We start from the raw sequence: 126680 nt of genomic DNA, 5'->3' as shown, positions 1-126680 counted from the left end.
GTTTTCTCGCCAGCTTTATATGTGATAGCTCCCAAACGTGTGCCAACACAAAGATGTACAACCAGTGAGTTGGAGGGTATGGGTGGGGAACAAGAATTTGTCTCTGAGGTTGTGCAGCCGTGGCCAAAAGTTTTGAGAATGACACAAATATTAAATTTTCACAAAGTCTGCTGCCTCAGTTTTTATGACGGCAATTTTTATATGCTCCAGAATGTTACGAAGAGTGATCAAATGAAGTCCCTCTTTGCCATGAAAATTAACCTGAACCCCAAAAAATCTATTTCCACTGCATTTCAGCCCTGCCACAAAAGTACCAGCTGACATCATGTTAGTGATTCTCTTGTTAAAGCGGGTTCCACCCTTAGGCTCCTTTCACACGGGGCGGATCAGTAATGATCCGCCCCGTGAACGCTTCCGCTTGCACAGCGGGGATCGATCCTTTGATCCCCACTGAGCCGGCGGATGACAAGGCGGTCCCCGCACGCTGTGCAGGGACCGCCCTGTCTTTTCGCCGCTCTCCCCAATGGGAGGATCGTATGAACATGGACCGTCTGTCCGTGTTCACCCGATTCGATCCGCCAGACGGATGGAAAAGTAGGTTTTTCCTCCGTCACACTTTGGCGGAGCGGGTCGGATGTCGGCGGGCATGTCACCACTGACATCCGTGGCTCCATAGAGGAGCACGGAGCGCCCGTTCAGGTCCGCCTAAAAAACTGGCAGGTGGACCTGAACGGTCCGCCCGTGTGAAAGAGCCCTTAGGCCCCTTTCACACTTGTGCGACTTCAAAGTCGCGCGATATTACCGCGATTCGCGGCCGTGATTTTGACAAGACAGTCATACGACTGTGGATCCGACTTTGCCCCACAACTTGAAGTACGACTTCAGTGAGCAGGGACGCAACATTGATCCCCCAATAATTAGGGGGAACTCCACGCCAATTAAAACGGCATGGGTTCCCGCTTCATGAGCATACCGGGTCCTTCGGTCTGGTATGGATTTTAAGGGGAACCCCTACGCCAAAAAAACGGAGTGGGGTCCCCCCCCGAAATCCATACCAGACCCTTATCCGAGCACCATCCCGGCCGGTCAGGAATAGGGGTGGGGACTAGCGAGCGCCCCCCCCCTCCTGAGCCATACCATGCCGCATGCCCTCAACATGGGGGGTGGGTGCTTTGGGCCAGGGGGGGCCCTACACCCCCCACCCCAAAGCACCTTGCCCCCATGTTGATGAGGACAAGGGCCCCTTCCGACAACCCTGGCCGTTGTAAACACACTACACAGGTTTTTAAAATAATTTATTAGTCAGCTCCGGAAGTCTTCTTCCAACTTCTCCGCTCTCTGGGGGTCTTCTTCCGTCTCCTCTGCTCTCTTCTTCTGCTCTCTGGTGTCGTCTCCGCGCTCCCCGGTGCCTTTATCCTTCTGCCAGGCTGCGCCGCTATCTTCTTTGCAGCTCTTTTACTAGCGGCGGCCAGAACGGTCTTCCTATGTCGTCTTCTTCTTCCCTCTTCTTTTCTTCCGATGTTGTCATGACGCTCCCCCCCGCTGTAATGCCAGGTGTGCGGTGCGCACCAATTTATATAGGCCTGGGGGTGGGGGGTGCAGGGCCCCCCTGCCCCAAAGCACCCACCCCCCATGTTGAAGGCATGTGGCCTGGTACAGCTCAGGAGGGGGGTGCTCGCTTGTCCCCACCCCCTTTCCTGACCGGCCAGGCTGGTGCTCGGATAAGGGTCTGGTATGGATTTTAGGGGGGAACCCAAGCCGTTTTTTCAGCGTGGGGGTTCCCCTTAAAAGCCATACCAGACCAAAGGGCCCAGTATGCTCATGCCAGTTTTAAAAAAAATAATAATTGCCGTGGAGTTCCCCCTAATTATTGGGGGATCAAAGTCGCGTCCCTGCTCATTGAAGTCATACTTCAAGTCGGATCCACAGTTGTATGACTGTCTTGTCAAAATCGGTAAAAATCGCGCGACTTTGAAGTTGCACAAGTGTGAAAGGGGTCTTAGGGAAACAGGCAGTGAAGCATTGCGGCTTCACTGCCCATTTCCTACTGCGCATTGCTTTGTGAACGGGGCCGACTGCTCTCTGGGATACACACAGTTCCCAGAAGGCAGCGCGCCCCATTGGCCAGAAAACACTGTGTGTAGGACGAGGAAGATGACCTGCCGAGGACTAGGAAGAGGCAGATAAGGAACTTCCGCATAGCAACCGCTGTTTCTGGTAAGTAAAAAAAAAAACTTTTTTTTCTAATCAGATGCTTAAAAAAAAAACACCCCTGCCGCTGGAATTCAGGCGCCCAGCGTCCGAAAAGCGGCCGGATGCCTGAATAGGGGGTGGCTACAGTGGCCATAGATAGATAGATCTATGCTATGCATGAATCTATTCATTGTACATAGAGGGGGTGGCTGGAGAGAGGGGACGCCGCCCGTGCGCCCTTAATGGACGCACCACCACTGGCCCGTGTGTAGGGGGCTTAAAGCTGGCCATGGTACATAGTTAAGCTTTTTTTATTCAGCTAGCAGGCTGCTCAGCCTCAGAGTCCTGCTCCACTGCTGTGCTCCTCCTGGATGCAGGGCTCCTCCATTCCTCTGCCGCCTCCTGCTGCTCAGACTCCTGCTCCAGTCAGTGCTGGTTAGTTACAGATTTAAAATTATGCTGCATGTGCCTGGCGGGATGTGCTAATACATCACTCACCGGCGCCGCACAGCCTCTGTGAAATCTGACCGAATACAGGATATGCTCGGCAAGCTCCGGAACTGCGAATGCGCAGTTCACAGCCAGACCGATCTCAGCTATTTTTTACTGACTTTTTCCGGGCTGCTCGTAAAAATACGGGCGGCTGGCAACACTGCCCAGCAGGCTGAAAAAAGCCATAGCTATGCCATGTTAGTACAGCGATCTCCCCACTGAGCTATTGTGTTCTGACAGGGGTTTCTATGTGTGAACTGACCCTTGAGGAATAAAAGTGCAGGACAAACCTGCTTGGACTGTCACTACAATGCAGCCTCATCAGTGCCCATCAATGAAGCCTGATCAGTGCCCATCAATGCCGCCACACCAGTGCCCATTAATTCAGCCTGTTCAGTGCCCATCAATGCAGCCTCACCAGTGCCCATCAATGCCGCCTCACCAGTGGCCATCAATGCAGCCTCACCAGTGCCCATCAATGCCGCCACACCAGTTCTCATCAATGCCGCCACAAGAGTGCCCATCAATGCAGCCTCACCAGTGCCCTTTAATGCAGCCCCATAGGAAAATGTTGATGGAGCACAATTCCACTGACACCAACAATGGGGTGCTATTTCTTCCACTGACATTAATGATGGGAAGATATTCCTTTCACTGAAACCAACAATTGGATACTGTTCCTCTGACTGACACCAATGATGGAATGCTATTCCTTCCACTGACACCAGTGATGAAATACTATTTTACCACTGACAACAATTGTAAAATGCTATTGCCACTGACACCAACAATGGGATGTTGTTCTTCCCACTGACACCAACAATTAAATAGTGTTTCTCCCACTAACACCAATGATGAGATGCTATTCCTTTCACTGACACCAGCGACAGGACGCTCTTCCTTCCACTGACACCAACAGTGGTATGCTATTCCTCCCAGTGACACCGACAATGGAATGCTTTACCTCCCACTGACACCAACAATGGGATGCTATTCCTTCAACTGACACCAACAATGGGAGGCTATTCTTCCTAGTGACACCAACAATGGGAGGCTATTCTTCCTAGTGACACCAACAATGGGAGGCTATTCTTCCTAGTGACACCAACAATGGGAGGCTATTCTTCCTAGTGACACCAATGTTGGGTTGCTATTCCTTCCACTGACACACACCAATGATAGGATCACAGGGTGTGCTAGGTGTGCCTGGGCACACCATAATCACCCTGTGTGGTGCAGATTCCCCCTGTTTGGACCCCTGATACTTCAGAAAAGCACCCTTAGGGCTCTTTCACCGTTTCTGGGTCCGCTCCGTGTGTCCGCGGGGATCCCCGCTCAGCTGTCGGCGGATAGGGCGGTCCCCGCACACAGTGCAGGGACCGCCCTGTCTCTGCTCTGCTGTCCCCTATGGGGGACCGGATGCAGACGGACCGTCTGTCCGTCTGCATCCGGTCCGTTCCGCCGTACGGAAGAAAAATAGGGTTTCTTCCGTTTCGGAAAAGCGGATCCCGACTGACGCGGACGCTAGCGGATGCTCCATCCGCTAACGGACGCGTTCCCATAGGGATTCATTACAAGTCCGTTAACGGACTTGTAATGAGCGGACGAACGGTCCGCTAGTGTGAAAGGACCCTAACCCTAACGGGGCTCCTAAAAAAAATTGTATAAAAAAGTAAAAAATAAATAGTCATAAATACTACTGACACCAATCTCTGCCCTCCTGACACATACACACAGATTTGGGATGCACACCCAGGATGTTATTCTTTCTAATGACAGCAGCGATTGGGCGGTATATCATTTCCTCTGACACTATGATGGGAACATTTCCTCCAGCTGACATCACTGATGGAGTACAATTCCTGCCACTGACACCAACAATGGGGGATTGTTTCTTCCTCCCCTGACCAATAGGCACTAAGTAAATTCTCTACCCCCATTTGCCACAGTCTGCCCCCCCTAAGGACAGTGTGTAGAGAGTTTGGGGACTCCTTCCTATAGAGTGTCAGCCTCTGTGTCACTTGGCAGAGCTGGGAGATCCACAGCTGACATGTGCGGATCTTATTTCTCCTTCAACTCGTAAAAAATAATATAAAAATTCCAGAGAAGTGACCAGCAGGTCTGTGCTCTCCCCTCCCCCCGTCCTGTACCACTCAGTGCCTGCAGGATCTCCGCACTCCCCCAACCACCGACACCACCTCTCCACTCCTCAACCTGAGCTGTCACTCCACGCCCCGGACACGCCCCCACCTCTCCGAGCCCTCCAATCCGCGCTCTCCATCCATCGTGCAGTCCCGCTGCCTGCGGTGGTCACTCCTCCCCTGCAGTCACTTCCCACCCCACCCAGAGATCATCGCGGTCCCCCCCCTCCGCACTCCTCACTACTTCTCCCACAGTCCTAGGAACCGTCCCATCAAAGAACATGGAGCTCAACGACCCCGAGCAGCCTCAGGTGGAGCTCTTCGTCAAGGTAGATCGCATGTTACATTGTATCCTGTATAGAGTCCAGCATGTTACATTGTATCCTGTATAGAGTCCAGCATGTTACATTGTATCCTGTATAGAGTCCAGCATATTACATTGTATAGTTTGTGGCAGTCCAGCATGTTACATTGTATAGTGTATGACAGTCCAGCATGTTACATTGTATCCTGTATATAGTCCAGCATATTACATTGTATAGTTTGTGGCAGTCCAGCATGTTACATTGTATAGTGTATGACAGTCCAGCATGTTACAATGTATCCTGTATAGAGTCCAGCATGTTACATTGTATAGTGTATGACAGTCCAGCATGTTACATTGTATCCTGTATATAGTCCAGCATATTACATTGTATAGTTTGTGGCAGTCCAGCATGTTACATTGTATAGTGTATGACAGTCCAGCATGTTACAATGTATCCTGTATAGAGTCCAGCATGTTACATTGTATAGTGTATGACAGTACAGCATGTTACATTGTATAGTGTATGACAGTCCAGCATGTTACATTGTATAGTGTATGACAGTCCAGCATGTTACAATGTATCCTGTATAGAGTCCAGCATGTTACATTGTATAGTGTATGACAGTACAGCATGTTACATTGTATCCTGTATAGAGTCCAGCATGTTACATTGTATAGTGTATGACAGTCCAGCATGTTACAATGTATCCTGTATAGAGTCCAGCATGTTACATTGTATAGTGTATGACAGTCCAGCATGTTACATTGTATCCTGTGTAGAGTCCAGCATGTTACATTGTATCCTGTATAGAGTCCAGCATGTTACATTGGGGGAGATTTACTAAAACTGGAGCACACAGAATCTGGTGCGGCTGCGCATAGTAACCAATCAGTTTCTAACTTTAGCTTGTTCAGCATTAAAGTTTGGTAATAAAACCAAGAAGCTGATTGGTTACTTTGCACAGCTGCTCCAGTTTTAGTAAATCTCCCCCCAGAGTATCCTGTAGAGAGCACAGCTTGTTACCGATGGCTTGTGTGATGTTTGAGCAACAGGTGGATTCCCCCATCCTTCTATTGTAGATCTCAGCCAGGACTGGATCCCTGGACTTGATTTCTAAAAATGGGATCCCTGGACTTGATTTCTAAAAATGGGATCCCTGGACTTGATTTCTAAAAATGGGATCCCTGGACTTGATTTCTAAAAATGGGATCCCTGGTGATGGCAGTGCATTGGGGGGCGGTGGAGGGTATACACACTATTACCAAAAGTATTGGGACACCTGCCTTTTACATCCACACATGAACTTTAATGGCATCCCAGTCTTAGGCCCTGTACACACGATCCGAAAATCGTACGAAAAATGCAGCTTTTGAAACGATCGTACGATAATCGGATCGTTGGTACAGAGCTTCCGAGAGCCGATCAGGACAGTTCATCCCATTTTATTCTACCGGACATGCACGGAAATTTTTTTCGTACGATGCCAGATCGTACGATTTTCGTTTAATCGGTACAGCTGTCATTCGAAAATCCATTACAACACATGACATCACTTCCGATTTTTTTTTTTTATTCTGCCGTACGAGAATTTTCGTGACTTTAGTAAACTCATCAGATTCATACAAAAAAAAAACGGACGATCATTCGTCCGATAATCGGATCGTGTGTACCGGGCATTAGGCTGGCCATACATTTATACAATTTACCAAAACCATATAATATGAGGTCAAACCTAAACACTTCAATTTGTAGGCAGTCAGGCAGACCCTTGCCCTACATAGTTGAAGGTAAAGCTAAAGAAAATTGAATAAGAAAATTGTGTAATAATACAATATTATTATTAAAATATATATATATAATTTTTGCCAAAACCATATAATATGAGGTCAAACTTTAAGGCCCCTTCCACATGGGGTGGATCTGCTTGCAGCGGTCCACCAGCTCAGTGGGAGATCTCTCCGTTGATATCCACTGAGCCGGCGGATGAAAGGTCCCTCTCTGCTCACTGAGCGGGGAGGAACTTGTCGAGCGCCGCTATGTCCTATGGAGAGATCGAACGAAAACAGACCGCATGTCCATTTTCATCAGAACTCGCCCAATCCGATCCGCCATGGACGGATGGCGACGTATCGCCATCCGTCTGATTTTATCGGATGTCAGCAGACATGTCACCGCTGACATGCAACGCTCCATAGAAAAGCATGGAGCGGCCGTTCGGGTTCAGTGAAAAAACCTGACAGGAGTACCTGAACGGTCCGGCAGTATGAAAGGGGCCTAAATTTGTATGCAGGCAAGCCCTTGCACTACATGGTTTTGGTAAATGTGAACCCAAAAATCTGCAGAAAATCTAATAGTGTGTCCATAGGGTTCAATACTGAGTTGGTCCACTTTTTACAGCTGCAGTATAACAGCTTCAACTCTTCTGGGAAGGTTGTCCACAAAGTTTAGGAGTGTCTATGGGAATGTTTGACCATTCTTCCAGAAGAGCATTTGTGAGGTCAGGCACTGATGTTGGATGAGAAGGCCTCGTAGTCTCTTCTCCATCCCAAAGGTGTTCTATTGGGTTGAGGTCCTGACTCTGTGGAGGTCAATCACGTTCCTCCACCCCAAACTCGCTCACCCATGTCTTTATGGACCTTGCTTTGTGCGCAGTCATGTTGGAACAGGAAGGGGCCATCCCCAAAGTTGGGAGCGGGAAATTGTCCAACATCTTGGTATGCTGATGCCTTAATAGTTTCCTTCATTGGAACTATGGGCCCAACCCCTAAAAAAACAACTTCGCACCATAATCCTCCCTCCACCAAATGATTTGGACCAGTGCACAAAGCAAGGTCCATAAAGACATGAATGAGCAAGTTTTGGAGTGGAGGAACTTTAACTGACCTGCACAGAGTCCTGACCTCAACATGATACAGCACCTTTAGGATGAATTAGAGAAGAGACTGCGAGCCAGGCCTTCTCACCCAACATCAGTGCCCAACCTCACAAATGCGCTTCTGGAAGAATGGTCAAACATTCCCATAGACACTCCTAAACCTTGTGGACAGCCTTTCCAGAAGAGTTGAAGCTGTTATAGCTGCAAAGGGTGGGCCAACTCAATATTGAACCCTACGGACTAAGACTGGAATGCCATTAAAGTTCATGTGCATGTAAAGACAGGCGTCCCAATACTTTTGGTAATCTAATGTAGATCTGGGGCTCCTGATCAGTAAATGTGTCCAAACATGAAGATTTGTTTCTAAACATTGTAGCAAAAAATATTTATTTGTAAACATCAGACTTATGAATCTTCCTTTTTTGTGGAGTGATCAGGATTAGTGGAGTGGATGTGATGACTATTTCAGATCCTTCTCAGTATCCTCCATTTGGAGAGGATTAGTCGTCAGGTTGGGTGATGGGTATCCGTAACAGTCATGTGACCACAGCAGGTCTGATCAATGGGCAGCGTAACGATCATTCGTTTTTTGAAAACTGTATCAAATTTAGATAAATGATCACTTAAGACTGCAATCTAATTGTACAACCTCTGTTCAGTTGGATTTACCAAACCTATGTAATATGAGAACAAACCCAAACAATACATCTAATTAGTATCATATAAGGCAGTCCCTTGTACGACATAGTTGTTGGGGGGGGGGGGGGGGGATATAAAGAAGATTGTACATTGCACTATAAGATTATATAGTATATAGACCTGGGATATGCAACTAGCGGACCTCCAGCTGTTATAAAACTAGTCCCATCATGCCTCTGGGTGTCATACTTGTTGCTGTCAGAGTCTTGCTATGCCTCATGGCAATTGTAGTTCTGCAACAGCTGGAGGACCACTAATTGCAAATCCCTGATATAGATGGTTCAGATCTCGACCGGTTCCTGCAGAGATTCGAACCATGTATGGGCAGGCTAAAGTACCCAAGTTAATCAATCAACTTGGGTACAAGCGGCCTGCTGGATTTTACATGCGATTACCGATAGTGGTTGTTATAGCCGCTAGCAATAATCAGTGTTCTCCCAGCGGGGTTGAGGTCCGCAGCATATCCCGCCATGATCACAAGAAAGAAATTGGCTCTATTACCTTCCTTATGGTGGTGTCTAAAAATAACGTTTTAGAGGTCGATGGCTATATCTGGTGGTAATGTACCCATAGAGATACAAGTTCCATGGCACGTATATGCCAGAGAAACTATATAAAAAATCACTTTTCCAGCGTTTATTAAATGTGACTAATGCATTATACAATCTGATTGTACAAACTCCTTTTTAGATATACCAAAACTCTATGATTGGAGGACACACCTTCATCGATCCAGTCAGTCAGGCCCTTGCACTACATAGTTGGTGGTGGATCTAAAAAAGATTGTATAGTGTATGGCATGCTTTCCTGTTTGTCTCCCCTAGCCACAAACAGACGTTTTTTGGTGGGGTTTTTTCTGTCCCTGAATATGGGGCCCCTGGGCAATAGATTATGGGACCACACAGAATACACATACACACACTGAAAAGGTACTGGAAAGGCGGAGCAGCTATAATCTTGGGATTTTTTTACATACTGTCCCTGGTTTTACAGAGGCTGGCAACCCTGATGGGGGGGGCCCCCTAGTGGCATGGGGCCCTCGGGAAGTGCCCGAATGGTCAGTCCGCCCCTGCGCCTTGTACAAAAAATGCAACTGATGGGCATGGAAGCAGCAAAAAAACAAGTGCAGCGTCTCAGTGCTGGTTCACACTGATGTGATGCGGGAAATGCACAGGAATCCCTGCAATCGCACTGTGTGCATGCCATCTTTTGAAGGTGTCAGTTAAAAATTAACAACCCAAAAGCAATCGCAGAACGCAGTGCATTTGCCTGAATCCGATTGCATGAGTATGAATGCCCATGTGATCTGATTCCAGTGTGGCAAAAATAAAGTGCCTGCGCCATGTTCTTGTGGATGCGCTGCAATGTGAGCCATACAAAATGATAGGCTGAAAGCGCTCTGCACAGGAATGCGGTGCGATTCTTGTGTGAATCACATGCGATGTGACAGTGTGAATCAGGGCTCATTTACATGGATGCCCGTGTGATGCCCATTTTTATTCACATAGGGATGTCCAGGCACTCCCATTCATGTCAGTTGGAATAGGGCAGCGGCACTGACACAGCCGCTGCTCCCAGTCTGACACCTGTGCGGGCACAGGTGTCAGACTGAACACAGACTGGGTATATAAGTGAAGTGAACTCCTGCGCTGTCTAGAGTGAGGGGACAAGTGAAAAGTGGGGATACTGCTGCAAATAAAAAAGAGGTCTACCTCGATAGACAAAAAGTGATAATTGTAACAAGTGAAATATTTGCGCTGTAAAGTGTTATACAAATTAATGTGTGTGTGCATATAACCACATACATATACAAGTACAAAAAATGGGTGGGGAAAGTCCAAAAAAGGGGAAGTGACACTAATATACCAGTGAACAATATTGTTGAATAGTCATTAATCGAGGGCACAGTGCTGAAGAGGTCCAGGTACAACAAAATCCAACCATGTAGGGGTGCAGTTCATCAATACTTTATCCAATCAATAACGTTGTGAAGTGAAAATTGTTGAAAAACACAACAATAAAAATAAAATATAAAAATAGAAATAAATATAAAAATAAAAATAGGAATAAGGGTCAAAGTATTTCAGAAGAAGGAGGCCTTGTATCCAAAAAGGGTGAAAGATAGAGAGTGAGCCGTAACCAAGATCTCATATATGCACCTCTAGTGATCCCAGCAGCTCACCTCTAATCTGGCAAGCTGGATTAAATCAGCCTGATCCTGATGGGTGTGGTCCGTTGTTGAATATCACATTCGGGTCTCCATAAAGTGTATTTACATGAAAAAGTAAAAGGAGTAGAAACCAAATGGTGTGATAACGTCACAGAGAGGGATAGCAATGTCTTCTGATTTAAACCAGTGGAGATGCACTCACATGTGGGTGAAAAAACTGGGGCTCTTATCCACGAACGCCGAGCTCGTCAGTCCCTCCTTCCTCTCCCTTACTGATTCTCCAGGGTTAGGAGTCCCGTGTCCCCAATGGTTCACGAGTCGGCTCTTGTTATGTATGAGGATCTCGGTGGTGTATGTGGGGTAAGAGAGAAGGACAAGCCCGATCGTGTGATATCATCAACAATAAACAAAAACCCCCCAGGAATGCCCAGGTAGTAATGCACTCACATGAACAATATAACATAAAAGACCTTCCTCCACGAGTGCGGACTCGCAATAAATCTGTGCTTCCAACCCCTCTGTCTATGGCTCAGTCCGGACACTCAGATGTGGCAGTCATACATGGGGGGAAGTGGAATAAACAACCACAGCGTAGCCCAGTCAGACGTGAAAAGTTTATTTTAAAAGCACTTAAAAACTCACATTTAAAATCGAAATTGCTGCATCAATCTGACGAGTGGCGAACTCGTATATCCAGTGGTCGGATGCTGGAGTGTGTCAAGCCCTCCAATCCCGACGCGTATCGTCAACATGTGACTTCATCAGGGGATGATGTAGGGGACACACTAACAGATATTTATAGTCTGTGAAATTGGGCGGCCATTTTGTAGAAGCCCATGTATCTCAATGGGGACAGAGATTATTTCAACCCACCTGCGCCATGTTGTTGGTTATATTCAATACTGTCCACATACAGGGAACCCGACGAATGCATCCACAGTATTGTCAGTCCCTACAGTGCAGGCAGGCGGATGGTGTGCCAAGGGCACAAAGAACCTATTACCAATGAAATATACAGAACGGGAAAGAGAATACTGTGGATGCATTCGTCGGGTTCCCTGTATGTGGACAGTATTGAATATAACCAACAACATGGCGCAGGTGGGTTGACTAGAGGTGCATATATGAGATCTTGGTTACGGCTCACTCTCTATCTTTCACCCTTTTTGGATACAAGGCCTCCTTCTTCTGAAATACTTTGACCCTTATTCCTATTTTTATTTTTATTTTTATATTTTATTTTTATTGTTGTGTTTTTCAACATTTTTCACTTCACAACGTTATTGATTGGATAAAGTATTGATGAACTGCACCCCTACATGGTTGGATTTTGTTGTACCTGGACCTCTTCAGCACTGTGCCCTCGATTAATGACTATTCAACAATATTGTTTACTGGTATATTAGTGTCACTCCCCCTTTTTTGGACTTTCCCCACCCATTTTTTGTACTTGTATATGTATGTGGTTATATGCACACACACATTAATTTGTATAACACTTTACAGCGCAAATATTTCACTTGTTACAACAGACTGGGTATAGTACACCAATGTGAACGTGGCCTTGAAAGTGCCAACGCGAGGAAAACTTCCAGCTTCCCAACCTAAGGGCTGACGCAGATGTTAAATAAAATCACAAACTCGTAGAAATAAAATCCCCAGGTGTGTTTTTAAAGCATTTGAGAAAATTAAGTTTGTAATGCCAGCGGAGACAAGCCTGTAAGCTGGGCCATACTTTGGGGCTGATTTACTAAAACTGGAGAGCGCAAAATCTGGTGCAGCTCTGCATAGAATCCAATAGGCTTCCAGTTGTGTTTTTTTTTTTTTTTTTGCAAAGCTTAATTAAACAAGCGGAAGTTTAAAACTGATTGGCTACCATGCACAGCTGCACCAGATCTTGTACTCTTCAATTTTAGTAAATCAACCCCAATGTTAAGGCCCATACATACAGTGGCGTATCTAGGGTATGGCAGCCATGGCAAGTGCCATGGGCACCATATGAAGGGGGCGCTGTTGCGTAGCTGGGCAGCAAGGCACTTGCCAGGGTCTGAGAGTCTCTTCTTCCCTCCTCCCGAGCATAGGCAGGATCTCCTTTTCAGAAGCTTTGCTGATGGACAATGGCAGCGCTATCCCTGCTGCGTTCAGCCACAGCCCTCCTCTGTTCTCCCAGGCTCTCCCATTCCATCTGGTCGGATTGGCAGCGCACAAAGAAGGAGGAACATCAGTTTCTCCCTCTCCTCTGTGCAAACTGAGGCCTTAAGTGACGAAGATTTCATCACTTCCAGTATTGGTTCTGCATTTACATTGCCTTGGAGTGCAGAGGAGGAATCAGGGGTCTAATAAACCCCACATTTCTCCATAAAGAGGATATGTCACTAACCAAGGGATAATAAATATCACTAGTTTTTTTTTTTAGCTGTTTTTTTGTTTTTTTTGTTAAGGTTATCTGAAAGATGGGATTCAAATGTTTCCACAGGGGCGCAGTTTCAGCGCTTGCCATAGGCGCTATTTTCACTACATACGCCTCTGCATGCAATCAGAGTTTTTGAAAACAAATGTCCGACGGACGTGTTTGATCGGACAATCCGACCGTGTGTACGCTTCATCAGACAATTGTTTTCGCTTTTTCATCAGACAAATGTTCGCTGTGAATGCTCTCAAAGTTTTCGAAAAACAAATGTCCGATGGAGTATAATCCGATCGTGTACACAGGTCCATCGGACTTAAAGGGGTTGTATTTGGTGAATGTTGGCTGAAAAAGTCCTGCCGTGTGTATGCAGAACAAGTTCACGGTCAGCGCCCATCCGGAGCAAAATCCACGGAAAAGTCCGATGGAAGTCCGATCGTGTGTAATGAGGCTTTAGATTGCTTTCATTCAGACTGTGGGCTTACTACAAGAAATCTAACACATTCACATGTTAAATGACATGGATGGAGGAACCACCCTACCAGGCTTTTGTATCCTGACAATGGCTGTCGGAATACCCAATCTGTGTCTGCATTTGATTGGCTAAAGCTGCTGTTCAAAAGACCAACTTTGGAGCGGAGCAGCACATCCAATCGCTGAGCATATTTTGGATGTTCATCAGGAATTGGCCTAATTTTGCTCAGTGTATGGCAGGCTTTAGTCTTCTACTAGGCAGATAAGGAACTCGGAGTAATATGACGAGAATCTTAAAGCGGGGGTTCACCCTTAGAGGGCACTTTTCCCCCTTAGATTCCTGCTCGTTATTACTAGGGGAATCGGCTATTTATTTTAAAATATGTGCAGTACTTACCCGTTTACGAGACGCATCCTCTCCGTCGCTTCCGGGTATGGGCTTCGGGAATGGGCGTTCCTTCTTGATTGACAGGTTTCCGAGAGGCTTCCGACGGTCGCATCCATCGCGTCACGATTTTCCGAAAGAAGCCGAACGTCGGTGCGCAGGCGCAGTATAGAGCCGCACCGACGTTCAGCTTCTTTCGGCTACGAGTGACGCGATGGATGCGACCGTCGGAAGCCTCTCGGAAGAATGTCAATCAAGAAGGAACGCCCGCTCCCGAAGACCCATACCCGGAAGCGACGGAACAAGATGCAGCTTGAAAACGGGTAAGTACTGCACATATTTTAATATAAATAGCCGATTCCCCTAGACCGAACGAGCAGGAAGCTAAGGGGAGATTTTTTTTTTTTTTTTAAATGGGTGAACTCCCGCTTTAAGGACAGCCTGTGGGTTTTAGTTACTACAACAGTTCAGGGTGCCTATGAATATAATGCTGAAGGCAAAAGAAGAAACAGACTTGAGTGATTCTTCATAGGTGAAACACCGCTTGTTGTCAAGCTACATTGTTGATCTAGATCAGTGGTCTCCAAACTGCGGCCCGAGGGCCGGATGTGGCCCTTTGCTTGCCTTTATCCGGCCCTTGGGGCACTATTCCTCCCACTGATACGAGACACTATTCTGCCATCTGACCCCAGATGGAGCACCATTTCTCCCACTGACACAACTAATAGAGCACTATTCCTCCCTATGATACCAGCAACGAGGCACTATTCCTCCCCCTAATACCAGATGTTTACCAACAATGATGCCAGGAACATTTCCACTCCTGCTGGCCAAAGTCTGGCCCTCCAAGAGTCTGAGGGACAATAAACCGGCCCTTTGTTTAGAATGTTTGGAGACCCCTGATCTAGATAATGAGATCTGTGTACTGGGTGACACCTAAGATATGCCTGTGATTGTCACTCTCTGGTCACTCCCGCCCACATGGATCATTCATCAATGAACCCTGCACTGAGATGAGGCTGGCATTGCTATCCTCTCATTTTAAAATGTATCAATCCTGGGGTTCTGAATTACTGAACCCCTGAGAATGCCAGGCAGTTCGCATTTTCAGAAGGCGGTCAACTATAACATTTTAAATGTGCTCCTCAGTACAGGTTTCTTTTAATTCTATCCTGACCTAGCTCACACCCATAGGTGGAGGGGATCTGCTCTTTAAGCTGATTGGCTCCCTGCCCCAGGATCTCCAGGTAATGCAGTTTTAATGCCTCGCCCATTGCGATAAAATTAGAAGCTTCTAGTCCTGGGATCCATGCATTTGGAGCAAAGGTGAGCGGCCTTACTACAGCAATAAAATGGCAGAGCATTGTGCCTACCTCGCAAGTCAGCCTCTATATTTTTGTAAATCTTTTAAGGAAAGGCTTTTAAAAATGATGGTAAGTAATATTCAATTAAAAAAAAAAAATTGAGCCTAATTTCAGTAAATTAAAATCATTTTTATTTATTCTGCTGTCTAAAATTTTTTATATATATATATATATATATATATATATATATATATATATATATATATATATATATATATATATATATATATATATATATATATATATATATATATATATATATATATATATATATATATATATATATATATATATATATATATATATATATATATATATATAAAATTATAGTGTGTGTGTGTGTTTTTTACACGTGTCCAACCAGAAAAGGGGAAGTCCTGTCCTCGGAATACTCATACAAACCATATTGGAGATGTTTGGGGTTCACACACCAAAAAAACATTTATACTCTCCATGTTGCAACCTTTGGTCTTAATAGTCCTATTTATATGTAAAGTCACATTGGTGCATTGCAGCTGAGGGAGAGGACATATCCCAAGCTACTTTGCATTGCGGTGTGTAAAAAATAAAACCCAACTGCAATCGGGCAGTACTGCCCAATGAATAGGGCTGAAACTGCATGTAATGGTGTTTAGTTTGCTAAAGCAATGTGTATCATAAGCAACTTCCTTTTTTTTTTTTTTTTTTTTTAACAACAATTCAGATACCAAAAGCAAATGGCTACAGTCATGTGGATTAGTATAAGTACAGAGCTAACAGAGTAGAAACGCAATGGAATCATACATGGCATTGCATATGCATAGGGCAAGGGGGTCTCCAGACTTTCTAAGGCAAGGGCCAGTTTACTGTTGTTTAGGGGGGTACAGTGGGTTTAAACCATGCCTGATCTTTGTAATTTGGGGGGGGATAGTTTGTCAGTGGGGGACTATTTTTGTTGTTGTGGAAGGAATAGTTGCCTCGGTTGTTGGTGTCAGTAGAAGGAATAGTTGCCTTGGTTGTTGGTGACGGTGGAAGGAATAGTTGCCTTGGATGTTGGTGACGGTGGAAGGAATAGTTGCCTCGGTTGTTGGTGAAGGTGGAAGGAATAGTTGCCTCGGTTGTTGGTGACGGTGGAAGGAATAGTTGCCTCGGTTGTTGGTGAGGGTGGAAGGAATAGTTGCCTCGGTTGTTGGTGAGGGTGGAAGGAATAGTTGCCTCGGTTGTTGGTGACGGTGGAAGGAATAGTTGCCTCGGTTGTTGGTGACGGTGGAAGGAATAGTTGCCTTGGATATTGGTGACGGTGGAAGGAATAGTTTCCTTGGTTGTTGGTGACGGTGGAAGGAATAGTTGCCTTGGTTGTTGGTGATGGTGGAAGGAATAGTTGCCTTGGTTGTTGGTGACGGTGGAAGGAATAGTTGCCTCAAGGGCCAGATAAAGGCAAGCAAAGGGCCACAGTTTGGAGACCACTGGCATAGGGTAAGCTTTTCGAAGATGTAGCAAATTTCTTTGCAGAAAATGAACATATCGGGGCACTTGGTTCATGAGCACATCTGATGTGTTGGCACCATGTTGTATTGATGGTGGAGTATAAAGCCAGCCATAGATGGTTCGAGTCCCTGCTGAAATTCAATACATTTTTGGGCAGGCTGATTGTACCCAAGTCAATTCATGAGATTATTGCCAGCGACTAGCGCCCCCTTTCTGCAGTAAGAACACAATGGCTCCATGGGAGAGCCCCCCCTTCCCCATCAACACTAACTGTATTGATGATGAAATCAACCCATGGCTGCAGGAAATAGAATCGCACCGCCTATGGTTGGTTTTAGGCCTCTTTAGCGCAAGCTTTATGATCTGGTATGCCTGTCCGTTTTTCAGGTGCACCTAATCAGAAGCTGCATGTAGTAGCTCTGTGGGAGGGACCCTTGGTTGCCGGACATAAAATCGCACCATCTATGGCTGGCTTTAGGCCTGGCTTTAGGCAGAGATTAAATTAGACAGCGATAAGAAGGTTGGACAACTGGTCCAAGACCAGTAAAACCAGTCTTTTTTGATACAGATCTAATCACATTCTGTTGTACATAAGGGATGGTATAAAGACATGTTCCATAGAACGCTAGCATTTTTATTTTATTTTTTCCATCGTACATTGTTTGTTTGTTTATTGTCTCTCTTATCTCAAAGTACAAGTGCCATATTTGTTTGAAAGCGATTTACTTTTTTTCACTCTTTTTCATCCTTTGTTACATCTCAGGTCTTCTGATTTGGCTACATGGCATCTCCCCTGGTGGGTTTCACGATGGTGACAACAGTGGACCATACTTTATTAAAGCGTGTTGAACCAGCCATACACAGAGAATTTCTTTCCTGCAACCACAGGTTGCAAGAAGGAAATTCACTCAATTGACCCATCAACACAAACCGTGGATCCCTCCTACCGGCCCTGGTCTTCCCCTGACAGGACAAGATCATGGCCGGCAAGAAGGCTTCTATGTCTTTAAACGTAAAATCCTGGTTCCTTCTGGGGCCGAGGGAGCCGCATACAGCTGGCAATGCAAATGAACAGCAGCTATGTTTGGGTAAGCATGATGGCTTCTGCACCGGCCTTTACCCATATATACAAGTCTGGCACTTCTCAAATGGGCCATTTTCGTGTTTTGGGAAAAGCACTACACATGCATGCTTGGGTGAACACTGAAGCAAAAGCCATCAGCGTGAACCTGATCAGAAATCGGCAGTCACTTGCATTAGCAGCTGTAGACGGCACGTGCGGCTCCCCGGGTGCCAGAAAGCTCTGGGGATTTTACATCTCAACAAACAGGAGCTGCTAGGTGTTCAAGTGCATAAGGACTAGAGCAGGTAGTGCCAGCGCAAGGACTTTCATGGCAGGATCAGCAGGGTTTTAATGTAAGCTGTAGATTGAAAAAAATAAATTACTTTGAAATGACAAATGATATACCGTAGTTTACATGGGCAATGTGTATATGATTCCCCAGTGTTCTGCTTTCTGTGTAATCTATAAATAAAGGAAGACTCCCCATAATGGACGATGACTGTGCAGAGGTGGGACCTCAGACCAGGGCCATCTTTAATATTGATTGGACCCTGGGCAAAAGTTTTTTCTTGTGCCCCCCCCCCCCCCCCCCCCCATGCAATTTCGCTCTCCATCTGCTCTGAGACATACAATTACAATAAATAACACCTAGACTTAAAATCAATTTACTGTATCAGATCAGGCAGTGATTGCGATTGGTTGCCGGAGGTTACAGCATATCATTACCGCTTAAAGCGGGGGTTCACCCTAAAAAAAAAAAAAAAATTCTACTATGCCATCCAGCATACTAGCACGAGCTACAGTATGCCTTTATTTTATTTTTTTGCGCCGCGAGGAGTAGGCGTTCCTATGCAGGAGGGAACATGATTGCCGGCTATGGCGCGTCACGCTTCCCGAAAATAGCCGAAATAGGACTTGACTCTTCATGGCGCCTGTGCAGTCAGCTCCTAGTCTGTGCGCAGGCGCCGTGAAGAGCGGAGTCCTACTCCGGCTATTTTCGGGAAGCGTGACGCGCCATAGCCGGCCATCAATCATGTTCCCCTCTGCATAGGAACGCCCATTTCCCGCAAGGAGTCTGAAACTTAACTACAGGATTAAACTGTGAGTACGGCGCAAAGAAAATAAAATAAAGGCATACTGTAGCTCACGCTAGTATGCTGCATTTCATGGTAGTAACTTGTTTTTTAGGGGGAACCACCACTTTAAAGACTGGTTGCTAGAGGTTACAGCACATGATTTCTGCTTGGTAATCGGTTGCTAGAGATTACTGTACAGTAATACTGCTAACTGGTTGCTAGAGGTTACAGTACATCATCTCCTCACTGCAGGAGCATGATATACATATGAATGCCACCTTTTTTACATGTCTATGCTGCCGGACGCAGCAGCGGCATGGATAATGCCGTTTTTTTACATGTAAACACAGGGTCTGCAGGTGAGTCATCTGTACACAATAGGACAGTGCTGGATAGCATTAGTAGCAGCACTTTACACTGAGATATCGGGACACAGCACGGGATTAAAACTTCAAGGGAATTCAAACTGGGATAGTTGGCAAGTAAGAGGCAGCTGCTTTGGGCCCCACAATAATGACAGGGCCCAGGGCAGCTGCGCCTTTTGCCCTGCCTTAAAGGAGTTGTAAAGGAAAATGTTTTTTCACCTTAATGCGATCTATGCATTAAGGTGAAAAAACATCTGATACTGCCGCCCCCCCACCGAGCCCCCCTTATACTTACCTGACCCCTCGAAAGTCCCGCGCACGGTCCCGAGATCCTCTTCGCCGCTCAGCCTTGCCGCTGATTGGCTGGAGCGGATGGATTGAGAGCAGCGCAGCCATTGGCTGGCGCTGCTGTCAATCACATCCAGTGACGCGGTGGGCCGAGGGGCGGGGCCGAGTGATAGCCGATCGCTGTATCACGGGAGCGCGCCCGCAATTACTGACCACCATGCGAGCTCTCGCATGACTGTGGTGAGTAATTGCGGGGAGGACCAGAGACAGCCGCCGAGGGACCCCAGAAGACATGGATCGGGGCCATTCTGTGCAAAACGTACTGCACAGTGGAGGTAAGTATAACATGTTTGTTATTTAAAAAAAATAAAAAAAATTTCCTTTAGTGACCCTTTAAAGACAGCAATGCCTTCAGACATTTAGGGGCCATTCACACCACAAACTACATTTTTTTTGAATGTGCATTTACATACGTTGCTGTCCTCATTTTCGCTGTACTTTTGCCCATAGGATAACCTAGATTTGGAACTTTCTATGCAGTGGAAATGCGTTCAAAAATGCATACCACTGCATCTTTTGTGACTGGGTCCTTGGGCTTAGTTCACACTGCTGTGCCATGGGATCCGACTTAAAGCGGGGGTTCACCCGAAAAACACATTTTTAACATTAGATTGAGGCTAATTGTGGGAAGCACAATTGGGTGTTTTTTTAAAAAAAAAATCAATGCGGTACATACCGTTTTAGAGATAGATGTTCTCCGCGGCTTCCGGGTATGGTCTGCGGGACTGGGCGTTCCTGTTTGACAGCCTTCCGACCGTCGCATACAGCGCGTCACGAGTTGCCGAAAGTAGCCGAACGTCGGTGCGCAGGCCCTGTATAGAGCCGTACCGACGTTCGGCTTCTTTCGGCAACTTGTGACGCGCTGTATGAGATGGTCGGAAGGCTGTCAATCAAATAGGAACGCCCAGTCCCGAAGACCATACCTGGAAGCGGCGGAAGAACATCTATCTCTAAAACTGTATGTACTGAATTGATTTTAAACACCAATTGTGCTTCCCACAATTGGCCTTAATCTAATGTTAAAAAATGTTTTTTCGGGTGAACCCCCGCTTTAAGACCAAGTCGCGTGGCATGTCAAAATCACTGTTTCCCTATGAGAGCAGTCTTAACTGATGCTACACAAGTCGCTCTGACTGCTCCACTACCCACCCCTGACCATTCCGAGTACTCCCCATTTATCACCACCCTCTGCACTCGCCCTTGTAGCCAGTTTTTAATCCATGTGCTCGCTCTATATTCCATGTCAACGGACCTTATTTTGTACCTTATCATTGCAGCTCCACATCGATTCCCAAAAGTAGTTTCTGTACTACTTTTGGCGACTTCGGTGTGCGATTTGTATAGACAGCTGTACAGGAACCGGCACAGATGTCTCTGAAATCACCAGGCTGAATATCAGAAAAAATTGCAGCGGAACATTTCATGCGTGCCTTTTTAGTCTCGTAGACTTCAGTCTGCAGTGAAGCGTTCTGATTTTTGACAGATGTCTTGAAAATGCAAAGGGACATGCAACTAGCTGATTTTCTTGTGGTCTTTAACATTAAATTTGAGTTTTAGAAACCTGAAGAAAGTAATCTTATTTGTAAGCTGCGTGCAGCATGCGACACCCCTGGATAATAATTACACCGGTCCTTCGGCAGAGGAACAGGTTTAGGTGGTTGGGGAAGGGGGATGGTAGGTGGTGATGATGACAGAGGCTGGAAAAGGTGACTTTTTAAAGAGCAGGTCATGTCAGTGTATTGCTTATAAGCATTGATGTGAGCGGTCTACTCTACAATGGTCAAAGGTTGCTATTCTCTTCTGCTTGGGCTTTACTCCCTCTCCCCCTTTCCTTTAGTGTTTTGAAAAGTGCAAGGCCTAAAACCTAATATACATTGCTGGAAGCAGAAAAGCCTGTAAACTAACCAGAATCTACTTTTATTTAAAAGAATTACTAATGTTCACATGCATGTAAGTGGCCCCTTATTTGTATAGGAAATTCGATATTTTGATGTTATTGATTTCGCTGTGCAGCTTAAAGGGTTTGTAAATGTATTCTATGCATTAAAGCGGGAGTTCACCCGAAAAAAAAAAAGAACTAACCCCCCATTGGAGAGAGCTCGCATGAAGGAGGTAAGTTCTTGCGGGGAGGAGCCGAGACAGCCACCGAGCGACCCCAGAAGACCAGGTTCGGGGCCACTCTATGCAAAAACGAGCTGCACGGTGGAGGTAAGTATAACATGTTTGTTATTTAAAAATAAAAAATACCTTTACAACCCCTTTTTAAAGTGTTTGTTATTTAAAAAAAAAAAACACTTTAAAAAGGGGTTGTAAAGGTAATTTTTATTTTAAAAAAACAAACATGTTATACTTTCCTCCACTGTGCAGCTAATTTTTGCACAGAGTGGCCCCGATCCTTGCCTTCTGGGGTCCCACGGCGGCTGTCTCGGCTCCTCCCCACCTCAGATAACCCCCTCCCGGGAAGCGCTCTCCCAAGGGGGTTACCTTGCGGGCATGCTCCCGTGGCCTGTATTTGGCGTCCATAGCCGCCAATTGCAGGACTCTGCGTCATTGGATTTGATTGACAGCAGCGCGAGCCAATGGCTGCACTGCTATCAATCTATCCAATGAAGAGCCCGTTTGCGATGTGGGACTTTCCAGGGCTCGGGTAAGTAAAACGAGGGGGCCGTAAGATGTTTTTCACCTTAATGCAAAGGATGCATTAAAGGGGGTTGTAAAGGTAAAAAATATTTTTTTTCCCTAAATAGCTTCCTTTACCTTAGTGCAGTCCTCCTTCACTTACCTCATCCTTCCATTTTGCTCTTAAATGTCCTTATTTCTTCTGAGAAATCCTCACTTCCTGTTCTTCTGTCTGTAACTAAAGAGACTTATATTGGGGTCTGGCCGAGCACTGGTTAAAGCTTGAGGAAGGCGTTTTCATTCTCTCTGACTGTCATATGAGGCTGCATGACCCCAGATTTTCTGTCTGGACAGGGCCGATTGGCCCTGTGCCAATCACATGCATCCTCCCAGAAGAAAAAAAAAAAAACTAGCAATGCATGCACCGAGCATGTGCAGAGTGCCTTTTAAGCCTCTGTTTTATGAGCAGATAGATTGGGGACAGTAAAAGGAGGATCAGAGCAGACAGGATCAAACGGCCTTTAACACATTGCGGAGGATTAACCCTTTATGTTCCACAGTGAGTATAACAAGCATGCTTTACTGCATATACAGACTGATTCTACTGTTGTGGGTTTAGTAACACTTAAGCAGTGATAGTTTAATACTACTTTAATGAACAAAGTAGCTAGGAAGGAAAATGTAACATGTAAAAAAAAAAAAAAAAAAAAATTATATATATTTTGTAATAAAATAAATGGGGGGGGAACAGATAATGCATGCATCTTTACAGTACTGTAAGGTCACCATACGGATCACAGACAGGGAAGACATGAAGCTCTTGGTATGTGAGCACAGGATGTTTGTAGATAAATCGCACTTCCTGCAGGATCTGGGCAGCTGTTCTCACAGGAAGTGACTCTTATCTTTGAGCTCCTTCCATCAGTGTTCCTATTATTCACTAATCCTGCAATACTCAACTTCTCACAGACTAATATTCTCCCTCCAGTTCTGCGAGTTTTATAACCAAGGAACCCTCCTATCCAGTAACACAGGACTAAGCTTGAATCACAGCAGAGTAGCTGATATAAAAGACTCAAAATTAAAGTGACACTAAACTTCAGTTAAGAACATTATATTCAAACATGTATTCTTAAAGTGTTTGTTACTCCACCATTATATATTCCTGATATTTTTTGCTTACACACTGGCTCGGAGACAACCAACTGACCGCAGTGCACCCGTTAACCAAATTCCAGCTAAACCACCGTTGGCTGGAATACCATCATCGGGATCCATACCACGATGGGTCCCGAACTCTCCTTATCTATGGTTCGTCACTTACCCACAAAGACCAACACCCGCCATCTGCCACTACATCCTGATGACACACCGATCTGTGGAAAAAGATAAATTGAAAAAAGAAAACGGGGAGGGTGGGCGGGAAGCTTGTATCTCCACTCTTATTAATGTTAAGTTTCTCAAGTCCTATTTCTTCTTCCTTTTTTTTTTTTTTTTCATTCAAAAAACTTTTATTGAAAGGTGAAAAGAAGAGACATACAAGTGCATATAACGCAGATGCAACTGCAAACCCATTAACTGAGGTGTTCAGCTGGACCGTCCTTATAAAAGGCTCCAAAGAGAGGATAAACAATAGGGGTGAAAGGGGACAGCCCTGCCTTGTTCCGTTCTTGATTTGTACTTTTTTCGAGAGGGTGCCATTAATCTTTAAATGCGCCGATGGGTTCTGATACAATGCGGCAATCCACGAGAGCATGTGCGGACCTAGGCACACATGTCCGCACACCGCCATCATGAAGTCCCAGGCAACCCGGTCGAAGGCCTTCTCCGCATCAGTTGAGAGGAGAAAACCCTTGATGTCCCGCACCTTCTCCGTGTGAATTAATAAAAGTGCTTTAGTCACGTTGTCCTTGGCCTCCCTCCCGGGCATGAAGCCTACCTGTTCCAGACCAATCAAGCCAGGAAGAAGCGGGCCTAACCGCGTTGCGAGAATTTCCGCAAACACCTTAACATCCAAGTTAAGCAGTGAAATGGGGCGGTAGCTTGTACAATCAGTAGGACTCAAGTCTATTTCTAATTCTATCCTCTGTTAATCATGAGGGTGCTTCCTATGTCTACACCTCATCCAATAAGAGAACATTTTGCCTTTTATTCAGAAAATGCATTTTCTGAATGGTTTCTGTGCCGACCTCCTGTGTCCAAGCTGGTACCTATGTATAAATTTTAGATTTCCCATTAACCACTTCCCGACCCCCGCATGTACATATACGTCCACAATATGGCACGTACAGGCACATGGGCGTATAGGTACGTCCTCGCCTATTAGCGGGTGGGGGGTCCGATCGGGACCCCCCCCGCTACATGTGGAGGTCGGGTCCGCTCGGGGAGCGATCCGGGACCACGGCGCGGCTATTTGTTTATAGCCGCTCCGTCGCGATCGCTCCCCGGAGCTGAAGAACGAGGAGAGCCGTGTGTAAACACGGCTTCCCCGTCCTTCACTATGGCGGCGCATCGATCGCGTCATTCCCTTTATAGGGAAGACACGATCGATGACGTCATTCCTACAGCCACACCCCCAAACAGTTGTAAACACATACTAGGTGCACCCTAACTCCTACAGCGCCACCTGTGGTTAACTCCCAAACTGCAACTGTCATTTTCACAATAAAGAATGCAATTTAAATGCATTTTTTGCTGTGAAAATGACAATGGTCCCAAAAATGTGTCAAAATTGTCCGAAGTGTCCGCCATAATGTCGCAGTCACGAAAAAAATTGCTGATCGCCGCCATTAGTAGTAAAAAAAAAATAAAAAATAAAAATGCAATAAAACTATCCCCTATTTTGTAAACACTATAAATTTTGCGCAAACCAATCGATAAACGCTTATTGCGATTTTTTTTTTACTAAAAATAGGTAGAAGAATACGTATCGGCCTAAACTGAGGAAAAAAAATGTTTTTATATATGTTTTTGGGGGATATTTATTACAGCAAAAAGTAAAAAATATTGCTTTTTTTTCAAAATTGTCGCTCTATTTTTGTTTATAGCGCAAAAACTAAAAACCGCAGATGTGATCAAATACCACCAAAAGAAAGCTCTATTTGTGGGGAAAAAAGGACGCCAATTTTGTTTGGGAGCCACGTCGCACGACCGCGCAATTGTCTGTTAAAGCGACGCAGTCCCGAACTGTAAAAACACCTTGGGTCTTTAGGCTGCATATTGGTCCGGGGCTTAAGTGGTTAATGGTCGCCAGAACAATTACGGCGATGCTGCCCAGTGGGGGCACAGACAACAGTAAAAACCTGTTGTGTATTAACACACACTTTAACGTGTATAGCAGTAAGCAGCCCTCCATTTTGACGGGGCCAGAACGCGGTCAAAAAGTTACTTTTTATTAATGCAGCACTCTACAATGCATTGTATATGTATTTACAGTGTGGTGTGCTCCCGCTTCTGTATTACTGCGTAAGGCATGCCGCCTACCTGTGACTTGTCCCTTAATCTCATTCATATAATTATTGTGTAGCCCTTTATAGCTTCTGTTTTTAAAATGTGTGTGTTTTTTTTTTTTCCTCTTGTATCCACAAAAAGGGCCTATTCACTCCTGGGGAATGTGTCTTCTTTATATGAATTATTAACAGACAGTTTCCCACCAGTGATTGATTTATTTGGCCTGTAAACATTAGAATCAAACTTCCCCTTGCTTTATCTGATTACGCCTAGGTTCACACTGACAGCGGGAATACAATTGTGCGAGTTTAGCTGAATTTCACTCCTGCATGTCAGTCCCGACTTCGGGGGGCGATTTCAAGGATCTGTGCGGGTTGCTACACAGATGTCAATGGAAATCGCACCCGAAGTCACCAAAAGTAGTACAGAAACTGCCTTTGGGAATCTAGGCGGCGCCACAAATGTAGCGTAGCTCCGATTTGGACCGTGCAATTGCCGCCTATTTGATATGCAATTTGACATGTCAAATCGCTCCAATGTCAAACCAGGGCTACCTGATTGTTACTAATCGTGCACACCTGGCAGTAAAGCTGACCATAGATGAGTTTTTTTTTTTTGTTTTTTTTTTATTTTTTTATTTAAACAGCGGATTGAATGAAAAAACTGGCCTGGTTCCCCATCCACACATTTAATCATGTCCTCTGTTTTCTGACAGCAGAGAGACTTCCCTGGCATCAGAATACACAAATCACCACTGTAGGCTATAGCCCACAGTGCTGATCGAGTGGCTAATATCTGACAGGGTGATTGAACAGAAGTCGATAAACCGATTTACTGACTGATTTTCACCTACAGTGGCCATACAAGGATTGAAATTTTGACTGGCACCTTGTGAACGTCCGAAGTTGATCCATGTATGGGTGGCTTTTACGGAAGCAATGTATTGTAGAACGTTACATCCGATTTGAGTATTTCTGGTAAGGCAGAGGTAGTACACGTAAAAATATTTAAAGCTGAACTCTCTGATGTCACAAAAGCAACCCTTGCATTGGATTAAATGCTTGTTTAGTCTGAGGATAGATGAATAGGCATTATTGCTTACCTGACTCCTTGCTCGAGTGCTCTTCTCTCCCTGAAGCTCTGGTCTATGGAGGAGACTTTGGCATTATTAGGTGCAATACAGGGCTATTAACCCTGTATTGCATGTGGCGGGGGCGCTAGTAAGGAGGCTGAGGGGACTGGTCACATGGATCGAGGAAGCCTGCTGGAGCCAGGTGTAAGGCAAGTATTTCTCCTGATCTGTATACTGCTAGACTAAATGAACATTTAACCATTGTAGTGCAGAGTTTTCTCACATTCCTGAAGTGCAGCTTTAAAGATTCTTACCCTATCGTTGCAATAGATGAATGTTGTTTACAAATTGCCTCTTTCAGTTAGGGGAACTGACCAGGCGATTGTGCTTTTTAATAATTACACATTCTTAATGGGCAGTAAATACGTTTTATACCAAGCTAACCTTTGGAGCTGCAGGCACTGTGGAGCAATTCATCCTCCGCTTCCAAGAGATGCACAGAAGCCCCATAAGTCATATCCTGGCACGCTTCTGCCTTTCCTATTCCTGTGCACTTGCTCTGTGCTTACATTAGATTTTAGGGCTGACAGGCTACCAAGTCTGCTGGGATAGAGGGCTGAGTTGCTGAGTCACTGCCTAACTGCCAAAAGCAAATTTGCTATTGTTGCAAACATTGAGCAGGAAATTAATTGCTCCACAGTGCTTTGGGCTATTGAGGTCAGCATGGTGTGTGTGTGTGTGTGTGTGTGTGTGTGTGTGTGTGTGTGTGTGTGTGTTTTTTTTTTTTTCTTTTTTTTTATACAGAACCAGCATTTTATCTAGAGTCCCCTTTTGAAGTACCACTACAATTTTTATAATGGCACAAAACACCAACCACTATTAAAGTGCCTTTTTTACACTGACCATGTTCTATTTACTAAACCCATAAGAGTAAAATCAGCCTGCATATGCAGTAAAGAATGTTTATTATACTCGCTGTGGAATCTAAGGGGTTAATCCTCCACATAGGTTCAAGCAGCCTACTAAATTACTAGGAATTACTAAAATAATTGCATTTCCATGTTCTGTGTACTGTGAGAGACCATATATAGTGAATGCAGGCTCCTGGGTTTAGTGACACTTTATTTTCCATAAGGAGCAGTTTTTTCAGGGGCGGCCCGTGTATTATGGGCGCACGGGCGCCGCCCCCCTCTATCCTCGCCACCCTCCTATATGCATAATGAATAGATTAGATTCACGCAATGCATTATCTATGGCCACAGCTGCCACCCCCTATTCATGTGTCTGGCCCCTTTTCGGATGCCGGGTGCCTAAATTACGACACCATAGGCTCCAATAGGCTTCAAAATAGGGTGGACTCCGAGCGCAGAGCATTGTGCTTGGAGTCCACCCAGATGTGTTGGAAAAGCGAATGAATATTTGCTTTTCTAACACTGAATCGCCTCTCTGCCAATGGGGAAGTGAGGGCCTGTTACCTGTTTCCCGATTGGCTGAAAGGTTAGGCGATCCTTTTGGGCGCCTAGGAGGAGGGGAGGCGACGCACAGCGGAAGCCGCTGTGATCTCAGGACACGGAAGATGCTGCAAGATCCCTGCGGCAGCATGTCCCCCTGCCCGATGTGCACGCTGATCGGGTAAGTGCTGATGGACCGGCAACTCAATTCACGATTTGAATCCAAGTGTTTTTTTTTTTGGCCTAGTCTGCGGCGTCCGGCCTCGCGGCCTTTTCCCAGGATCGTGGCGTGCTGCAGGCATTTTTTTTTTTTTAGGCGAGGCTTCGGCCTAGTCTGCGGAGTGCCGGTCCTATGGGGAAAAAAAAAGAAAGGGGGGGAAAAAAAAATCGATTTGGTCAAAATCTGAATTGATTTGCCCTTGCAACTCGATTCAGATTTAAATACATTTTTTTCCCCAGCCCTACCAGAAAGCATGGTGGACGGGAAGGTGCATTGTTCTGACAGATACTGCAGAAATGCCTCCAATCCCAGATGTCTTCAGTAAGCGAGGCAGTAACTTTAAACCCGGGGCAAGCTGGACATTGAGATAGCATGCATCTTCTTTTTTTTTTTTTTGGGGGGGGGGGGGGGCGGTGTTGAGTGTTAAGTCCATTGTTGAAAGCAGAGTTACACTTTAAATTCCACATTTTGGAGTTGGTCATTGTAAGTCTGGGTGCACAGAGATGATTTTTGGTAATACAATTGTGCTACTAAAGTTGCCTTTGATTAATGGCAAGTGCTAAAAACAGCAGCAGCAATTGATCGCACCTTTTATGCTACGTACACATGATCGGACATTCCGACAACAAAACCGTGGATTTTTTCACGTTTTTTTTCACGTTTTTTTTTCACGTTTTTTTCTACGGAATGTTGGCTCAAACTCGCAATGCATACACACGGTCACGAACGTCAAGAACGTGGTGACGTACAGCACTACAACGAGCCGAGAAAAATGAAGTTCAATGATTCTGAGCATGCGTAGGATTTTTTGCGCGTCGGAATTTCCAACAAGAACTTTTGTTCTCGGAAAAATAGAAAACAAGCTCTCAAACATTTGTTGTCGGAAATTCCAACAGCAAATGTCCGATGGAGCATACACACGGTCGGACTATCCGACCAAAATCTCACATCAAACATTTGTTGTCGGAAATTCCGACCGTGTGTACGCGGCATAAGAGTACTATTTTTCTGATCTGTAGCTATCCTTTCCTAGTGATTAATCAGAGATTTTTTTGCACGCTTCCAAAAATCATCCATGTGCACCCAGCCTTTACAATATTAAAATGGTGATGATGAACTCTGGGCAATATAACTCCCCCCCCCCCCCCCCCCCAATTGCCACTAATAACACCTAAGCTAAATGCCCCTTTTACATATATCCAAATCTATAGTCATGAGATATGCCAGGTCCCAAGCACGCTATCTTCTTTGCTGCAGAGGGTTAATGAACAAAAAATTAGGGCTTTTAGTCCCTTCACTCAGTTTGAAGAGAAACCTATTAAACAGGTGACGTATTATTAGAACACTAGAGAGAGAGAATGTGTAACCAGGTCATTAGGGTTGTAGTATTGTAGATGATGACATTTTTAGAAAGATTAAAGCTCACTTAATAATAGCTGAGGTTATAGATGCCAAACCAGTTGGATCGGCTAGTAAAATTGGCGTGGTGAATATCTGTAGCCATTAGGGCTGATGTGTGTATGTAGTGATTAAAGATAAGTAATAACATTTTATAGGATCATATTTTATAGTGAATCTAAAGCCCAAACTTTTTTCTCATTTCAGATAGATTAGGAAATTGTTAGGACTTTTTTTTTTTTTTGACAACTGTATGACATTGGGAAGATTTTCATAATTTCCTGTCCTACAAACACAACTGGAGGAGAAATAAAACCTCTCCAGAATGAGGGAAATCCCACTTAAACAGCTGTTACAATAACTAGTATAGGGATGCCACCTTCTCAAAGTCAAAACCGAACGCTTTAGCGGCGCACAGCAACTTTTTTTTTTTTTTTTATAGTGTAAATTATATAAATATTTTGCTACTAAATAACATTCCTAATCATGAGTCCACAGATTTCCACTTTTACATCTGAACTTGCAGAGTTCCCTTTCACTGTAAGGGGGGACTCTGTAGACTCTGTAAGGGAGAACTTTGGGGACTCTAACATAAGGGATGCTCTGGGAACCCTGATCTAAGGGGGAACCCAGAACTCTGATGTAAGGAGAGGACTCTGATGTAAGTGTGAACAATGTGGCCTCCTGGATTTAAAGGGGAACTCTGAAGTAAGGGGTGCTCTGAGAACCCAGATTTTCCTTGGTGTAATCACTCAGAGGCAGGAGAAAGAAGGTGGGAAGGGGGACGTGACAAATGGGGATGGATGGTGAGCTCACTCACCCCTTGGCAGTCAGCACCTCTCATCCAGATGTATCTGAGGTTGCTAGACTCCTTTTCTGAGGCACAGCGCCAGGGATTGGAGTGTGGGCAGACACAGAGGTGTGTGGGGGGGGGGGGGGGAGAGGTCAAGTGTGTGTCTCTCTCTCTCCCCCCCCATCTGTGTGTGTTTGGGGGGGATTGTGTAACGGACTCTGTTTAAGCAACTGCAGCCAGCAACCCTGCTGGGAGGCTACAGTCCAGTCTGAATAATGTGTCTGGGTTTCTGGCAGTCTGAAACCTGGACACATGATTCCAAACAGTCTGGGTGAATACCCTAAACTAGTATACCCATTACCACTGTCTTCCTGGAGAAGCTGATTTCCACAAACTACTGTAAAAACCTGACCAAATTATAAAAGCCTTGAAAATATATAGAACAACCTTGCAGTCTGGCATTCCTAATCTGACACAGAATACAAGTTCTATAAAATCTCCAGTGGTAAATGCATTGCCTTTTCTGATGCCTAGCTATTGGTTACTCGCCTAGTAAGTTCTAGCCCCCATTTACACCTTTACATACAAGCAGTGATGAATTGTGTGGGTGTTTTAGGGTTGCACCCATTTATTTTTAATAGACGATCCACACAGCAGAAAATGTGGATGCCCATCAACGCATTGCCCACACAGTAAATGCTTGTTCTGTTTGGAAAGAAAAAGGGTCATGTGCAAATTTTGATGCATTTAGGACCCATAGGAAATGGGTGTGCGTCAACACGGCAAGCAACGCATTACAGCTTGCAAACATGTATGAATATGAGGTTTTATCCTATGTAATCTTTTGTTTTTTTTACTATTTTACATGGAGGAGTCTGGTCTATATGTGCTGCAAAAATGTCTTCCCTTTTTTTTCTTTCTTTTTTTTTTTTTTCTTCTTCTAGGTTTGGAGTGTACAAAGTGAACTTTTTAACTATTTAAGCTTTTTTTATTTATATATTTTGTTATTTTTTATACATACATACATACATACATACATACATACATGTGTGTGTATTTTTTTTTATATATTATTTCCTTTTTAATAAATGGAAAGATGTATTGCGCACAAAAGAAAGTAGGACATGGCCTAATTTTTTTCCTATTGCATTCAGGTGTCTTTTTTTTTTTTTTTTTACGTGAAAATCCAGCTTTCCTCAGTTTTCCTCTTCCTCTATTTTTCTTTTTCTGAGAAGCAGCAAAATAGTTCTCTGCGGGGCACAGTTCCCTTCACCAGAGACCTAATAAGCCATGTGTGCTTCTGCACTATATTTGACATGGTTTACTGCAGGTGTACTGTGCCCGTCTGCCTCACCACCTGCTGCCATTAGAGCAAAGCCAAGCAAAGGTTCCTCTGTTGACACCATACCATTCCTTTCTTCCAATGTAAATAAGCAAAGGCTCACTAAGTGCTCTTTTGTTGCATATATAAGGTATCCGCTAATACATTAGCCATGCAACACAATCAGCCTTTTCTGGCATAGTGCATGGGATGTGGCCGGTCTTCCTTTCTTGTGGTTTATTGATTAGCCCAATTTTCCATAGGATTCGAGAGCAAATCTTTTAACTGTGAAATTTGTAGAAATAATGTCAATACATTTTAAAATTGATGGGTAAAACAGTGAGTTTGGACTAGTCCACTGATCAGTGGAAACATTAGGGTTCGAGTAGATTGGCAAATGCAGCTTTGAGATTAGACTGAGAAGCTTTGAGGTTTCTTGGCATGTACAGTTATCCTCCTTCTGACCAACACGTGGCTCCTTCTGAGCTGCATCACTTCCTAAAGCTGCTTTTGGATTCCTGTTGATGTGTATCAGGAGAAACGCAGTTTTGACGTGAGGCTAGATGGAGTAGATGGGGGGGAAAATGGAGCATGTCTAAGGCCTCTTGCACACTGGGGCGTTTTTCATGCGGTACAGCCCTAAAAATAGCGCTGCTATACCGCATGAAAAATCATGTCCTGTAGTGTTCAATGTGAAAGCCCGAAGGCTTTCACATTGAAGCGGTGCGCTAGCAGGAGCGCACCAAAAGTCCTGCTAGCCGCATCTGTTCACCGCTCCTATACCGCTCCTTCCCATTGAAATCAATGGGAAAGCACGGTAATACCGCCCGCAGGTATTAACCCTTTTTCGGCCACTAGCGGGGGTTTAAACCTCACCGCTGGCGCCCGAATATCGCGGTAAATACGACGGTATAGCCGCGCTACAAATAGCGCGGCTATACCGTCACCGCGGCTGCACGCCTCAGTGTGAAAGCAGCCTTAAGGCGTAATTTGCATGAGTTTGAGATTTCCAAGTTCCTTAGCATGTCCAGTTGACCTGCACTTGACTTTTTTCTCCAACTTCGTTCCAAGCTGATTTTTGGTTGCTGGGTATCGGAACAAAAGCAGTTCTAAAATGAACAGAAGCCCATGTACACAAGTCTGTAGCCATAGACACGGAATGTGTGTCAGGATCATTGTGTTAGGCTCCATGCACACGGGACACTTTTAGAACTGCTCCTAAATGATTTAAATTTGACAGATGGTAACCCACGTTTAAAACGTCAGTTTTGCCGCATTTACATGCTGCTCCTAAGGCCCTTTTCACACTGGGGCGCAAGGTGCGGTGGCGGTAAATTTACCATCAGAATTTGCGGCGTTATTCGGCTGCTAGCGGGGGTATTGCCGGCATCTTCAGAGGCGCTTTTCCGGTGGTATAGTCACGGTTTACCATTGCTTTCAATGGGAAAGAGTCCTGGAGGAGCGGTAAACGCACCACATGTGGCCCGCGGCGCCCTCCCAAATGGCCCGCCATGTCTTGCTCTGAGATGGCGGGTTGGCAAGCCCAGATCGCAGGCTCCCGACCCCCTATCTTTGAGCATTTGTGCGAAGAATGGGGTCATGTGGCGGGGCTAGCCTATCAGTGATCACGGTGGGGCTGGCCTTTCCGTAATCACGGCCAGGCTGGCCTATCTGCGATCGCGCTTGCTCCTGGAGTCCCGCCTCCACCTTTGTGAACACCGCTGCCTTCACCTCCTCCAGGCTCCCTCTCACCCCCGGACTGATAGAAGATACAAGTTGCAGGTGAGGGGGTGGATACGGTCTGGGGAGAGAGGGAGCAGCCAGAGTTAAAGCAATAAAAAAAAAAACCTGTCTGGTGTCAGTATAAGTGTAGTGGGCAGTGCAGTGTAGTAGTCAGAGCAGTGTAGTGGAAAGTGTAGTGAGTTGGATAGTGTAGTGGTCAGTGTAGGTGGACAGTGTAGGAATCGGGTAGTGTAGTGGACAGGTAGGTCAGTGTAGTGGTGGCAAGTATAGGAAGCAGGTAGGTTAGTGCAGTGGTCAGTGTAGGAATCGGGTATGTAGGTTAGTGCAGTGATCCATGTGGGAATCAGGCTGGTCAGGTAGGTCAGTGTAGAAATCAGATGGGTTAGTGCAGTGGTCAGTGTAGGAATCGGGTATGTAGGTTAGTGCAGTGATCAGTGTGGGAATCGGGCTGGTCAGTACTATTGTAGGAAGTGAAGGGACTCAGGGAGTGCTAAAAGTCCACAGGTTAGGGGGTGCAAATTACTTGCCTTGCCCCGGGCGCTAACAACCCATACGCCACTGATGCTCATTGTGGCCCGCGACCGGTTACCAAGTCGATAAAGTGGCCCTCGCTCCTCAAAAGGTTGGGCACCCCTGTTTTATGACCTTGTAGAGGAATTCTGTGATGTTATTCTATTTACCAAATGTGAGTACTCCACTCACTCCTGCTTTTTAATAAAACTTTTTACCAAGCTACCGCACTAGGCCACGTGCCTTTTTTTTTTTTTTCCTTGCTTTACTAGTGCTGCCTCCATTGAAAGGACAGGAAATGCAGTAAAACCTTGGTTTGAGAGCGTTTTGCAAGACTAGCAAAATTGTTTAATTTTGACTTGATATACAAGTGATGTCTTGATATACAAGTAGCGTCATGTCACAACTGAGTATAAAAGAGAAGAGAGGCGCCTTTAAGTGTAGCAATATGGTTATATTTAATGAAGGTACAACATTTAGCAACATATATTGAACACTTAGAGGCACCTCTCTTTTATACTCTGTAGCTCCTGCTGGATTTTGCTTCTAATCCCCTTGTGGAGGCTCCCATTTGTGAATGGACATTTTATGGTTACACAACCTGGTCACATTGCTATAATCTTATTATAAGGACTATAGACTAAAGGACCTATGAATAAATGGCTGTGGAACGAATCAGTTTCCATTATTTCTTATGGGGAAATTTGCTTTGATATACAAGTGCTTTGGCTTACAAGCATGTTTCTGGAACGAACTGCGCTCACAATCAAGATTTTACTGTGCGTGGAAATCGCCCCAGTGGGGACACCTCACTGAAAACAAATTGTCACTGCTGTCCAAACAGTTTTCAAAGCTAATAAAAAGGGCTTGACGTCAGGCTGTATTGACGTAGTAAGCATTGGGATTTTTAACCCCCAAAGCATGACAAGCAATAAGACCTTGGCTCCGCAGAAAGGTAGGCTCTGTGAACAACTACCATGATGGCCCTTGTTCATGTCCTGTTTTATGGTGGAACATCTTCCCATTCAGTATTTCTAAAGCGGATATTTGCTCTAACTTGTATATTTTCAGCTGCCTACCTGGCGGTGCCTCTCCTATGGCTTCCGAAAGTACATTAACACAACATTCACACTTAACATAGTTCTCAAAATGAAAAAGAGAAATCCAAAGCCATGGGTGCTTGCAATGCATGGAACAGTGGCGGCTCGCCCATAGAGGGCGCTGGAGCGCCGCCCCCTCTGGCTCCGCACTGCCACTGACTAATAACATAGATTCATTGCATTGCATGAATCTATGTTATTGCTGCCGCTGGTCTATTCAGATGGCCAGACATAGAGCGCCGGCCACCTGAATAACGGCAGCTGTTTGGCTGTACGGAAGTGTCTATCAGAGCCAGTGGCTCTGATAGGCTTTCCGAGTACAGCCCTCAGGCTGTAGTCGGCTTCCGAATGCTTATCCTCGGGACGTACCGGCGATGCGTTCCTTGAATAAGACTGACAGGCGTCTCAGCCAATCAGGTTCACCGGTTCTGGCTATCGGTAACCTGATTGGCTGAAGCGTCATTGAGGGTCGTGGATGGCTGACTCCAGTAAAGGTAAGTGCCGGGCAGGGGGGGGGGATTTTGAAGGGCACAGCGGCGACGAAGGGCACAGTGTGGCACAGTGGGGACAATGTGGCACAGTGGGGGCGTTTGATGGCACAGTGGTGACAATTGATGTGCACAGTGAGGCTGCAATTTTTTTTCTTTTTCGTTTGCGCCCCCTAAAAATTTTGGAATGATGCAAAATGAAGGAAAAATGTTCTGGACAGCCACACTCCAAAAATAAATTGCTTTTATTTTAAAATCAAAAAACACACAAAAAAGCATGCCACAGCAGACGGGGTAAAAAGCTGATGCGTTTCACACCAAACGTTAGTGCTTATTCATAGCTGTGGCATGCTTTTTTGTGTGTTTTTTATAAAAAAAAAAAAAAAGAAAAAAAGGGATTTATTTTTGGAGTGCGGCTGTCCAGAACGTTTTTCCTTCATTTTGTAACATAGTTCTCAATCTGTATTGGCTTTCTGGGATGCCTTTTTGGAGTCTTCGAAAAATAAATAAAAAATGATGTAGAACTGCAGCCAAGGCTTCTGACAATCTTGTGACATTTTATGAAATTCAGTAGATTGTTTTTAGATATGTGGAAATGCGCTTGACTCACTAGCTCGTGGCTTTAACCCCTTTTTTGTATTTCTCAAGGAAAACAAATGCTACCTAAGATTTAGTGTAGAGTCTCCTGGCTGAGGTCCATCTTGACCACTTCATCGGTGTGGGAGATTACCCATAATTCCCATCCTAAAATCTCTTCATTCCACAGTCATATAAGGAAATGAGTTGTTTTGGTCCTTTCCAGGATTCCTGCTGTTCTCTGAAAAATGTAAAACTGAATCCCAAAAGTATTTGCAGCCTGTAAAGATAAGTGTGAATTAATCATTGTTTTCTAGCAAAGTTTAACTTCTTGTCTACCGGGGTATGTTTGTCCCGGTATTCATGAGGTTAAAGGAAGTTCAAGGCAGAGATTGGTATGGATTTTTACAGCCAGCGATCAGTTTTCAGGTATGGCTTCATGCAAACTGGGTGTTAAAAGCATCACTTTAGGAGTGTCTGACTTTTTTTTTTTCTGCCTATAAATATTCCTCAATGTTGGCCTGTATCCGCGCACAGGTGTTTTACAGGCGCTTGGACCCCTTTCACACTGGGTCGCTTTGCAGGTGCTATAATGCTAAAAATATCGCCTGCAAAGCGACATAAAACAGCCGCCGCTGTGTCTCCAGTGTGAAGGCTTTCACACTGGAGCGGTGCGCTAGCAGGACGGTAAAGTCCTACTAGCAGCATCTTTGGAGCGGTGTGTATACCGCTCCTGCCCATTGAAATCAATGGGGCACCGCAGCTATACCTCCGGCAAAGCGCCCCTGCATTCAGTGGTTTCTTAACCCTTTCTCGGCCACCAGCGGGCGAATAGCGCCACAAAATTGACGGTTAAGCGCCGCTAAAAATAGTGGCGCTTTACCGCCGACCCCGCCCCAGTGTGAAAGGGACCTTAAGCCCTGTACACACGATCGGCTATCTGATGGAATCTAATCAGATGGATTTTTTCATCGGATATCCGATAAAGCTGACTTTCATCAGTCTTGTATACACACCATCGGTTAAAAATCCGATCCGATTTTTTTTCTATCGGTTTTTTAACCATAAGAAAAATTTAAAACCGGTTCTATTTTTTTTCTATCGATGGATAAAAATGGGACCCACACACGATCGGTTCATCCGATGATGAAAACGGACCGATGGACTGTTTTTAAGACGAACCGATCATGTGTACAGGGCTTAAGAGTCAGAAAACAAAAAACCCAATGCCATTGTGTTTAGGAGCAGCAGCAACACTGCTGAACACGTTTCACAAAAACACAGCTAAAGGCATGCTCTTGACGCTACTGGGGCCTAAAAGCTTTCACCTTTTACAAGGCTCTGTAATTTGTCAGGGTTGCTGCTTTCCAAAAAAAAAAAAAAAAATTATTTATTTATATATATATATATATATATATATATATATATATATATATATATATATATATATATATATATATATATATAATTATTTATGGGGGTTTTATTCCTAACAAAATTTTAACATATGTGTCAAATATTAGGACATTGACCCAGTAGAAAAGTGGGTAAAGTGTAACGCCATATTTTTTTTTTTCTAAATATTATTATTATTTATTTTTTTGTTTGTTTTTTTTGCCGAGTTTTGCTTTGCTCTGTGGGCATGTGTAAACTTGGGTCAATGCAGTCATAGTTTCATTGAAAAATAGTGTAATTTTAAATGCAACAAGTTCCTATGTTGGAGTGCCCCCACTCTGGATGAAGGCGCACAGGGGGCAACTTTGAATAGCAGCATTGCCAGTCTGGAGGGGAAAGGAGTGTTGGATGCACTAGCAAATTTAGATATACTAACAAATTGAAGCTGGACTCCAGCTAACCCTTTACAATAGGTTACAGCAATAGTTTTCTTTTCCTTTTAAGATAAATGTTTAACATTTGTAAGCACCCGTCAGCTTTAAATGGTTTGTCTCAACCTTGTAATTATGTCGGCAGGAGAGCTTGTTATGTTGAAAAACCACATACTGGAAGGATCACCAGGTGAAAATCTAGGAAAGAAAGCCTAAAAAACTAATAAAGCCACCAGATTGGAAAGTTGCAATATAAAGTTTTTTTCTGGGTTTAATATCATTTTAGGTACCTCTTGATTTCAACCTCTTGTATTCCTGAGACTCAAAAATGGAGAGGTAAAGGAAGGAGACAATCCAGTGTCCTGTAATTATTGCTGTTGGCAGAAAGAGGAGGAAAAGTGATGACCTCATCAGCATACTGCTGCTCAATCGCAGGCTGGGGGCTGGAGGGTAATCGGGCTGCACTGCGAATAGCAAAAAAACACAACAGATGAAGGGTTCTGTCTATGACTTAAAGCGGGAGCTCACCCTAAAAAAAATGTTTAACCTTAGATTGATGCTCATTTTGTCTAGGGGAATCGGCTAGTTTTTTTAAAATCGAAGCAGTACTTACCGTTTTAGAGAGCGATCTTCTCCGCCGCTTCCGGGTATGGTCTTCGGGACTGGGCGTTCCTATTTGATTGACGGTCGCATCCATCGCGTCGCGAGTTGCCGAAAGAAGCCGAACGTCGGTGCGGCTCTATATGGCGCCTGCGCACCGACGTTCGGCTACTTTCCCAAAATCGTGACGCGATGGATGCGACCGTCGGAAGCCTGTCAATCAAATAGGAACGCCCAGTCCTGCAGCCCATACCCGGAAGCGGCGGAGAAGATGCATCTCTAAAACGGTAAGCACAGCTTCGATTTAAAAAAAAACTAGCCGATTCCCCTAGACAAAATGAGCCTCAATCTAAGGTTAAAAATTTTCATTTTCGGGTGAACCTCCACTTTAATCCATTCAGAATAAAATAAGTTTAGCTAGAGATTCTGTTTTACTGGCTGTGGACAGGGCAGACGAAGTCAGAAAGGCAGATAACTTGTATTCTAACTTTACTGGTCCTTGAACTAGTCTGACATGTTGATGCATATTTACTCCCAGCCCTTGAGCTCTAGATCTGGCCTTTGCTAGCTAGCCTTTTATATAGGTAAAAAGCAAAGAGGCCATAGCCCAGGGCGACGCATAGACCTTCCTAGTTTTTACTTAGTAACGGACCTCCGCTTCCTGTCATGCATTAATGTTTACTAAACTTCACTGCCTCTTAGTCCGGATAACGCTTGGGAAGGGCAGTTCTGTCACCGCACTCTTACTCGGCTCTGCTTATAAAGGGAAAGACCAGAATTATTATTAACCTTAACCCTTTCACGCCTAAGCCTATTTCTGACATTTGTTGCTTACAAGTTAAAGTCGGTATTTTTTGCTAGAAAATTTCTTGGAAACCCCTAATAATAATAATAATAATAATAATAATACAAATTAATAATAATATATATTGGGTTGAAAAGACACAAGTCCACCTAGTTAAACCATTAAAAAAAAAAATTGTACAATCCCATATACCCAATTCTATACCCACAGTTGATACAGAGGAAGGCAAAAAAAAAAAGGCAAAGCATGATCCTTTACCTATAAATGTTAGTGCTCAGTTATATTATGTACATTTAGGAAAGAATCCAGGCCTTTCTTAAAGCAATCTACTGAGCTGGCCAGAACCACCTCTGCACGGGAGTCTATTCCACATTTTCACAGCTCTTACCGTGCAGAAACCTTTCCGTAGCTGGAGATGAAATCTCTTTTCCTCTAGACGTAAAAAAAATAAAAAGTACAATCCCATATACCCAATTCTATACCCACAGTTGATACAGAGGAAGGCAAAAAAAATGGCAAAGCATGATTCTTTACCTATAAATGTTAGTACTCGGTTATATTCTGTACATTTAGGAAAGTATCCAGACCTTTCTTAAAGCAATCTACTGAGCTGGCCAGAACCACCTCTGGAGGGAGTCTGTTCCACATTTTCACAGCTCTTACCGTGAAGAAACCTTTCCATAGCTGGAGATGAAATCTCTTTTCCTCTAGACGTAAAGAGTGCCTCCTGTGTTGACAGTAAAGTGAATACCGTAACTCAACACTAAGTTTACTATATGGACCCCTTATTTATTTGTACATGTTGATCATATCCCCCCTTAATCTCCTCAAGAGTGAATAAATTCCGTTCCTCTAATCTTTCCTCATAGCTGAGCTCCTCCATGCCGCTTTTCAGTTTGGTTGCCCTTCTCTGCACTTTCTCCAGTTCCCTGATATCCTTTTTGAGAACTGGTGCCCAAAACTGAACTGCATATTCCAGATGATGTCTTACTAATTATTTAAACAGGGGCAAAATTATATCTCTCCCTTTTTTTTTATATAAGTAAAATATTTTAAAAAATCTCAGAATCTCTTCTTTTCACTTAGAAGTTTTCAGATCGCCAAAATTGGCGATTTTTAAAATACTGTCATAAAAAAAAAAAAAATAGGATTTTACATCAGAGAGCTGATCAAAGCCAAAACCAGCTTCGGTCAGGTCTCGGCCTAGGCGGCGGGTGCACTGGCTGGTGGCTCAGGTCTCTGGTTAGACGGGAGGCCTGGGAAGAGCGGGGGGTGGACGGGTGTCCCCTCCCACTCCTTAGGTTAACAGCTGAGTGTTTTTGAGCTGCATCAGTTGTTATCACTAAATGGCCAACTGCCCACTCTAAAAAAAAATCTATACCGGGGTGATGCCTGCAGCTGTAGGCATCTTCCCAGTATAACCCCTTCAAGCCATGAATGCAAATGTTGCATGCGGTCAGCATAAAGAAGTTAAAATTCATACTTTGAATCTGTGTGCCACTGAATGGCATTCTTTGTTGCTCAATGGCATACTCAAAAGAAATACCACACTGAATATTTGAATTGGGATTTTAAAGTGTCACACCATTTACCATAAGAGGTCATTAGAAAACAAATCGAGATTTAAAGTTGATGTAAACCCGATTCATGAAATTTTAGCTGGGCACATATATCTGCAGTATTTTGTTATCTCTTTTCAATGAGATAAGTCTTATAGCTCTCTTCTGAACGGTTCCTCTGTTATCAGCCTGAGAAATACTGACATATATTTTTTTACTTTTTAGAACAAAGCAGCCAGAATCTTTTGTTAAAGGAGGTTGCTAAAATAGAGTAGCAGAGAGCAGCTCCTATTACAAAACAGCTCTGAGAGTTTCTGCCTATGATGAGAGGGGGTGTGTCTTTCCTCCAATCAGCAATTTTAGCCATCTTGGCTGTATGCTCAGACATCACACTCCTTGTTAACCAGGAAGAGAAAATCTAACAAAATCTGAACTTTCTAAACAGTATATAAATGTGAACACAGCAGATATATACATATAAAACCTATATAGGGAGATTTAGTTAATCTCTGTGTATCATCTGAGGCTGTTCACTTCCCTGGGTGTATGGAGGGTTTACATCCACTTCAACATTTTGTAGAATTGTACTTAAAATTCATAAAAATAGAAGCAATTATTGCCATTGATGGTACCACAACCATAAATTATTCCCATAAAAAAAAAAATATGGCCCGGATTCACAAAGCACTTACGCCGACGTATCTTACGCCGCGTAAGTGTAAATATGCGCCGTCGTATCCATGCGCCGTGCCCACAAACTGAGATACGCCTAAAAATAGGCTTATTCCGACCGACGTAACTTGCCTACGCCGGCGTATCAAGGGCGCATATTTACGCTGGACGCATCTGGCGCTCCCATTGATTTCCTATTCAAATATGGAAATGAGGGAGATACGTCGATTCACGAACGTACTTGCGCCCGGCGCATAATATACGTGGTTTGCGTAAGTCGTACGTCCGGCGTAAAGTTATTCCCCGTATATGAGGCGCAACCCATGCAAAGGTATGGACAAGGGAACTCAAGCCGTCGTATTTTACGTTGTACGTGAATATGGCTGGGCTTAGGTTACGTTCACGCCGTAGGCAGTGATCCGTTGTATCTTAGGCATTCGTTCCGACGTGATTCTGAGCATGCGCACTGGGATGCGTCCACGGGACGGCGCATGCGCCGTTCGTTATTCGTATCTGGCTGAGACTCAGCCCATCATTGCATGAGGTCACGCCTCACTTGCATGGCTCACGCCCACTTCCACTTACGACGACTTGCGCCTAAGAAACCCAGTGCAGATTTGGTGGCAAGTGCATTGTGAATTCGGTGCTTGCTTCTCTGCGGTACGTCGGTGTAGCGTATATGAGATGCGCTACGGCAACATAAATATGCGCCGATGTCTGTGAATCTGTGTGTGTGTGTGTGTATATGTATGTATGTATATATATATATATATATATATATATATATATTATAATTTTTTTCTTCTGACAAAGTAATTTTTGATTCACTAAACTGCCATGAAAAATAAATTTAAATCAAAATCTTTAGAACAATGTTCATGTCTATGCGCTGTAGCTGAGCTGTGGTGCAGAGACGGGTGGAGATTTCAGGCGAGTTCCGGTGCATCTAGCTGTCCTGGCCTGTTTTCTCTGTTGGTGCCCTAAGAAGCTGCAAAAGACCATGAATGACATATGCAATTTTCTGCACATATTCTGGTGGTATTTCCTGTCTCTCTCGCTATGATGGTTTCAGGCTGACTGAGCACCTCCTGTTTAGTTGGCGGGGCTCTCTAGTGAACAATCCCATTAGTAAAGTGTTATTTTAGTAAACCGTATTTGCATGTTTCAGCAGCTGTGCTTGATTCAGTGTCTGCCTTCTCCTAAGGCTGGCCAAATATCCCCCCCATCAACACAGTTGGTGTTTGATGGGGAAATCCCTCCTGCTGTGCTATTTTATTCTGAGAGCGGGGGGTTTTCCCACCATCGGAATTCAATAATCACCGACGGAAGTGATCATCAAAAAAAAACAACCTACAGGCTAGTTTGACTAAAGTCGAATGATAGATGGACTTCAGTACAGCCAGTACTATAGTTGGATCAAGATTTGGCTTGTTCCTGCTGAACCAGTCAAACTTCAGTACATTCTATGGCTGCCTTGGGGGGGGGGGGAGTGTAAAACCAATCCAATAAAGAGAGACTCCAGGTATGGATATTTTACAAACCGTTATATTGGCTTAGCTTGGACCAATGTGTATATACCATACCTGGCTGATGCCCCTGGAAGCTGAAAATCACTCTAGTAGGCACTGATGCTCCAGTGAATCTCCACTTACTTCCGGATCCTGTGCCCAGTGGCTGCCCTGCATTCTGAACACGGGAGGTCAGACGCTCAGTGAAAGGAGATTTCTGCAGCATATTTGACCAGTACAGAATCAGTGTGTGTGTGTGTGTGTGTGTGTGTGTGTGTGTGTGTGTGTGTGTGTGTGTGTGTGTGTGTGTGTGTGTGTGTGTGTGTGTGTGTGTGTGTGTGTGTGTGTGTGTGTGTGTGTGTGTGTGTGTGTGTGTGTGTGTGTGTGTGTGTGTGTGTGTGTGTATATATATATATATATATATATATATATATATATATATATATATAATTTTATTTATTTAGCAAAGTGGTTGAAAGGAAGCTTCAGAATGGCAAAAATGTTTTTATTACAAATTATGTGAGCAGACTGCAGTTCCTCTTTAACCACCTGAGGCCCGCGCTATAGCCGAATGACGGCTACAGCGCGGACCTGAAAATCCAACAAGACGTCAATTGACGTCCGCCCCTTTCCTCGTTCCCCACGCGCGCAGTGGGGAAACTCTGTGCTGGCCATGTCCCTTGGACACAGCCAATCACAGATCGGTCACCTCCCCCAGTCACCCCCCCTCCCCACAGTTAGAACACTATGCTGGGTACACATTTAACCCCTTCCTCACCCCCTAGTGTTAACCCTTCCCTGCTACAGTAATTAGTGCATATTTATAGCACTGATCGCAGTATAAATGTGAATGGTGCCAAAAATGTGTCAAAAGTGTCTGATGTGTCCGCCATAATGTCGCAGTCCCAATAAAAATCATAGGTCGCCGCCATTACTAGTAAAAAAAAAATAATAAAAAATAATAATTCTGTCCCCTATTTTGTAGGCGCTATAACTTTTGCACAAACCAGTTGCTTATTGTGATTTTTTTTTTTTTTTTTTGTAGAAGAATACGTATCAGCCTAGATTTTTTTTTTTTTTTAAATTGGTATATTTATTATAGCAACAAGTAAAAAATATTGTATTTTTTTTCAAAATTGTCGTTTTTTTTTTTTTGTTTTTATAGCGCAAAAAATAAAAACCGCAGAGGTGATCAAATACCACCAAAAGAAAGCTCTACTTGTGGGGGGAAAAAAGGACGTCAATTTTGTTTGGGAGCCACGTCGCACGACCGCGCAATTGTCAGTTAAAGCGACACAGTGCCGGAAGCTGAAATTTCACCTGGGCAGGAGGGGGGTATATGTGCCCAGTAAGCAAGTGGTTAAACACAAGTCAGAAATGTCCTGTAATTCATTGTCGCAGGTTCTCTAACTTTCCCTCTTTACAAGCTGATCAAACACAGGCCAGCAATAGACATGAGTCTAGTAGCCCTTGATGCATCTGTGGCTGACGCCTCCTCCATTCACGTTATGGATTGTGTCACACGTGTGTATGTTACGCATAAGGCAGCCTATTCATTTCAGTGGACTCCCATACACATAACAAATGTGCAAAGAAGCCCAAGTATCTTTTTATGACTTCTGTGCATTTTTAAGCTTCACATTTTGCCAGGGCCGGATTAACAATGGGGCTGATGGAGCTGCAGCTCCAGGCCCCTTTCTCAAGATAGGCCCATTTGCCCAAAAAAAAAAAAAAAAAAAATTTTTTTTTTAAGAATTTTTTTTTTCTAAGATCGAATTTGGGGGGTTGTAGCTCGATGACCAGAGGTCACAGAAACCACACATTTGGGGGTAGGCATGGGAAGAGCTACCCCACAACTGGTTAAAATATGGGACGGCTATCATTTATGGTTCCGGAGATACGGGCCTGCTTGCACAGCCTGTCAGAAGCTACATTCAGAGCGGCCAATATAAATACAAGCTGACACACTGCAGCAGACTGATAGGATCACAGTGCTTATAATAATTATTTGTATATTACTCATGGTAATTAACCCCTTGCCACCCAGGCCAATTCTGACACTTCTCTACTACATGTAAAAATCATCATTTGTTTTTTGCTAGAAAATGACTCTATGGTGGTCTTTGCACTTTTTATGTTGCACGGTATAGAGCTGCACGATTCTGGCTAAAATGAGAATTGCAATTTTTTTGCTTAGAAGATAGATCACGATTCTCTCACGATTGTTGCGGCGTAACATCATCTTTCACATTAAAACAAACAAAAAAAAAAAAAATGGGCTAACTTCACTGTTTTGTTTTTATGGTTTTTATTATTCATTGAAGTGGGAAAATGCAGTGTGACATAACATATTGCAGCAATAGCCATTGTATTCCCTAGAGTCTCTGCTAAAATATATATAATGTTTGGCAGTTCCAAGTAATTTTCTAGCAAATAATATTGCTTTCTAACTTAAGAAACAAGTGTTGGACTTTAAGTGGTTAAATTTAGTTACATTGTTAGTTAGTTACAATGTTTCATTTTGTTTACAAACTTCGCAGACTGCCCAGATTTGTTCTTTACACACAGAAGTGTATCCCTTTGATCTAAGAAGGAAGTGTCAGTTACAATGTTTCCTGTTAAAAACTTGGCAGACTGCCCAGATATTTTCTTTTGACAGCTGAAAGTCTCTCCACTTGTTATATGAAAGAATCAGCAAACTCTGCATTGGAGATCGTCAGGGGGGTTGAATCGACATCACGATTTTTTTAACGATTAATTGTGCAGCTCTAGCACGGTATTTGCGCAGCAATTTTTCAAACATGTTTTTTTGGAAAAAAATGTTTCATTCATTAAAAAAACAGTTAGTTAGTTAAGTTAGCACAATTTTTTTTGGTATCCTAAGCGATGCTTTACATTTTTTTAGGTTACATGTTTAGAGTTACAGAGGAGGTCTAGTACTAGAATTATTGTTCTCGCTCTAACGATCGTGGCGTATGTAACCTGTGTGTATCTGGCTCTGATACTACCAGTGCCTACCCAGCCACTGACTAGTATCTCTCCCCAGCCTGTCCCCACACACCCTCTCACCTGCTGACCTGTGGATGGGGGAATCACTCCTGCAGTGTTATTGTGTTCTGCCAGTGCGTACAATGATCAGTGTTGCTAACTTTAGCTGGCAGCACTGATTGTTTTAAGAAAAAAAAACCAGGCTGGTTGTACTCAAGTTGATTAATAGATTGACTTATGTAAAACCAGCTAGCCCATACATAGATTGACTATGGCTGGTCTCTGCATAATTGGCGTAATTTCAATCCATGTATGACCCGCTTAACCACTACTCAGTCCCTAAAATATTCTTCCACTCCTGTACATAGTGCTCACTGTCATACTCTCCACACTCCTCTCCTGTACATAGTGCCCACTGTCATACTCTCCACACTTCTCTCCTATGCATAGTACCCACTGTCATACCCTACACACTCCTCTCCTGTACATAGTGCTCACTGTCATACCCTCCACACTCCTCTCCTATACATAGCGCCCACTGTCATACCCTTCACACTCCTCTCCTGTACATAGTGCCTGCTGTCATACACTTCTCTCCTGTACTTAGTGCCCACTGTCGCACCCTCCACACTCCTCTCCTGTACATACTGCTCACTGTCATACCCTCCACACTCCTCTCCTATACATAGTGCCCACTGTCATACCCTCCACACTCCTCTCCTATACATAGTGTTCACTGTCATACCCTCCACACTCCTCTCCTATACATAGAGCCCACTATCATACCGTCTACATTCCTCTCCTGTACATACTGCCCACTGTCATACCCTCCACACTCCTCTCCTGTACATACTGCCCCATCATACCCTCCACACTTCTCTCTGGTACGTACTACCCTCTGTCATACCCCCTCACTCTTCCTGTACATACTGCCCATTGTCATACCCTTCACACTCCTCTCCTGTACATAGTGCTTTTTTCCGTACCCTTTGTACTCCTCTCCTGTACATAGTGCCCACTGTTAGACCCTCCACATTCCTCTCCCTCACCTGCACATACTTCCCACTTATATACCGTCCATACTCCTCCCCTATGTCGCTTACCCACAAAAACAGTTCTTTAAAATTATACTGAATATCCTCAATGTTACCAGCTCTAGAATGGACACACTTTTGTTAGTTCAACTAAAGGAAATATCAGTTCTCATATTTGTTCTGCCCCATTATTAGTACTCATTTAATTTTGTGATTACTACTATGATGTATAGAGGAACATCGGGGATCTCAGCTACTCTAAATAGCTGATTATATAAAAAAGTGGCCCTGAAAATATTTTTTAAATGTTGGCAACTGTGCACTTAGGCACTGCCCAAGGGCCACCGTCCACCGGGGCAGTAGGGGGCCCCATGAGAGGCTCCTGGGATCCTGTGATAATAAAGCGGTAGTAAAATTTCCTGACATTACTACTTTTTAGAGGCCCTGGGGTAGGTTATGCCACAACGTACAAGTATGCACAGCATATTAGCACATTAGTGTACACTTCAATTTTCAGACTGAGCCCTCCAGTGCTGCGCTGTGATGAATCAGGCGGGGCCTGGACACTTCCATCTTCACCCGGTCTTCCTTCTGGGTTCTGTGCCTTTGGTCACTTGCCTTGGCTGGGCTGCGTTCATGTCATTCCCACGCATTTATTTATTACACCCTATTCACACCTCCGCGACAAAACGCCCGACGCCGGCCGCTCGTGCCGCTGGAGGGGAGAATTCCCATTGCTGTCTATGAGATGGTTCACATCTCATAGACGCCGTACACCTGCGGCATGAAAAAAAGTCCCGGACCCTTTTTTTCAGGCGGCATTGGCGTTCGGCCATACAAAGCAATAGAAAGGATTTGTAAAAAAAAAGTTACACTATTCGCGGCAAAATATGCCGCGTACGTGGCGTTACTTGTCGCGGAGGTGTGAATGCAGCCTAAAAGGCCCCACCAAAATCCTCAGCACCAGGCCCATGATGTTCTTAATCTGGCCCTGCATTTTGCTATGCATTCATCTGTACAATGTGCGACTTTGCACGCATTTACACGCTACACAAGGTTGAACGCAGCCTTAGACTTATTTTGGCCTGGAGAATCTATAATTACACTCCTAGTTGACAACCCTCCTTCCTGCATCTGTCCCCTTATAAGAACAAGTTTCAGCCTTGACTTGCCCTTTTCCTCTGGGAGGAACCCCAAGACAAGGAACACCGCCCTAGCCAGGATTTACTTAATGACCTAATCTCTTTGTGGGCCCGGGGTGTGGCGTGTGTACTCTCTCTGTTGCTCACAGCTATTTTTGTGCACAGATTTTTTTTTTTTTTTTTCTCTATTAAACACTTAATAAGGCATTTATCCTATTTGCGTGGCCTAGAGCCATTATACCATCGGAATGTGACCGCCACTTCCTAAACATATCTTTTATTTCTGTTATAGGGTTTCTGTCATTGTACTTCAAGGGAAACTCCAGACACAGTACTTGGCTGCAATACATATGTGCACTGTCTTCTCTGCCAAGGGTTTTCATTCTGTTCATGCACTCCTGTGATTCAGGAACGCGCTTTAATGAACTTACTTTCTCTCCACTTCACCTAAAAAATAAATAAATAAAAATAAACAACTCCAGGAAAGAAACTAAAGTAGAACTATAGGCAAAACTTTTTTCTGTTTTGGATAGAGTAAGAGAGGATTATAACTTTTTTTTGTTTTTTTGTTTTGCCATCTGTGTCCCATTGGGGAAATTTATCTTCACTTCCTGTCCCAAAACCAAAATGGGCAAACTTCAAATTAACGGCTTGCCCGCCGTGAGCCCGACCGTGGCTCCCGCGGACTCTATCTCCGCAGGGATACCCGCGATCGTCTCACGGTAAGGAAGATGTAAACAAGCATCTCCCCGCTCTGCCTACTGACAATGACGGTGATCGCCGTTTCCTGTAATCCGAAGCGGTGATCACTGTCTTGTGACATGTAGCCCATCCCCCCCCCCTACAGTAAAAATCACTAATTAGGGCACACTTAAAGCGGGAGTTCACCCTAAAAAAAAAATGTAAGATTAGATTCATGCTCATTTTGTCTAGGGGAATCGGGTAGATTTTTAAAAACGAAGCAGTACTTACCGTTTTAGAGAGCGATCTTCTCCGCCGCTTCCGGGTATGGTCTTCGGGACTGGGCGTTCCTTCTTGATTGACAGGCTTCCGACGGTCGCATCTATCGCGTCACGAGTAGCCGAAAGAAGCCGAACGTCGGTGCGGCTCTATACGGCGCCTGCGCAACGACGTTCAGCTACTTTCGGAAAATCGTGACGCGATAGATGAGACCGTCGGAAGCCTGTCGGAAGACTGTCAATCAAGAAGGAACGCCCAGTCCCGCAGCCCATACCTGGAAGCGGCGGAGAAGATGTATCTCTAAAACGGTAAGTACAGCTTCGATATAAAAAAAACACCCGATTCCCCTTGACAAAATGAGCCTCAATCTAATCTTAAAAATTTGTCATTTCCGGGTGAACCTCCACTTTAACCCCCTACAGTGCCACCTAGTGGTTAACCCCTTCACTGCCAGTGTCATTTTCACAGAAATTGGTGCATTTTTTATAGCACTGATCGCTGTAAAAATTACAATGGTCCCAAAAATGTATCATGTGTCCGCCATAATGTCGCAGTCACGATAAAAATCGCTGATCACCACCGTTGCTAGTAAAAAATGTTTTTTTATAAAAATGCCATAAAACTATCGCCTATTTTATAGACGCTATAACTTTTGCTATAACCGATCAATAAAAGCTTTTTGCGTTTTTTTTTTTTTTGTTTTTTTTTTTACCAAAAATATGTAGAAAAATACATATCGGCCTAAACTGAGGGGAAAAATTATATATATATATATATATATATATATATATATATATATATATATATATATATATATATATATATATATATATATATATATATATATATATATATATATATATATATATATATATATATATATATATATATATATATATATATATATATATATATATATATATATATATATATATATATAATTTTTGGGGATATTTATATCTTGTTATTATATATATATATATTTTTTTTAAAATTATCGCTCTATTTTTGTTTATAGTGCAAAAAAATAAAAACCGCAGAGGTGATAAAGTACCACCAAAAGAAAGCTCTATTTGTGGGGAAAAAAAGGACATCAATTTTGTTTGGGAGCCAAGACGCACGACCACGCAATTGTCAGTTAAAGAGACGCTGTGCCAAATCGCAAAAAAGTGGCCCGGTCATTTAGCAACAAAATGGTGCGGGGCTTAAAGTGGAGTTTCCATCCCAAAATGTTTTCATTATTGTGCTCATTAGACCTAAAAAAATAAAAAAATATTTTTTGTACTCATCTGGAAATGCCTGTTGCTATGCAGCCCCACGAAATCTGCCTTTGGAATCACCTAGGATCCTGACATCATCTCCCTCTAATGCTCCTGGGAAATGTGTGTCATCATTTCCCAGGATGCAGTGCGCTACCCAATTATCACTCCCCATCCAAGACTTCCAGGAAGTAAGTGCTTGTGGGCTTCACAATGCCCACAACCAAAATGACAATGGTGTGGACATAGTTTTATATACTATCTTTTTTGAATAACTACGCGGAGCGGCGGCGGATTGTAAAATGGTAAGTGACCGGATTTATATTCTAAAAACGCATGATGAAAGGACATACATTTAAAAAATGTTAATTGTGGTTTGAACCCCGCTTTAAGTCTTTAAGGGAATCCCTTTGGGCCCCCCCTAGATCACCAGAATTATTGTCCCCATTGGAAGATTTCCCCTCTTACTTTTCTGGGAACAACCCAAATTTGGGATTTTCTTTAACTTTTGATGATAAAGATACATAAAAAAAATACATAACGGGAGGACGTGCAGTGACGTCACCACGCTTAGGAGGAAGGGCTCCAATAGTTTCCGGCCGGCACTTTCGTTTTACATGCGTTTTTTTTTTTTTATCTATGTCTGTAAGTACGCTTACGTTTTTAATAAATGTAAATTTTTATACGGAATTCCGCTATGGTGCATCCTCTTTCCATCCTTGTATCCGGATGAACCTGAGATCGTGCCTAGGAGTTTTCCTCTGGAACCTGTCTCCCCCTGCATTTCTGTGAGTCCACAAAGGCCGCGGCTGGGTTATAGCCGACTGCATATCAAGCTTGCCCTCTGGTAAGCGACCTTGCATCTCGGTGAAGGGTGTCACTTCAGTGTTGCAATACCTGTCACTTTGGGTGGTGTATGCTTCCAGGATTCTGCACCTGCATGAACTTTATTGCTATTTGGAGTTCTATGCTGACATTTTGCACTCTATGGACTTGGCTTAACATCAGATATCATATCTTGAATGTAATCTATTAGTTAAGAGTTTCTGGCGCGGCTTTGTTTTTTTATGTATATTTTGCTCTGTGTATCGCACGCTAGCCGCTGCCTTTTTTTAGTGTAATCTTTTGCATGAATATATTAGCGCAGTTTTTTTGTTTTTTCCTTTTGCATTTGAAACAGCAGAGGTGATCAGATACCACCAAAAGAAAGCTCTATTTTGTGGGGGGAAAAAAAGGACATCAATTTTGTTTGGGAGCCACGTCGCACGACCTTGCAATTGTCAGTTAAAGCGATGCAGTGCCGAACCGCGAAAAATGCTCTGGTCTTTGGTCAGTGAAATGGCCTGGGGCATAAGTGGTTTAAGTTCCCTAAAGTGGTACCATCATCGTTAAAAGTAAAAGACAATCTCACATTTTCGGTTGTCCCCAGAAAGGTAAGGTAAGGGAAATTTTCCATGGGGACTCTAGTCCCCATGGAAATTGAATTTATTTGTTAATTTGCTAATTTGCAGGTACCGTACTGTATTTCCTCTCATTTCCTATATTGGCTATGGGACAGGAAATCTTCACAATAGGACACAGATGGCAGAAAAAGCCTTGGCGGGTTAAAACCCTCTTATTCTATCTAAAATGGGGGGGGGGATGTTTTGCCTATAGTATTTACTTTAACCCCTTGAATGCCACTGGTTGCATCAGGGCTGATGACCCTTAAGGGGATTACTGGGACTGGGAGCGGTGGTGACTTCAGGAAGCTATGTACAGCCACCTCCCACGAGCTATGATCTACCTGTATTGTATAGAGAATCACAGTACCAGTGCTGATGACACTGGGTCTGAAATAAGGTATGTAATGAAAACAGATTGACTTGGAACTTGCACAAGAAAACAATGGAAAGGCAAGTGTAAACTGGTTCAATATAATGCTGCACAGTTGCCTTGTGGCTGTTTGTTCTAACTGCAGGTCTATAAGACAGGTTGGGTCTGGACTTTTTGCAGATTCTAATCCTATGAGACACCAGCAATGCTTCACAAAAACTGATTTGATCCTTTGTTCCCTATTGGATCATGTGAAGTATAATTATACGTAGATTTGCCTTCTCTCTGTTATAGAATTCTGTTAAAATGCGTTCTTTATCGTTCACTGTCAATTTTACTATACAGTGATGAAAATTAAGTATTTGAACACCCTGCTATTTTGCAAGTTCTCTCACTTGGAAATCATGGAGGGGTCTGAAATTGTTATCATATGTGCATGTCCACTGTGAGAGACAAAATCAAAAAAAAAAATCCAGAAATCACAATGTATGATTTTTTTAACTATTTGTATGATACAGCTGCAAATAAGTATTTGAACACCTGAGAAAATCAATGTTAATATTTGGTACAGTAGCCTTTGTTTGCAATTACAGAGGTCAAACGTTTCTTGTAGTTTTTCACCAGGTTTGCACACACTGGAGGAGGGATTTTGGCCCACTCCTCCACACAGATCTTCTCTAGATCAGTCAGGTTTCTGGGCTGTCGCTGAGAAGCACGGAGTTTGAGCTCCCTCCAAAGATTCTCTATTGGGTTTAGGTCTGGAGACTGGCTAGGCCACGCCAGAACCTTGATATGCTTCTTACAGAGCCACTCCTTGGTTATCCTGGCTGTGTGCTTCGGGTCATTGTCATGTTGGAAGACCCAGCCTCGACCCATCTTCAAAGCTCTAACTGAGGGAAGGAGGTTGTTGCCCAAAATCTCGCAATACATGGCCCCGGTCATCCTCTCCTTAATACAGTGCAGTCGCCCTGTCCCATGTGCAGAAAAACACCCCCAAAGCATGATGCTACCACCCCCATGCTTCACAGTAGGGATGGTGTTCTTGGGATGGTACTCATCATTCTTCTTCCTCCAAACACGGTTAGTGGAATTATGACCAAAAAGTTCTATTTTGGTCTCATCTGACCACATGACTTTCTCCCATGACTCCTCAGGATCATCCAAATGGTCATTGGCAGACTTAAGACGGGCCTTGACATGTGCTGGTTTAAGCAGGGGAACCTTCCGTGCCATGCATGATTTCAAACCATGACGTCTTAGTGTATTACCAACAGTAACCTTGGAAACGGTGGTCCCAGCTCTTTTCAGGTCATTGACCAGCTCCTCCCCTGTAGTCCTGGGCTGATTTTTCACCTTTCTTAGGATCATTGAGACCCCACGAGGTGAGATTTTGCATGGAGCCCCAGTCCGAGGGAGATTGACAGTCATGTTTAGCTTCTTCCATTTTCTAATGATTGCTCCAACAGTGGATCTTTTTTCACCAAGCTGCTTGGCAATTTCCCCGTAGCCCTTTCCAGCCTTGTGGAGGTGTACAATTTTGTCTCTAGTGTCTTTGGACAGCTCTTTGGTCTTGGCCATGTTAGTAGTTGGATTCTTACTGATTGTATGGGGTGGACAGGTGTCTTTATGCAGCTAATGACCTCAAACAGGTGCATCTAATTTAGGATAATAAATGGAGTGGAGGTGGACATTTTAAAGGCAGACTAACAGGTCTTTGAGGGTCAGAATTCTAGCTGGATAGACAGGTGTTCAAATACTTATTTGCAGCTGTATCATACAAATAAATAGTTAAAAAATCATAAATTGTGATTTCTGGAATTTTTTTTTTTTTTGATTATGTCTCTCACAGTGGACATGCACCTACGATGACAATTTCAGACCCCTCCATGATTTCCAAGTGGGAGAACTTGCAAAATAGCAGGGTGTTCAAATACTTATTTTCCTCACTGTATATATGTAGGTAGGGTTGACACCTGTCCGGGACTAACCTGGACAGTTTGGGTTTTGAATTGTGTGTCCGGGTTTCAGTCCGCCTGAAACCCGGACACAATATTCAGAAAGGAATGTGGCTCAGAACAGGGTCTGATAGGAGGGTGAGGGGGCACTATGCACACCACAATACTATACTATTCTCCAGGTCTGTTACAATCCTATAGTGTATGCTAAAAAAATTTTTTTTGCTGTGCGCCTAAAGTGTTCGGGATTGGCTTAAAGAAAAAGCTACTTGTACAGCAGCATCTATTAAAGGACAACTTGTGTTTTCTTAAGATGTGAAAGTGAATGGCTTGACATACAGTAAGAAAATCTATATATAGGCCTATTCTATTCATTTGTGAGCCAGTTTGTTGAACAGAGGGTAGAATTCCTATTAAGAGGACAGTACTTTGATGACTAGCAGTATGTAAAGTATACTATAACCCAACATACAGAGCGTAGAAGTGTACATTGCCTCATAGAGACACAGGTAACTGTACATGCAGTGCTTGGGTCTGCTTTAAAGCTATTTGCCCTTTTCAGGCCTAGGTGGCTTGTACTTGTCCTCCCTTTTACCAGGGCCGTCTTTAAGGCAGGGCAAAAGGGACATCTGCCCTGGGCTCTGTCATTGTTGTGGGGCCATAGCAGCTGCCTCATGCTTGCCAACTATCCCAGTTTTTAAATTCCTTTGTCCCTTGAAGTTTTAGTCCTGTGCTGTGTCCTGATATCTTAGTGTGAAGTACTGCTACTAATGCTGCCCAGCCCTGCCCTATTGTGGTGTACAGATAACTTCCCTGCAGACCCTGTGTTTACACATAAATAACCAGTATTCATATGTAAATAGCTGAGGCCAGCGGCATTCATATGTAAATAAAGGCGGCATTCATATGTACTGTATATCATGCCCCTCTTCAGTGAAGAGATGATGTGCTGTAACCTATAGCAACCAATCAGTGAGCAGTACAGTATTACTGTACAGCAATCTCTAGCAACGAATCAACAAGAAGAAATCATGTGCTGTAACCTCTAGCAACTAACCAGTGAGCTGTAATGTGTGCTGTAACCTCTAGCAACCAGTCAGTAAGTGGGTAATTATATGCTGTAACCTCTGGCAACCAATCGCAATCACTGCCTGATCTGATACAGTAAACTGATTTTAAGTCTAGCTGATATTTATTGTATGTCTCAGAGCATGTGGAGAGCAAAATTGCATTAGGGGGCCCCAAGAAAATTTTTGCCCAGGGTCCAATCAACATTAAAGACGGCCCTGCCTTTTACAGTCCCTTATTTGTACCTTCAAAAAACTGAGCTTCTGGGCTATGGGGGCCGCGACTTCTCCTGCCTCTTGCAATACAGTGCCTGGTGCCTAAGTTACAACCGGGGAGGAGTAGTTAAAATATAACTAGTCCCTTTATAAAAAGAAAAAAAATTGTAGAATTCGCTAAGCTCAGTGTGTGTGTGTGTGTGTGTGTGTGTGTGTGTGTTTTTTTTAAGGGGGGGGGGAGAGGATTTACTTCCTTTTTAGAAGGTTTTAAACTCCAGTGTTGTGCACGTCTTGACTTCCGAAGCAGAATACTTTTTAGGTTCCCACCACAAGACGGCAGGTCCCATGATAGATGGTCATCCATTTTTTTTTTTTTTTTTTTTTTTTATGTGCGTGTGTGCATGTCAAAACAGTTAATGTTGTTAAAATGCTGAGTTATAAAGTATAGTAAATTGTACTGGATAAACCAACATAAGTCCACCACAATCTGCTTGCAAGTAGAGAGAAGCAGCTACTGTCAATCATTGCGGTGGTGTTGAAAAAGTTCTTTCTTCTGATAGTCTGTACCTGAGGCTGGACATGTCGGCATGTTATACATTGGCATGTTGTGAAGATCTGTAAAATGCTGCTGCTTCATACAGACCCGGAAAGAAAGGGTGGTTCTTGTCACCCTATTACAGGAAGTTGGGCTGGAAGTTGTAGAGATCACTGTAGTAGCTGTGCCCACAGGTATGGAACATACATATGTATACTGTATTGCCTAAAACTGGACCACTGTAAAAATTGCCATACTTAAACTTCATAACATGAAGGCAGCCATATTTGCTCCCCAGGCTCTTCCTCCTGATTACTAGTGTACGGTAATTGTGCTTTGCCATTTATTTTTATTTTTTTACTCCGGAGACATTGACCAATTTATAGTTGCTTGGATTTCAGAATTTTCTAGATGGATCTCCATGGAAATAATTATGCAAATCAAAAATCTGCAAACCTCTGATTCTACTGATAGACCCAGTGGAGGTCGGGGTACCCTGGAAAATCTTGTTTAACAAAGCAGTAGCCGTTAAAGGGGTGGTTCACCCTAAAAACTACTTTTTTTTATTACACTGCCCCCCACATTACAATACAATTAAGGCTATTATTTTTTTTTTATGCTGTACATACCATTTTACAGCATATTCACCCGGGTTGCGAGTCCCGCGGGAGTGGGCGTTCCTAACATGTCTGTGATTGACGTTTTGCCCAAAAACGAGCCCCCCCCGTCGCGTAAGCTGCGTCACGGTTGGCGAAAGGAGCCGAACGGCGAGTCGGCGCTATACTGCGCATGCGCATTGCCGTTCGGCTCCTTTAGCCAATCGTGACGCGGCTTACGCGACGGGGGGAGCTCGTTTTTGGGCAAAACGTCAATCACAGACATGTTAGGAACGCCCACTCCCGCGGGACTCGCAACCCGGATGCCACGGGTGAATATGCTGTACAAAGGTATGTACAGCATCAAAAAAATAATAGCCTTAATCGTATTGTAATATGGGGGGGCAGTGTAATAAGAAAAAGTAGTTTGAACCACCCCTTTAACTAATAGAAACTTTATTGCACATAGATATGTTTTCCAATCTCTAGTATCTCCTTCAATATTCAGACTGCACTTAGAGCGTACAAATAGTGCGGACATAAACCCTAGATGCTCTTGGTATAATCTTTGAATTGTTAGTCATTAGAACAGAGTTCCAGTCCCCCCAATTTTATTTATATATATATATATATATATATATATATATATATATATATATATATATATATATATATATATATATATATATATATATATATATATATATATACTTTTTTATTTAATACTCCCTCGTAATTCTGTCCACTTCAACATTTAGATAATGCCATTAATGTGCTCCTTTTTTTATTGTATGTTTAAATTGTGCAAAACTAAGTTGATCTTGGAAACAGGCAGGGCCCATCTCTGCTGTGGGCATCTGAAGCCCACTTGTCTTCATTTCTGGGATTCGGTGCAGCTGGCTACCCAGCATGCACCCCCCCGATCTCGTGCCTGTGTATTAATGCCACTGCGCAATGCTCTTTCATCTTGACAGGTTGCCAAAGCAAAGGTAGCATCAGCAGAACTTCCCGCGGCCCGCCCCATTGCTATAGCAACCTGTAAATCTGAACCTCCCGGTCCCCCCAATCACGTCAGTTCCGGTATTGAAATTGCATGAGATTATGGTATTAGGCGATTGGCATGGACTCCTGGGCTAGATGATGCCGTTATCCCAGGAGTCCATGGGAATCACCTAGTTGCGTCATTGCCTATGAGGAAAATAAATAAGAAAAGTGTATCTATAATAATTTTGACATTTTAAAATGAAATGCAGATGGGCATGGGATAGCTTGCAAGTAAAAAAAAAAAAAAAGAAAAAATGTAATAAATTGGATAAGGTAGAAAAAACTAACTTCTAAAATGGGATTTGGTGGGATGAAACCAATGCACGTACTAATGACATTTTAGGATATACCGGTACTCGTGTATAATTTTTGTTTGTTTTTGTTAGGTTTTTTTAGTTTCCATGTTGTTTTTTTAATCTTTTCACCTCTTCTGTAGTTTTTTCCACTTTTTCTGATTTTGCTTTAATGGCATAGTACTATTTGTCATTCTCTACTCCCGTCACACAATCTTTTTGTACAAACAATTCTATGTCCTCACGGCCTCTCCTGCACACGCACTTACAGGTCTTCGTCAGACTGCAGAGATGGGCGTGACATGGGGTGTCTTAGGAATTTGCCATATTTCAGAGTGCCAAGTGTGGGAGATGAAGGAACAGATCACCTTCCTACCCACCTCTCTTCTGTCCTCCCACTTTCTCTATCACTCCCTCCACCCAACTCTCGATACTTCTCCCTCTTGTTATTTCTTCCTATTATTTGCCTCTTCTCTCTTTCACTGAGTATTTGGCACAATTCCTGTATTACCCCTCCCTTTCACTCTTGAGTCTCCTGTACTAATAGTTGCACAACGTGTTCATTGTTAATGTGTAACTGGGATGCCTGGTATGGTGCGTGCCCAAATATGTGTCTGGCTTTAGAGGAGTTATGGGCCATCTTCTGTGAAAGCCCAAAGAAGGGCTGGCATCCTTCCATGCCACAGTCTGACCCGGGAGCTGGTATATATGATGAAGTAGCGCTAATTACTCTAATTATAAAGTGCTAGTGAACAATGGTGAAATAATTAATACCATCCAAATAAATACATCCAATAAATCTAATATTAAAGTGCATCACATAGAATTGGCATCTAAAATAAATATATAATTATTCAACTGAAGGAAGTCCATAAATGATTACATTTATTCAACAAAAAGTCCATAAATGAGGCGCATATATAGGGTGCATCCAAAATAATCTGATGACTAAAAGAGAAAATCCGTTTCTTAAAATGGGAAAAGAGAGAGGGACAGGTAAGGGAGTCCAAATATGTAGATGTATGCAGATATCGTATAAGGGACTTCTCCAATCCTCCCCCAGTAGTGCTAGCCTCTCGCATCATAGATGGACCCCAAAGGGTCTAGTGGTGCATCAATAGGTAATGGACACCAAAAGGCGATTGCTTTCTCCTCCTCCTTGATATATCCAGGGAAAGGAACCACTGCAGCTATAACTTCAGTCTCCACAGCCTTTTCCTAACAAGTAGTACCTCCAGATCCATGGAATCGGAGGCAAAAAAGAAGATTGTACATAGTGTAGTAAATTTTAAAACCAGTACTTGCTTTATTAAAAAAAAATTAGCAGGGCAAAAAACGGCAAACAACAAAAATGTACGTCGTATACAGAGACTTCCGGTCACGGCTCCTCCCGACACGTTGCGTCACAACACACATGACTTTATCACGTGACCCGGGAGTTGAAGTTCTGTATAGGATTCTGGGGGTTTTGCTGGCAAGATGGGCATCAGTTTTCTCATGGAGTAGACATAGCATGCTTTCTAAAGCTATTATAGGAATTCCAGTGTGTTGATAATGCCTTAAATTGCTTTCCTACAGAAGGACGGTGCCACCTTTTTTCCGACATCACTCAGAGGCAACATCTACTGCCGGGACTGAGATGACAGTCATGTAAATTTTGGTGTACACAAATGTCAAACAGATCAGCGTTCTGCATCCTATTTTGTAACTGCTATAAAGTTAGGTGGCCATACACAGAGAACATTTTTGTCCGGTTCCTGGTGGCCCTGGACATGTCGGCACCCTGCTGCCCAATATCCTTCAATCTGAAATGTGAAAGTTGCTGGGTGGAATGTTGATGTCCAAACATCGTCTGCATCCAGTTACATGCGGATTTTGTGCAGGTATTCTGACAGCTGCAGTTGCCAGCTGTCAGAATACAGTAGCCAGCAGGGGAGATTCCTTCCATTCAAGGGAGGAGAAACCAGTCCACTCAACTCTGTTTAAAAGCTGTCGCTGTCTGGGCAATTCTTGTTTGTGAATGTCCACATCGGTGTGTGAATAATTGCCAGAATCAATTTATTTTTCTTCAAGATATTACAAATCTGAATTGGCTGTTCAAGTTTCTGATGACACTCATTTTCCTTTCCCTTTTTCTTTTCCCCCCCTTGTTAGGCTGGCAGTGATGGACAGCGCATTGGAAACTGCCCCTTTTCCCAGCGCCTCTTCATGGTCCTTTGGCTAAAAGGAGTAACGTTTAACGTCACTACAGTTGACATGAAAAGGTGAGTAGTCCTGCAGGTGAGGGGAGCTCAATGCAAACTGCTATATGTATATTACAGTCTTCGTTTTACAAATAAGCATTTAATGTATGACAAAGAATTCCCAGAGCATTGTGAGTTGGCTAAAGGGCAGCATATTTTGCATGTCTACTTTGAGAGACAGACAACTTTGGACAGAGCCGTCTGATAAAGCAATTGCTGCTTTGACCTATGCATGTGAGTGTTAAAGCAGAACTGAAGTCTGAAAAAAATCCTCAGTGCAGTGATACACTCCTGACTGTTTTCCTGCCGCAAGCTGTAAGATGCAGAGAATGGCTGGAGATGGTATAACAACTGTGTTTGTAAGAAAATCATTAAAACCAAATGTTTTTTAAGACCCATTATAACATGCTATTTGACTACATAAGGATTCATAGGGGCGTTTATTATTGCTTATTTAGTTAAAGCGGAGCTCCACCCTAAAGTGGAACTCCCGCTGATCGGAAACCCCCCCCCCCCCCCCTCCGGTGTCGCATTTGACACCTTTCAGGGGGAGGGGGGTGCAGATACCTGTCTAAAAACAGGTATTTGCACCCACTTCTGGCCACAGTCTGCAGGCAGGACGTCACCTCCCGTAACCCCCCCCCCCCCGTTGTGTTCTGGGAACACTCGGCTCCGGGACCCAGTCAGCAGACGCAGCGCGACTCGCGCATGCGCCGTAGGGAACCAGGCAGTGAAGCCGGAGCGCTTCACTTCGCGAATCCCTCACCGAGGATGGCGGGGGGGGGGGGGCAGCAGAGTGATGAGCGATCGCTCGTCCTCTGCTGCGGACGCCGCTGGACTCCAGGACAGGCAAGTGTGCCAATATTAAAAGTCAGCAGCTGCAGCAGTATTTGTAGCTGCTGACTTTTAATATTTTTTTTTTTTTTTTCAGCGGACATCCGCTTTAAATTTAGAGATCAAAGCAGCTCTGACATGATAAACTCTGGAAAAGTAATAAAGGCATTGTACAGTTTAAAAAAAAAAAAAAAAATTTGGACATAAACCTCAGATGTTGATGTAAAAAAAAATCCTTATCACAAATGTTAATGTTTTTAAAAAAAAAGTGCTTTGTGGTCCAAGTTCTAATATCTTTACAGAAGGATAGCCACATTTGCTCATTACATAATCGGGGTCTGCAATGATATACAATAATGGTGCTTCACTGCTTCTTCCCACGATGCAAGGCCAGCCCAATTCTTTAAAAAACATGCACAACAGATAAGCAACACATTCATTCCAATGAGCCACTGACGGCTCCCTGTAGTTTTTTATTTACAATTTGGAGTACAGTATACAAAAAAAAGGGAATTAACCCTTTTTCTTCAAGCCAAACCCGAACTTTAGCGGTCCACACCATATTATTTTTTTTTTTTTGGAAAATTATTTTTATTAAAGTTTTTGCAACACTTATACAATACAAGGCCGCAACATGCGACCGACAATTACCGGTCAAAACACCAAAGCCGGTTTGAGGGGGGGAGAAGAAAAAAAAAAAAAAAAAAAAAAAAAAAAAGGGGGGGGGGGGGACAGTAACAGTATATATCAAATTTACATACCCCAAATCAAAAGCAGTAAAATCTACTTTAGTCAAATCAAAGTAAGAACCTTCTGCCCAAGTGTGGTCTCAATGTTGGTATGATAAATCACGCTAATTTTTTTCTACACTCGAGGCCTCTACTGAACCTCGCTCAATCCGACACCGTATCCACCGAGGCCATCCAACCTCCCCATACCTTATCAAATTTCTTCAAGGCCCCCCTACTCAGATAGGTAGCCTTGTAAAATGGAATGGCCTTATTGACCAGCATCTTCCAGGCCTCCACCGTTGGGGCCGAGGAGCTCTTCCAGGAAAGGATAATCCGCTTTTTAGCATAGAAAAAAAGAAGAATGAGGAGCGTTCTAATCGCCCTGGTGGTAGCCAGGGGTTCCACCAAATGTAGTAAACACACCTCTACATTGATGGGAACCGAAATGGAGGTGACCGACCGTATACAGTCCACCACCCCCTGCCAGTATGGCTGAACCTGGGGACATTCCCAAAAGATGTGCATAAAATTTGCGGAGGGCATGGAACACCGCCAGCATACAGATCCCTGGTTCCCAAACATCTTAGCTAGCCTAGCAGGCGTCAGGTAAATCCTGTGTAAAAATTTGTAATGGATGAGTCTATCCCTGGTAGAGACCAAGGCCTGGAAAGCTGCTCCCCAAACATCATCCCAGTCATCTCTGTCTAAACCTGAGGTCACTGTCTCCCAGGCCCGTCTACATGGCGCCAGCAGTTTAGTCGTTTCCTGGAAAAGGTCCCTATATAGCACAGAAACCGCTTTAGACAGCGATTCTCCGCGAGCCAATAATTCCAAATCACTGAGTTTAAAGACAAGAGGACCCCCCCTGAATTGGGCCTGAAATGCGTGTCTTAGCTGCAGGTACCTAAAGAAGTGCGTGTTGGGTAGGCCATAACATGCCTTCAGGTCGTCAAATGGGATGAGAGTGCCATTGGCCACTATATGGCGCAGGAGTTTAATTCCAAAGTTAGTCCACACCACTGGATCTGGGTAATCAAGAAAATGTGACAGTTTGGGATTCCTCCACAAGGGAGTCTCAGGGGAGAAAGTGACACCATCCTGGGGTCTCAGCTCATGGGCCACAGACCATGCTCTGAGTACCGAGCGCATAGAGGACGTCAAGGGGTAGGGAGCCCTCGGCCCCCTATAGACCAGAAGTGAGAGTGCCTCATAGGAGCCCACACAGGCAGCCTCCAGAGAGACCGCGGCATCATCCGGAGCGGTAATCAACCAGCGATTAGCCACCGCCAGCTGGCCGGCCAAAAAGTATTTATGGAAGCTGGGTACTGCCAGTCCTCCCTCCCCCCATGGTTGCTGAAGAATGGCCAGTTTGAGGCGAGGGAGCTTCCCCTGCCACAGAAAAGAGGAGATCAAACTGTCTATGGACCTGAAGATCGACTTTGGTATCCACACCGGTGAATTCCTAAGGGTATAGAGTAGAAGGGGAAGAATCTTCATTTTAATTAGACTCACCTTCCCAATGAGGGACAAGGGGAGGTTTTTCCAGGAGTGGAGTTTTTTGGATACGGTGGCCAGTAAAGGAGTCACATTGAGACTAATGAAATCTGTCACTGAGTTCGTGATTTGTAACCCCAAGTATCTGATCTGAGTCACCCACTGTAAGGGATTGGAAGGGTCAACCCGCCCGGGCGTCCCATGGGAGCGTAGCGGAAGGATCTTTGACTTAGTCCAGTTGACCTTGAGACCAGAGACCTCAGTGAATCTACCCATCAGCGAGAGTGCTGCATGCAGGGAAGGGCCCGTGTCCCCAAGAAATAGAACCAGGTCATCAGCATAGAGGGCCACAGTCTCAGTCAGGGAGCCCACCTCAATCCCCCTAACCTGCAATGAGGAACGTAATGCAATCGCCAGGGGCTCCATAACCAGAGCAAATAAACCCGGGGACAGGGGGCATCCCTGCCTGGTGCCTCTGGATACCGGAAAAGTGTCAGATACCCCGCCGTTCAGGCGTATTGCCGCTACTGGGCGGTCATAGAGCATTGTTATCCATTTGAGGAACACAGGGCCGAAACCCATGCGCTCCAACACCTGGACCATGTATCCCCAGTCTATGGAGTCAAACGCCTTTTCCAGGTCAAAAAACACCAGGGCACCCCCATGGGACAGCTCCCCATCAATTTGCGTATGTGTATACACCCTGCGCAAATTAATATCGGTAGCCTTCTTGGGCATAAACCCCGTCTGGTCAGGTGATATCAGGTGTTCCAGGCATTGCATTAATCGGTTGGCCACCATTTTGGTGAGAATTTTTAGGTCCATGTTCAACAGAGCAATGGGCCTGTATGAGGAACAATGAAGCGGGTCCTTCCCTGGCTTAGGGAGCAGAACCACATGTGCCTCATACCACGTAGGGGGCAGGCTCCCAACCTCCAGACACTCCACATACAAATTCAAAAGCCTGTGAGACAGCACCTCCGAGTAGGTCTTGTACCATTCGGCCGGGAGTCCATCAGGTCCTGGTGCCTTGCCATTCGGGAAGGAGGCAATTGCCACGGTCAGCTCCTTGGAAGTAAAGGGGGCCTCCAAGTCTGCCGCCGCCTCCTCAGGCAGCACCGGGATCTGAAGGGAGTCCAGCAAATCCGTTCAGTACCTGCCCTTCATATTGCGGAATAGCCGCATACAGATCAGAGTAATAGGATACAAAAGCCTGCATAATACTTTCTCTATCCCTCACTAGGACACCCCCCGTTGAATAGACGCAGGGGATGGCCACATGGGGCCGAGCATCTGCCGCCAAGTAGGCCAACAGTTTCCCATTCTTATCCCCTTTCTCAAACAGCTCCTCAGCCCTGCATCTGAAGGTACATTGTGTAAGGGTTTGAAAATGGACCAAGAAGGCCCTCCTAGCCATCTGTAGCTCCACCAGCGTGGACTGAGAAGGTGCCTCAGCATGTGCCTTCGCGCACCGTAGTTCCTGGGTCTGGAGCGCCTCTGACTCAGAATTTTTCTCAACTCTAGCGGCCTTGATGGCCGCTATGTACGCCCCCCGGGTGGATGCCTTAAATGCATCCCAGACCATATGACCATCCGCGGAGCCCTCGTTCACATTCCAATATTCCGCGATATGTTCTGAGACCAACGGCTCCACGGATAACTCATCCACCCACCCCGGGTGTAATCTCCAGACCCTCCGACCTCCACCCCCAGGTCGGCTCAGCGTCACCTGCAGAGGGGTGTGGTCCGAGAGTCCACCAGCTAAATAGCCAACCTCCGCCACCTGCGGCAGCAAGGCCGAGTTCGCGAAGGCTAGATCAATACGGGAGGAGGAGGAACTGACGTGGGAAAGATAGGAGTAGCCTCTCTCACCAGGATGTTTCCACCGCCATACCTCCTCCAGAGCCGCCGTGTCCGCCCACTGTCTGAGGTCGAGATTCCGCACCCGATTTGGGTTGGAGGCATCTAGCGTATAGTCAAGAATATTGTTAAAATCTCCTGCTATCAACACTTTTAACGGACCGAAAGTAGCAATTTTCCCCAGAACCTGGTACAGCACCTCCTTGCCAAAGGGGGGGGGGGACATAGACGTTCACTATAGCCCACAGCTGAGAATCAACATTCAGAATCACAATAGCATACCTCCCATCTGGGTCAGTTACTACATGCTCAATAACACATTGCAGTTTCTTGTGTAACAAGATAACCACTCCCCTGGCGTATGAGGAATAGGTGGAATGTATCGCCCTCTGTATCCAGCTCCTGTTCAGTGATAGGGTTTTACTGCCCACTAGGTGGGTCTCTTGTAAGAGAACGATATGGGGGTTCAGGGATTTCAGATACTGAAGGACTAGAGACCGTTTATACTTAGAATTTAGACCGCGGACATTCCACGAGACAACTTTAATATCATCCATTAATACGGGCGGGTATCAATTGAAAGGGAGGAGGAGCCTGTACAACCGGGCGACCAGGAGGGAGGAGACTGGACACAGAGAGCCACACTACAACGCCATATAGCATTCGATGAGCACATAGCACACAGGGCAGAATATAGTCCTCTGCACTTGCGTACAGAAAGCAGAACGTATATGCATCAAGAGGGAGGGAATAAGATGTTACTGTCCCGAGTAAAAGAAAAAAGAAGGGGGATAAAAAACCATACCAAAAAATTAAAAGTAATTGAGAAAAAAACAAAGAGAGTGTCAACCAAAGAGTCCCAACTCCCTGTTTGCTCCAGGCGAACCAAACTAAAAAACGGAACCACCGCTGGAGAAACTTAAAACCCAAAAACATATCAAACAGAAGTGGAGTATCTGTAGAGTTCATCCACACACAAAGGGGGGGAAAGGGAGTCCAGAGAGGCACTCAAATATCCCAACCTGTGTAACTCAGTACCTGTTGCTCCTGTCAGGAACGGATAACTGTTCTTACAGTCCCCTGTAGCATGTATTCTTCCACGTGTTCTCACTTTAGGAGGTAGGAGGGATGAAGAAGAGGATCACAGCAACGAGGAACCACTGCACCCAGCAACGACATCTTAGGCAGGTGAGTATCGCTCGCCTTCAGCTCACCTGCACCGCCATCATGAAGCTATTGAACTGGTCGGAACCTTAGGCCAGCGAATCCAGCCAGTCCACCGCCTCCGTCGGAGAGTCAAAGAATTTTGCCGACCCACGATGGATCACCTTCAGCCGGCTAGGGTAGAGCATGCTGTATACCAAGCCCCTCTCCCTCAATCGGCGACGGATGTCTGTAAAGGAGCGCCTTTTCTTCTGCAGATCCGGGGAGAAATCAGGATAGAGATGGATCACAGCATTGTCATGTTTCAGCTCCGGGTGTCTACGAGCCTCCGCCAGGATCAGATCCCTGTCCCTGAAGTTCAGCAGGCGAACAAGGAAGGCCCGCGGCCATGCACCTGCCGGTCTCCTCCCCGCTGGCACCCTGTGCGCCCGCTCCACCACATAGACAGGGGACAAATTCTGCAGGCCCAGGAGTTCCTTAAAGAAGGCCTCGGCAAACAGCACCGGGTTGGCACCCTCAGCCCCCTCCGGGAGCCCGACCACCCGCACATTATTGCGTCGGAGGCGATTTTCGGCATCGTCAGAACGGGCCATTAGGATCTTAACCTGCTGCTGCAGCTCCCCCACAATGTGGGTGGTAGAAGCTGCTATGTCCTCCGCCGCAGATATGCGATGTTCCGCTTCAGACAGGCGGCCCCGGAACTTGTCCATATCTTGCCTAATGAGCCCACATTCTATAGCGAGCGTGTCAATCTTCCCCTCCACAGAGGACTTACTGTCCGCGATGGCCGCCAGGATTGCGGCGGTAGACTGGCCCCCCAGCAGCTCCGGCGGCTCCTTCATCTCCACTGACGAGCCCTCCAAATCTAGGGCCTCCAGGTCCGCCATCCAGGACTCTGTCTGTACCGCCACCGAGGCCGGGGAAGATGACAGGAATGGCAAGATGGCCGCCGCACGTGTGGTCGGCGGCTGGATCCGGGCCGTATAGCCGCTCGCCTTCTTGGTCGAATTGCGCTTCCCAGGCATCGGGAGGACCGGGGCAGTCCCCCGGGCAGGATGAAGGTGCTTGCTGAGCAGAATGGCGCTGTATAAGCAAGGATTCAGTCGGATGGAGAGAACGGATGGCAGGAGCACAGGCTGAACACGTCCGTCTCTCTCTACATCCCGGCCATGCCCCCCACACCATATTTTTATATATTTTTTGCATACTCTATAGCAAGGGTCCTCAAACTTTTTTAAACGGGGCCAGTTTGCGGTCCCTCAGACTGTTGGGGGGCTGGACTATAGTTTAGTTTAAAAAATATGAACACATTCCTATGCACACATCTTATTTGTAGTGCAAAAAAACAGGAAAAACAATTGAATATCGTAAATATATATTTTTTTTAATCAACATAAACGTATTAGTATTTCAGATTCCCCTCACCAGATACCCCCCCCCCCCCCATCACAGAACCCCCTTATCACAGAACCTCTCCATCACAGATCCCCCCCACCTTTCAAAAAGGCCCCAATATCAGGTCATCCATCACATCCAGAGGCGATTCAGTTCGCATGTGCCGCGCTATATAAGTTTTTCATTCATTCATTCATTCACAAAGACCCCCATAAAAGATCCCCTATCACTAATCTCTCCATCACAAAGCTCCCGCCCAATCAGACTCCCCCCCCCCCCCCCCCCCAATCACAGACTTGCCCATCACAGATCCCCTCCATTGATATTACACTTCTATAATATCACAGCACCCCCCTCCCCGCTACCTTAATTGCACAAGACGTGAAGCAGGGTAGGTCCGTACAAAGGGCGGGATTTTGCAAGTGAATGGCAAGTGATTGATTGCTGTAAACGACCTGCTGCCTAGTAACCAATCACCCGCTTCTTAACTCAAAAAGGTCCCTCCCTTTGTCAGGACCGGTCATGTTTCTCGTCTTGTGTGATAAAGGTAGCAGAGGGGAGGGGGATTGCTGCAATGTTATAGGGGCAGTCTGTGGGCCAGGTAAATCACACTGGTGGGCCGGATGTGGCCCCTAGGCCGTAGATTGAGGACCCCTGCTCTATAGGATTTTAACAAACCTGGGACACCTTTTGGGTGCTCCAAAGAGAATAGTAATGTGGCGTGCATAGTGCACCCTCATGTCTGGATATTGTGTCCCGGTTTCAGGCGCATTGACATCCGGACACTTGATTCAAAACCCAGACTATGCAGGAGAATTCCTGGACAGGTGGCAACCCTACCCCTGCAATACTTTTATTTTATTTATTTATTTATTTTATAATTTCTCCTATATGAACTACCCACCCTCCCTGCATGGAGGTCTGGTTAAATTATATATATATATATATATATATATATATATATATATATATATATATATATATATATATATATATATATATATATATATATATATATATATATATATATATATATATATAATTATTCTACAGAAATGTGGTATATCTGTCAAGCAATAGACATTTCCTACTAATGATGGTAAATGATCATGTAAAACCCATTTTGCTCAAAAATGAAATACACTGGTGATGATATTGTATGATTAAGAAATTGTATTGTTATTACTCTCCTTGTTTTCTTTTGAAAATACAATAAAAAATATTTTGAAGAAGTAAAAATGAAATGCAAAAAAAATCTGTATAGATAACTGTTCTCAGTTGCATGAGAGCTGGGGGGGGGGGGGGGGGGGGGGGGAGCAGCCGCACACTGAGCTTCCCAGTGACAGGCTGTGCAGAGGCGCATGTCAGGACAAGTCTGATCATTGGAGGAGAGCAGGCTGAGTTTCCAGCAAAGCTAGAGAACTGACCGTGCTGTGCTCTCCTGCTTAGTCTGGTCAGTTTTTAATAGCAAAGCAGAGATACTGGCAGGGACACCAGTGATTTCACACAAGGGAAGCAATACAAAAAGAACAGGATACTTTCTCATAAGTACAGCAGGCACATATCGGGAATATGAAACGTTTGTGGAAACAAATGCTTTAAGCATGGGTGAACTATTAACTTGCAAATGTTAGTAAGTAGCAAAAAGGAAAGAAAACTAAAGAAAATTAAGGATAGGAAAAGTGGGGAGAACTCTCCCTAGTTTTTCATCTACACATCTCTATTTTTAGAACATTAAAAAACTATGGAATAGGACGCGTGTAAAAATCGCATACAATGTCAATGTAAGATGAACACTGCAATAATGGCTGCAAATCTGTACTCGCTGAACATGCTCTATTCTTTCCTTTTAATTGCATGTGTTTGTCATCCAGACTATTGGAGAACAGTGTGTAGAGCAGGGACAATGTGAAAAGCAGAAAAATGTGACTCGTCTTTCTGAATGTCTCTGCACGTGATCTGGGCATGGACGGTGGCAGCATGCCATATGGCACAGCCATTCATTCATTCTCTGAAACTGTTTGCATTGTTTCCAAAGTTCTCCCACAAGAGGCACAGAGGAGGGATAGAGACAACCTGGGAAATATGACCTGTAGTAAATTCCTTGTGACAGATGCAGCCAATCTGTGACTTGCTCTGATAGACTTTTAGTGCACCATTGTCTAGTGAGCCACAGCTTGCCTGTGGGTGACGACATAGTCTAATTTTTAGTTTTTAATGCAGCAAAATCTAAAGTGTTTTGAGGTTGACCTGGAACAAGTATGCACATCATAAGATGTTCCAATAATTGCTTTTACTTCTCTTGCTGCATGCTCTTGGTCAGTTTAAAGTATTGATCTACCACAATAATGCCCTGTACACACGATCTGAAATTCCAACAGCAAAAGTCAGATGTGAGCTTTTGAATGGAAATTCCGACCGTGTGTAGGCTCCAGCGGACTTTTGCTGTCGGAATTTCCACCAGCAAAAGATTGAGAGCTGGTTCTCAAGTTTTCCGACGCAAAAAAAAATTCCTATCGGAAAATCTGATCGTCTGTAGCAATTCTGACTAGCAAAATTCCGACGCATGCTCGGAAACAATTCGATGCAGGCTCGGAAGCATTGAACTTCATTTTCTCGGTTCGTCGTAGTGTTGTACGTCACTGCGTTCTTGACGGACAAAAGTTCAGAGAACTTTTGTGTGACCGTGTATATGCAAGCCAAGCTCGAGCGGAATTCTAATGGCGAATACACACGATCGGATTTTCCATCAGAAAAACCTTGGGTGTCTTTTCTGACAGAAAATCCGATCGTGTGTACGCGGCATTAGTCTATTTACTCTGCAAAAAAAAATTACTTTTGGATAATCCGTCCTGAAAAGTGGGAAGGGCTGTGCTTATTCATCTCATTCGTCCATCATTGTGTGTGTGAGGACCCATTCACACTAAGCACACAGTCAAAGTGGAACTAAAGGGTGTTGGTAGTTTAAAAAAGGGGTAAATACTTACCTGTCCAGTAGTCCTGCGCTGGCATCTTAATCTAAGTGCAGGTCTTTGGGCCTCTTCATTGACCGGTGGGGGATGACGTCGCTCCAGCACATGTCATCTCGGCACTCGGAGACAGGCCTGGCACTGGAAGCTGAGCTTGCAAACGGGCAGGTAGGGCGTTTTATACACGGGTACAATTTCCTTTTTGGAAGCACATTCATTCTAGGTGATAATAATTATGTAAAGTGTGGGCCAACTCAATATTGAACTCTACAGACTAATACTGGGGTGCCATTAGAGTTCATGTAAAGACGGGTGTCCCAATACTTGTGTCAATATAATGTATGTGTAGGCTAACCTTGTTTTCAACTTTTTTTTTTTTTTTTTTTTTTTAAGAATTTTTCTCAGAATATATATTTGTGTGATTCTTGTGCCTACAGAAAGCCACAGATACTGATGAGCCTCGCCCCCGGAGCCCAGCCCCCCTTCCTGCGTTTTGGGGATGAGGTCCGTACTGACATCAACAAGATAGAGGAGTTTCTGGAAGAGACCCTGTGCCCCCCTAAGTAGGTATCTATGACATACAAGTAATCATGTTGATGACACCTCGTTATACATTATACCAAGAACTGTGGATCGCTTTATTTAAACCAATAAAGCACTTGGTGGTTAGCACTTCTGCCTTTCAGCACTGGGGTTCTCCGTTTGAATCCCCGTCAAGACAGGGCTGTCTTATTAGCATCAAGGGCCCCTGGGCAATGTAATGCACTGGGGCCCCAGCTTGCCTCAATTTACACATCTACTTTCAAGAAATAAAGTATAAATAGTTGATAGAATTAAGCATATATTCATTAGTACTTTCAATAAAATCTATTTTGCAAAAGGAAAACATTCCATAAATCAAAGACTAGTCAACACAAAGGGCACAGATACGGGGGATGGCACAGTATAGGTTCTGGGATGCTTCCCGGGACAGTTTAATAAAAAGCATGACTGTCCCAGCAAATCCGGGACAATTGGCAAGTATGGTGTAATGCAAGATTATTGTGGGCCCCTCACAAACAATCCCCCTAGATTAATGCTCGTTTTGTCTAGGGGAATCGGCTATTTGTTTTAAAATATGAGCTGTACTTACGGTTTACGAGATGCATCCTCTCTGTCGCTTCCGGGTATAGGTCTTCGGGAGCGGGCGTTCCTTCTTGATTGACAGTCTTCCGAGAGGCTTCCGACCGTCGCATCCATCGCGTCACTAGTAGCCGAAAGAAGCCGAACGTCGGTGCGGCTCTATACTGCGCCTGCGCACCGACGTTCGGCTTCTTTCGGAAAATCGTGACGCGATGGATGCGACTGTCGGAAGCCTCTCGGAAGACTGTCAATCAAAATAGGAACGCCCAGTCATTCAGCCCATACCCGGAAGCGACGGAGAGGATGCATCTCGTAAACCGTAAGTACAGCTCATATTTTAAAACAACTAGCCGATTCCCCTAGACAAAACGAGCATGAAGCTAAGGGGAAAAAGTATATTGTACGGGTGAACCTCCGCTTTAAGATGGCCCTGCGTCAAGACACTGTCTGCATAGAGATTTCACGTTCTCCTTGTGCTTGCTGGGTTTCCTCTGAGGACTCTGGTTTCTCCTGGTTGGCACTAGTATGTGTATCTATGCATGTGAGAGGGACCTTGGATTGTAAGCTCCTGGTGTATGTACAGTATGTATACAGCTAAATTGTCGGCACTATGTAAATACCTGTGATAAAGATGTAAAAAGACACATATGCTTTTTTTTTTTTTTTATTATTATTACTACATCATGAATGCCAAACTGCATGCAATCAGCTAAAGCACAGATGGAATTACATATACAAGTCCCCTGCCACGCCCCCTTTAACCACTACTATTCCTTTTTTATACTGGCTTTTGAAATTTCCAAATGCAGCAATTTAGAATCTGGATGAAAGGTTTAGCACTGGGAAACACTGTTCAAAGGATAAAAAGTATTTTTTATATAAAACTATATAGATCAAAATGAGGGACTTTGTTCCAAATCAGGGACAGTCCCTTGAAATCGGGGACAGTTGGGAGCTATGAGTAGTATGTAAAGAACCCTGTCTGCTGCATATTTCAGCTTAAATGTGGGTGGTTGGGGGTGGTAAAAACTATCCTCAGCCACGCACTGCACACGTGCCTACGTGCTACAAACTAAGGTGTGTAAAACAATCTATGAAATGTTTCCAATGACCATTATAGTTGTAAGGCCAAACATTGGAACCTTGGATTACGACCATAATCCGTTCCAGAAGAATTCTCGTAATCCAAAGCACTCTCATATTAATGCGAGTTTCCCCATAGAAGTCAATAGAAACGAAAATAATTAATTCTGCATTGACTTTAATGGCATGCAATACCGCATGTGACCAGAGGTGGGGGGGATCGGAAACACCCGGGAATGGAGTATTTCCAAACGTCTCTGCTCGGCTCCGGCGCCCCCGCACCTCAGGCCAAATGCAGTACTGCACACCCAATTAGCTTGAATTCTCTACGTTTTGCAAGACAACACTCGCAAACTGAGTCAGAATAAAAAAAAAAAAGTTGCTTTTACTTTCAAAATGCTTGTTAACCGTGTTACTCGTAAACCAAGGTTCCACTGTATAACAAAACCAAGATATAATAGAAAAGAGTCCTTGCCTTTTAGGACTGCAGTCGGTTCTGCAGCTCTGAAAATGAAAATAAGCCATGGATTGGTTAGAATTGGAATTACTTTTTGTCCAGCCCTCCTTGTAGAACTTTGTAAGCGTGCCTCAACCTTTAACCAAAAACACTCTGTCTGTTTTCCATATTGTCCATGTTTGTATTCATGAATGTTATTTTATTTCTCTCAGATACCCAAAGCTGGCTGCCAGGAATCCTGAATCCCACACAGCTGGGCTGGATGTCTTTGCCAAGTTCTCTGCCTACATCAAGAACTCCAATCCAGCAGCTAACCAACGTAAGTGAAAGAGACGGCTGCATAGGGTGACCACGTGTCCCGGATTGCCCGGGACAGTCCCGCATTTTGCAGGTCTGTCCCGGGCACATTCATTCCAGGACAATACAGTGTCCCGGAATGAAACTGACACAGCCAATCCCCGGGCCTATCTGATGCCCCCAAAAAAGGCCGCCCCATCACCGCTTTACTCACTGAGAGTACTTGTGCTGGCCAGGAATGCCTGGAGAAGCACAATCCCGCCCCCTGCTTGTGATCGGGGAAATCATAAATCCCGCCTCTAGTTTCCAATCACTGTGCTGTGATTCGTTACAGCACAAGCTGATTTTTGGGAAGGGAGGGTGTCCCCGAATGGTAGTTTGGAAATGTGGTCACCCTACGGCTGCAGCCTGGCTACTTTATTTCCACTTTTACAACCAAAGTGGGATAACACCTACACTGCCTGTCCTAACAAAGGTTTTTTAGATCTCAAGGCTTGGCTGGTACAATGTATGCTAATGATTCTTAAAGCGGAGTTCCGCCGAAAAAACTGCAGCTATTGACTTTTAATATATGGACACTTACCTGTCCTGGGCGCCCGCAATGTCGGCACCACCCGAAGCTGATCTGTCCCTCGTCTCTCAGGTGCTATCTTCGGTTGCGGCTTCACTTCCTGGTTCCTTACTGCACATGCGTGAGTCGCGCTGCACGATCCCAACTGGTCCCTTCTGTCTTCTGGGAGACACACAGTTCCCAGAAGACGGGGGGGGGGGGTGGGGGAGAGTAGGCACCGGACAAATGGCGTAGGTCACCGCGGTGATCTATGCCTGGAAGTGGGAGCAAATACCTGTATTACACGGGTATCTTCTCCCTCCTCCCCCCTAAAAGGTGCCAAATGTGACATCGGGGGGGGGGGGGGGGGTTGATTCCAGAAAGCAGAAGTTCCATTTTTGGGTGGAATTAGGCTTTAAAAAAACAAATTCCCTCTAATTGCAATTTGAAATGGTTCAGACTAGCTTGCAAGCTGCCAACAGAGTCCTATGTATAACCTGTGCCACAGAAACAACTAGAAATGTAAATTTTGTTTTATGATGTCCAGTGTGATCGGGAACATATATTAATTATATAGTGGAAGGCTTTAAAAACTGACTACAAAAGTGGAAATACACTAGAAGTGCCAGGTGACTTGGATGAGCTTAAAGCGGACCTTCGGTCATTTTTTTCCCCTTTTTTTTTTTTTATCTATTAACCACTTGCTTACTGGGCACATATACCCCCTTCCTGCCCAGGCGAAATTTCAGCTTTCAGCACTGGCACGCTTTAAATGACAATTGTGCGACGTGGCTCCCAAACAAAACTGACGTCCTTTTTTTCCCACAAATAGAGCTTTCTCTGCGTTTTTTTATTTATATAGAGCGAAAATTTTGAGAAAAAAAAATATATTTTTTACTTTTAGCTATAATAAATATCCAATTAAAAAAAAAAATTGTTTTCCTCAGTTTAGGCCGATATGTATTCTTCTACATATTTTTGGTAAAAATAAAAATTGCAATAAGTGTATAGTGATTGGTTTGCACAAACGTTATAGCGCCTACAAAATAGGGGATAGAATTATGACTTTTTTTTTTACTAGTAATGGTGGCGATCTGTGATTTTTGTCAGGACTGCGATATTACGGCGGACACATCGGACACTTTTGACACATTTTTGGGACCATTCACATTTATACAGCGAGCAGTGCTATAAATATGCACTGGTTACTGTATAAATGTGACTGGCGAGGAAGGTGTTAATGTGTGCCCTGCTAGGTGATTCTTACTGTGGGGGGAGGGGACTGACTGGGGGAGGTGACCTATGGTTATCCCTATATACAAGGGACACACCATCGGTCTCCTCTCCCTGACAGGAAGTGGATCTCTGTGTTTACACACAGAGATCCATGTCCCTGCCTCCGTGACTGCCGATCGCAGCCGCCAGGCACGCACATCGGTACCTGAGTGACGCAGCGGGCGTGCGCGCACCCCCCAGTGGCTGGAGGCCGTATATAGACGGTCTCCCGGCATTTTCGAGCCACATTGTGACCATAAAAACTCGTCGGCGGGTGGGAAGTGGTTAAATCTTCTGCCCTTGTTTTAACTTTGGATAGTAAAACATTTTTTTTCTGCCAGTAAATACCTTATACAGCCCACTTCCTGTTTCTTGTCTAGTCATTAGCACAGGCTTATGACATCATGCACAGCTCTCTCACTCCCGTGAGAGTTTGCCAGGAAGGGAGGAGGGAGGATGAGTCATAAGAGGGGAAATGAGAGCTGCAGAGCTGGAGGTGTGTCTGTGTAAATCCCAGAAGTGATCAGGTCGTAGCTTCAGCTGCCCACAGTTAAAATGGATGCAGCCAGACTCGGTGGAGGGAGATTTCTGCAGCATATTTGGCAAGTACAGAATCACAGTATATATAAAATAGGCAAAGTGGTTGGAAGGAAGCTTCAGAATGGCAAAGATGTTTTTATTACAAATTTTGTGAGCAGACTGCAGTTCCTCTTTAAAGCTGATGGCAGTTGCCAGCATCAGCATTGCTAAGAGAGTGCCTAACATTCTCTGTAGAATTTGACCCCAATGAAACATCACTCCCAGCTAGCGAGGGCGCTTTGGCCAGCGAGGGAGCGATCTAACAGAAGTCTGTGGAAGGTTGTCTGTGATATCAGCCTCAGTTTGTCTGCATAGATCAATAGAACAAAGCGCTTAATCTGTGTACAGGTGTCCATTGTGCTGTTTGTTTACCGTGTACCCCTCCCCCGAAGACAGCCATATGGGGGATTACGCATGCTGTGTCTAAGGTGCTGTGCAATGCGGTAAAAAGTATCCCCCTTGTTGCGTTTTTTAAACTCAGCCCATTCAAGCCAAAGCACCCATATGGCAACCTCACTAGGCCAGCAAGTTTGGTCTTCCAGAGATCACAAGGTTAAAAAAAGGGGGGGGAAAAAATGAATAGAGAACTAGTGCAGCCACCTCATCTAAGGATTGGTAAGCTGCAATGTTACATTTTGATTCTGTCAGTTTGACTTAAAGTATAATTGAAGCACACTTTATTTTTTTCCACGTTTTGGATGGAGTGGGAGACGGATTAGAACACTTGTCCATTTTTATTGCTGTCTGTGCCCCCGCTAGGGAGTTTCTCCCACTCTATTTATCCTGATTACCATTATCATTTGAAAGTAAAATAAAATCCTAAAAATTTTGTGTTGTCCCCAGAAAACTAATAGAGGGGGTAATCTTCCAATGGGGACACTAGTTCTGGTGACCTTGGGGTCCCCAAGGGATTCCCTTAATTTGCAAGAATTTCCTCTCACTTCCTGTTTTGGCTATGGGACAGGAAGTGAAGGGAAATCTCTGCAATGGGACACAGATGGCAAAAAAATAAACTTGACGGGTTATAACCCTGCCTTACTCTTTCCAAAATGGGGGGGGGGGTGTATCTGCCCTTTAGCAGTCTATGGCCTCATACTTGAACCTTGCTGTTCATTGGTTTACAACGTCCTCTGCTTTAACTTTGCTTGCTTGTTCTTCAGTTTTGGAAAGGGGTTTCTCAAAGGCTCTGCGGACTCTGGACTCATACCTGATCACCCCTCTCCCAGAGGAAGTCGATGAAAACAGCGCAGAGGATGAGACCGTGTCACACCGAAAGTTCATGGATGGGGATGAGCTGACGCTGGCTGACTGCAACCTTCTACCCAAGTTGCACATAGTACAGGTCAGTTGGTATAGATGGAAACTTTTTTAAACGTTTCTCCGCAAAGTTTAGGAGGCCACATAATAACTTCTTCATGGAGCAACCATGAGATGCAGGATAAAACCAACATAAGTTCACCTTTATGAACGTGTGTGTGTGTGTGTGTGTGTGTGTGTGTGTGTGTGTGTTTTTTTCTTTCAATTTTTCATTTAGAAAAACCACACAATTCTATACAAAAAATAGATGAGTAAGTGAACCATTATACATATACCTCCATTGTTACTTCTCTACCTTAGCTCACTTCTCTCATATATTACTATTTAGGTTATATTCTGTAAAACCAGCCAAACCACACCCACCCAACAACACCAAAAAGAGGGGGACAGGATGGGGGGGGGGAAACAGCCAGGTAGAGAATATGTACGAGACCCCAGTCTATGAGGCATAGAAAATGGGAGACAAGGCGGAGGTGAAGGAGAAAAAAAAAGGGGGGGGGGGAGAGGTAAGAAGTGAACATATGGGAAGGGTACTCTTTTTCCCAATTTTAAAGGATCTACATTCCCTTCCTAACGTATGTGCTATCATGCATATGTGTATGTGTTTATTCATGTGTATCTCATATAGGGGATAGTGAGAAAAAAATGGGGAGAAACAGAGTCCCTATGCTCAATGCAGGGAACCTCCTCTGTTTAAAAGGGTTGTAAAGGTACAATTTTTTTTTTCCCCTAAATAGCTTCCTTTACCTTAGTGCAGTCCTCCTTTATTTACCTCATCCTTCGATTTTGCTTTTAAATGTCCTTATTTCTTCTGAGAAATACTCACTTCCTGTTCTTCTGTCTGTAACTCCACACTGTAATGCAAGGCTTTCTCCCTGGTGTGGAGTGTCGTGCTCGCCCCCTCCCTTGGACTACAGGGGAGTCAGGACGCTCTCTACGTTGCAGATCGAGGAAGGAGCTGTGTGTTAGTGGGCGTCCTGACTCTCCTGTAGCCCAAGGGAGGGGGCGAGCACGACACTCCACACCAGGGAGAAAGCCTCGTATTACTGTGTGGAGATACAGACAGAAGAACAGGAAGTGAGGATTTCTCAGAAGAAATGAGGACATTTAAAAGCAAAATGGAAGGACAAGGTAAGTGAAGGAGGACTGCACTAAGGTAAAGGGAGCTATTTAGGAAAATAAAATTGTACCTTTACAACCCCTTTTAAGTGCCATAATCCTCCATGTTTGTGTATCATATATATCTAATTATGTGCATTTATTTATATAGATATAACAAAAAGGACAACAAAACAAAAATTAAAAAAATACCCTTTCTTAGTCCTTTAGTGCTTGTTTTTTATTACCTCTGCCAGCATTCTATTGTCTTCTCCAGCCGGCTGGTACTTGTAGTCCATAACAGTTCAACTGAATGCAAAACTTGGCTCTTTGGACTACAAAGATGCTTTGCGCGACACTTCGGTCTCCTTAACTCTGCTTTCAGGATGCGATGACAAAGAATCTGGGCTGGGCACTAGGAGAAATTAGTTTCACGGTAGCAGCTGACTTTTAATAAGGACACTTGCCTGTCCAGGGTGCCCGCGATGTTGGCAGTCGAAGCCGAGCAATCGCTTGGGTCTCGGCTGCCCCGCCGCAATCCTCGTTGAGGGAATGAGGAAGTTAAGCGTTGCAGCTTCACTTCCCGATTCCCTACTATGCATGGGCGAGCCGCGCGGTGCTATGTGAATGGGCAGATTTCTCCTTGGAAACGCACAAGGTCCCAGAAGACGCCGCTTCCCATTTCCCAGGAGGTAGCGCGAGGAGGAGAACAAAAGAAGACGCTGTGGGCGGATAAGTAAGTGGCAGATTAAAGCGGTTGTAAACCGTATATATAATTTTTTTTTTTTTTTTTTACCTGCAAGGCAAAATGCATAATCAGCTAGTATGCACCGCATAATAGCTGATTATGAAATACTTACCTCAAAACGAGGTGAACAACACTTACCTGGTTCACGCCGAGCGAGATGTCATCTTGCTCCGGCGTGTCTTCCGGGTATCGCCGCTCCAGCGCTGTGATTGGCTGGAGCGGCGCCGCTCCAGCGCTGTGATTGGCTGGAGCGGCGATGACGACACTCCCGCGCATGCGCGCGGGAGATTTAAAATCGGCAAGGTCCGGCGGCTGCCGGATCTTCCGCCGTGGATCCCCCCTGCGCATGCGCCGCCCGCATTGCGAGGGGAATATCTCCTAAACCGTACAGGTTTAGGAGATATTCTTTTTACCTACAGGTAAGCCTTGTTATAGGCTTACCTGTAGGTAAAAGTGCAAATTTAAGGTTTACAACCGCTTTAAGACGATCTGCCTAGTAACAGCCACTTCTGGTAAGTATATAAAAAAAAAAAAATTGGCAATTTTTATTTTTTTTATTTTTAGGGGTGGACCTCCGCTTTAAAACCGAATCCGTCCTACTGTTAAGAAAATAAAAAATTACTAAGAACAGGCACAAAAAGATGTCCATAGACATATACTCATGTTCCTTTCAGAAGGTCATCATCTGCAAACACAGGCAGTTGGCAGAACCAGTGAGGGGCCGAGAGCTCCAGATGCATTGTTGAGGCTGCGCAGCTATGCGTCATGGTGTAACAAAAAAATAGGTTAGGTTGCACGTGGCCGGTAAACCATAGACCTGAGTGCAATGCAATTGTGATCAATGGATGCAATTACTGCTTGCTGAATAGGGAATTCAATGTGAAGGAGGGTGGATATCCCCTTCTGATTGCCTGCTAACCGTGGACCAGCCACTGCTGGCGGTGCAATCTACCACAGATAGCGAGTCTGCAGCTTCAGCATATGTGAATTAGGCCTAAATGCAGTTTGCTTTGTTCACCTTTCTGAATGAACTTTGTGAGAAGTGTACAGCAATTACAATTCTGGTATCGTTTGTCTTCTCTAGGTGGTCTGTGAGAAATACAGAGGCTTCAAGATCCCCCAAGAATTTTCTGGAATTCATCGCTATCTCCAAAATGCGTATCAACGTGAAGAATTTGTCAACACCTGCCCTATCGCTTCTGAAATTGAACTTGCATATGCCGAGGTGGCCAAACCCCTCAAATAAACCCATCCAGCTTTCTGGGAAGAGAAAGAGGAATTCTTTGTATTTAAATTTAATTCGAAACAATGGAAGAAAAAAAAAAACTTTCACATTCCTAGCTTTTGTTACTGTAAGAAGGACAGGGCGCCGATTGGCCTGTCCACCTGCCACTCATTTAACCTGCTCCTTCTTTTTGCTCTCTTTCTCATTTTAAAGTACTGTTATAATACAATACCATCATTGCAGTTCCTGGGTGTGACCACTAGGCAACATTTTGGGTAGATCTGCTCTTATTAGCTGTGTCTGTTGCTCGCCTTTGCTCCTTTGTGTTTACAGGGAGAAGAAATTGAAAGGCTACATATGTTTTCCTGAAAAATCTATATTTCCTCTAATATGTATATAGTTAATAATGAACTACGTCTTTGTTTTGGAGATCAGGTTACGCAAATGTGCATGTTGGCTCAGACACTTTCCTTGGTGGACTCCGGCATTGGCTAACTGCACAAACCTACTTTTGTTTTGGGTTTGCTGACCTTTTAAATTCAAATATAGAAGCAAGTGAGACGGACATGACCTCTGAGGACTGCTGGACCGGGCTGCTGTATGTATGTATGTATGTATGTATGGCCAATTTTTGTTTAGTTTTGGCTAAAGTAGGGAAGAGTAAAACAACCTTTTGTATTATTTTCTAAAACCTGTGGCCTACTAGGGAGATTTCCCTTTAATTTCCTATTCTGGTGACAAAGCAGGAAGGGACTCTCCCCAAAGCAAGGGGAATTTTGGGTTTCCCCTAATTTTGCTCTTTGGTGCCTGTGGTCACCCAGACAAATGGAGAGATGGAATCTTCCCAGCAGGGACACGGTCAGCAAAACCATTGCATTGGAATTTAAAATAAGGTGGAAGACTGTACATTAAAGGAGAAGTCCAGCCAAAGCTCCTTTGGACGTACTTCTGGTGTTCAGTGAGCACGGGGGAGGCAGAGCAGACATTGGTTACTGAAGGTCACCAGCTCTCTGCTAGGGAAGCCCTGAGAAATTAGTGATCGGTGGGGTTAGATTGCTCGGTTCTCAGTCTTAATGCACACAGGGCAGTTGAAAACCTTTTCTGAATGCTGGGAACTGTTGGTTTTACAACTTTTACATGGCGGGTTTATGCGAGTTTTGCAGTGGTAGTGTTTTGAGATTAGAAGCTTTTTTTAAAGTTAATCTCAGGAGACCCTCCCAAATGCCCACAATGCATGGAAAACAAGTCAATTAACTATTTCAGCCATTCTGTGAGAAAAGAGAGAGCAGTGTGCTTGTAGATGGCTGTCTTATTTTTTGTGTTTTCACTATGGTTTCCATCATGAGGCTCCGAAGGCCTAGAAAATTGCGTGAGAGGACCAGAGTTTGTCTCTACTGGACTCATCCATTGATGCAGGCAACAGCATGTGGTGAAATTTGTGTTTTTTTTTCAACATTTTTACATGTTCAAAAAGTATAAATTTTTTCCCCTATAAAAATGCTTATTAACACAAATGTGCATAAACACGGTTTACCGTGGTTACACGCAGTTGCAAGCATTTGGCGGTTGAACTGCGATTTTCTGCTTTCAATAAAACGCCTGTAACCTCCACTGCCTCTAAACTACTATAAATGCCTGAATGTACACATAAGATAATAAAGGAGAGTTCAGGAGCTGCCGGGAAAAAAAACGCGCCCAATTGCTCCTAAACTTCAGTTTAGCAGTTGTATTGTGCATGAGGCCCTAGAGATGCCGGGGACATATGCAACATTGGACTGATGCTGCATCCACCTAGGTAAGTATGATTCTGAAATAAAAAGAAAATCCATGCTTCTTTTTTAAAACCAACACGTGTCGGGGGGCCAAAACTCGCCTTTATAGAAAACTGTGTAAAGACTGGATTGAAGATACAGTGTTCATCTGCTGATAGCTTGGTTTTATATTCTTCCACCAGATTTTACATTGGAACACATTTGGACCTGGATTATGAAGTTGTGATATGGTTCTTTAATCTAAGGTTTATTTACATTACAAACCAAGGGGGCTGTTGGAATCCATTGCTGTGTAGAAGCTGCCAGCCCAGAATCCAAACACCCTATATAAACACTACCACAACACTATTGGATAGTAACATAAATAAGACATTTCCAAGGTTTCGATGCTACCTATCTATTCCTCCAAGCAATAAACCCGACCGAGGGTCTAATCATTTTTCCCACTCTGTCCAAAACAAAAATTAAAAAAAAGTTTTGCCTTTTATATAGACGCTAATGTATTGGCGCTAGCTTGTGTGACAAATTATTCTCATATGTGCTACTGTACATGCATGCCATTGTTTATACAGCGGCACCATGTTAAAGGGAAAGTACAGTAAGTGTATCATCAGTGAATATTTAGACTTTTTATTGCTATGTTTTAAATTTAAAATAATTTTTGGTGTGGGGTTTTCTATTTTATTTTTATTTTATAAGCTTGCTTATAAAATCTCTTTAAATAAAGGGATATTTATACATTAGCCACTAAGTGGAGCAAACCACCTAAAAGCTGCAGAGCGCTTCATAGGGAGTGCTAACTCCTAGATTGCATTGTGAGGTGTACATAATGAGCAAAGGTGTATTCTTTCATGTTCATATAGAAGTACAAACTTTTCAGTTGAAACCGGGTTTCCTAAAATGTTACTATTCTTATAGTTTATAGTTCTTTTTTACACACACATCTTTGAAAAACATCCCCTTTATTTCTTTTATATCTAGTTTAGATAAAAGCTAAAACATAAGAATTAAAACAATGGAGCAAACTACATACAAAAGGAGCTTGTTTATTTGATCAATATGTTATAATAAACCTCTGTTGGTTATTATGGTGGAATGGTAGTTGGGAATCCACTGTGTAGATCGACCTTTTTCAACCAGGGTTCAGTAGAATCCTAAGGTTCCTTGCGTTTTTGCTAGGGGTCCTTTCAGCAATGAGAATTTTTTGACTTTCAGATAAGTACCCAAGGACACCAATTATATTTTTATATATCTGTAATGGAAGAATTTTTCCCATATACCCAATGTAGTAAGCAAACTTCCCAGTGACCCCAAATGTAATCCTTCCACTGATTACCAGTGTAAAGCTGGCCATAACCACAAAGTGGGGTGCAAAACTTGTACATGGCATGATTAAATATGGCTGCCCTTTTTACATATATAATAAGCTATACAGAGAAACATGTTTTTGTGAAAACCTTAAAACAGCTGAGAACATATTCAGCAAGCGGATCTTCTACATGTTTATTTAACAAAAATAAAAAATAATTGTACTGTACATTCCTGGCGAAGGACGCTGATGCACACAAAGGTCACCCCATTTTCTGTAGGAAAGGCCCTGACAGGATTCATGTTGGTCTCAACCAAAAAAAGGAAAAATGTTCTAGTGTCCTAGAGACATTCCTATGCGTACATTTCCTGATCTCAAATTCTAACTATACAAATTCAACTGTGCTTTGGTAAATCTTTTCTTTCAGAAGTGCCTTTTTTGAACTTGGTTCCTCTCTGGACATAATCTGGGTGCCGCACTGGACCCTGGAGCCTGGATAACCTGTGTGATGCAGTTATCAAAATGCAAAATTCTTTCTATCCTTTATATTGTTGTTACAATGTTTTCTATAATATAAATAAAAATATTTGACTTATTTCCACTTCTTAGTGTCCTAAAATACAAGATGGTTTAGGTTGTGTGTGTGTGTGTTTGTTTTTTCCTCTTTGAATAATTGATCAGAATTTAGATGTTTTGACCACTTCAAGATCGGACTGCTTCACCCCCTTCCTAATTTTATTTTTTTATTAATTGCTGTTCTAAAACTCTTATGCCGCATACACGACCGTTTTTAATGTCATGGAAAAAACAGTTTTTCTCGACATGATTCTTGTCAAGCTTGCCTTGCATACACACGATTGTGAAAAAACAAAATGCTTGAGCAAAGTGCGGTGATGTACAACACGTAAGATGGCACTATAAAGGGGAAGTTCCATTCGAATGGTGCCACCCTTTGGGCTTGATTATGCAAATATCCCTTCTCATAATTTGCTTCTGAGCATGCGCATTTTTTTTTTTCCCCGTCGTTAAAGTCTACACACGACCATTTTTCACGACGTGAAAAACGTTGAAAAAATAGAGCATGTTCTATATTTTTAATGCCCATTTTTCACGTCTGGAGCCTACACACTATCGTTTTTAATGACCAATTAAAAAAATAGCATTTTTCTCGTCATGAAAAACAGTCGTGTGTACACGGCATAATGCAAAAAAAACAAATAGGTGGGTATATTTAGTCTGTGTGAAAGTTGTGTCTACAAACTATGGCATATATATTTGAAAATTGAGTAACCCTAATGTACTTATTAAAGTGGAGTTCCACCCATAAATATAACATTACATCAGTAGTTTTAAAAAAATGTAGTCCAGTAGTCCTTTAAGAAAAAAAAAATGTTTTTTAGATGCCTTCAAAGTGTTGTTGCTAGGCAGAATAGTTCATCTTCCCTCTTCCTGCACCTAGGTGGTTAAGCTTCCTAACCTACACCGCACAGACTCCTGGGAATGTAGTTGGTGTAACTTTCCAGGAGTCTGTGCACTCCCCAGTCTCGAAGAATCATGTGACTTGGACAGTACAGGTGCTGAAACCTGATCTGAAACCTATTACACTGCTTGTGCAGCACTGAGCATGTGCGAGATCTGCAAGGCTGAAATCCAGGAAGTCATACAGTCTGGCTTCATGATGCCCACACTTAAGATGGCCACAGTCAATTTCTATGTTATAAAGTGTCTAAATGCTGTAACAACCTAACAAAACTGACCTTAGTTTACAGACTAACTTTACTAGAATACATTAAGCTTGTGTATTACAGGGGTATTTATATTTAAAACGTGAAATTGTGGCCGGAACTCCGCTTTAAACACAGTGCACAGTAAAGGCCTATCCACACCACTGAGCGCCAAACTTTCAAAGATTTTTTTACTTACATCAGGGGTGCCCAACCAGTGGCCCGCGGCAGGGCCGATCCTAGGGTCACAGGCGCCTGGGTTCAGAAATATTTCTGGCGACCCCACATGGTCAGAGACTGCAGACCTAGTACAGGAGATGGTCAGAGACTGCAGACCTAGTACAGGAGATGGTCAGAGACTGCAGACCTAGTACAGGAGATGGTCAGAGACTGCAGACCTAGTACAGGAGATGGTCAGAGACTACAGTTATAGTACAGGAGATGGCCAGAGACTGCAGACATAGTACAGGAGATGGCCAGAGACTGCAGACATAGTACAGGAGATGGTCAGAGACTGCAGACATAGTACAGGAGATGGCCAGAGACTGCAGACATAGTACAGGAGATGGTCAGAGACTGCAGACATAGTACAGGAGATGGTCAGAGACTGCAGACATAGTACAGGAGATGGTCAGAGACTGCAGCTATAATACAGGAGATGGTCAGAGACTGCAGATATAATACAGGATGTGGTCAGAGAGTGCAGATATAATACAGGAGCTGCTCAGAGACTGCCGCTATGGTCTCTGGCTTCTTTACTCTTCTCCTCTGGCAGCAGGAGAGTGGGAGGGAGGATAAACTTGGGCAGGAAACAGTGGCGGCGGCTCCTCCTCTGATCCGCTCCAGTCAGTTGCCGGCGGAGAGAGCTGCCTTTGGACACAGACAAGAAAAGGAGGAGGAGGCGGAAGGGAAGCACTCTGGTGCTTCATCGCCCCCACCTCTGTGGCGCCTGGGTGAGCTGCACCCCGTGCACCTGCCCAGGATCGTCCCTGGCCCGCGGCCTTCTGGGATGGTGGGTTGGCAAGCACAGATCGCAGGTTGCCATCCCAGAGCATCAGTGTTGTGAATAAAGCCAGCAGTAGAATAAACAAGCGGCTGTGAAGAAGAGCCACATAAGCCAATGTTGCCTATATAGCGCCAGCTCCTGTCACAGGTGGAGCGATACCAAATGCACTCTGCCTGGGACGGCAACAGCTGGCAATACCTGAATGGAAGACTGATATTAGTATTAAACCTACCTTTAATAACAGTGTATATTTGGGCATATCTGTTCTGCAGTGGTTACTGGGCTGCTTTCATACACCTGCACCTGCGGGTTACCTGCACTGAGCCAGAGTTCTTTTATAACCTGCGAGTTTGGTGCGCTCGGAAAGTGCACTACATCTGCAGAATATAATAGAAGTCTATGGCAAAATGTGGGTAAGCCACAGGTGCACTGTACTGTACCCGTGGTGTGGGTAAACTGTAGCACATCCATATGAAAGCAGCCCTAAGCTCCTTTCACACGATAAGTCCAACCCAATCAGTCCCTCCACTCGCCTCTATGAAGCGGCAGATGTAAACGGACTTGTGTCCATTTACACCCACCTATCTCCTAAAAAAAAACAGAAGGGGATCTTCTCCTTTCATCTAGGTGGACGGGAGGGCTGTGTCTGCTCTGCATATGCAGAGTGGACATGAACCTGTCATCTGCCTGTTCCACTCATTGTGGCCCGCGACTGGTTACCAAGTTGCTTAAGTGGCCCCTCGCTCTTCAAAAGGTTGGGCACCCCTGACCTACATAGAGCTGAATAAAGCCACTATACACAGTAAAACATTAATCACATCAGCAGCTACTATAAAAAAAAACTATTGTACTCATGATCTAATTTCTTAAGGCCATGACCGTACAAATGCCCCCAAAAAGGGCACAGGCTTTGTTACAGTCCTGACAATTGTCAGAAGAAAAGTGCTGCATTGCATGTTGGGATACTGTATAAAAGCCCAGGGTACATGTAGCACCCTCATCCTAGAATAGGGCTACAGTTAAATTTAGTTATGCTGGGTGGTAGCCAGCCTGGCTGATTTGTAGTGTTTAGTGGTCAAATTACTACTTTCCTAATCCTGCTTAGCTTTGTCAGTAGGGGGTGCTGTTGTCTTTGACATTAGTGTGGTGAGCTACAGTGAGTTCAGGTTATGAATAAACATACCTTTCTCAGCCAATCGGACTGACCGCTTTGCATGCTGGGAAAGTGTATTCATTTGGAAGAAATTTGGGTGATGTTGGTCTTCCTGCCCAAGACTGCGGCCTGGGTGGATGTGCGCGAAACAGTTCCTGGCTGCTAGGCCTGAAGCCTGAGGCCTATCCAGGTGCTCCCTGGCTGCTAGGCCTATCCGGCAGTTCGAGATTATGCTGAGAAAAGCCTGCCAGAGATCCGGAAACAATTCTGAGAGGGATGGCGTTTTAGAGAAGCACCAGAGGTGACTCCTCTTCACAGAGCAGGGATCCATGAGGTGGCTGGAAGAGCTTTGAGAGAACTTATCCAAGAGAATTCAGTATGCTAGTGAGTAAAGCTCAGTTACCATAGGAGACAGCCTATCCTACAAAGTACAGATGTGCCGCTGTCTGCCTTATCGTGCCTATTTTTGTGCAAGGAGTCTGCCCGTTGCCGAGTGTTACTATGGTGTCCTGTGCCCTATTCCCTCTCTCCCGCATTTTTCCTGTTTGAGAAATAGACTTCTCTCCTTGTTTAAGCCGGCGCCCAACTTTCTTGTTCATCACCCACTATGCCTAGTAACATGCACCCTGAGGAGTTGTGTTGGCCCTCCCTATCTCTGGTAGTCACCATCAGGCTCCCAGAGAATTCGGGTAGGCGCTACATCCCTTTTTGGAAATGAAACCGTCAAATATATTTTAGTAAGGGACATTGTGAGTTTTTCGACATTGCAATTTATGTCACTTTTATTTTTTAAGAATAGTTTTTAACACAACATAGAATTACACCCCAAAACGCATTCTGCTACTCTTCTCGAGTATGGGGATATCACATGTGAGACTTTCAAAGCTCAGCCATATAGGCCCAAAATCCAAGGAGCACCTTTATAGTAGGCATTCTAGGGACATACATTTAATTTCCTGAATACCCATCACATTTTTGAGGGCCCCGGAGCACCAGGACAGTTAAAACACCCACAAAATGACCACATTTTGGAAAGCAAACACCCCAAAGTATTTCTAAGAGCCATGATGAGTCTTTTGAAGACTTTTGCCACAGGTTTTTTTTTTAAACGGGAATGCATTTATTTTATTTTTTTACACAAGTTGTCAATTTATAAGAGCTTTCCAATGTACAGCATAAGCTTACTTAGAAATGCACCTCAAAACACATTATGCTATGCCTCTCGAGTACAGTGATACACATGTGTGAGACTTTTTCAGTCTAACTACATTGAGGGGCCTAAAATCCTAGGGGCAGAAATTAGACCTCTAATTTTCTGACTACCTATCACATTTATCAACACTGAGTGGCCGCACCATTATGGTTCATCCATACATGAGGTGGGGGTCGGTAAAACCTCATTATTGAGCCATGGTTTTACCAGACATCCCAATCTGCAAAAACGAATTTCAGGGAGGTGGCAAACCCATTTCAGGAAGGTGGCGTTTTGGTGTAGGGGTTGATTAGGTGCACGCCTATGGGGCAGAGTAACAGTCTGGGACACATAGGAAGTCCCATGCTGCATCCGATCACCATAGTGATGCCACTGCCTTCCTTCCCTGGCTGGAAGGAGGGGCTGGCTCGGGCTGCTGCGGCTGACAGCCAGGAGATTGTGCCACACTCGCGCGTGTCCGTGAGCCTGTCATCAAATGCAGAAGACTCCCGCGAGTTGCGGGAGACTTGAGATGTCCGTTTTACTGTCCCTCAACTTGTACTCCCTTTAGCTCCAGAGGCAGAAGGAAGAGCAATTCTTGTTGTCCATAGCAGCCAATCAAATTCCAGCTTCCTATGATAACAGACGCAGTGTTTTCGAATTGTAGTTCTGATGATGTGACTAAATGTGCTAGAAAACTATTGCTCTCCTCCTTGTCATGTCCTCCTTTTTTTTTTGCCAGGTGCTTGAACTTGTTTTATCACAGCACACCATCAGTAACCGCCAGGGCAGGACTTAGGGTGGTGGGGGCCCCTGGGCTTGAGTGTTGAAGGGGCCCCCTGGAGCCGAGAATTGGGGGGGATCGAAGTTGTTGAGCGGGGGGGAGCGCATTAAAGTTGTTGAGCGGGGGGGATTTTGCAGTTGTTGAGGGGGGGAGTGCCTCACCTGTGCCAACAGCCGGGGCCACAGACTGTCATTAGCCCGGCTGTCGGCTTTCTTCCCTTCAGCAGCCACAGTCCTCCACACACCACTCCGGTTCCTCCTGCTTCCGTGCTGCCTCCTCTTGCAGTGCGGGAAAATTAACCCTTTTGCGGGACTGCGGGAAGAAGCTGTCTGTGCGGGAAAGTCCCGCAGAATCCGTGCGTGTTGGGAGGTATGCGCAGGGCCGCCATCAGGAATTTTGGGGCCCCTTGCACAGCTTAAGGCATGGGCCCCCTGAAGCAGAGAACCTAGGGGGGGTGGGGGTGCTGCAAATTGAGAAGCGGGGGGGCCTTTACAAAAAAAAGAAGAAATAAAGAAGAAAACAAATATATATAAATATATGTAGCCATCCGGGGCCCTGGGGACCTCTGGGCCTTTTAATAAAAAGAAAAAATAAACCTCTGGGCCCTTTAATAATAAAAAAAAAAACATTTATAAAAAATACATAAAAAAGGGAGGTTGCCAAACCCGGGGGCCCTGGGGACCTCTGGGCCCCTGGGAACCTCTGGGCCTTTTAATAAAAAATAAACAAAAATAAAAAAATAAAATAAAAAAAGGGGGGGTCGCCACATGGGGCCCTGGGGACCTCTGAGCCCTTTAATAAAAAAAATATATATATATATATATATATATATATATATATATATATATATATATATATATATATATATATATATAAAAAAAATTAATTTTTTTTATAAAAAATAAAAAAGGTGGGTTGCCATCCGGGGGCCCTGGAGACTCCTGGGCCCTTTAATAATAATAATAATAAAAAAAAAAAATATATATATATATATATATATATATATATATATATATATATATAAATATATAATTTTTTTTTTTTTACAAAAAATAAATAAAAAAAGGGGGGTTGCCGTCCGGGGCCCTGGAGACCCCTGGGCCCTTTAATAATAATAATAAAAAAAAAAAAAATATATATATATATATATATATATATATATTATATTATATATATAAAAATAAAAAATATATAAAAAAAACATTTTTTTACAAAAAATAAATAAAAAAAAGGGGGGTTGCCGTCCGGGGCCCTGGGGGCCTCCGGGCCCCTGGGGACCTCCGGACCCCTAAAAAAAAAAAAAAAATTTTTTTTTTTTTTAAAGGGGGCCCCCTATTGGGTGGGGCCCCTGGGCTTGAGCCCAGTCAAGGCCAATGGTAAGTCCGGCCCTGGTAACCGCAAAGAATGGCACTGCAATGCTGATGTTTGGACGAGCCCTTTAAAACTAAACTTTTTTTTCATTTTGGATGGAGTAAGGCAGGGTCATAACCCGTCAGTTTATTTTTTGCCATTTGTGTTCCATTGGGGAGATTTCTCTTCACTTCCTGTCCCATAGCCAAAACAGGAAGTAAGAGGAAATTATTGCAAAGTAACAGAATTCCTTGAGGACCCTCAGGTCACCTGAACTATTACTTTTCTGGGGACAACCCAACATTTTGGATTTACTTTCAATGATGACAGTAAGGGCCCTTTCACACGGGCGGATCAGTATCCGCCTCCGTGTGTCCGCAAAAGCTCAGCGGGGATCCTCCTTAAAATCCCTGCTGAGCTGGCAGCTGACAGGGCGGTCCCCGCACACTGTGCAGGGACTGCCCTGTCTTTCCTCCGCTCTCCCCTATGGGGGATCGGATGAACACGGACTGTATGTCCGTGTTCATCCGATCCCATCCGGCAGACGGAAGAAAAATAGGATTTTCTTCCGTCCGCAAATGCGGATCTTTGCGGAGGCGGACAAATTACGGGTGTCAGCGGATGGTCATCCACTGACACCCGTAATCACATAGGGACCCATGTATGTCCCGTTTTCACGGCGTATCAGGAGATATGCCGTCGTATCTCTTTCTGAATCCGGCTCATTGAGTTCAGTCAGACAAACCTGAACCGACCCAGATGTAAACGGACACATAACCATTTACATGCCGCCACCAAAGGTCATACACAGAATGTGGCCCATGGGAACGAGACCTAAAGAGCATGGTCTTTGATGTCCAGCCATGCACAGTAACTGGTGGAGTGCGCTCCCAACACCACCACCACTGCCTCTTTTATAAAAAATAAACAATAAACTCGATGGAGCCTTGGTGCAGGTTTAATTTATTTATCAAGAGGGGGTGTGATAAGCATACAGACCCAGAAGAAAGCCCCTTCCGTAGTTTCCATATGTTTTGTTGGTATGAAGTTTTCAGACACAGCCCGGCCTATAGAAATGGCTCCTGTGTCTATACAAGTAGCTGGTGCAGTAAAGGGGGCAACAGGGCAAAGCTTAAAGTCTTCGTAATGGCAGTGCCAGCGTTGCAGAGGTCGGTGTCGCAGCACGTGGTTTCATAAGTCACGTTGATGCCCAGGGTGCTCTTCTGACCACTGATGCCACAAAGAACGCTGGGGGCGCAGCTCATCTCATGCAGAACAAAGGGGAAGTTTTCTGTAGGAGAAAGATGGTAAATCATTGTACATGTGAGCCTTTCATTTACCAGGTTATTACATGGGTGCTCTGTGCCATCCTATGGGGGCATAATAAGCAGCCTATTTACAGTATACAGTGGAACCTCGGATTGCGAGTAACGCGGTTAACGAGCGTTTCGCCATATGAGCACTGTATTTTTAAAAATCCTGAGTATTGTCTCACAAAACAAGCAGGATTCAAGCCACAGTGGTGTGCAGTACCGCGTTTGGCCTAAGGTGGGGGGCGCCGATCAGCGCCATTTGGAGTCGTTCGGAAGTGCTCGGAAAGACTCAGATATAAACCATTCCCAAACCTTTCCGAGGTTTGTTGAGGTCAGCTGAGCTGTCCTCGGGCCTTTCTGTGTGTTTCCAAGGCTCTCCAGCGCCCCCCACCTCTAGCCACATGCGGTATTGCATGCCATTGAAGTCAATGCGGAACTAATTATTTTAGTTTCCATTGACTTCAATGGGGAAACTCGCATTGATATGCGAGTATTTTGGATTATGAGCATTCTCCTGGAACAGATTATGCTCGTAATCCGAGGTTCCACTGTATATTGTAAGATTTGATATATTCATTTATTTTGTTTGTGTTGCATAATAAACCTGGAAAATGTCTTCACAAAAGACATTTAAGGGTAACTATAGGCAGGAAAATGTCCGCTGGGCACCCGCGATTGCCCAGTAACTGAGCAGGACCATGGATCTCTGTGTGTAAACACACAGATCCACGTCCTGTCAGGGAGAGGAGACCAATGGTGTGTCCCTTATACATAGGGACACCGATCGGTCACGTCCCCCAGTCAGTCCCCTCCCCCCACAGTAAGAATCACTCCCCAGGGAATGCATTTAACCCCTTGATCGCCCCCTAGTGTTAACCCCTTCTCTGCCAGTCATATTTATACAGCAATCAATGCATTTTTATAGCACAGGTCGCTGTATAGGGCCCCATTCACACAGACGGATCGTTCGGGTCCGCCTGTCAGTTTTGACGGTGGACCTTAACGGCCGCTCCATGCATCCCTATGGAGCGTTGGATGACATCCGACCCTATCCGATCCGCTAAAAACAGATGTATGGGAGCACGTCCCCATCCGTCTATATCGGATCGGGTAAGATCTGATGAAAACGGACATGCTGTCCGTTTTCATCAGATCGCTCCATAGGAGACAGCGGTGCCCGACAAGCCCCTCCCCGCTCAGTGAGCAGAGAGGAGCTTGTCATCCGTCGGCTCAGCGGAGATCTGCGGACTGATCTCCGCTGAGCTGGCGGGAGCAGGCGGACTCCGTAGCAATGGAGTCCGCCTCGTGTAAATGAGGCCTAAATGTGAATGTGTCAAAAGTGGCCGGTGTGTCCGCCACAATGTCGCAGTCACAATAAAAATTGCAGATCGCCGCCTTTACTAGTAAAAAAATAAATAAATAATAAAAATGCTATAAATCTATCCCCTATTTTGTAGACGCTATAACTTTTGTGCAAACCAATCAATAAACGCTTATTGCGGGTTTTTTTTACCAAAAATATGTAGAAGAATACGTATTGGCCTAAACTGAGGAAAAAAATGTGTTTTAAAAAAATGGATATTTATTATAGCAAAAAGTAAAACATATTGTGTTTTTTTCAAACTTGTCGCTCTTCTTTTGTTTATAGCGCAATAATTAAAAAACGCAGCGGTGATCAAATACCGCCAAAAGAAAGTTCTATTTATGTGAAAAAAACATATAAAAATGTCATATGGGTACAGTGTAGCATGACCGCACAATTTTCATTCAAAGTGTGACAGCGCTGAAAGCTGAAAAATGGCCTGGGCAGGAAGGGGGTTAAAGAGCCCTGTAAGCAAGCGGTTAAAAACATGAGTTCGTTAAAATTGTAGATTTATTTCATGTGAAAGCATTCAACATTGCCGCACTTACTTGTTTTCCCAGTTGATGTAGAGAAGAGACACTTTTCACTTGGAAGACACTTGATTGGGAATTTTATACAGTCCATTGGAGAAATGGTTGGAAACAGGCAAGTGTAACATCGAAGACTGCCTCCTACAGGATAAAACGCAGTATTACGCATCAGCACTTTATATTTTCTTTCTTGTTGGCATAAATAATGAAGACTATTCAGCAGTGTAAACTTGGAGCCCAGTGCAAGTTGTCAGGACTACTCGTAGAGTAGGAAAGAGAGAGATCTGCTTTACATTTACTGGCTATCCAATGCAGCAGCCGCTTATTTGGCTCTGTTTGATCATCTTGTTGTCCAGTGACCTTACCTAGTCTGATATGATGTCATTAGTCTGCTGCAGGCAAAAATAAGCATTTCCGCAGTCTCTGTTCCCCATTGATCAGACTGCAACACATTAAAGTGGTTCTAAAGCCTTAATGCATAGAATGCATTAAGGTGAAAACCCTTCTGTGCTGCAGCCCCCCCCCCCCTTGTTCTTACCTGAGCCCAATCCGATCCAGCGATGTGCACGAGTGCAGCCCCCCGCCAATGTCTCCCTCCTCATTGGGCAGATTGATAGAAAGGGGAGACAAAGTCAAATGCTGTGTAGTGGGAGCTCGGCCGAGTCCTGCTGACTGTGTCAGCAGCGGAACTTGGGAGCAAGCACGTAAGGGGGCCCCCTTGGAAAGTATCTTTCCATGTGGGCACCCGACGAAGAGGAGGGGCCTGGAACGCTCCCAGAAGAAGAGGATCAGGCTGCTCTGTGCGAAAGCATTGCACATACCAATAAAGTATGACATGTTTGTTATTTTGAGAAAAATTTAGATTTACTTCCACTTTAACTTTACTGCAAGCCACATAGTGAGAGGCTACAGCAAAGTCTAATCTGTGGCATACTTTTGTGATCACAGCCAAGAACTGCACAAGCCAGAATTTATATGAGTGTAGGAAGTAGACGATGCCCTGAATGATGCCTGAACACACATGGCTCCAAAGCAGGGGTAGACAACCCGTGGCGCTCCAGCTGTTGTGGAACTACATTTCCCATGAGGCATTGCAAGGTTGGCAGTTACAATTACTCCCAGAGGCATGATGGGACTTGTAGTTCTGCAACAGCCGGAGTGCCACAGGTTGCCTACCCCTGCTCTAAAACGTTCAGAGAAAATAGCAGATGAAGGTATTGTTAGGGGCAGTGATGAGCTCAGGCAGACTTGAGTCCAAACCTGCCTGAGCTATCCCTCCGGGAAGCTGTCAAAGCCAACAGCCAATCATAGGTGGCAGAGGCATTGCCCGCACAATATGTAGAGGTGGGATCTGGGCAGGACCAATTCAAAAAGTGGGTCTGATTTGGGCATGGACAAAATGGGCGAGGTCAATAGTGTTTCAGACTCTGGAACCATAATGTCGATAGATAAGTATGATAACGCACAAGCAACAGTCAGAACAAACAAATATTTATCCTTATATATCAGGGTGTTCTTTCTAAGAACTGAAATTTTATTCCAAGAGCCACCAATCAGATTCAAACTTTAGGGTAGCTTGATGCCGATTGGTAGGCAGAAGTAACTTTAGTTCTTAATAAGAACACTTTGATACACACCACTAGAGTAGAGAGATGGTAAAATCTCTTGCAGGTCTTTTTGTGGGGGGGTTTTGTCTTTTTAATTTCCTTTCACTTTGTATCCCAGAGACATATTAATTAATTAGTTAGAGGAAATCTCCCAAATTGAGGGGATATCCCTTCTTTGACAGTTCTCCACGGAACAGTGAACACAATATTTTTCAAGTTTTGGTTTCCCCATAATTTTTTCCTTTCTTGGAGGCAATGATCACGAGAACAAACAGAGGGCTAAATCTCCCCAGTGGGGACACAGACAGCAGTAGGAACCTGGCAGGTCTTGGGAAACCCCTACTAAAGTCAATTCAGTGTGGTCCAATGGCAAAAATTACAGTTACATTGGTGGTCAATAGGAGGAATGCCAGCCTTTCAGACAGCGAAAAGAGATTGTTGTCATGCTGCAGGCTTTGCCAAGCGGTGTTGGCACTATTAAATGCAGGGTAAATCAGTCACAACCCAAGGAACCCCTGGTAACCTCTTGAGCATGGGTGCTCAACCGGTGGCCCTCCAGCTGTTGCCAGACTACAATTCCCATCATGCCTCTGCCTTTGGGAGTCATGCTTGTAACCATAGGTGTGCGCAGCCTATTGCATTAGGGTGTGCACCCCAAAATGCAAACACGCGTGTGTGCGTGTGTGTATATAAATATATAGGGCAGTAGGGCAATGGACAGCTCCGGTAGAGCTGTGGACCATGTCAGTAGTTTATTTTTCAATTACGTTTTTACAATTGTATTATTTTTATAATATTTTTATACAATCTTTTTATTTTATTTTATTTTTTAGGTGAAATATCAGGGGTCTAAACAGGCCCCTGATGTCTCACTTTTGAGACAAAGAAAGGGACCAGGGACAGAGATTCCCAAGTCCATTTCTCTGCAGCCAAGCAGCGGAGGGGGGGAAGCTGCCCAGCACAGGGTGATTTGGTGTCCTCAGGCATACCTAACACACCCTGTGCGCACGCCTATGCTTGTAACCATCAGCTTTGCAATGCCTCATGGGACTTGTAGTTCTGCAACAGCTGGAGGGCCACAGGTAGACAGGGGCAGACTGACCATTGAGTCACTCGGGCATTGCCCGAGGGCCCCATGCCACTAGGGGGCCCCATCAGGGTTGCCAGGCTCAGTAAAACCAGGGACAGTATGTAAAAATCTATGTTTTTTTTTTACATCTGTGCCTGATATGTCCAAAACCGACATGCTTTTGATGTGAAAATCCTGCGATTTTAGCTGCCCCACCTCTGCACTGCCTCCTAGCGTGGTGGCCATCTGTAAGCCCAGGGGCCCCATAATCTTCTATTGCCCGGGGGCCCCATGAGTTTTTCAGGTAGAGCACCCATGCTGTTGAGGAACTATAGGATTCTGCGGAACCCTGCTTGAGAATAGCTTGTCGAGCTCTTTCCTAATTTTTAAGCTAACCTTGGTGGATTGAAATTTGACCAGCTCAGCAGGGACCAGCCGAATTTCGATCCATCTATGTCCATTCCCAGTAGATAGAAGTTGATCTAACAACTGCTTCCTCTCGAAAGGGAATGTTGTAAAATTCCTGTTTGATAAGTGCTGCCGCTAAGGATCAGTGTATTCTGACAGCCAAGGAGTCCCACTGTCAGAATACAATAGCACAGTGGGGAGGATTTCTTTATCCTTCTCAATTGGGTGTATGGGGGAGTCCGTTCATTTTTTTTTTTTTATATAACCTGGTAAAAAAAAAAAAAACATTTATCTATGGCAAGCTTTACTTGCTCCCTCTAAAACAAAAAAACTTACGCCACCATATAGCAGGGGTAACTTTACGCCGGGAAAAGCCTAACGTAGACGGCGTATCTGTACTGCGTCGGCCGGGCGTACGTTCGTGAATTCGCATATCTAGCTGATTTACATATTTCTAAGCGCAAATCAGCGTACACGCCCCTAGAGGCCAGCGTAAATATGCAGTTACGATCCGACGGCGTAAGAGGCTTACGCCAGTCAGATCTAAGGGAAATCTATGCGTAACTGATTCTAAGAATCAGGCGCATAGATACGACCGGCCAGACTCAGAGATACGACGGCGTATCTGGAGATACGCCGTCGTATCTCTTTTGAGAATCTGGCTGGCCCTAAGAGTATAAAACAAGCACAAATTGGAGCCATTGCCTGTAGTCACTAATCAGATTCATTGTGGATTAGTGGATGTAACCATCAAAGGATCCGATCATTTGTGAGCGCCCAGAATTAGCCAGCAGATCTCCGTTGCACTTACCGCTGTGTATTAGAAGAAGTAGGGTTGCAGCCACTAGGAGTCTCATGCTTGTCTCTCTCTCTTGCTCTCTCTTGATTTTTCTCTGGGACTCTGTCTTATATCTCATCCATTTTATTACTGACCTCCTTCTACCAATTATCTCTAATTTCATTAATTTCTATCTGTTTATATGTGTACTATGCACTGGCATTGACCACAACTCATCCCATCTACTACAGGGTGTCCATTGACAACTCCAAGCAGACTGCAGCTTCTAGGCTAGGGGACTACCATGAGAAGCAGTGACCAGTTAGCATTACTAGATTCTATAGGTGGACACATTGATTCAGCGCAGGATATAATAGAGACTGTAATGGTTCATGGTTCTCTGAGGTTGTATTACATGTGATTGATTGAGATGCACCAGCCCAGCATCAAAATGAAAATTATTTAAAGGGGTTGTAAAGGTTTGTGTTTTATTTTCTAAATAGGATGCTTTAAGGTAGTGCATTGTTGGTTCACTTACTTTTTCCTTCGATTTTCCTTCTAATTCTGCGTACACACGAACAAATTTTCCGTTGGAAAAAAATCGGATGTTTTTTCCGACGGACTTCCGCTCAAGCTTGGCTTGCATACACACGGTCACACCAAATTCCACCAAAGAACGCGGTGACGTACAACACTATGATGAGCCGAGAAAAAGTTCAATGCTTCCGAACATGCGTCGAATTGTTTCCGAGCATAAGTGTTTTTTTCCCCTCGGAATTCCATACAGACGAATGGATTTTCCGATAGGAATTTTTTCCGTCTGAAAAATTGAGAACCTGCTCTCTATCTAAGTCCGTCAGAAATACCGACGGAAAAAGTCAGATGGGGCATACACACAGTCGGAATATCCGATTGAAAGCTCCCATCTGACTTTTTCCATCGGAAATTCCGACTGTGTGCTACAGCATCTCCCCGCAGGGATGTAGTCCCAAGGGAGGGGGAGAGCACGCTGACTAACCCCTAGCCAGAACAGCTCAGATGATGGGGGAAAGCTTACTGAGGAGAAACAGGAAGTGAGAAATTCAGACAAAGAAAAAAAAACATTTAGAAGGGAAATCGAAGGAAAAGGTTAGTAAATCAACAATGCACTAGCTGAAAGGAACCAATTTAGAAAATAAAAGCCCCTTTAAAGCTTTTTTTTAGATAACAAACATATCATACTTACCTCCACTGTGCAGTTCGTTTTGCACAGAATAGCCCTGATCCTCCTGTTCTGGGGTCCCACAGTGGCTGTCTTGGCTCCTCTAAAGCTAACCCCCTCTGGGAAGCGCCTTCCCGGAGTGTTAGCTTGCGGGCGCGCTCCCTATCATACACGCTGCGTCCATAGACGCCTAGTGTACGACTTAGGCCCACCCCCCCGGTGGCCGCGTCATATGCCACCCGAAACAACCAGCAGCTCCTCCGAGGGTAGTGCTACACATACAGTCGATCGGAATTTCCGACAAGAACTTTTGTTGTCGGAAAATTTGAGAACCAGCTCTCAAATTTTTGATGTCGGAAATTCCGGCAGCAAATGTCCGATGGAGCCTACACATGGTCGGAATTTCCGATCGTGTGTACGCGGCATTAGAGTATTTGTAACCCTTTTCAGACTGATACATGTCAATTACTTTTTTTCTCATCTGTTCTTGAATTTCTTTAGATCGCGGTATAATGTATTGCTTATTGAGATCTTTTAGCGTGCTTTAATTTGTCCGACAGCTTCTATTTATGTGATTTGTTGATTCAGCAGGTCCGGCAGTAATTAGTAATCAGGCCTGGGTGTGGCAAGTGAAATTTAACTAAAAAAATGTGGATAATCGTGGTTCATTCATGAATTAACAGGGGGGGGGGGGGACAATTACTTTTCCACATAAGGCCAACAAAGGGGTTCCTTTGTTTAATATTAAAAACAATTCGATGATCTGAAGCATTTAGGTATGACAAATATGCATAAAAGAATAATCAGGAAGGGGGCAAATACTTTTTCACAGCACTGTATTACATTTTTGTTATTGAGTTTAGATCTCCTTTTATTCCTCTAGCTCAGGGATCCTCAAACTACGGCCCTCCAGCTGTTGCAGAACTACAAATCCCATGAGGCATTGCAAGACTCTGACATTCACAGACATGTCTAGGCATGATGGGAATTGTAGTTCCTGAACACCTGGAGGGCCGTAGTTTGAAGACCCCTGCTCTAGCTGTTGAACTATGAGGTTCTGAGGGATGCAAACTTATACAATTCAGTTCATGTAGAAAATTAAATGTTTTTTTGGCATTATAGAACGTCCCTGTGAGTCATAATAATGAGAGGGAGTGTCCTTGTGATCATCACGAGATGCAGCACTGGAATCTCCCTAAACAAAAAGGCTGGAGGGGGTTGGGGTGTCCTGAGACACTGTCCTCATTGTCATCCTTCTATGGTCCCTGTCTGATCTGGTTATCTCACAGACTTCCTGCCATTAAAACAATTTAATCTCTTTGGTCTTCTATAAACGACATATATACTGCATGAGTGTTATGCAATATACTGTACATGAATACAAGATTAAAGAGGAAGTAAACCCTAAAAAAAAACCTGCAAGGCAAAGGCTTATGGAGCTAGTATCATAGCATATCTTATATAGCGCATATATATATATATAGCCATTTTCCTTGACATTTTTCCTCTCTATTTAGAGAGTGGTTTATTATATTTATTTATATATTCCATAGGAATTCCTGTTGCATCTGCTCCTGATGAGTGGAGATTTCCCACGAAACGCGTCAAGCTATATTTGTGTTTACAAAAGTTTATTGGAAGTACGAACAATCAGTTACATAAAATGGTTGACGAGAAATTCAACATTAAAGCGGGAGTTCACCCATTTATTTAATTGTTGCCCTTTTCCCCTTAGATTCCTGCTCGTTTGGTCTAGGGGAATCGGCTATTTGTTTTAAAATATGATCCGTACTTACCCGTTTTCGAGATGCATCTTCTTCCGTCGCTTCCGGGTATGGGTCTTCGGGAGCGGGCGTTCCTTCTTGATTGACAGTCTTCCGAGAGGCTTCCGACGGTCGCATCCATCGCGTCACTCGTAGCCGAAAGAAGCCGAACGTCGGTGCGGCTCTATACTGCGCCTGCGCACCGACGTTCGGCTTCTTTCGGAAAATCGTGACACGAAGGATGCGACCGTCGGAAGCCTCTCGGAAGACTGTCAATCAAGAAGGAACGCCCATTCCCGCAGCCCATACCCGGAAGCGACGGAGAGGATGCATCTCGTAAACGGGTAAGTACGGATCATATTTTAAAACCAATAGCCGATTCCCCTAGACAAAACGAGCATCAATCTAAGGGGAAAATGTGCCCTCTAACGGTGAACCTCCGCTTTAAGTCAGCGGTAGTATAGACATCACATCAAAGAACATAGAGTGGTACAACAGAATTCAATAACATCGTAAATGAGATATAATGAAAAAAAAATGAAAAGGCCCAGGAGGCAAGGAAATGCAATCTGAATATAGGAACGGATCAACACTATTGTGTTGTTGTTATATAGAATGATATTTTAAATGAGGTTCCAGTAGGACCATTTAGTTTCAAAAACTTGGAGGCTGTCTTGTAGAGTATGATAAATTCTTTCTGAAAGTTTGAGCATCTCCATCCTATTTAAGACCTGTGACCATATACAATTTTTGGATTTCCAATTAAAGGCTACCATCCACTGTATGTAACTACATAACGAATGGAAAAGTCTAGAGCAAGCAGGGCTTTCTTTCAGCGGGAACGTGGGGGAACGCAGTTCCGGCACCTTCTGGACTGACTGTATGTAATGTAAAGGGGTGCTGGCATGTGCTGCAGGGTATTGATGCTCACTGCTGACAGATCTTTTCTAGCTGGAGGGCATCTATTTTTGCAGGGGGTCTATTATTGCTGAGGAGGTCTAGTGTTGCTGGTGGGGGACCTATTGTTGCTGGGGGGTCAGTTGTTTCGGACGGAAATCTACTGTTGGGAGAGGGGTCTATTGTTGATGGCTGCCAGAGAGTCTATTAATGCTGGCTGTGCGGAGATCTGTTGATGGGGAATTTTGTTGTGGGTGGTACATTGTTAGGGGGATCTATTGTTGCTGGCTGAAGGGGAAACCAAATTCCATACAATTGACTTAGCACAACAAAATTATACTTGGTTCTGTATTGTCTAAAAGGGGTGGTACTGGAGGGTGGGTAGGGGATGGAACTGAGGGACTTTGCTCGAAGGTGGGTAGGAGCAGAGAAAACAAGTGACTCGGAAAAGGGAAGTTCCTGCACCTATTGTCTGAGAAAAAAGCCCTGAGAGCAAGGAATAGGAACGTCAGGAACTTAAGCATATAAAAGGCAAATTTGGGGAATGGGAACTATTCTGTGCTTAGAGGATTTCTCAAATCTATCGATAGCCAACTGCCATATCTGATCAAAGGCAGTTGGTAAAAAGGTACCCTGTTCCGGGCAGCCCCTATAACAGTCGGGAGAGGCTGAGGGATAGAAGGAATGAATTCTAGAGGGAGTAAGGTACCATCAAGAAAAGATTTTCATCAGAGTTTCTCTAAATGAGATGGCTCTATTGCATTTACGAAGGTTATCGGCCATAGAATGCCAACTCTCTGGTGAGAGAGAGCAGTCAAGCTCAGATTCCGATTCCCAACTGAGCATTGGTTCGGATTTTTCTAGTAGTGTTGAGTTTTTAAGGCACTGGTATAGCCTAGAAATTAAGCCCCTTTCTCTAGAGGATGATAAACATATCTTTTCAAACATAGTGTTGGGAGCCTGTATAGGCAATGAGAAATGTTTAGTATAAAATGACCTAATTAGCAGATAATGTTCATTTTCTGAGTCTGGAAAATTAAACTTTTCTTGTAGCGTATGAAATGACATGAAACAGCCTTTGATGAGAAAAGATTTCAATGTGATTAAAGCGGGGGTTCACCCTTAGAGGGCACTTTTTCCCCTTAGCTTCCTGCTCGTTTTCTCTAGGGGAATCGGCTATTTGTATTAAAATATGTGCAGTACTTACCCGTTTTCGAGCTGCATCTTCTTCCGTCGCTTTCGGGTATGGGCTTCGGGAATGGGCGTTCCTTCTTGATTGACAGTCTTCCGAGAGGCTTCCGACGGTCGCATCCATCGCGTCACGATTTTCCGAAAGAAGCCGAACGTCGGTGCGCAGGCGCAGTATAGAGCCGCACCGACGTTCGGCTTCTTTCGGGTACGAGTGACGCGATGGATGCGACCGTCGGAAGCCTCTCGGAAGAATGTCAATCAAGAAGGAACGCCCGCTCCCGAAGACCCATACCCGGAAGCGACGGAAGAAGATGCAGCTCGAAAACGGGTAAGTACGGCTCATATTTTAATACAAATAGCCGATTCCCCTAGACCGAACGAGCAGGAATCTAGGGGAAGAAAAATTTTTTTTTTAGAAATGGGTGAACTCCCGCTTTAAGTTATTATCAATCCAGGCCGAAAATCACGCCCTATGATTGTAAGCCAGGCCAAGTCTGGGGTCTCCCAGAATGGATGCTAGAGGTGGGGTGACAGATGACAGGCCATATGTGATGTTAATTTTACGCCACAGTTGGATGAAGTGGGCAACTATTACATTGAGTTTGAGGAGCTTATGATAAAAGACTGAGTCCGACCACAGAATACCTTGAAGATGATAAGGGTGGATAGAGGTGGACTCGAATCTCCTCCATGGAACATTATGACCATAGGAGAACCAATGGGACAGTTGTGTTAGTCTAGCAGCAAGGAAATAATGCCAAAGGCATGGTAGACCCAGCCCACCCATTGATTGTGGTCTGTGGAGAAGTGCATAGCTACATCTAGGCTTTTTACCCAACCAGAGAAATGTATTTAGAGTCCTCTGAAGGGAATCCAACCTTGTTTTTGAGATGTTAATGGGGAGGGTATGAAAATACTATAGAATTTTAGGGATGATGTTCATTTTAATAGCACATATTCTACCTAAAAATGATATGTGAAAGGACAACCATGATTTGAGTAGGGATTCGATATGTGTGAAAAGAGGGAGGTAGTTTGTTTTGTATAAAGCTCCGTGGGAGGATGTAACATGGACACCTAAGTATTTAAAGGAATGTGTACACCACGTAAAAGAAAAATTGTCCTGTAATAATTTTAGCAAGTTCTGGGGGAGATTAATCGGTAAAGCCGAGCATTTGTTTATATTGATCCTAAGGCCAGAGATGTTGTGAAATGTGTCAAGCTCCTTAAGGAGGATAGGGATAGAAGTGAGGGGTTCAGTAAGGAATACTAGGGCATCATCAGCATATAAACTAATTTTGTACTCATCCTGATCTTTAGAATAACCCTTAATGTCTATATTGTTTCGAATGGCCTGGGCCAAAGGTTCAATGGCCAGTGAAAAAAGTAGTGGGGACAAAGGTCTCCCCTGCCTTGTTCCTCTGCCTAAGGAAAATAAATCAGAGTTGATACCCGGGATTCTGATGCGAATTTGGGGGGAATGATAGGCATTGAAGCCTTGGAGGAACTTAACAGAAATTCCAAATCTGGGAAGGAGATAATTCAGATAGGACCAATCAACGCTGTCAAACGCCTTGTGAATGTCTAAGCTGAGAAGGCAGGCCCGGCGAGAATGTAGGCCGGCATCCTGCACCATATTGGTGACCAGCCTGATATTATCCACAATCTGTCTGCCAGGGACAAAACCCGACTGGTCCGGGTGAATTAAAAGAGAGATGACTCGAGCTAGTCTGTCCGCAAGCACTCTACCAAAGATTTTTAGATCATTGTTTAAAACAGAAATGGGACGAAAATTTGAGTAAGGGGGTGATCCTTGTGGGGTTTAGGAATGCGGGACATGTTGGCCAGGAGCATCTCATCTGGGAAATGATTACCTTCAAGTATGTGGTTGAACAGTTTAGTGAGATTAGGGGCTAAGTGAGATGCAAACTTCCTATAATAGGAGGTGGTATATCCATCTGGTCCTGGGGCTGTGGAAGTTTTAAGAGATTTGGTAATTTGGATGATTTCAGTACTCGTACAGGGTTCGTTAAGATAGTCAATTTGGGATTGATTCAGGGAAGGGAGATGTATATTGTCCAACCATGCCTTAGAGGAGGAGCTTGGCTGGTATGTGACAGTATGGGACTCAGTGATTTCTAACAGCAGCCCTGTTGGTAAGTGTCCTCTTTGGGGTGTACTATGGGAGTAGATGGTTATTTGGGATAACCATAGATGAAGTGATTTCATAATTAACTTTGTATAGCACACTTCTTTATCTGTGTGCTCATGTGTCACAATGGGGGACTTGTAATACTCACCTCTTAGGGAAGCTTTACATTTTTAGATCTGGGAAATGTTTTGACAGTATATTAGGATGGATTCATATTTTATGTTGTTTAAATAGGATTGTTGGTTGTGGGATTTGGCTTTTCTCCAATCCAGTGTAGCCCTCCCAGATTTAAGGGATTGTTTTCAGTGCATCCACAGTGAATGATTTTGATGTTGAAACTTCTAAAGAAGACGTGGTTTGACAATGTTTATGTATTGTATCTTTTTTATGTACTAATAGATTTATTTATGTAGTTTTAGGTAACTAATAGGTAACTAATAAATTATATCTGTAAATAGGTCAATATAAGATAACAAGAAAGGGTTAATTCCTAAATTAGGTAGAAACCTGAAAATTATCACGTAAATAAATACCAGTCTGTGTGAACAAACCAAAAAAATCTATAGGAATACCATTAACAAAGAGTCAAAGGTAAAAAAATGTAAATATAATAAATAATATTAATGTAGAGCGTCCATATAAATGTAAATATCCCCAGTGTTCAACGAATCCAATAGTCCAGGAAAAAGTGCTGACAGGATAGTGCCTCCACCAAACACTCCCCACCGAACAGCTATCTCGCTTGGGATCTTCAGGATTGGGAACCCAGTCGACTACTGGGCTCCCTGCCACAGCTCCAGACCAACATGGTCCTGGAACCAGGAACACCGCGTGGAATGTGCACCTGGAAGGCCATTACGCCGGGGCGCCGTGATGCAAACACCCTAAAGGTGGGTGCCACACTCGAAGAAGAACCCAGACCAATGGCGTCTGTCACATAAATACCCTCCCCCAGCATGAACAGCAAGGAAACTCCCTCCTGATTGGCTGCTAGGGAAGAGCACCCAAACCTTGACTCCACTGCTGCCACCTATTGTCCTGGGGTGAGAACAGCACCCCAGAAGCAACAGAATGAGACCACAGCACAGCCAAGCTGAGACAGAGACCTAAATTTAAACATATTGGGCCAGATTCACAAAGAGTTACGCCGGCGTATCAGTAGATACGCCAACGTAACTCTGAATCTAAGCCCGTCGTATGTTTAAGTGTATGCTCAAACTGAGATACACTTAAACCTACCTAAGATACGACGGCCTGCGCCGTCGTATCTTAGGGTGCAATATTTCTGCTGGCCGCTAGGTGGGCTTCCATTGAGTTCGGCGTAGAATATGCAAATGAGTAGATACGCCGATTCACGAACGTATGCGTGCCCGTCGCAGTAAAGATACGCCGTTTCCGTAAGAGGTATGCCGGCGTAAAGATAAAGCTGCCCCCTAGGTGGCGTGGCCAATGTTAAGTATGGCCGTCGTTCCCGCGTCAAAATTTTGAAATTTTACGTCGTTTGCGTAAGTCGTCCGTGAATGGGGCTGGACGTAATTTACGTTCACGTCGAAACCAATACGTCCTTGCGGCGTACTTTGCCGCAATGCACACTGGGATATGTACACGGACGGTGCATGCACCGTTCGTAAAAAACGCCAATCACGTCGGGTCACCATTCATTTAAATAAAACACGCCCCCTCATCCGAATTACGCGCACTTACGCCGGCCCCATTTTCGCTACGCCGCCGTAACTTAGGAGGCAAGTGCTTTGAGAATACAGCACTTGCCTCTCTGACTTAAGGCGGCGTAGCGTAAATAGGATATGCTACGCCGCCTCAAAGATGCGCCGCCGTACCTGAATCTGGCCCATTAACTGGATCAGCGTCAGTTAACACTCTGATCCCCCTCTAAAATTTAACTAGCACCAGTACTTTGAAGTAACCAGGCGCTACAGATCCGATTATTGTACGATCGAAACGAAATCGGAAAGTTCAGGTAGGTTCTCCATAGTTTTTGTAAATCTAACGTTGATTATACAAAGAATGGAAGGTCGGATTGTATGGTGCATGGTGAGGACTTTAATGGCCCGTGCACACGATCTTAGGGCCATTAAAGTCCTCACCATGCACCATACAATCCAACCTTCCATTATTTGTATAATCAACGTTAGATTTACAAACACTATGGAGAACCTACCTAAACTATCCACTCAATTGTATCCAATAAGGCAGGCCATGACCTTCAGGGTGCTCATTTCCCATCACCCACTGCTGCTACTGCTGTCATCTTTATTTCATTTTCCGTGTAAATGAATTTACCAGAAGAGTGGAAACATGTGATGGGTTTTATTTAATTCATAATGTAAAATACTCAGAACATGCAAAAGGTTCGAAAAAAGCAAATAAAAATACACAACTATTATGTTGATCTGCAACTGATCAAGCCTGGATATGTGGAGTGACAGCGTAGTCCGGGGTTCAGTGTGGAAGACCTCCCTGCGTTCAAGAGACATATTTTCCATATGGCACTGCTAATGCCACATACACACGATCGGTCCATCCGATGAAAACGGACCGATGGATTTTTTGATCAGATATCCGATGAAGCTGACTTTCATCAGTCTTGCCTACACACCATCAGTTAAAAACTTGTTTGTGTCAGAACGCGGTGACGTAAAACACAACGACGTGCTGAGAAAAATGAAGTTCAATGCTTCCAAGCATGCGTCGACTTGATTCTGAGCGTGCGTGGATTTTTAACCGATGGAGTTGCCCACAGACAATCGTTTTTTAACCATCAGATAATTTTAAAACAGGTTCTAAGTTTTTTCACCGATGGGGCCCACACACGATCGGTTCGTCCATCGGACCATTTTCATCAGACGAACCGATCGTGTGTACAGGACATAAGCATGTGCAAGGTAAGACGGATCAGCACCAAACTACAGCTCCAAGCTTTTTTCTCGTCTTTCTGATGGGGCAAGGAAAGAATGTATTGGATGGAATGACCCCTCAAAGATAATCTGCCTCTTTGTCCATTCAAGGCAAAGTGAAAGGTTCCCATCAAAGTTTCCCCCAAAATTTACAGTCGCCCCTTTGTCATACCCCCGCTAATTTGTTCATCTATCAGGAACCTGGGAAATACTCAGTGCTTTCTGATATCAAGGAGTTTATGACCTTCTCCCATTCCTTCAAGGGTGCAGCACCAGGGTCTAAGTGGCCAATCACTGGGCTTGAACAGTGTCACACGGGAAAGAGGAGGTCTTCAACCCTGTGTAAGCTCCACTGGTGTGGGCAGCCTATCGTATTAGGGTGTGCACCCCAAAGCTCAAACACACATGTGTATATATATATTTATATACAGTATGTATAAAAACAGACACTCACTACTATAAATAAGTATTTTAAAATGTATTAAACCTTGGATGGGTGTCAGTAGAGAAGTGGATGGTGTCAGTAGAGCAGAGGTTGGTGTCAGTAGTTTTATTCTTATACTTTAATTTTTTTTAAGAACTCCCATTGGGGAACTTTGATGAAATATCAGGGGTCTAATGTCTCCCTTTTCAGATAGAGAAAGGGACTGAGGACAGAGATTCCCCAGTCCCTTTCTCTGCAGCCTCAGCTGCACTGGACAGTGAATGAATAGGAAGTGCTCCGGTTCATTCACAAACGGGAGCATAGTTAACAGTTTAATATGCTTCAGTTATAATTGAACACAGTGAGTGATAAGTACTGATCACTCACTGTTTTCATTCAGAAAGGGAAAGGGCCGGTAAATTACCCAGGGAGCCTGGGCAGCAGGGGGAATCTGCGCCGCACAGGGTGATTAGGATGTGCCCAAGCACATCCAGCACACCCTGTGCATACAGCGAACAGCAGGAGAGCACAGGGAAGCTTAGTGTAAGTGGGTGGGACGGTGTTAATATTTTAGGAGAACCTTTCATTAAGGGCCAGTTCACACCACAAAAACGCACTCCGGATGTGTTCTGGGTTTGTTTTTACTTACAGTTCACACCACAAAAACTCACTCCAGATGCGTTTCTGCATGTGCATATTTTATTAGTTTTCAATGCGTTCCAGTGTGTTTCTCCCTCTCTTGTTTTCTCTTTTTTCCAAGGTTTCCTACTTTTTTCTCCCATATAATGCGTTCCAGTGCATTCCGGTGCGTTTTTTATGCGTTTTGCCACGTTCCAGTCAGGCTCGGTTTACACCTAAACCGGCTGTTACAGGGACAAACCAGGGCAGAATCTTTGCCTCAATTCAGCCCTGAAATATAACCAAAGACGCACAGCGTTTCTGTGCAGTGCGCTCCGCAGCCGGCCCGGAGATATGTGAACCGGCTCCATAGAGAGCCAGTCACATTCTCCTGCTATGCAAATTGGATGCAGTGAAAACCACATCCAATTCGCATAGGTGTGAATCCGGCCTAAAGTTCTGTGCAGAAAAAATACTGCATGGTCTACTTTTTTTCTGCACTGGATCGCACTGGAACTGACTGCACTGGCGTGAACTATGCCATTGGAACCCATATAATCTACTGTCCATGGATTTTTAAAGCAGAAATAAAATAACACTGAAAAAAGAAAATACGTTCTGCACAGAATTGTACTGGAATGCGACACAACACATCAAAAATGCATTGCCGCAAAACAAAAAAACAAAACAGAAAACTTTGTGGGAAAAAAGAGGGGAAAATGCATTAAAACTACATAAAAAACACAAAAAATGCGCATACAGAAACGCATCCAGAACCCATCCGGACTGTTTCTGTGGTGTGAATCGGCCCTTACACCCGAAAGGGCAAAGTGACAGATTCCATTCAAACAACACTTTTATAGGTGGATTCAGGTAGGCGGGCGCATAGTTGCGGCGGCGTAGCGTAGGGCATTTACACTACGCCGCCGTAAGTTAGCGAGGCAAGTACATGATTCACAAAGTACTTGCCTGCTAAGTTACGGCGGAGTAGCGTAAATCGGGCGGGCGTAAGCGCGCATAATTCAAATTCGGCTGAGGGGGCATGTTTTATGCTAATGGAGGGTGACCTTACGTGATTGACGTATTTTACGAACGGCGCATGCGCCGTCCGCCTACATATCCCAGTGTGCATTGTGGCAAAGTACGCCGCACGGTCCTATTGGTTTAGACGTGGACGTAAATGACGTAAATCCCTATTTACGGACGACTTACGCAAACGACGTAAAATTTTCGAATTTCGACGCGGGAATGACGGCCATACTTAACATTACTATTCCAGCTATTTGATGGAATAACTTTAGGCCTGATAATGCGTTACGTAAACGGCGTATCTGTACCGCGTCGGCCGGGCGTACGTTCGTGAATAGGCGTATCTAGTGATTTACATATTCTACGCCGACCGCAATGTAAGCGCCACCTAGCGGTCAGCCTAAAAATTACACTTTAGGATACGACGGTGTAAGACACTTACGCCGCTCGTATCTGAGCCTAATTTAAGCGTATCTGGTTACCAGAATACGCTTAAATTAGCGTTGGCGCAGATTCAGACTTAGGCTGGGGTATCTACTGATACCCCAGCCTAAGTCTTTCTGAATCTAGCTAATAATCTATATATATATGTATCATTTTAAAAGACAAATAGGCTGTAAGTGTAATCATCAGTCACTTGTACATTTCCATGTTTGGTCCATATTTATCCCTATATCCATTGTTTCTCATTTCCTTCTCAGGTTAAGCAGATCCAGCTTTATATTTCCTCCACTTCTTCGATTTCTTCTGTATCCTCCTTCCCCAACTCCATAGGTCTCACCTCCAATTTTTTCTTCCCTTTGCCCTTTTTTGATCCCTTGCCCCCGCAGGTGCACCGCCGCACCCACATCACTTGGCGGATGACTTTTCTATCAAGGTGAGCGCACTGAAATGCCACTGGACGCGTTTCAGTGACGGAGGGGCTGCAGAGTCGCCCATCAGAGCAATGGCCGCAGAATCGAGGGAGTAGAGGAAGGCTTGACAGGCAGTCACGGAAACGAACATGCAAAGGTTGGGACCAGCGCAGGACGCGACTACAGGCGTTGGTGGGCTTCAGGACCTGTAGGAGAGACAAGATGCTATTTAGTACAAATTATTAGGATTTCCCAAGTCATGAGGGAGGTGCCGTGACCACACCCAAGATGTGGCCCCTGGTGTTAAATACATGAAACTCTAACTATTTATTTTACTATAAAGCCTGATCATTTCCGCAGACAAAGCGTAGGACTTTTGTCCGAAGGGCATGGGCCATGAACTTGTCTTGCATACAAACAGCAAAGAATTTCCGGCCAACAAACACGAAACTACGTGTTTTTTCAGCTCTTTTGTGCCTGATCTCCCAGATTTTGGGAACCCGGTACTAGCTGGCCGTAGGTCCCCTGGACCCCAAACTTGGCACATGTGTAGCCCCTCTCTCCCTCTACAAGTGTGCAAAGATTGTTGTCCGGGGGACCTATGGCCAGGGAGCACCGATTTTTCAAAGCCGGACACCCCTTCCATAGACTCCCATGTTAAACATCAGTCGAGGCATGGGCACAGTGAGGCATGGACACAGTGAGGCATGGGCACAGTGAGGCATGCACATGGACACAGTGAGGCATGCAGATGGACACCCTAGGCTTATACTCAAGTCAATACATTTTCCCATTTTTTTGTGGTAAAAATTTGTTGCCTCGGCTTATACTCGGGTCGGCTTATACTCGAGTATATATGGGTAATATAATTGCAATTTCAAGAATCCCAGTCCAATAAACTGGATGCTGCTTCAAAATGGGGAGCTTTTTTGGAAACCGCTAAATATAAATAATTAATAGTACTGACTCATTTCCAAAAAGCGTGAAAGAAGCCTGAAGACACAATAGAGGTTATTTACGAAAGGCAAATCCACATTGGGGTTGATTTATTAAAACTGGAGAGAGCAAAATCTGGTACAGCTCTGCATAGAAGCCAATCGGCTGATTGGCTACCATGCACAGCTGCACCAGAATTTGCCAGTTTTTTTTTCCTTGCACGTCCCCCTCAGATCTAAAGCAACTCCACTTCCAAGTGCACTTTCAGTGCAAAGTGGATTTTTCCTTTAATAAATAACCCCAATATGTCTTCATTTCAGTCTGGTGACAGCAAAGATTTCCCACAAATCTATCTGATACTGAACTACTATACCACAATATAAATCCAATGTTGGTGGGGGGAGCAAAACTCACCCCCTTTAACATAGCCTAAGGATCCCAGATAGCAAGCAATTGTGCTGCAAGTATAAAAATGACTTGCTCAGGTATTGATAGACTTTCCAGGCTCCACAAGTTTGTTGCACAATTGCAACAAGTCCGCATTGCATGACTCCAGATCAACTTTCTTTGTAAACATTCTGCTGCAAGTTCTGATTCAGTTATGTTATGCAATAGTCATCCCACCACAGGGGGCAGTGTGGCTGAATTTTCATGCTGTAGACTTGCAGAACTCTTGCTGTAGACTCACCACTGCAACTTTGCTCTTGCTAAAGACTTGTCAAGCGAATTTGCTACAAATTGGAAAAGTGTCAACTAGAACTTCAAGTGCTCTGCAAGCATACAACTTGGCAGTGGAAATGTGCAGCAAGTTAACAAGACTTACAATCCATTACTGCCATAAACTTGTGGCATAAACCCTTGCTATCTGGGATACTGTAGCACCCTGCTGTGTTTAGGTAAGGTTGCTAGGTAAATTTAGTTTGGCGGATCAGTGTAGCAGGGGTTAATTGATTATAGCGGCTCAGGTTTTCACAGGCAGCTGCTCTGCTACTTCCCACCATATTCTGGAGAGTTCTAAAACATAGTGGAAGGGAAGGCAGAGACTGCAGTCTAAATAATTATGGAGCTTCCACCAATCCCTGGAGAGGTGTGCCCAGAAGGAGGGGGAAGAACCCATAAATAGAGAAGAGTAGCAGAGGGGCAATTACAGCATCCTCGTGTGAGGCAGAGTTCCAGAGTCCAGCCTGGAGGGGGCCCCTGCTGAGAGGGCTTGCCATCCTGGGCAGAAGCCAGCAGAGGAGCCAGAGGAAGACAAGAGGTTAAGTTTAGCTGTAGGGCCTAGATGAAGAGCATCCCAGGAAAACAAGGGGTCGGGAGAGAGCTCACGGGAGTTAGAGCTGGGAAGGGTTCTAACCCTTTTCCACACTATTACACAGGATCCCATTTTGGCTGGAAGTGGGTTTTAAAGGGGTTGTAAAGGTTTTCCCTGAAAAGCTTCCGCTACCTTAGTGCAGATCTCCTTCACTTACCTCATCCTTCCATTTTGTTTTTAAATGTCCTTATTTCTTCTGAAAAATCCTCACTTCCTGTTCTTCTGTCTGTAACTCCACACAGTAATGCGAGGCTTTCTCCCTGGTGTGGAGTGTCGTGCTCGCCCCCTCCGTTGGACTACATGAGAGTCAGGACGCTCTCTACGTTGCAGATAGAGAAGGGATATGTGTGTTAGTGGGCGTCCTGACTCTCCTGTAGTCCAAGGGAGGGGCGAGCACGACACTCCACACCAGGGAGAAAGCCTTGCATTACGGTGTGGAGTTACAGACAGAAGAACAGGAAGTGAGGATTTCTCAGAAGAAATAAGGACATTTAAAAGCAAAATTGAAGGATGAGGTAAGTGAAGGAGGACTGCACTAAGGTAAAGGAAGCTATTTAGGGAAATAGACACAGTTTACCCTCTTCTCTTCTTTAAGGGTAAAAAAGTGAGTGTTATACGCCAATAAATACAGTATTTTTGAGTGAATGGGAACCTCTCCATGTATGAGGATAACCTCTGTGTGTGCGGGGAGGCTACAGGATCTCCTTCTTCAAGGAGGCACAATGAAGAGCCTGTCCACGTAGAGGAACAATGTTTAGAGGCCCACAGGCCCCTACAGAAGACTTTTTGGGTCCAGAAATCTGTCTACACTCTACAACATTTCCACCATCCACTTCTCACCGTGTAATTGGCTCTGCTATATTGTCCCTTGCAGGGTCTGATCATACACAGCCTTCGCTCAGCCTTTGGAACACAGGTCTCTTCTTCATACGTTATACGTATGGAGTTCCCAAATCCACATGTTTTTGAACAGGGGGTCCACTCAGTGGCAGGTTTACAGGTAGGTGAGTCCAACACTGGTGCAGAATCTTCTTCTTGATCTGTGGACACAAAACAAGGACATGGAGCTACATAGGACGAACACCAATGAGCAGAGTGCAATACACCATAGTGATCCCTGAAAATTCAACCTTTTTTAAATTGGCCACAGCAGTGGCGGTCAGCCCCTCCACATCTTAGTGCTCCACTGAGAGGAGCAGAGTGGAGAGCTGCTGATTGACAGTCAGCAGCTCTCTACTCGGGGAGCTGTGAGAACCAAGCCATTGGTCTCTCGGTTCTCAGTGAAGAGGCGCCAGGGGACAGATGCAGCTTCGGACCGATGCTGCATTCACCTAGGTAAGTATGATGGAGGAAAAATCCCCAAACCCATACTTCTCTTTTAACCACTTGCTTACTGGGCACATATACCCCCTTCCTGACCAGAGGACTTTTTTCGATTCGGCACTGCGTCCCTTAAACTGACAATTGCGCGGTCGTGCGACGTGGCTTCCAAACAAAATTGACGTCCTTTTTTCCCCACAAACAGAGCTTTCTTTTGGTGGTATTTGATCACCTCTGCGGTTTTTATTTTTTGTGCTATAAACAAAAATAGAGCGAAAATTTTGAAAAAAAAAATAATATTTTTTACTTGTTGCTATATAAAATAGCTCAATTTTTTTTTCTCGGTCTACGCCGATACGTATTCTACATATTTTTGGTAAAAAAATAAATAAAAAAAAATCGCAATAAGCGACTGGTTTGCGCAAAAGTTATAGCGCCTATAAAATAGGGGTCAGAATTATTATTATTTATTTTTTTTTACTTGTAATGGCGGCGATCTGCCGACCGTCTCATAGAAGTTTAACTACTACAGGGCAGCCACGCTGCGCAGGATCACGTATATATACATGATTCTGCACTTCTGTGTTTTGGGCGTGAGTGTGCGCCACCAGCGGCTAGCTTCCACTGTGAATCTACACCTGATGTCCGCCGGCTCCCTCTGATCGTTCTGTACACATGTAAAGAAGGCAGATTGCCATTCTGTCAGTACAGAAGGCATAGATCCTGTGTTACTGTAAAGTAGGAACACCGATTCCGTGGCTTGCTATAGGGGCAGACACAAAAGAGGAGGAGACAAGATCTGGGGCAACCTAGAAGAGGCGGTTTGGGGCCGCTCTGTGCAATACTATTGTACAGAGCAGGTAAGTATAATCCGGTTTATTATTTTAATATTTTAAAAAAATGCACTTTACAATTGCTTTTTTTTGTGCCTATGCAGTACCTTCAAAACGTTATTTTTTTCTAATAATTTTTTCTAATAATTTTTTCTAATAATTTTTTTTTTTAATACTCCCATCATGGTATGGACCTATTACCTTAATGGGTGTGTTTGGCAAGCAGCACTATCTGTCATGTACAACATGCCAAGTTAAATTTGCTTCACCACAAAGCTGTTTTTAGAGCCCTTTGCCACCTGTGTGTACTTGGATTTAAAGCGTCAGGGTGCAATTCAGATAACTAGTGGTCAGGGTCAGGTTTCATTCTGTTGCAGGGCTACTTAAGAGCAGCTATGGGTGAAATGTATGAAACAAGCTGAAATCTTGTAGTAGATCTATTTCAGGTCTCACTGCTACTGTGTAGTATTTCCTTACTGTTCAGCAGAATTGATAATCACCCCCCAACATGTTTTGTGAAATGATTCTTTAAGCAGAATGTAATCCTGGGTAAATGTCAGTTTTACATTGCGGTTAACCAGGACATCTGCTTTTGGAAGAGTTGTTTGCACACCATTCCCAGGACTCCTCACCTGAGGTCTCCCTATCAGTACTTTGTACTGTAAATAATCCTCGGAACCTGTTATTTAATCAGTATGTCTGAGTTATCTTGTATTATCTCTGAGTACTGCGTCTGCAGCACAATCTTATCATTGCGATTATTTCTTCTGTATTCTATATACAGAGGTTTAATATACAGTATATATATATATATATATATATATATATATATACACAGTATCTCACAAAAGTGAGTACACCCCTCACGCTTGTAAATAGTTTATTATATCTTTTCATGTGACAACACTGAAGAAATGACACTTTGCTGCAATATAGTGAGTGTACAGCTTGTATAACAGTGTAAATTTGCTGTCCCCTCAAAATAACTTACACAGCCATTAATGTCTAAACCGCGGGCAACAAAAATGAGTATACCCCTAAGTGAAAATGTCCAAATTGGGCCCAAAGTGTCAATATTTTGTGCGGCCACCATTATTTTCTAACACTGCCTTAACCCTCTTGGGCATGGAGTTCACTAGAGCTTCACAGGTTGCCACTGGAGTCCTCTTCCACTCCTCCATGACAACATCGCAAAGCTGGTGGATGTTAGAGACCTTGCGCTCCTCCACCTTCCATTTGAGGATGACCCACAGTTGCTCAATAGGGTTTAGGTCTGGAGACATGTTTGGCCAGTCCATCACCTTTACCCTCAGCTTCTTTAGCAAGGCAGTGGTCGTCTTGGAGTTGTGTTTGGGGTCGTTATCATGTTGGAATACTGCCATGCGGCCCAGTCTCCGAAGGGAGGGGATCATGCTCAGCTTCAGTCACAGTACATGCTGGCATTCATTCCCTAAATGAACTGTAGCTCCCCAGTGCCAGCAGCACTCATGCAGCTCCAGACCATGACACTCCCACCACCATGCTTGATTGTAGGCAAGACACACTTGTCTTTGTACTCCTCACCTGGTTGCCGCCACACACGACACCATCTGAACCAAATAAGTTTATCTTGGTCTCATCAGACCACAGGACATGGTTTCAGAAATCCATGTCCTCATGCTGTGTACACACGATTGGACATTCCGACATCAAAACCGTAGATTTTTTTTCCGTTTATGTTCGCTCAAACTTGCCTTGCATACACACAAATGTTGTCGGAAATTGCGAACATCAAGAACGCGGTGACATACAACACTACGACGAGCCGAGAAAAATTAAGTTCAATGATTCTGAGCATGCTTTGAATTGATTCCGGGCATACGTAGAATTTTTATGCGTTGAATTGTGTACAGGCGGTCGGAATTTCCGTCAACAACTTTTGTTGTCTGAAAAATGGGGACCAGCTCTCAAATTTTTGTTGTCGGAAATTCCGAGAGCAAATGTCCAAAATGTGAGGGGTGTATTCACTTTTGTGAGATAGTATATATCTGTCTATCTATCTCTATATATATATCTATACGAACGTTTTGGGCCATTCGCGCCAAATTCGAGTGGCGTGTCTCGGCCCATAATTCACTGCGGCATTGCAGTGTATTGCTGGCTGATGATTGGCCAAGCATGCACTATGACCCGCATGCTTGGCCAATCACAGCGCGCAAAAAACGGTGAGCCATTATTGGCCAAAGCCAGGGTGGCTTTGGCAAATTATGGCTCAGTGGGTTTAGTACACGCCCCACACTACATAATGCTGCCTGGAAGTAGTGTGGCCTTGTGTAGTGTGTTGGTGGTTTACAGAGAAAGAAAGAGAGAGACAAAGTCATTTTTTTGGAGTTAGATAGAGCAGGCAGGCAGGCTAGTCAGTTAGAGTTACAGTGTGTAGAGGATATATATGCATCCCAGGTGTTGTATATATATTTATACACTGTATTGAGTTTAGATAGATCCGCTCTTCCTAATATACTGGCAGGCATGTGATTGTGCTAGCTGCAGTATTTTCACGTGGTGTACTGTCTGTGTCCTCTGCACAGTCCGCACCTAAAGCTACGTCAATAGATTTGCTGGTGTTTTTCATATTAATTCCTAAAGGCAGTAGAGCTGCACGATTCTGGGAAAAATGAGAATCACGAAGAATCTTAGAATAAAGATCATGATTCTCTCACGATTCTCAAAAAAAATGCATGGTGCTTTTGTTAGCATACATTTTTGTGATTTTTTTATTTACACACACACACACACACACATATATATATATATATATATATATAATTTATTTATTTATATATATATATATATATATATATATATATATATATATATATAATAATTTTTATTGTTCAAAGTCCAAAATATACAGCCAGCTGGGTCCGGCGTCCGTCTGCGGCTTTGGGTGTCCTCTTCGTCGGGTCCGGCGTCCTTCTGCAGCGTCCTCGCGTCCTCCACGCTCGTTTCCCGCGCCAAGTTTGAATACTGTGCCGACATATACAGAGCGCAGTACACTCGTGTATTGTCGGACAGGCTTGGCAACTCTCGCACTGACGTCCTGTACGTCCAGGACGTGAGCACGGAAGGAGCCGAGACTGCCCAACTATACCCGAGTGTACTGCACTCGGTATATGTCGGCGCAGTATTCAAACTCGGCGCGGGAAAGCGGGTATCGGCGTATACCGCGCACCCACGATTTTGCCTTGATTTTCAGGGCAAAAAAGTGCGCGGTATACGCCGATAAATACGGTAAATAATTTTTGTCCTGCCTCTGTTCTGACTGGGTCCCCCTATCCTGTGCCGCCATTTTGAAAATGTCTGTGATACTGTGCATGAGTGAATTGGAGATCATGACGTCATGCACTTGATCTTGCCCATGCGCTGTACTACACTACTTCCATCTCATGAGAAAAAAAACCTCACAAGACCCCAAAGAGAAGCTTTTCTTCCCAGCAAGTGAATATATTTTTGTACGTATTAGCAAAATGAAGAGCATGATGTCATGCACTTCATTTTTCACAAAAAAATGGCATTTACAGTAAAGCTCAGGTTACACGCACAGCTGATCAGGTCAGAAGAGTAACTAGGCCCCACTGCTCATCACTATATGGCTTTGTATACAGTTTCAATTTAGAACGCCTTGTTTTAAATGTTTACTTGTAAAATAAAGTTTTTATATACATAGTAAAATGTGTATATATATATATAATGCACCAATTGGCCCAAATCTTTTATAGTGCCCAATTAAAAAGCCAAGACATTCTGAGCAGAGATAGGTGAGCCATTATTAACAAAGGGTTGCTTGTGATCAATGTGCATGATCAAGAATACAGTTTTAGTGATTATACAGCAAATTCTGGCATTGCCCTTATAAATCATAAGCAGGACAACATAAACTGTTTCTGGTAAAAACTGCTATTCACCAACCTTTGCACACTCCTTGTTTTTTCGTAGGGTCCAGTTGATAATCACAGGTCAGGTTTTTCATGTTGTCACAGGGTCTGAATCCATCGCACTCAGCATCAATATCCTGGACGCACACATTGCATGCGCAGCCGCAAGTGTCCTGGGTTGTTCCAAGAGGGCAGGTGGGGTCTTCAGGGCATTCGCAAACTTGAGGACATTCCTAATGAATGAAGAAAAAGGAAAGACTTTAGTCTTCAGTACACCTGATTTTTGGAATTTTCGATGGAAAAACTCAGATGGGGCACACACGCGGTTGGAATATCCGATGAAAAAATTCCGTCTGAGTTTTCCGATCGTGTGTACAAGGCTTTAGAGTGAGATTCAGTTATTCCCATGGAATTTTTATTTTATTTTGAGACTATTACATGTATATAATATATTATATGTCACTGACATTTTTCTGGACTGTCTTTTTCTCTTAAAGTGGATGTAAACCCAATTTTTTTATTTTATTTTTTTGCTGTCACAATGTAGAGTAAAAGATTTCCTATAATCTGTGCCCAGTCTTGCCACTCAGAGTTATTCCAGCTCTGAGCAATCCTTTTTTATTGTTCAGTGAGATAAAACTGCCTTACAGAGAAAAATCTAAGTCCGTTCCGCCCACTTGCTGTGAATGACAGGTTATTTACATATCTCATGCACTAGCTTGGAGACTGGCATTATTTTTTAATTCCCACCCCCACTCCTTTTCTGAAGTCATGTGGTTACTTTTCTGGATTTTGACTGGATGTTAGTGAGCATAGCAGAATTCAGTGTAAGGGGAGTGTATAAGTGGGCGGGGCAGTCTACTGACATCACGACTCCACCCACCGAGCTCCAGACAACAGATCCCCCCCCCCAGAATCTGCAGTTTTTCAGTTCTTATAACAGACAGAGGGGAGACATTTGACAGGTGAGGATACATGCAGGAGGCATGTATATCCTTATAGATCAGCACTATGGCAGTAGTTTAGAAGGGATGAGAGTGGGTTTACATCCACTTTAAGTAAGGAGTTTATTTAAATAAATTGATTTCTATTACCCTCTGTATTGGAGAAAATAATAACCAGGACAAAGGCTGCTTTCACACAACCTTTTTAATCGGGTCTACCAGCAAGTTTCTCAGGAGGACCTTATCGGAAGATCCGTTCACCCCTAGGGACTGGGGATTGTAAACGGACTTGTGTCCATCTACACCCACCTACCTTTGATCCGTTCCAGTCTGACTAAGCACCAACACATGGTGTGAAACGTGTCAGTTGTACATCCCTGCTTTTGCTAAATATGGATTGACTGTATTGGATTTTTATCTGCAATAAAGATGCCTTATCAGTGTGCGGCCGTCCAGGATTGTTTCTTTGCTCTTCACCCCTAGGGACTGTTGATTGTAAATGCCTGATCCGTTCAGGTCTGCTAAAAACAAATGGAAGGGGACCTGTTCTCCTCTTTTTAGGCGATTTGGAGGGTAGTCGGGTGTAAACAGACAGTGTCTGATTACACCTGATTGCCCATAGAGCAGAGCGGGCTCTGTCCTTGTCTGCTCTGCATAAACTGAGCGGACACGGACCTGTCATCTGGCCACTAGGGATGAGCTTCTTATTCGATTCGAACGTTCGATCGTTCGTCGAATTACAAATGTTTTGGGCCGTTCGCGCCAAATTCTAGTGGCGTGTCTCACACTACATAATGCTGCCTGGAAGTCGGCCTTGTGTAGTGTGTTGGTGGTTTACAGAGAAAGAAAGAGAGAGACAAAGTCATTTTTTGGAGTTAGATAGAGCAGGCAGGCAGGCTAGTCAGTTAGAGTTACAGTGTGTAGAGGATATATATGCATCCCAGGTGTTGTATATATATTTATACACTGTATTGAGTTTAGATAGATCCGCTCTTCCTAATATACTGGCAGGCATGTGATTGTGCTAGCTGCAGTATTTTCACGTGGTGTACTGTCTGTGTCCTCTGCACAGTCCGCACCTAAAGCTACGTCAATAGATTTGCTGGTGTTTCTCATATTAATTCCTAAAGGCAGTAGAGCTGCATGATTCTGGGAAAAATGAGAATCACGAAGAATCTTAGAATGAAGATCATGATTTGAAAAAATGCATGGTGCTTTTGTTAGCATGCATTTTTGTGATTTTTTTATTTACACACACATTATATATATATATATGTGTGTGTGTGTAAATAAAAAAATATCACAAAAATAAAAATGCATGCTAATTAAAGCACCATACATTTTGGTGCAGCGGCATTAAAAAATGAAATAAAAAAAAAGGCCCATGCACTTTGGTGCTATTGAGGGGTGGCAGGCAGTTCATTCTCAAATTAACCACTTTCCCACCGCGCCATAGCGAAAATACTGCTATAGCGCGGTGGAGTTATTCTGGGAGGACGTCCCTGATCCCGGAATCATCTGTGAGCGCCGGGTCTAGAAGACCCGGCGCATCACAGATCGCGGTAAATTGCCGCTGATAGCGGCCGTTTACCACGTGATCTTTCCGTCAAATGACGGAGCGATCACTTGTAAACAAACCGGTGTCATGTAATGACGCCGGTTCCTCCCTCTCCTCTCTGTACCGATCGGTACAGTGTGAGAGGAGGGGGGGGGGGGAGCGGGTGTCAGCAGCAGCACTGTGGGCTGGATCTGTGACTATTGCAGTCACAGATCCAGCCATCCCTCCCTGCGCAAAACTCCCCCACACTCTGCAATACCCCCCACACTCTGCAATACCCCCCCACACTCTGCAATACCCCCCCACACTCTGCAATACCCCCCCACACACACTCTGCAATACCCCCCACACTCTGCAATACCCCCCCACACTCTGCAATACCCCCCACACTCTTCAATACCCCCCACACTCTGCAATACCCCCACACTCTGCAATACCCCCCATACTCTGCAATACCCCCCATACTGTGCAATACCCCCCATACTGTGCAATACCCCCCATACTCTGCAATACCCCCCATACTCTGCAATACCCCCCATATTGTGCAATACCCCCCATACTCCGCAATACCCTCAATACTCCACAATACCCCAATACTCCACAATACCACAATACTCCAATACCTTGCAATACGTCGCCTATGGGGATTTTTAAGTAGCGAAGTTTGGCGCAATTCCACGAGCGTGTGCAATTTTGAAGGGTGACCTGTTAGGTATCTATTTACTCAGAGTAACTTCATCTTTCATAGTATGCAAAAACATTGGGCTAACTTTACTGTTTTTTTTATTTTTATTTTAAGCACAAAAACGTTTTTTTTTAAAAACACGCGTTCAAAAAATTGCTGCAAAAATACCGCGCAAGATAAAAATTTGCAACAACCGCCATTGTATTCTCTAGGGCCTTTGAAAAAAAAAAAGCATATATAATGTTTGGGGGTTCTATGTAATTTTTTAGCAAATAAATGATGATTTTTACATGTAGGAGAGAAATGTCAGAATTGGCCTGGGTGCTCCAGAACGCCTGATGGCGCTCCCTGCATGTTGGGCCTCTCTATGTGGCCACGCTGTGTAAACGTCTCACATGTGTGGTATCGCCATACTCAGGAGGAATAGCAGAATGTGTTTTGGGGTGTAATTTGTAGTATGCATATGCTGTGTGTGAGAAATAACCCGCTAATATGACAGAAGCTAGATTTTTTTTTTTTTTTTACAGAATTTTCAGTCTTTTTTCTTTTATAGCGCAAAAAATAAAAACCGCAGAGGTGATCAAATACCACCAAAAGAAAGCTCTATTTGTGTGAAAAAAAGGAAAGAAAATTCAGACGGGTACAATGTTGTATGACTGAGTAATTGTCATTCAAATTGTGAGAGCACCGAAAGCTGAAAATTGGTCTGGTTAGGAAGGGGGTTTAAGTGCCCAGTGGTCAAGAGGTTAATAGGCTGTTCTGCAGCAAGGCACATACTCTGATGCATCGCATAGATGTGAAGTTGAACCTTTAAAACACAGTCAGGAAGCCGAGGGGCATCAAAAACCACAGCAGTGATAGCAGCATGGCTGTTTTGTACAATGTCACTACAGTACCCTACCTCACTGCGCACTCACTGCTCTATGTTTTCCAAAAAGCTTAAAAAATAGATTTTTTTGGCTGGAGCTACACTTTAAAAAGTACCAGTTCAAAAATACAAACAGATTCTACTTAACAACAAACCTACAGTCCCTGTCTTGTTTGCACCGCCTGTATACTGCTGTTCAAAATATATAGGGCCAAAGGCTTGTAATTAGGGTTGTCCAGATACCGATACCAGTATCGGTATCGGGACCGATACCGAGTATTTGCAGGAGTACTCGTACTCGCGCAAATACCCCCGATACCTAAATAGAATACTTTCCCCCCCCTTTCCCCCCCCGCCTCTGCAGCCGCATCAAGGGACATGGCTAGAGGGACATTGCTGCATATGTGAGGGACATGGCTAGAGGGACATGGCTGCATATGTGGGGGACATGGCTGCATATGGGGGGGACATGGCTGCATTTGGGGACACATTTAAAAAAAGTATCGGTATTCGGTATCGGCGACTACTTGAAAAAAAGTATCGGTACTTGTACTCGGTCCTAAAAAAGTGGTATCGGGACAACCCTACTTGTAATGACCTGGGGGGAGGGGGGGGGCGGGGAAACCCATGCTATTTTTCTCAATGATTTTCATCCATATTGCAGGGACCAGACATTACATTAAAGCCGCAAGCAGTTTTAAATTACTTTTTTCTTATAGTAACACCCAGTAGGTACGATATTTAAAGGAATTAAAAAAAAAAAAAATGCACTTTAAGCATCATTAAAATCACTGCTCCAGAAAAAACGACAGTTTTTTAAAACTTTTTTTTCCATTGATACATGTTCCCTGGGGCAAGACCCAGGTCCCCAAACCTGTTTTACGACAATAACTTGCATATTGGCCTTTAAAATTAGCACTTTTGAATTCGAACGTTCGAGTCCTATAGACTTCAATGGGGTTCTAAAAGTTTGCGCGAACGTTCGGTCCGTTCATACCAGCCAGTCATATTTCAGCTTTTAGCAGTCAGAACAATGAAAGATGATTTCTGATTGGCCACAATGGATTGCTGCATTTTCCAAATCGCTCTTCGCCTTATTAAAGGAAACCTGTGCTGGAAGAAATATGGGGACTGCCATTGTTGACCTCAACCTTTAAAAAGCAATTTTCTTGGCTGTTTCTGGCTTTAATACTTTGGGTGTCACTGGCCTAGAAAGAGGATTCATGTCAGGAAAGTCAGATTCCCTAATCTTCACACTTGCTCTGGCATACCTCCCAACTTTTTGAGATGGAAATGAGGGACATATATCCGCAAAAGCATGCAGGCATAGGACACACCCATTGCCACGCCCCCTTAAAGGAGAATTGTACAAAAAAAACAGATTGGCTAAACCCACAAGGGCTTTTTTTTTACCACTACTATTCCTTTATATTGTTTTTTTAAATTTACAAATGCAGCAATTTACAATTTGAATGAAAGGTTTAGCACTAGAAAACACTATTTGATAGATAAAAAGTGCATTTTATATACATCTATATAGATCAGACCAAAACGAGGGACAAATGAGGAGGAAAGAGGGACAGAGGGACATTGCTCCAAATCAGGGACAGTCCCTCGAAATCAGGGACAGTTGGGAGCTATGACTCTGGGTTAGTGAAATACTAAAGCCATTGGAACAGCATGACAGCCAGGGAACAAGTATTTTCAGAAGAGGTTAGTAATGGTACTCTGAATACTTCCACGCTACATCCTACCTCTCTATAATTCTCAAAATGAATATTACAGATAAAACAAAGAATTGTGACCAAGTCTTACCGGCCTCTCTGCCCATGTCAGTGTCACAGACAATATAATAAAGCAGATTGCAGCGTACAGTCCCATTGCCAGGGATGACCCCAGGAGTCCTTAGGTTGCCCTAGAAGACTGCCCTCCATATATAATCTAAGAAGACATAATCCTATTGGACGAAGTGTTCTGTGAGTCAGAGCACAAAGGCCAACAAGTGGTGTCATTGATGAACTTTAAAATTCCATGAATACATATATATAGAATGTCTGCAGGGTGTGATAACACTGCGGTGAGGTAGGGAAGTGGTGACATTATCTTTTTTTTGGAATTGAAGATGACGTTTTAATTTTTTTTTACAACCCTGCAATGCCCATTAAAAAACATATCCAAACGCAAAAACGAAAATATAACATGCTGCAGCTTACTGGTCTTTAGATGTGGTGGCTGCTTTAGTTATCTTTTTTTCAGACTTACCCCCCCTTTATTCTCACCTGGTGATTCTGCCAATAACACACTTCCTGTATTTGATAGTGTGGGGTGCCATGAGAGTATTTAATATTACTGTTCATTGTTTAAAGTTTTTATTTTGATAAGTATTCCCATAGGAAATTTTATAGAAAAATGTACTTTATAGGCACGTATATAATTTGTGATGTAATACACATGGGGGTTACTTTTTTTTTTAATCAGAAAAGTGTTTATTTATTTTTTCTTTTGAAAAAGGAATACAGTGGCAATACAGAATACCAGGAATGTACAGCATTAATTGGCGGCAAAAAGGAAACAAGGCCATTCAGGGTACAGAATTAGTAAAACATATAACCAAGAAACAGTACATATTCTCAGTGGCAGTACTAAAGCAATTCCTCCAAACTCCTGGCACACTGCTTTTAAGCACATTGAGCACAAAAGAAGTATAAGGCGATAAATGATAATAAAAATAAAAAAAAAAGTAAAAAGAACAGGGAAAAAATAAAAAATAAAAACAAAAACAATAAGGGGTGGGGAAACCACCCCAGCCTGTTGCCAAAGGTATCACATATGTTAGACCATACATCCCATGAACTCCTCGACCATTAGTATAGAGAGATGATCCCATCCCTCCATTGCGCACATCCCAGTCCTCAACCAAGTAATAATCTGTCAAGTACCAGTTGTGGAGGGGCCACTTCCGGGGAACTCAGCCACCCTTGCCATATGTTGTAAAATTTTTGTGGCGCCTTTCTGTGCAGGTACG

The 126680-nt window shown here is 44.1% G+C and overlaps 2 protein-coding genes across 3 annotated transcripts; one reads left to right on the top strand and one right to left on the bottom strand.

Annotated features, from left to right (window-relative positions):
- The first annotated feature begins 5018 nt into the window (after window positions 1-5018).
- CLIC1 (chloride intracellular channel 1) lies at window positions 5019-84561 on the top strand. 2 transcript variants are annotated; one of them, XM_040323501.1, is made up of 6 exons: window positions 5019-5155; window positions 60597-60706; window positions 71570-71695; window positions 74007-74113; window positions 77656-77837; window positions 80743-84561. In XM_040323501.1, the coding sequence occupies exons 1-6, from the start codon at window positions 5108-5110 to the stop codon at window positions 80902-80904; spliced, it is 735 nt and encodes a 244-aa protein (XP_040179435.1). In that variant the 5' UTR covers window positions 5019-5107; the 3' UTR covers window positions 80905-84561. The 2 variants fall into 2 exon arrangements, with proteins under 2 accessions (XP_040179435.1, XP_040179437.1); XM_040323503.1 differs by lacking the exon at window positions 5019-5155 and adding an exon at window positions 28581-28600.
- A 26392-nt stretch (window positions 84562-110953) lies between these two features.
- Window positions 110954-125576, bottom strand: LOC120913521 (CCN family member 3-like). Its single transcript, XM_040323500.1, has 4 exons — window positions 125471-125576; window positions 119635-119833; window positions 114374-114573; window positions 110954-111491 (listed from the first exon to the last, which is right to left on the bottom strand). The coding sequence occupies exons 1-4, from the start codon at window positions 125534-125536 to the stop codon at window positions 111150-111152; spliced, it is 807 nt and encodes a 268-aa protein (XP_040179434.1). The 5' UTR covers window positions 125537-125576; the 3' UTR covers window positions 110954-111149.
- Window positions 125577-126680: the final 1104 nt, after the last annotated feature.

Source organism: Rana temporaria, chromosome 9 (genome assembly GCF_905171775.1).
Source record: "Rana temporaria chromosome 9, aRanTem1.1, whole genome shotgun sequence".
Taxonomy (NCBI): domain Eukaryota; kingdom Metazoa; phylum Chordata; class Amphibia; order Anura; family Ranidae; genus Rana; species Rana temporaria.
The sequence above is the reverse complement of the archived record's forward strand: the minus strand, read 5'-3'. Positions and strand labels throughout refer to the sequence as shown.

Excerpts from the sequence above, each read along its gene's own strand:
- CLIC1 (XM_040323501.1), top strand. The coding sequence starts at position 5,108 with ATGGAGCTCAACGACCCCGAGCAGCCTCAGGTGGAGCTCTTCGTCAAG. Across the intron at positions 71,696-74,006 it reads GAGACCCTGTGCCCCCCTAA|ATACCCAAAGCTGGCTGCCA; the intron begins GTAGGTATCTAT and ends TATTTCTCTCAG. Across the intron at positions 74,114-77,655 it reads CAATCCAGCAGCTAACCAAC|TTTTGGAAAGGGGTTTCTCA; the intron begins GTAAGTGAAAGA and ends CTTGTTCTTCAG.
- LOC120913521 (XM_040323500.1), bottom strand. The coding sequence starts at position 125,536 with ATGGGACTGTACGCTGCAATCTGCTTTATTATATTGTCTGTGACACTG. Across the intron at positions 119,834-125,470 it reads TGACATGGGCAGAGAGGCCG|GAATGTCCTCAAGTTTGCGA; the intron begins GTAAGACTTGGT and ends TTCATTCATTAG. Across the intron at positions 114,574-119,634 it reads AAAACAAGGAGTGTGCAAAG|ATCAAGAAGAAGATTCTGCA; the intron begins GTTGGTGAATAG and ends TTGTGTCCACAG.